The sequence below is a fragment of the Erigeron canadensis genome, chromosome 9 (genome assembly GCF_010389155.1).
Source record: "Erigeron canadensis isolate Cc75 chromosome 9, C_canadensis_v1, whole genome shotgun sequence".
Classification (NCBI taxonomy): domain Eukaryota; kingdom Viridiplantae; phylum Streptophyta; class Magnoliopsida; order Asterales; family Asteraceae; genus Erigeron; species Erigeron canadensis.
In genome coordinates this window covers 8,363,488-8,507,666 of record NC_057769.1, presented here as the reverse complement: position 1 = coordinate 8,507,666, position 144,179 = coordinate 8,363,488, and the positions used below count along the sequence as shown (strand labels likewise).

Sequence of the window (144,179 nt, the reverse complement as noted above, 5' to 3'; positions counted from 1 at the left end):
TATATATATATGAGAGATCAAATAAGAAGGTATGTTAAGGAGAGAAGGGAGAGAAGGTCCTATTGGCCAATTAGAGTGTGATACGTCGCCTCTAAAAAAAATGCGCGCTGACATTTTTGTAAATAATTTGACTTCAAACCTAAGCTGACCCAATCCACCTCAAGCTGACCCACCCCAAGCTGACTCGGCCCAAGCTGACCCACCTTAACCTGATTCAGCCCAAGTTAACCCACCCCAAGCTGACCCAACCGAACCCCAAGCTGACCCAATCGAACCCCAAGCTGACCCAAACCCGTAATCTACATTTGTGTAGATTTAATCTACATCTGTGTAGATTATGTGTAAATTGTGTCAAGCTAACCCAACCCCAACCTGACCCAACCTGACCAGCCCCAAGCTGACCCAAACCTGACCCAAAACCCAGAACCCATAATCTACATTTGTGTAGATTATGTGTAAATTGTGTCAAGCTAACCCAACCCCAAGCTGACTCAACCTGACCAGACCCTAAGCTAACCCAAACTTGACCCAAGCTGACCTAACCCAGAACCCAAGCTGACCCAAAACCCATAATCTACATTTGTGTAGATTATGTGTAAATTGTGTCAAGCTGACCCAACCTGAACAGACCCCAACCTGACCCAGACCCAAGCTGACCAAACTGATTATGCTGACCAACCAAACTGACCCAGACCCAAGCTGATCAGAACCCAGGCTGACCAAGCTGACCAACTAAGCTGACCAACCAAGCTGATCAGAACCCAAGCTGACCCAAACCTGACCCAAGCTGACCCAACCCAGAACCCAACCTGACCCAAAACCCATAATCTACATTTGTGTAGATTATGTGTAAATTGTGTCAAGCTGACCCGACATGAACAGACTCCAACCTGACCCAGACCAAGCTTACCAAACTGATTATGCTGACCAACCAAACTGTCCCAGACCCAAAGTGATCAGAACCCAGGCTGACCACGCTGACCAACCAAGCTGATCAGAACCCAAGCTGACCCAGACCCAAGCTGATCGGAACCCAGGCTAATCACTTCAGAAATGCTTGATTTATTTACCAAAATGCCACTGCACATTTTTTTCATTTTGACACATGTCGCGTTCTGATTGGTTCATAGGACCTTCTCTCCCTTCTCTCCTTAAGACACTTTCTTCCAGGATATATATATATATATATTATATATATATATAAGGCTGTTAGGTACCTAAACCTAAGTTTAGGTGTGGAATACTCACGTATTATATATATATAAGGCTGTTAGGTACTTAAACCTAACTTATTCTATATCGTAACTGTTTTTTATTTTCTTTTAACAAAGATTATGAGAACCTTTATATTATAACTTGGTGTTCATATATGTAACCTTATTCTATATATAGATTTTAAAAAAAATGCTAAATAAAGCGGTAGGGCTTTACATAGCTTGCATAAAAAGTTTATAATTTTTGTATACCGTTAAATTTTATGATAAGTATATACCTATTAATGAAAGCCTTAAAAATTTCATTTAATAAAACCCTAGATTTAATATATTTTTTTCCACTTTCCTTGGAAAAAACCTTTGTTTCCTCTTTTTACTCAAACACGAATCCAACTAATTAGGATTAGATTCAATTCTAGTCTAGACAGAGAAACCCAAAACATTACTAAATACGAATATATATATAAAGAAAACTATTTATTATACACATCATCACAATATACACACAAAAAGAAAATTGGAAAAAAAAAACACACCAAAAGAGAGAGTCAAACAGAGATCACAGTGTGTGTAAGAGAAAAAAAAAACAAGACAACAACAAAAGAAGAAAAACATTAATGGCGGAAGAAGAACAAAAACCTCAAAAACACAATAAGGAAGAAAGTGTAAAGCTTTTTGTAGGTCAAGTTCCAAAACATATAACAGAATCTGAACTTACTTCATTGTTTCAACAATTTGCTATTGTTGATGAAGTCAATATTATCAAAGACAAAGCCACTCGTGCTTCCCGAGGTAACTTCTTCTTACTCTTTTATTATTTATTTATTATCATTATTATTATGTTAACTTCCGGATCACATTCCGTGATTTGCGGGGTTATTGTGTTTTTAAATCATTATTATTATTGTTATTGTTAATTTGTTGCAAAGTAATGCAGACTGTTTTCTAGACTTTTTTTTTTTTTTTTATGGCTGTTAAAATATATTTACATTAATTTGTGTTTTTATTAATCTATATATAAATATAAATTAATTTGGTGGTTGTTATATGTATAAATTTCAGGTTGTTGTTTTGTAATATGTCCATCAAGAGAAGAAGCAGACAAAGCTGTTGATGCGTGTCATAATAAGAAAACTTTGCCTGGGGTGATTATTACTTTTTCATATCTTTTTAACTTTATTTTTTTCTAATGTTATTTTAATTGTTATTTGTTACTACATTATTACACATTGGGAATATTTAAGTATTATTATTATTATTAGTTAGACTGGATATAAGTTCGATAAGAACTATGTTGTGCTAGATTGCTTGTTTGTATCTAGAAAAAAAATAAAGTCAATTTGAACCTTAGGAATATATAGTACTACTTATTATTAGTTTGAGGTGAGCTACCTAATCACCTCATCATTATTATAAATAGGGTTTTGGTACATGATTTTAGAGATAGTGGTACAATATATATATTTATAATATTTTTAAGGGTGTTCTTATTTGATTGCCCCCTTATATTTATATATATATTACACATTGCACGACTGTGTAAAGCATGAAGTTATTCTATATCGTAACTGTTTTTGTATGTACATGTCCAATAGTTAATGTAAAACAAGTTTAGGATTTTGTCGGGCTAATCTAGGCTTTCGGCAAAGGGAAGATTCCATAATATAGCAATGTACCATACAAAGTCATCCACTTTTGGTAATTACGTCCTAACCTGGTAGTTAGATTGGTATTTTGGTAATTATAGTTTGCGAAAATTAGTTATTAGCGTAGAGCCGTAGACCATAAGGGCTATAGTTAATCTGTTCAGATATGCATAAACGTATTGTACCTTAATGTTTATCCTTAGTTTCCCGAGGCGGCAATTTTTTCTTTTATTATGTATTTCTGAATATATTAGCAATAACCCTTTAAAAACTTTGATTATTATGATAGTCTATTACAAAAAAAATATAAGTTAGCTGATCAGGGCATATAAAAACTACAATTTACAAAAGTGGACCTGTTTGCAAAGTACGTTGCTATTCTTAGACGTTTTCCCTTTGCCATGTATTTAACTGATTTTCATGTTGGGGAAAATGTATTACTTCTCATGGAGGACAGGGAGTATCATTTACTAGAGAAACACGCCCTTTAATAGTATGAAATTATGTTGATAGAAACTACTTTTAATGACTATAGGTCACATTGAAACTAAAATGGAAATTACTCTTGATTTCCGAGTGCATAATTGTGGCCATCCCTTTTGAGATTCTGCGCGTCATACGTTTTTGTTTCCCTGTGGGTTAAAGCTTAGCTTCTACATATGATCACATTATCAATATCAATTATCAAGTATCAAGTCATTAAAGTTTTGATGTGTGTATTTGTCAATGATTTTGAGTTGATATTGAATACGTTGTATATATAACAGTATATATTATGTGTTGTGCATCAGGCATCTTGTCCATTGCAAGTGAAATACGCAGATGGTGAGGTAGAAAGACTAGGTATGACATGTTCATTGCATTGCATTTTACATTATAACTGCTTTTATTTTGTCTACTCCTTTTACCATTATCCAGTATCTGAGGTAGCAGATTGGGTAACACGTCAAAAGGGGTTAGATTGGGTTGTCTTAAAACACCTGTTGTCTAAACCTTTTTAATTTGTTAGTATGATAAATTTTATTACAAAATCATATTATATTGATTAAGTAAGTTGTATAATGTTATTTAGAAGTTTGTATACTTGTATGCATTTTGGGCAACTTTCGACCGTTTTGACATCTGGCTGGTTGTCTTCAAAAGAATCTGATATTGTCTCCCATTTGTCCTGTTAAGTATATAGTATAACCCTCCATGGGTCCTAGGCCCAATTGGGGTTGCCCGTCAACTTAAACCTCATGGGTTCAAGTCTCACTCGAGAGAATTGGTGTAATCATTGGGTGGTTGTAGGTGTGAACTTTGACATAGATAAAAGGGCAAAATCTAACCCAAATAGACGTATATAAGTAGCTGGGTCAAAACTGGCGCTTCCATATCTTTACAGTATGAAGGTTCACTTTATTTTTTTGATTAATCACTTATTGTGTTCCCTGTTCTTTGTTCAAGAACACAAAATTTTCATTGGTATGCTTCCCAAGAATGTTTCCGAGGACGAAGTTTCAGCATTATTTTCTCAATATGGAACCCTAAAAGACCTTCAAATCTTGAGAGGTTCTCAACAGACAAGCAAAGGTGCAGTAAAAGTCTTCTTATCTCAAACTAATAGATACGATCTTATAAAGAGCTCATGTAATAAGTAATAACTCAAATGTATATTTCATTTATGTTTTATTCACTACTGTTGCAGGTTGTGCTTTTGTGAAGTATGAGACTAAAGAGCAAGCAGTTGCAGCTATAGAGGACCTTAACGCGAAGCATAAAATGGAGGTGTGTCAGTACAGTTGATATTTAGACTTGATTACCTTTTGCAAAATACAGTTTGTTATTAATTAGCATGCCATTTTGTCTCACTTGCTGCAAAAAGATCATACAGTGACGTAACTTTGTGATCTGTTCTTTATTAGGGTTCAAATGTCCCGTTGGTGGTCAAATGGGCAGACACGGAAAAGGAAAGGTTAGCTCGAAAGGCTCAAAAAGCACACTCATTGGCTGCTGACCCCACACAGCATCCATCTTTATTTGGAGCTCTGCCAATGGGTTACATTTCACCATATAACGGTTACGGATATCAGGTTTGCTTTATTGTATGCATTACTGTTTTATTTGTAGATATGGCCAATATTTTTAGTTGCATACATCTTTTCTATACATAGGCTGCTGGATTTTCCATTTTTAAGTTGGTGCTTGGTTTGCAGTAGTCACTATGGGTATGGGTTTGATAATAGGCTATAAGGGTATAGAATTGTAAACCCTGACAGACCTTTAGGTAAGTATGGACGATTCCCAAGTTTATGGGTATCAATTCCCAAACCCATTCCGTCAAAACAGAAATACCCGAACACTTTTTGGGCCAATGCCCCCAATAAACCTACTTTTTCTTTCTGTAAAAGTTGCTTATGCATGTAGGCTGCTGGAAGTTACGGGCTCATTCCGTATCGGCTTCCTCCAGGGCAGAATCGGCTTTCATTCCCCAATGTGATTCTGCATGCAAACCAAGGAAATCCATTGAGAGGTGGGACCCCAAGGAATTATGCAGTGCCTCCAGCTAGATTTTTGGGTTCTGCTTATCCAGCTGTCCCTGGAGCTCAATATCCTCTGACATACCCTGGCGGGATGATGAGTGGTCCTCCTAGCCCTGTACCACCACTGGTCGCAAACAATTTTGCTGCAACATCTTCAAATGCCAGTTCAAGTCCCGGTGACCAGATTGAAGGTTGAAGATCTTTATTGCTTTGAATCTGTGTATTTTTGGGTGAACTTCGCAGTGGAAAAATGGGCGGGTTGGGTGACTGGTTGAAGCAGGTTAGGCCAGTTTGCCCCAAAATCCGTATTATCCTAAATTTTTGAAAGTTGATAGCTATGTAGTGTATAATTTTTAGAGCAATCTTATTATGTCAATAATAATCTGATATCTTGAATAAATAATGAGTTAGCAGGCTTATGCATAAAATTTCCACTCTCGCCGACTCTCAACCCTTTTGACTCCTTTCTGTCAAGCTATTTTGTTAAGAAATATTTACCCATTTGACCTGTTAGCTATTAAAAAATTACCTCGAATGATCTATTCATTAGTAAACGTGAAAAAATGGTCACCTTTAGTTAACATTTTCTCTTTCCATTATTCATGCATGCATAAGGTGTTTGTTTTTTATGCAGGTCCACCTGGTGCGAATCTATTTATATACCATATTCCTCAAGAATTCGGTGATGAAGAGCTTGCCGATGCCTTTAAAGAATTTGGAAGGGTCTTAAGTGCTAAGGTCTTTATTGACAAAGCGACAGGTGTTAGCAAATGCTTTGGTAGGGATTCCACTTTAGTAATTGTAGGAAATGGCAAGATGGGTGGATTCGTAAAAGGATTTGGGTTGAAACAGGTCATGTTTAGTATCAGCCAAAACTGGTCAGATCTGGTTCAGTTGATCCGAAAAACTATTTTATTCTTTTCAAAAAAATTAGTAATAATGTCTTAATAATGGCAAGATGGGTGGATTCGTAAAAGGATTTGGGTTGAAACAGGCTCCTAATATATAGACTTTGGTTGACTCATAACCCTTTGTAGCATTTAAACGTGTCTCTTTTCACTATATATTTTCTTGATTGTTTGAGATAAATACAACCAAATTTGGTCCTCTCGTAAGCAAATGGGTCGAAGTAGTTTTTCATATACTTGTGGCTCCTTTACTTTTATGCTTCTAATTGAAGTCATGTTTGCAGGCTTTGTTAGTTATGATTCCTCAGCTGCAGCAGAATCTGCAATTAATATGATGAATGGATACCAGTTAGGTGATAAGAAATTGAAGGTTCAACTCAAAAGAGACAACAAACAAAACAAGTCGCAATAGTTTAATGGCAAGCCGTAATGGCTGCTGAACTCTACGTAATTAGCCTACATACAATCTAAACACGGGTGGCTTTGTTAAAGTAGTTGACCAGAAAGCCCATTTCATCCTGTGTGTCGCCAAACCATAAGATTGAATCCCCTAACACTTGTAATTCTTGGTTAATTACGTGTCACTGTAATCTGTAATTGTGCAACGATGGAACTCGTATAGTCATTGACTTTCAATTAATTTATTGATTCTTCTCTTTAAAGCATCATCAGTAGTGTAGTGTTTGACAAGCATTATTGAGAATAAATATTCTTTTCTTTCCTTTCGACCATGGTTTTACAATCTGTATTCGCTCACATTTTTTCTTTACAGATAAAATTGGTATGAGTATTAATGTAAAAATGTTTTATTTATATGCGCTTAATGTATATGTATGCACAAGTATGCTGTCATCTGCTTCTATAACTTACAGAATTCCTTTGTCAGAGCTCGACGAGTTTGGCAGCTGCAGCGTGCATTAAAATCACCTGCAAAACTCTCCGAGCAAGTCTTTGCTTGTTGGTTTCCACTTCAAGTTTCTAAGGTGAGTTTTAAATGTTATTATTGCGACCTGAAAAGTCAGAATCAATATATGTATATAATCAGTCAAGGATGGTTAGATGATCTTATATCATATATAGTGGTCAATTTTCTCACAACTCTTTTTTTTGCATGTTCCTCTAAATCTGATAGTTTGGTTTACACATTTCGAAAGTGATAAATGAAATCAATAAAACTAAAAAGGTCCTTTTTGGATGTGTTTTTGCTGTTTATAATTGTCAAACATTACATTGTCACGGTATTGAGGCATAAACCTGTGGAATGCGATATTGAGCAACTTTCTTTGATTAAAACCTCCTAAAAGCTGCAAAAATCGAACATTCTTTCGAATATGGCTGTATATGAGATGTTGAGCAACTTTCTTTGATCATTGAGAATAAAAGTCAACATTTGCGTTATTGGTTTTAACTTTTGGAAATTGGAATCCACTGATCACCTTTTTTAGCCGCCAAAATTTGCACTTTTTGTAATAGACATGTCTTTGTTTGGAAACTTTCATGGATGTGGCATTCCCCCAATTTGCCAATTTTTGACGACTTTTCACAAGGTTTTTGACCAATAGTATAATGTTATGTGCAAAAAGAGTTTTGACAAAAACTTGCAAAATGTATGGTATAGTGCTAAAAGTTGATTAAAATTGCTAAAACTTGCCAAACAAAAAAACAGAAAAAAAAAAAAATGATGGGTCACAAGCATGCACTTGGGAGCCAAAAAATTGCCGATGGATGCCACAAATCCACAATCGGCTCTATATTGCCGATTTCCATTTTGCCAATATATGCCAATTTGAAGGGGGCAAGGGAATTTCTTGCCAAAAGTTGCCGATATTAGTTGCTAATGGAGATTTAGTGCATCCTTGCCTGTTATATGGCTTTCCAATGTTATATTCAATGAAGGATGAAAGATTAAACAAATTTATAAAAATAACCTCCAAATCAAGTGTTATCTCTCAATAGCAAAGAATTTTGTTTTTTTTACAGCAAGTTAGTAGTTAGTAGTTAGCAGTTAATTTTTGAGACATCACATGTTTATTCCGTTAAATAAATTTTTCTTACCATAATTCTTGAGTAATACATGTAAATTTTATGTAAATCTATATTTGCCTCTTGATTGTACCTCTTGATTGTATCCAAAAGTCTTGCTAGATTTGATATTAATGAATTTACTCGCTTACTCGCTAATTTTGTTTAATTTTTTTTTAAGGTGTGGATCATTTGCTCTCAACAAGGGATCTAGCTTACATTGTCTTAACTGGGTCCGCGCTAGAGAGCCCCCTCACCCTCAATACCAAGTAGGAGGTGAAACCCCCAACTAAACCGCCCGAAGGCACGACATTTAATTGGGTTAAAACCCTGCCCCCTCTGCAGGACTCAAATCTGCTTTACTGGAGTACTTTTTGTGAAATTCCTTTTAAATGTCTTTCCCATGTCTCAAACTCAAGACCTTCAACATGCAAAGTTAATGCTCAACCACTGAACTATAATTGAAAGTACCACTCGCTAATATTTCTAATTATGTTATCTGGCTACATTTGTAACATTTTCAACTTCTTTCTTCCTTTTTTTTTTTCTTTTTCGAACAACAATATATAATAATAAAATTAAAGGCTTTTAACGAAGTGCTAAATATCCAAAGTGTACAAGATCAAAGCAAATACAATTACAAACACGCAATCTAAGTCAAAATCACGAAATAAACTAAGAACAAGAAGTGGACATGTAAGCCAATCCATCCACGAAATTCATTTCATTTAAAATCTAGTTCAAACCACTCATCCGATTGCAAAAAATTGTTCTCACGGTTTTCATTTTTTGAAAGAAGAAAAATCTCAGGTTTACAAACAATATACAAACAAAAACTTACAAACAAATTTTCCATGAAATCAAACTAAGACCTTTTTTATTGTATCTCTTCTTTCTCTATCTTTGTTGTAAATCCAGCATTTTTTTTGTTCTTTCTAATTAGCACAGGATTATATAAACAAGTCGCATTTTTCTGGAATTTTTTTTCTTGCCAAATTGGTTCTAGGCACCATCTTATAGCATCTATAAAGCTAAACCTATATACGTTTATAATCTTGATCAGGTAAACAATTTATGAACCTATCGATTATGTATAATTAAATCTTTAAAATTTATATAAACACAATTAATAAAAATTATATTAAGAGGGTCATATATATGCATGGGTCTTTCTCAAGTCATGTCATCATAAAACTTTATCACATTTTGAAAATTTAGTTCATAAAACACTTTAACAGTTTCTAAATTTTTTCATGAACGACCATTGTAGATATTCTTATACCCGTCTATGTATACATCTCTTTTGCCTTTTAGGTGGCTAAGGCTTTGACGCTCTTTAAAATGTCATACAATTTTAAGAAAGAGTATAAGTGTATATAACCAAAACTATCATCCAAAATTCCAAAAGTTTCTAGACTAGTCAACTTTTTGACATTTTGGTACACTTAATGAATAAGATATTTAGTACGTGTGCTTAATGGATCACAACAATACTTTCTTTCGATGTTGAATCAACATATTTTCCAGTAAAAAAGTGAACACCAAATTTTCAAAAAACATTTGAATGTAACGTTGGTGTATTATGTGTCATAAGAACTTAATTGTTTCAAAACTTATCATTTTTTTCATTTATTCCTAAATTTCTCATCTATTATTATCTAGCTTTTTTTATTTAACAATAAACCATTCTATTACTACTTTTAAATTACATGAATGTTTATGTAATCAAGATTTTAAAAATCCCTCAAACGCCACAATAATCTATTTTTATAAATATAAAAAATGAGACTTAAATAAAGATAAAATATCACAAGGTCAAAGACCTTACTAGTAAGAAACCAACACTACAAATAATATTGCATTTATCCACATTTTTAGTAAGTGTGAACAAATTAAAAAATTTGTCACGCTTTTATGTGTATAAAAATATATAGAAATAAAAATGTGTATAAATTTCTCCACACTAAAAAGTGTGTTAAACTAAAAGTTCACACTTTTTAGTGTGGACTTTTATAATTATTTTGTAACACCTCGTTTGTCTACGCTAACTTTTTAGTTACCGTAGACAAATGAGGTGTTACAAAATGGGATAAGTACCCCGGAATACAATCAACTATTGTTAAAAAGTTATTGTGTGCACGAACTCTAGGTCAGCTTTATTGTATTCAGGAAACTTGTTCAATAGTCCTATTGCATGCAAAAGTGACTGGGTCAAAATTAACCCACTCACCACTTTCATATTGACTGCTTACATGGCATGCACACAATAACTTTTTGGGATTAGTTTATGCACACAATAAAAAAAACAGATTTTTTTTTCAAACTCGCCGGAAACTGCAAATACTCGCCGGAAAACTTAAAAATCCGATTAAACCTTCGTTTATTTGAATTAGACCACGTAATTTGCACCAAAATACTCAAAAATCATCTGCGAACAAACCCTCGGCAAAAGTTAACCCGATTGAGACTCGCCGAAAAATTCACCAACTCGTCGGAAAAACTAAAATCACCATAACTTTGTTATTTCTTCGAGTTTCGACTTGAAACCAACACCAAACTGTTCGAAATTGACGTTCGCACAAATCCTAACTGAAAAAACAATCTCGATCAGATCCTTGCCGGAAAAACGATTCTCGCCAGAAACAGTAATCGTCAACAACCTTCAACCAATCAGGAAAAAATGAAGATATCACCACAACAAGTATTAGATACTCCACAAGGTTCCAATCTATATGCAGTAGAAAAACAAAGAAGAGATCGTGGAGTTTGTTATGGTTTTGGAAATCTTGGTGAAAAGGTTGTTACGGATAAAGAAGATGATAGATAAATTGATAATGGATGGATGATAAATTTTTAATTATAAGATAAAGGGTTTTTATTTGGATGATGATATTATCTAAAAAATACAAAAAGACGAAAAGATAAAGAAACTTAAACAAACTAGTTTCTGCTGCTGTGCGTGATCTCTCCTCTCTGTCCAGATCCCCCTAAGATATGAATCTCTAATACAGGAATAAAAACATGGGTATGAAGATGACACGTGTCAGCATACTATTGGTGCAAAAATTAATTCCTCATGCCATTAGTGGTGGGACCCGTTGAATAATTCAAGTCAGAATAAAAGTTGGAAAAAATATGCAGGGGTGGGGGGTGACCGATTACACAAAAGCAAAATTCACTTTGAGTGTTACTATAACCATAACTTCAAGTTTTCTGTATATAATAAAGTTGACCTAAAGTTTATGTATACAATAACTTTTGAGCATTAGTTGACTGCATTCAGGGGCACTTATCTCTTACAAAATAATTATAAAAGTGCACACTAAAAAGTGTGAAATTTTAGTTTAACACACTTTTTAGTGTGGTTAAATTACGCTTTTATTTCTATTTATTTTTACGCACATAAAAGCGTGACAAAATTTTTACTTTTTTCACGTTAACCAAAAGTGTGAACAAATACAACATTCTTTGTAGTGCAATCAATAGACTATTTATTATATCTAACTTGGTTGTTGTAACGACAGTTTATGAGTTTGCTGAAAATTTTACTCAAAGAAAACATAATATCTACTTTTATAAAAACTATATGCTGAAGCAAAATAGAGAGGCCAAAAGTCAAAACTATTATGCATGTGTGGGCCGTGTGGCCATAAATGGATAGAGTCCAAAGAAGGCTTCAAAAAGAAAACCCAACCCAATCACATCACATATAACTTTTTGATTCTAGAAGCATTTTGGCCTGAAAACCGGCCACCCCTAAAGTGGCAAACCTGCCTCAATGATTCATACACGCCTTTAGTTTCATCCATATCTTTTTAGTTAAACCCTATAAAACATGTAATCTTTGTTGATGGTAAAATAAACATGTCTTGTCAATAAATAAATATAAATATAAATATAACAATAGTTATCCTAGCTTTATAAAGTCATCCAATTCAACTTAAAGCTATCTTTAGATTTTGTCACATAAGATATTTTCTATGTGTCATCTTTATGAATTTTTCCCATTTAATATACACTACATTCCTTTTTTGTTACAATATCAATAAAATAAAATCACTAACATATTGTGAATAAAATAATCAGTTTTTAATTTATTTCTAAATAAATAATTGCTAGCACCTTTTTTTCATATATAAGTTTGTTACTTACTAACATATAAAGCGTCTATATCAATATGTGTTTTATACTAAATCAATATAACAAGTTTATTTCACAAAATTGTTGTTGCTAATTGTTTGTATGTATTCTAATATTTTGTTTATCCACTCATTTATGCGGTGGGTTTGACTATTAAGAAAATTTGGAATATTTGATTTTTAAATATTTTCAATTATTTTATATAATTTTTTTTATCTAAACGTTGCTTATTAGAGATTTTATTGATTCAATACTAAAAGTTTTGAAAATATAATTCAAGAGCCGCGCATCATGCGGGGTAAAAATCCTTATATATATATATATATATATATATATATATATATATATATATATATATGTTCGAGTCTCATAATTTATGGTTGCAATATACTTTAGGAATAATTATTTTTGGTACAAATATGAGGTATTAACATATGATTTTTGGGTAAAGGTATTAACATATGATATGTTACTATAAAAGACATCCTCTACTTCCAAAAAAAATGACATCCACTAAAAAAATAGATATATATAAAGAGTTAGGGTAAAATAAAACAATTATTAACCTAAAATAAGTAAGACGTCACAAAAAAGTGACATGTGGCATGAGAATACTTAAAATTGAATTATAATTTCAAGGGTATTATGGACATTATGTAAAATTAATATCTGGCTCCTATAATTGATGTAACCCATCGTGTATTAGACCCTAATTACTAAAAGCTCCAAACCCCATATCTTTCTCCGGCCGCCCCTCTCTTCGCCATCTGCTGCCACCCTTTTTCTCTGGTCACCGTCGGACGACAAACGCCATCGCCACATGCCAGTCGCTACCATATCCTACTTTCGAGACCCCTTTTTCTCTATTGCCGACGCTTTACCTCCGCGCAGAGGCGGTACCAGGAAAAATTCTAAAGGGGGCAAACTTAGAAAACTTATGAAAAATAAATCTAAAAGGGGGCAAAATATTAAAAACCTATAGAAATTTTTTAAAAATTTATGAAAAATTTAAAAATACATGACAAAATTTAAATTTGGAGGGGGGCATTGGACCCCCTTGCCCCCCTTTAGTACCGCCCCTGCCTCCGCGTATGTCACCGGTAACACTATCTGTTTGAAGAACTACGACGACCTTTCACCATCTTGTACGTTGAGGAACCATGGGGGTAATACTTTTTCCGATGAACTCGTCTGCCACACCGGTAACGCCATCGATAAGTTGCGATTGATTTTAACACCAAATCGACGAGCAGAGAGGGAGACGAGTAGTTGATGGTTGTGCATCAACGGGTAATGGTTATGTGACAAACGGCTGTGCATCAAAGGTTATTAAACCGTTGTGAATCGAGTAATAGTTTTATTAATAAAAGGTTGTGCATCAATGGTGATTAAATGGTTGTGCATCAATTGTTAGTAAAAGGCTGTGCATCAAAGATTTTGTTATTTCACGTTTGTGCATCGCCACTTAATAATAGATGTCTAGCTTTATTTATTCATGGTTGTGAATAGTTGTGCATCAAAAATGTTGTTATCTTATGGTTATGTATATCATCACTTTTGGTAGTCGTTGTTTCTTCACTTTTTGTACGAGAAATTATCAATTCATTTCTGAATAGAGAGAACTAATTTTTGCTTATGTTGTTGGGATTTGATGTGTAGAAAAAAGGGAAAAAAAGGCAAAAGAAAGGGAAAAGAAAATGGAAGTAAAAGATCATTAATATTTTAATATAAAAAAGAATTAATTAGCTAGAATATTGATCTTTTTGATCCAAGGGTTGAAATGTTATCTTATTTGTTTTACAACTAGTGGTCAGGCCCGTCCAATGGACGGGTAGTCTCAAAATATATTAATCAAAGCTAAAAAAATGGATTTTAAATATATTAAATAGATATACCGAAATCAACTTGAAAATTTGCTAGCTGAATAGTCACTCCATCAGTCAAAATACTCCAAAAATTATCCGCCCAACAAAGAAACATACGAAAATTAACTCCATATAAATATTGATTTCAGTTTACCCTTTTTTTTTCAACTTTAGTTAAATAAAAAATTTACGGTTTCTTATATTCTAAAAATGTAAACTATATATATAAAAGTATAATTAAATATAAATTAGGTTAAAGTGTAAATTGGTGATGGAAAACCAAAAAGTGTAAGTTAATTATTTTAAATTGGGTTAAAGTGTAAATTGGTGATGGGAAACTAAAAAGTGTAAATTAATTGTTTTAGATTGGGGTTAAAGTGTAAATTGGTGATGGAAAACCAAAAAGTGTAAATTAATTTATATTAATATTAGTGGATTAATAAGGAGGGAGGATTAGACTCAAAGAAGTGGATTAGGGGTGCCAAGTGTACCCCTAACCCCCTCTTTTAGTTATATTATAGATAATATTTATTCTACAATACCTAACCTCTAGATATATAACAGTCGGTACGATGATAAGTGTGTAGCTGATCCTGGGAGAAAAAAAAAATCTAATATTCTAATAATCTAGTTTGATTCATTTGATATCTATATTACTTTTTTTTTTTAAAGTAATCGTGGAAGAAAAAATATCCATTTTATATGTATCTTAATTCTTATGTACAACATTATGCATTTTATACAGGGATTAATATTTTAAGGGTTAAGTATGTAAGGGTGTAAATAACTTTTATACTTTTCCTATTGTATGAATGTAACTTTCATTTGGTTTATTGTATGTAACCAACCCGCTAAAGTTGAACGATTAATGTAAAATTTTTACGTTGAACAATCAAAAAATTCTACGTGGCAGCTCATATGGTATGCCACGAATACACTTTTACATTAATCGTTCAATTTAACGAGTTAGTTACATACAATGAACCAAATGAAGGTTACATTCATACAATACTAAAAGTGTAAAAACTACTTACACTTCCAGATACTAAATCCATAATTCAAAATATAAATAACTTTACATGAATTGTCTTATGTGTATCAAACTTTAATCGTATGCATTTTATGTAATGAACTTTCAAATCTTGTTTTAACCAATCAAAAATTTACAAGTGGCAGCTCATATGTTTGAATCATATACTCGTATGCATACAAATACAATGTACATGATTTGAAAGTTTGTTACATACAATTTAAAGTTGTATGTATACTATGACAATTCATTTAAAGTTGTTTACATTTTGAAATATTAATCCTTTATATATATATATATATATAACTTAAGAAAAACATTAAATTGAATATATTCTAGAAGCGGTTCGAAAAAAAAAAGAGAAGAGAGATTACACTCTAGAAAAATTACTTTATTCTTTTTAATTTTGATTTAATGATACAAAAGAAAAAAGTGTAAATAAATGGGTTTTTGCGGTTTAATGAGCATCCGTTCACGTAACGAGTAACGGTGACATGTAAGAGTTGCGGTGACATGACACATTGATTGGATTTATGAATCTAAAAGTGGTGTCATGGCTTTGGCTTAAAAGTTAAAGTTGTATCTTTTTCCACACAAAATACGGTTTTTTTATTCCAAATTTCTTTCTACATTGGATAAAGACTAGCATTATACCCATGATTAGAACCTTCAAAAAAAAAAATTGACGGTTAAATGTGACGATACCTTCTCGTTATGTGGATACATGAATAAATTCATAGGTGGTATATATTTATATTTCATAAGGGACATGGAGTCACAAAGGGTTGGAAAAGGGTTGGGATAACCCGCCAAAAAACACCGCCGCCGACCCTTCGGGTTCTGGGAGGGCTGGGATTCGAAGGGCTTTGAAGCCGTAGAGGGCAAGGAGGGTTGCATTTTTTTTACCGTTGGAATGACATGTGACTGTTGCAAATTAATTAATTTTGTCTTCTTCCTAATCAAAATATGTTCATTTCTGCATAGAAAAATTAATACTAGTATAATGAAAAAATGAAAATAAAAAAGGGGCTTACAGATTCCCAATGGGTACGTCTACTACGATTAAGAACATGTTGAATGAAATAAAAGGGATTTAATAATAATGTAATTGTAATTATTATTTAAGTTAATTAGGGGTATTTTTGTTGTTGCCCCGCCTGTTCATTATCTTTGCAATTTATACATCAATAAAACACAAGAAATAATACGGAGTAAAAATGAAAAAGGAGAATGTAAGACTGTGTATAGGGGAAAGGGACAAGGCAAAGGTGGAAATTTGATACTTTGATTTGGAGTTGTTTATTTATTTATTTATTTTTAAAAGAACAAATTAAAATGATGACATTTTTGTAGGGATTTATGTTTTATTTAATTGTTTTATTAAAATATTTGTTTAAAGTAAATGAAAAAGAAAATAAAAAAATTTGGGAGGGCCGAAAAAGTTATGAATGCCTAAGAAATGGGTTTGGAGGGTTGGTTGAGGGGGTTGAAGGGGTAAAATGAGTTGAAGATATGTGATTGGTAGATTTGGGAGAGTTGGAAAATTGAGCTTCATGACTCTTCCACCCCTGATGAAGCAAATTCATTTCCCCCACTAAGCAGTGAGCCAATGATAGAGAGGGTGAAGAAGCATATATTTTGTGAGTAGATTAAATTTTAATTTTTCAAAGAATCATTTCATATATATATAAATCAATTTTATTTATCATGCTTTTTAAGATAGGTATTTTTGAGTGTGTTGTAAAGATATTAATATACATAAAAGGTGGAAAAAATAGGTTTGTGTTATAATGGAATATAGATAGATAAATTTGATTAAATCTTTTCACATATTAATTTTCGAATTAATTACAAAGATTGTGTTTGTAGTTTATTAAAAGTTACATTAAAAGCCTTGATTTTTGTATTGACCTCTTGACTTCTAAACTAAGACTGTTGATGGGCGTCTAAAATAAAAATATCAAACTTGTAATTTTTAACCGACCATATAGAGAATCTTTATAATTAACTCTTAAGGCGCGTTTAGTTCACAGAATGTTTTTGAAAAAAATAAAATCTTTTGAAGAAATTGGAATATGAAGGAATGAAATTTGACGGAATGTTTTTGATTTTTTGAGAATTCAATTGACGGAAGGAATGAAATTCCTTCCTCCATCCCCAAGGAATGGAGATTCCATCAAATGATGGAATGTTTACATTCCTACGGAATGAGATTTTTTCTTCTTTGAACAACCAAACGTACTAAGAAATGGAATTCAATTCTAATTCCATCAGATTCCATCAATAACTGTGAAACAAACGCAACCTTTATTTTATTTATTGCTAGCTTGTGATATAATTGGAATTTTGATTTATAATAGGTTAGTTATTGTAAAACAAATATTAAAGTAAAACAAATAAGATAAGATCTTGACCGTTAGATCATGATAAAATTGATGCACATAGATTCTCGTATATATTGATTCCCGATGATTTTTATGATGCATGGTGATTTTTAGTGAACGAAAACTTATTGTTTTACATGTTTTACTTTAATAACTGTTTTATTTTACCTAAAACCATAGTAAAACATATGTTGTCACTTGTATTGTTTTTTGTTTTAACTACTTTTAAAATGGACTATCACTGGTTGTATTGGATCTTTTTACAAGGAGACACAGTGTTTATTAACTTGGATTTTTTCAGAATATATGTTTAAATCTAGTGGGAATCTGTTGAAACTTAATTATATTTCATTGAATTCTGACAGATCTGAAATCTGTTTGAATTTGGTCACTAAATATCGGAATCAGACATAGTATATTTTGATAAGAAGCTTTTTCCCTTCAAAAGTTTGTTGGAAATTTCCGATGTATTCTTTTCATGTCCAAAAAATATTGTCAAGAATATTACGGGTTTCAAGTAGTGATTTAGGTAAAAACAGAAATGATAAATTAGAAAATAAAAAAGGTTTTTTGAAAGAATAGTAACAAACCTATCATACATTTTTAATATGTTGTTAGATTGATTATTATGTTGACCTATTAGGTTGATTAATCATTTCTTGTTAATATTCTACCATAAGATATCATTCTTACAGCATATCGCATAAATCATTAATACATGTATGTGGTACATGACATATAAAATGTACATATGGACTTCGCAAATTAGGTGTACACTAAACTTCTTTAACAATCCCTTATCATTGTTAAGGGCTTATGGTGCGGTGTTGGATACGGTAGAATTGTTAAATATATACAATATTTGTGTCATTCTTACAGCAATCTTGATACATATATATAATCATTAGTTAATTATAACTAGAGTGGTATCTGCACGTTGCGGCGGATACAATTGACATCACGTTATTATGGTTTCCATCAACAGATTACAGAACTATGTGTTGTGTTTTTTTTGAGAAAACAATACTATGTGTTTTGTGTGTATTTTCGTTTCTAAGTGGTGGGTTTTGTGTGTTCAAGAGTAGGGAATAAGGAGAATATGAGTGTAATTTTACTATGTGTAGCTTTCAACATTTATAGAGAAAATGCTATTTTTTAATAAAAAAATACAGATAAGTCAAACATTAAGATATACGTTATAAGAGGTATACATGAACCTCTGTCCTCTTACTATGTTTACTAAAGTTATTGGTGATATAAGTTAGTATTGTTTAAAATGAGCTACATCATAAAGCTAAAAATAATTTAAGTTAACAATGATATATAAAGCTAAAAATAATTAACAATGATATATACATCAATATGAAAAATTGATTTAATTATTTTTTTGTTCAAGGTTTTTGTCTTAAGTTGAACAAAGATGTCAAATACGTAACACACATGCTTTCACAAACAGTAGGCGATCATATATAATCGACAATAGTAGACGCCTAGCAAGATTGTGCTATTATTTAATCAACTCCTATTCCTGCTAGGTCGAACGTTATTTGAGACTTATTTGTGGCAAGTTGTAGATAACTGACAATTAGTGTTTGTGGCTATGAGGCCTATTTTGCGGACTAGAACGCTTGATGATTATTATCGATTGAGCTATGGGTTATTTGCTACTTAATTAAGATTTATTAAAACCATTTTTTTAGGACTAACTACCTCTGGATATAGAGATCAAAGTTCTATTCTCATTTCTTATAAAACCGCAGGGTTTTTTTTTTTTTTTTTAATCTAAAATAAGAAGCAGCCTCTTTACATCATTATTGTAAAGGTAAGGCTATTTATATTTCAACCCCCGACTTATTGAGACCAAAACCTTATTAAAAAAAACAACATCGGATGCTTGCTTACTTAATATTTTTTTCCCAAAGATGGTTTAATTAAGGTTTAGACAAATTGAAGGAACTATTAATTGTTTAATTTCCTTACACAACATAATATTATACGAGTAAGTACGTAGTTTATGACACTGTATAGTTATATTAATTTAATCATCATACGCATCACTTTAAAGAATGATTAGGCAAAGAATCACATCGTTGTCTCTCTGAATATTAAGTTCACGACACTTCATAGATTATATCCAAAGAATTTGAAGACTATGAATATTTTTGAAGAATTTGGTAATTAATAATTTATGAAAACTTTATTTTCTAGCATTCCTAAAGAAAAGGTTCTATGAGAATAGACTCCTGAGTCCTGACTCCATATGTTGTTCATATATTTTTTGAAGTCTTTTGTTCAATCTAGAGAAGTCAGACGGATTCAGGAAATTACAATATTGTAACGGATAAAAACAGAATCCTGCGCCGCGGACCCGCGGTGTCTTTTATTCTTTGGATTCGAAACTATTAATTACACTAAGGTTAATTAGATAAGTGGTCGTTAACACAATAACACTACTTTTAGTGTTTAACTCATGTTTCTACATGTTTATTTCCTGATTGTATTAAAGACTTTCGCTTTAATAATTGCTTGTATCACTAGCTTTTAACTTAATGAAATCTTGAACGTTAAAAAAAAAAACACTATTACATATGGAGGGTGTTATTAGATTATACATATTAGATGGACAGAGACGCTATAAGTAAAAGTAATTACTAATTATTTATTATGAACATTATTTTATCAAATGATAAATCAAATCATATATAAGAGCAAATAAATTTAAAAAGATATTAACATTTAACACTTTATAAAAGTTGATTGTATTATTTACTAATAAATTTTACAATAAAACTAAAAGGATTTTTAATGATATTATACTCTTATTATGTATAAAAGCAAATATCAAAAATATGTGTATCAAATTGATAAAGTATTGAATGTAACATTGATATTTTACCAAGGTAGATTAAAATAAGAAAATATATATCTTGCTATATTATCGGTTAGTAAAATATTAGATGTAATTATATCAATATAATCTAGTTTTATATTTTATTAAAGTAAATTATATTCCACGTAAAAAGATAATTAAATACAAAGAGATAGTTACAAAGATCGACAATTATACTATCAATGTGTTTTAATTAGTTTTAATATTCACTAGATATCTACTGTAGTTTGCAAAAGATAAATAGATATTAAATTAGGTCAAGTGGTTTATGCATAATATTAATCTTGAATTTGGCTTTTTTATTTCATATTTTTTTAATAGATAAAAACAAATATCCACATAAAAACATCACATAAGCAAATGATGACGTGGCGAATGAAGTGTCGCACGAGCACTAAAAGTTATAGATTTAAATGTCAATATATTTTAAACAAAATCAATTAAAATTACTAGGAAATGTCACAAAAGCGAAAAGCCTATACGGCACGAAAAGATAAGTTTCACATAGGAAAAAACCTATTCTCTTTAGTTATATAGAGAGAAGGGTTCTATTTTCGTGTCTTGCGAGGCTGGAGGTCATTTTTTTCTATTTCAGACAATGACAAAGTATTGAGACCAAATAAAAACCCATAAAAAAGTCATTAGGTGTTTATATCTTTACTTCTATTTGAATAGAGATGTCTATTGAGAATATCAAGATGTCTAAATAGCATGTAGTCATGTATCCATGAAAAAATCTTAAATTGGGTTAGATCAGTGGTTGGAGCTCATGCTCTGGAAACAGAGGTCATAAGTTCGATCCTCATGCCCAGCAAGACTAGAGGTCATTTTCTACCTATGGTAGAAACTGGAAGCAGCCTCTCTACCTGTGGTAGGGGTAAGGTTGTCTACATATCATCCTCCCCCATACACCGTTGAAGACGATATTAGGACCCAAAATCCGTGGAAGACGGCATTAGGAGTTACTTTATTTTTTTTTTTTTCTGGAAACATTCCATTACTTCAAAATACAAATTAAAGACACACTATTAGTTCATATAATTGATTTCTATTCATCCATGTTCATTTGTTATATGTTCATTGTTATATATGAATGATTGAATGAGTGGATAATTGGATATATCCAAATTCTATGCATTAACTTAACGTGGTCGTGATTAATAGAGTTGTCTACTTCTATAAATAGACAAGGAAACACAAGAATATGATATGACACGTGCAAGTCAAACTAGTATGGGTTAATGGGTTCACTTCTAGAAGAAATTCCCACATCTTCACCAATAAGTCGGCCAAAGACAAAAAAACAAACGCCCCACTTTTGCTCCTTATTTTTTTCTTGTGTCAAACTACTCACCCCCACCTCACATCACACGTTTTAATCTCTCAATATAAATATGTGTATGTATATACACATATATTAAAGCTATTAGCTTTTCAAAAAGTACTTCATAACCCATTATTCAAGAAAATATCTATACTCTTAACATATCAAGAAAGACTAAAAGAAAAAGAAAAAAAAGAAGATGGAATGGAATTGGTGTTGGAATGGGAATGGAAATGATATGACATCATTTATGTTGTATGAGTCTAGTGGTGATTCCGAAGAAGTAGTCAAGTTAATAAAAGATCATCATCATGGTCAATATACTACTTGTCATGATCATCAAGGAACCATGATGAATAGATATGAAGATGAAGGTGTATCTTTTAGATATGATGATATAGAAGATGTTGTTATTAATGATGAAGAAGAAGAAGATGATGATGATGCTCAATCTTGTAGTTATGATCATTCATTTTATATCAATACAAGTTATGGCAATAGACATCATGATGATGATGATCAATCTTCTCAAAGGTTATATGATGTAATTAGTGATGTTGATGACCATGATGATGATGATTACAAGAATTGTGGTGAGAGCAAGTTGATGGATTCATCTAAGAAACAAAATAGGTCTCATAAGTTTTGTGGTAATCATTCTTTAAATCAAAGAGATGCTGATAAGCAATTTTGGGAAAGTTGCTTGGCTTCTTGAATTGATGTATATAACTTTCATAGGGATGTATCATATTTTATGTTTACTTGTAGATAGGAACATATAATATTTTCTAAATGTATAAAGACTGAATCATATGCATGCAATTGTATCATAGACTCAAAAGAAAGTATAGTCCATTTTTTTTTTCTGTCTTATGAAGGTTTCTAGATACCATATATTATTAGGTTCAAATATTTATAAATTGTATAATAATATATTTTGTGTTTAGAATTAAATAAAATACTCTCATAGTCTCATTGCATGTTGCATTTTTTATTTTATTTTATCAAACTATGTCAGTTAAAATTTTGCTTAATATATATATTTCTGTTTTATTTATGACAAGATGGCAATCAAGTGGTCACTTGGCATATTCAAATTTAAGTTGACAATTCATGGCAATTTAATTTGGACATATGGTCTGCATTTTAAACATCAGTAGTGTATAATAGGCAGTTAACAGAAAATTCAGCTTCAGTTAATCGATCTATATAAATGGTCGAACCTTTTTATCCAATAATTGTACTTTTGTTGTTGGTACTTGAAACTCGATTGTATTAAAAAAAAAAAAGAAAAAACTATAGATCGACCAACATTATGTTTGATTACTTTAGATTGATTAAATATTTAAGTAATGCTTTGAGATAACTAAAGTACGTTATCGAAACTTGTAATTTCAATCATAGATCTGGTCATCGAATTTAGTACGTGTCTGAAACACTTGCTATTTGTAAATTTCAAAAGAATATCTCAAGTTGACTTGATAAAGAAAAACATACAATATGAGTGTGTTTATTTAGTTCGAGTCTTGAAACACGTCTTTGTAAAGAAAACTATGATAGTATATTAGTGTAATTTATTAATTTATATAGAGGCGTTATTCAATTATGCTTACATAAAAACTACACATTACCTTTTAAAAAAAAAATTTACGATGTCATTCAACTTGGGAATTTTTTTTTTTTTCTACAAAACGGACTTTGGTTGTATTAATTTATTATTTACATAGCTAATAAGCGTTTCATCTAGTGGTTCAAGGGTAAGGTGAAAAGTTTCACCTCTTTAGCAACAACGATGAAGATCCATCAATATAGGTTGTTTTCTTATTCATCCGGTGAGCGTTGGGGTTATCATTATCAAGATCTGTATCAAAATAGCAGAAACTTTTAGATCTAAGAGAAAAAAAATTAATTAAATCTAACCAGAAAGAAAATAAAACATTAAAATTCAAATACAAATTTGTGGGAAATATAGGAGAGAACACAAATAAAATATAGAATAGTAAGAAATAGGAAAAGATGGACTAGATAAATTCAATCGGACTTATACTAGAATATTTTCTACCTTATTCAACTTTGACTAAGTAACCAAGTTTCAATGAATCTTCCAACATAATCTGCGATGGATTGGTTTCAATAGTTTTTTTGGTTGTTTGAGACTTGAGTGGTGGCTTGGCTTTTGTTGGTTTCAGATTTAGGACTTAGGAGAGACATAAGGAGAGGTGGTTCGGATTAGATAATACTGTAGTATAATTATTATTGACATGGTTGTGTAATATATTCTTTTCCCCAAAAAATCTTTTTTTTTTTTTCAGATAATGAAAAAATTAATTGGTTTTTGACTTATTTTTAACGAACGATGAAAATCAAATAAGAAAAACATTCTTAAATTTACTTTTGTAGAAGTAGAAATTGCCAATACCATACAAGAAAACGTTTTGCATAAGTGTAAATATAAAGGAACAAAATAATTGTAATACGCACTAGGAAACTTCATGGCACGAAACCATGATTAACAAGCAAGCTAAAATTGTGAAACAGTCACTGCGAGACCCTAAATGGATCAATATCTAAGGAAAAAAATTACAGGAAGAGATGGTTTGTTATTTGATCGATGGTAGCTCTTATTATCAGAAATCAATCTACAATGAGATTACCACGATCCACCTTCTCTGCTAGTTCTTGCTGAACGTAACCATTTACTTGGTCTTAACAGTATCTTCATAGGCTGATTCATGAACCCCGAGAGCAGCTCTGCCAGATGGGTCAAGGTTTTTGGACCATGATGCATCCCACTCCACGGCTTTAGCAGTACTGCATGCCACACTTGGACCTCCTGGAACTGTTAATCTTGCTGCATTCTGCATAAGATGACAAACATAAACTAGACGTTACAAAGAGTGAATTCTTACAATAGCAATTGGGTTATAAAATAACCTAAGAGCCACTCTGTTGAAATAATGACTGAACAATGACAGTGAAGTGAACTTGACTGTTCAATTCGGGTGACGAGATGGGAGGGTCAAAAAACGAGTCAAAATGGTAACTTAAAATACAGGTTGAGTTGTGTAACTCAATTGTTTTGAACTCTAAAGAACTCTATAGCTAAGTAGTGCCTTTAAATTAGATCATCCAAATTTATTTAACAAAACGATTTCAGGTTCTCTAATAAAATCATGTGCGAACACTTGCGCAAACTTTGACCCATTTGGCACATTTCTTTTTTAGCTTAACTTTCAGGCTTTGACCCGTGAAAGATAAAACACAGTGAAGTCAACTCAAATAAAACAAACCGGACAAAACTGCCACATCCACTACAATGCCAACTTAAAATGAAGGGAGAAATGTCTCATAGCATGAATTGTGTGAAATCACACAACACTTAAAAAATAAGATAAGAAAAAAACTACATTAACCGACCTTGGGGAAGAACTTCTCAAAGATTGTCCGATAATAGTATGCTTCTTTTGTAGCAGGGGTGTTTTCAGGATAGACAAAGTTTGCGTTTGCGAGCATCGAATCAGTAACCTGCAATTTCAATAGCCTTCATGTCAAAAAATGTTCACTTTTAATCAGAAATATAAAAGTAACCGGCGGTAGTTTCGAGAACAACAGACCAGTTTGTTTGCATGATCCTTCAAACCATCAATCCAACTATATCCAACACCATCACTGAATTGTTCCTTTTGCCTGTACAGTATGTGCTGGAAAAGGAGACACTCTTATAATTTATATACAATTACTAGAGCTGAAGTTATTATAGTAAATAGCAAACCTTTGGCAGATAAGGTTTCTCCTCATCATCGAATGCATTGCGCAATACCCACTTCTCAATCCTCCCGATATCTCGTTGAATCTTTGCAAAATAAGATGATGTCAACTCATTAACTATTACTGAAGAACATATGGACATATCCTAATTGCATTTCAATAAGCATCTAATACTAGAGCCTAATCATAAAAACTTTGAATCAAACACAAAGCCTGAAGGTGCCAATTTCTACTCATCTGACTATGAACATGACTATTTACTGTTCAGGTTATAAATTATCTATGAAGCGTCAAACGGATAAAAGAATTGCTCAAATTGAAATAAGTAAAATGAGGCAAACATGGTTACATGCGGCCAAAGTGTGTTTTCTACATCGATTATTCGAATCAAATTGCCGTTCAGATGTTGTAACTTTTGTGACCATATTTGACACTAACTATATTGGACAACAATAATTTTGAACCAAACAAACATGAACAAGTATGACCTGTACCACAGATCCAGATTTACTTCCTTGGTAACCATGATGCCCAACCTTTGGTCGACTAAACCACGGAGTTTGTATCCACTGCCACAGAAACTTAAAGCCTTTTAAACCTATCACTTAATGAGCAAAATCGTATGTCTTTTGGCATATCCAGGTAACTTTTTTTCATGCCAATATATCATGCATTGACATAAAGGTGGCAAACTAAATATGTAAAGAGGCCAGATTATTTTCCAAGAACCTATAATCACTTGCCATTTGGCATATAGACCATATATGTAAATATATAGATATAAATATAAGTTTCCTATTTAAAATATTTAAACTCATATCGACTTAAGCCGACATTTGAAGTGACTTTACCATCTTCCATTTTGGGTCAATGCTCATTGCAACATCAATGAACTCCTTATCAAGGAAAGGTACACGAGCCTCAAGGCCCCACGCTGAAGTAGACTTGTTTGCCCTCAAGCAATCATACAAATGAAGAGCCTTTATCTACATACAGAAAACACACAAAACAAATAATAAGTAAGAAATTGTATTGTGAATATTTATTATAATATGACTAAAATGTTGAACCTTTCGACATGTTTCCTCATGGAACTCCTCCTTGTTGGGTGCCTTGTGAAAATATAAATACCCACCAAATATTTCATCAGAACCTTCCCCAGATAGAACCATTTTTACTCCTAAAGACTTGATTTTTCGTGACATGAGAAACATTGGTGTGCTAGCTCGAATAGTGGTCACATCATAGGTTTCAATATGGTAAATAACCTCCTCAAGTGCATCAATTCCTTCCTGATTCAATTAACACTATGGTCATCTGTATGGTAATGTCTGCATTTCTGTTTTTTAATTGATTCATAAAAAATATACCTGAACAGTAAAGTAGAACTCATGGTGGCGGGTTTTAAGATAATCAGCTACCTCTCTGGCAGCACTCAAATCAGGAGAACCCTACAAAGAAAATTGAAAGGCAAACAGATAAACAAACATTTCATGATTGTAATTAGAAGATAGACCATATAAATTATGGTGTCAAAGAGAATGATAAACAGAATCTCTGCAAAAGAATAAAAAAATATATATATAACATTGACCTTCAATCCAATGCAAAAGGTATGCAACTGTGATCCCCACTGACAATAAGCTTCCGAATCAATCAGATGGCGTGAAGCAACAGCAGCAACAAGAGACGAATCAAGGCCTCCAGAAAGAAGTACACCAAAAGGGACATCTGTCATAAGCCTTTTAATGACAGCCTGAGGTCAGATTAAAAAAACATATATTTAGCACATTCATGCTCAGTATATGTGGACTCTCATATGGACGTACACATAAACAAGATTCTATGAGCTACAATCATACTCAAATCGTATCAATAAAAATTATAAGTATATCAACATTCATTCAAAATAAGTTTCACATGGACACATGGAGTATCTAGAACAAACAAACCTTCTCAAAGGCATGACGTAAAACTAGAGGATCATATGGAGTTGAAGGGATGCGTTCGGAATACCATTGGGGGTTATACCATCTTCTCAGCCCACCTGTGACGTGACAATCATTAAAGAATATGCACATTGTGTCTAAAGCATGATTTCCTAACAGAATACATGATAATTCATTGGTGTGGTTGATTTTAATAAAACTGTCACCTTTTTTACTGAAAATTCTATTTATAACTTTGCTATGTACTGAAAAAAACAAGCATCTAGGAAAAGTGAACAGGAAAAAAAGAACAAGTATTTACTCTAGGTACGTACATTAGCTGTGTAAAAGCATCTAAAGTCAGAAATTAAACCTATAAAATGTACATTAATGTCTCAAATACTAGAAGACGATCTATTGACCCAAGAATGCAAATATACTTCTCAACTATAGAATAAAATTTTGCATACCAGTTTTGCTAGAATATATATGCCCTGGAAGGAAAGACATAAATTGTTCACAGTCATCACTCAAGGCCTTCATTTCTGATGCAAACCACACAGAACCTACACATGAAATGGAAAAAGATCACTACATTTATCCTTTTATAATAACCAGTTGGAGCAATGATGTAATAATGGATATACCTAGTTACCTACCATCAAGACCCCAACCCAAGTAAAGTGGGGTGATACCGATAGCATCCCTAGCTGCTATGTAACTTTTATCACGAGTGTCCAAAAGTACAAAGGAGAACATTCCATCCAGCATATGGACAAAGTCTTCTCCATATTCTTCATACTAGCAATCAACGAGAAGCCACGTTAATACAACATATCAAGGTTAAAAAATTCAAGCGCTTGGAGCTACAGTTCTTGATACAAATTTACTATTTCATTACCAGATTTCTAGGCATACAAATTATATATAATTTAGTTATCTGGCAATGCTTCTACATAATGAACTCGGGCAAAGTGTAACGCTGGCTGCACAAGTTGTAAAAGCTACTTACAAGATGGGCAATCACTTCGCAGTCACTTCCAGTATTGAACTTGTGAGACTTCAGTAGCTCCCTCAATGCTTTATGGTTATATATCTCCCCGTTAACCTAAATGCAAAAATCAACATTTGACTTGCCTCATTATACAATATATGAGATAGTTGACAATATGACAAAGATCCTGGGTCTCTTAAACTATAATATTTCTATAAAACCAGCAGCCACTAAAATGCTGACTGAAAACAGAGCGAAGGAGAAAACTCAGCAATCCCTTTTTAACATGTGCTATCTGTTGAAGTATTATTACGTAGCTAAAAGTTTAATTTATCTGTTTAGTGTGTTAGGAGAGGATCTAAAGGTGGCAAATGGGTAGTCAGAAGGGCTGTGTCATGGGTAAACTCAGGTAGGGTGGGGTTGTGTTAATCCCTCAAACACTAGTTGTCCATAAGATTTTGAAATAATTTCAAACAAGTGTGTCAAGTATGACAGTCGAATGTCACTAACACAAGATCTTGGTTTCTTTAGTTCTAGCAATTCCAAAAAATAAACAGTTACTAGAATGAAGTTGGAAGACAACAAATGGTTTTGAGAAAAAATGTACATACAATATATGTTACCAAAATATATGATATTATTTGATGCCAGATGATTCTAAACCTACGAGTCATATGCCCGCACAAGGCGGCGGTGATGGTGGTAGCGGAGCGGGATGGTGGTGGCGGCGACGGGTGGCAGTGGTGGCGTTGGCAACAGTGGCGGTGACGGATGGTCGGTGCGGCAATAGTGATGAATGTAAAATTAATTGATGTTTAAGGAGGTAGTGTAGTTATTTTAAGGATTGAGGATATTATAGGTATATTATGTGGAGATGTTTAAATTAATGAATAAAAGAGAAGGGTATTTTAGATATCAATTCATCTTCTGAGATTTAGGGGAGGGGGTTCCCCTTTTACAAGGTATTATATATATAGATATATCAGTACAGTAACAATTGTCTACAAAATTCAAAAGAATCATTTCACGTACCGTGACAATAATGGTTTTGTCTTCATTATATAGAGGCTGGTCTCCAGAAGCAGGATCTACAATAGCTAATCTTTGATGAGCAAGATAACAGTCATCCTCGCTGTGCAATCCACTCCAGTCAGGACCTCTATGGCGCAACCTGATACAGGAAGCAAAAAGCATAAATAAAAGAAAACAAGAATAATAACATATCTATTTGAATCAAGAGACGAGTGCTAATTATATAAGTTTAAGATTTACTGTTTTAGAAAGTAATAAACGAAGTAAGCAGGTGGTTAAATGACCACATAGTGCTTAAATCAGATGCCAATAGTTTAGGCAGACGCTCAAGAAAAACGAGCATATGAAATCCAATCAAACATCCCATAACTTCTAACGACAACCATTCATTTCACCTAACTATTAATAATATAAACTCATTTCACAAAACTATTAACAATTTAAACTCGATAATAAAACAAGTCACCACCAACCCCAATTGTTGCCGACCATGAAGTCTTCAATCCTAATACATTGCACGAGTACATGCTACTCTTATAATGATCCTAAAATTTTCGTTTTAAGCGTTTAACCTTTTCCCCCCTTACATTTTACCCTTTTCATGACATGCTACTCGTAATCTTCAGACGCTTTCATTCGGTTTAATAATGTTTCTCAACTCAACCTAAACTTTAATTAGCACTTTCTTGGATATGCTAAAATCCTTTAACTTTAATGAGTTAATGTGTTTCTTTCCTTCACAAACATATGAAAAAATACATACATTATTCATATCATAACTTCCTATTTAAATTTATGTTAGGGTTAAGAAATGAAACACTTAATCAAATGACTTGTACTAGATAATGTGGGAAATCTCCAACAAAGTTAGACTTGTATATTGTATGCATGTGTGTGTGTGTATACATATATACAAACATATAGATAATGAACCAAATCTTCCATTTTGAAATAAAAACTCCTTATAACTTACAACCATATATATAACAAACAGATTGAATGGAAAATGAATAAAGAAAAGATGAGGGGGGTACCGTCTAGAAAGTTCGATGATTCTGGCTCTTTTAGCCTGAGAGCAATCCACACAGCCAAACACCGCCAGTATTCCACACATCTTTTCTAACTCAATCAATCAATCTTCTTTTTGTAATATCGACAGCAATAACGGCATGCAGTATCAGCCACCACCCCTCTGTGTTTGTGTCTCTGGCTGCGCAGACTGATTTATATATATATATATATATTTATAATAAGAAATGTCTGTGTGTATGTAAGATTGAGATACTCCTAGCTAGTTAACACATGGTTAATCTTGGCCGTTAATTTAGTTTTAGAGATTCTCTAAAATGTATCGATTGATGATGAGTATAATATAATATATTTCCTTTATTTTATTGCAAGGTTTTGGGGTTTACTCGGAAACCAAACCTCATTTCGAAGTTAGTGTGACCCGAAATATGAAAGTGGTATTAACCCAACCGGGTCTTGTTTCATCTATTTTTTAAAATGAAAAGGATATTTTGACCCAAAAAAATTATACGAGTAACAATCAACTCAAAACAAATACGGGTCTTATTATTTTATATTATTTATTTACTTTTTTGTCTTTATTGGAATTTTCAAAAAGGAAAATAAACAAATCGTCAATGGTTCGAAATAAGTTGCTGAAATTAATAGTTACGAGGGTACGTTTTTTTATTTTTAAGTCAATAAGTGTCTAGCGTGTTAGGTGATTGAATGAATAAACGACTTCTCGACTTGGGTATTCGCGGAAAAACCGGAAAAAGATTCAGTCTATTCAACCAGAAACCGGTTCGGATATAATAAAACTCAGCTTTTGTCCTGTTGAAAAAAACCAATTGGGTTCAAGTCCGGGGTGGTTTTTGGGCAAAAACAAAGTATCAAATATCTACCATATAGAGATGTGCATGGTCCGGTTTGGATGATTTTAGCCAAAAATCCCAATCAAACCAATACATACGATTTCACGATTTTTCAAACCAATCTGTCCAAATTGTTATGTCGAACCAAACCAACTAAAACCAATTAATCCAGTTTGGTTTGGACAATTAAACAGTTTTTTAATTTTTATTTTTTGAAATTAAATGTATAAAAGCATATAATAATACGTAGCATTTAAGATTCGACATCATTAGATAACAAAATATTCATAAGTCTTATTAGACAAAACAATCATAACAATTTAAGATTCGATATCATGTCTACAACTTTGATGTCACACCTCACCTTAGGCGGAATCGTAGGATATGACGAAAAGACATAACATAGCACATGGAGTTTATAATAGAGTTTTACTAAATGAAATCCAAATAAATGTAATTTCCACAGTGGGACAAGTCTTAGGCAACATGCCCAGATAAATAGCAAATGATGTAGTAGATAGCAAATAGAATTCAATGTTTAAATGCAACTAGGAGTCCATGAAGGATCTCTTTATTAGTCTTCCTAAAGTCCTTATACTCAGTCTTCTTAAGCATTGTTATTACCTGAAAATGAATGCTCGAAAATGTCAACATAATGTTGGTGAGTTCGTAGGTTTAAAGTAATACAAATGAATTTGTTGTGCATGATATATGTAGTTTGGACAATAGTGTAAATATAAACATGTAGTAGCATGTATGCATACCAAATACTGATCAATCTCATCATAGTTTTCAAACAACACAACCTCATCACTCCTGCCAACAACTCAATCACACATTGCCTACCAACAACTCAATCACACATTGTATACCAACAAACTACCAGCTGGAGTATAAAGTTGGTTAATTGTTATCACTGTTATCCATTGCCGTAAATTGTCTTCAATAGATATCGACATACATATGTAGCATCATTGTAATCAACACAAGCAAAGCTACCATACACATGTCATACTTACACGTATTTGTCCAATAAAACAAACAAGTTTTGGCACAACTAGTAAAAGAAATGAAAAATGTTTTGAGCATCATTTTCCCCCAAAGAAATAATATAAAAATGGACCACGAAACTCACCTCAACAAGCAAGTAGTTGTGCAAAGTCCATAAAGGTCACTAGAATCTACACAACATATATATGAACAAGTTACAATTATGGACATGGTCAATAACCGTCCATTGTAGCCCGTATTTGATGAAATACACATATGGCTACTTTCCAAATATTCACAACCTGATTTGTCACGTATTATTAAGTTACAAGTCACATAACTTAATATAGTTTATTTGTTTTAATGATGTATCTTTGGTTTCAACAAGTTCATATTCACTGAAATTTTTAGTAACTTTATCTATTTTTAATCTGGATCAAACAAACTAACCAAGACCTTAAATTTTTTACCACTGTAAATTTTATGTGTTAGATACTTACATGAATTGTTACATAATTTATTTTGTACGTTAACTATTTTTAAAAATTCTATAATTACAAACTAGCCAGAAAAGTCACTGTTTGCGCACAGAAAAGTTTTATAAAAGTTAAAGACCTTCTAAGCTTCAAAAAAATCCATTCTTTTTGCTATCAACTCTCAACACCTTAAACATGTTTCTGGAGAAGCAACAACTTCCAGTTCTTAAAATTGACCAAGATATGATTATTTAAAGTCGACCTAAATCTGTTCTGAAAACTCAGCTTTGAGCAGTTTTGTTATAAAATTCGTTTGACAAACTTAAACTTCATATTTTGACACAAAACCACTTCCAACAAAAAGAACACTTCCCAAACTTAATTTTAGACACCAAAAATGTGACTTAACCATCTTCCATGACCAAGATATAACTCTTCAAAATTAACTAACTGAATCTGTCTAGTTTCTGTAATAATTCCAAACATACTTTTGAAGGCTTCCAAGACACAAATAATTATATAGACTTTCATGCTTTAATAAAACTTATATAAATTAGATATATACTTATATTTATATTTACATGAATCTTCCAAATTGTTTTTTTTATGATTATATATATATATATAACCTACTATTTATATGTATAATCTCATGATTCATATTTGTGCTCCAATTATACTAGAATTTATAATGTTATCGACTATACTTGTAATTTATAAATATTTTATTTTATTTTCTGAAACTTGGCCATATGGATATTGTAACACCTCGACTACGGCAGAAAACTCGGGATGTAAGATAAAGCACACGCGCACATAGATGTTACATAGGAATACTAAATGAGCGCATAGATTAAGCATAATTAATCGATTACATAGTCAATTAAGCAAAAGAGGAGTCATCACAGATAGGTTAAATCAGCAATCAAATAAATGTATGAAAAGTTCCCACGCAGGGGTAACGGTTAGGCATATTGCCATCAAGCATAAATGAAAGCATGCAAACTCCAATCCTAAATCCTGAAGTCTGCTATGAGTCCCATGCTACCAATCCTAGCCACGATTTGCTTGATTACCTAAAAGGAATACTTAAACGTGTCAATACAAAGGTTGGTGAGTTCGTAGGTTTGAGAACATTAATAAGTTGTATAAGTTATGATTTATGCCGTCAATAGAATTCGAGAATAAAGTAGTATGATGTGGCTAGAGACCAACTTTGCACATGAGTATGAGAATGTGTATAATCGTGCACTTACAGTACTTGGCTAGAATAAATCAATCGTCTACTCACAGTCATAAACATGACATGGCTAGTATGTATCAATCGTGCACTTACAGTCATAAACATGACATGGCTAGTATGTATCAATCGTGCACTCACAGTCATAAACATGACATGGCTAATATGTCACAAAGTAGTCTAACAGCCATAGAATAACAATGAAAGCAGTTACGACATATATAAAAGCATATTTTGTATTCCTTTCACCCCAAAACATAAGTAAAGAAAAAGGGGCTACGAAGACTCACAGTGATCCGGTACAGCGTAGTTTACAAGCACATATATAAGTAGGTTATATCTATTTGAATCCAAGTACTTCTTGATGTCAACCTAATCACAAGTCATTGATCATAGATGAATACATGTATTAGTTCTTGTGATTAATTATTCACTGAAATATCCTTGATGAGCTGATGATTTGGTCCTTTGAAGATCTTTTAACGTTTTGACTCAAAAGAGTTTCAATGAACTTTAAGTACGTGAACTGGACTCGAACTGAACGTCTTAGAACTCACACATAAGTACTTATCGTGTTAATGAGTTAAACATGTCTTTAATAATGCACTTTAGCCTTGAGAACTCAATTTAACTGTTCATAGAACTCGTACTTTAGTAATTTAGATAGCACTTATGTGTACTCAATTAGGGTTTGCACTTTGTTCGTTGTTTTAGATCGACTCATGAACTAGCTCGATGTTAATAAGTAGCCTTTAATGTGTTTAATCGAATGATAATGATGTTATGAACTTGGTTTGGTGTTAAATGATTAAGTATGGTGTGTTATAGAACATGTACATGTTGTTTTATGATTGCACAAAGTCGTCCTAGGGTTTTAGGGTTTCAAGATCGTCCCTCTGGTGCAAGATCGTCCTAGCTGACCCTAGTTCAAGATCGTTTTAGGTTAGCAAGCTCAAGATCGTCTTATGGCTCAAAGCTAGGTCAGGATTGTTTTAAAGTTACATAGACCAAGATCGTTTTAAGGGTCAAAGAACACGAACATGAACAAGACCTGATGATTTAAGTTCAAGTATACCAAGTTATAAAACAAGATCTTCCTGGCAAGATCTTCCTGGCCAAGATCTTCCTAGCGCCAAGAACAATTGTTTGAGCAAAACCAATCTAGAAGATTAGTTACCCAAGAGGTGTACCAACACAACATCACAACGCAAGATCAAACGAGCAACCACGAAGAAGTGCAAGATGGTAGCCCTAGGACGGTCTTGGGGTCAAGATCGTCCTAGTGCTTCGAGAACAAGATCGTCCAACACTTCAAGGACGGGCACGAGTTCGACAAAAAGGCCTAGATCGATTTCGGGGCTTGTTAGAACATAGAACTAGTACAGATATGCACAATAACATTAACCATTAACACTTTAAACGATTTCAAAATCATCTATAACATGAACAAGGTGTGGCACATCAAGAACAAGTTTCATTTCAATTTCAAAAATGGGTTTTGTAGATTAAAGCATGTTATGACCCAAATTTGTTTATAAAAATGTTACTAAACACATTTAGACACAAACCCATTAACTATTAACACAATTTTCATTCAATAGTTGAACCAAATCATCAAGAACATAAACTTGAAAAAGTACACTTTTTATTTGATCAAAAACTCAAAATTTGTTGTTGTTACCTGAGATTTGATTCAGGAAATATGTTTTGATTATCACAAGGATGCTAAAAGTACAAACAATTTTGGTTTAACAACCCAAAATCAAAAGATGAATTTTGTGTGTGTGAATGTAGCTGCAACTATGTGTTTTTAGAGAGAGAGAGAAGAAAGATGGAGAAGGAGGTGAATAGTAGTTTTCTCTCTCAAGGGTTTTCATCAATTTCTATTTAAACCTTTCCCATATTAAATGAACTCAATAAATGTAAGGACCATTTGCGAACATTTTGAACTAGAACTTTTATGAACACAAACGTTTACGACTCGAATTCTAGTATTTTATCGTATTAAATTATAGATTCGTCCTTTAAGTCAAGATTTAAGATCAAATGGGTCTTCATGTAAACATATAACTGAGTCTAAAATATATCAAGAACTTGAATTGAATTGGACTGTCTAATCGTTCTAATAGCGAAAGTACGATTCTAGAAACTTATTTAAAACATTTCTATGACGGTTGTTACAGATATACTCTTCAAATAGATTACATATACATTTTAAATACTTATATCTCTATATATAATAAAACAAGATTGTTTTCTATAAGTAGTTTTAGAAAGTTTTTGATGTGGCAAATCCATAGTTCACTTTAAAAATTTTTTATTTAATTATGATGTCATATTTATAAAATAGAAAAAGCCTTTTACATCTTTAATAAAAGTATTAATCATTTATATAAAGGAAAAAAAAATCTCTCTTAGATAATATTAGTCTTTTTTATTTACTTAATCCAGTAGTCATTTTTATTTTAAAAATTATTATTGTGTTAGTGATTTATTAACTATAAAGTTAATGTGTTAGTTGAATTATTAGATTTATATCAAGTCAATCACTTATATAAAGAAAAAAAAAATTTTCTCTTAGATAATATTTGTCTTTTTTTAATTTACTTAATGCAGTAGTCATTTTTATTTTAAAGATTATTATTGTGTTAGTGATTTATTAACTATATAGTTATTGTGTTAGTTGAATTATTAATTTATATTAAGTTATAATGCTTTAATTACAAACATCATATATATATATTTTTTATTATATTTTATAATTTTAAAATTTTAATTAACATGCCCGGGTTGAACCCGAGTTGATTAACTTATATATATATATATATATATATATATATATATATATATAATAGAAGGAATAAGAATTTACCACCAAGGTTGATGATCACTTCTTAAAGTACCTTTACAAATTAAATATAATTAATGAGAATTTTACCATATAATTTATATGATGAAAACATTTTTAAAACATAGTGTAAATTATATAAGCTTACCAAAATTCCATGAGATCTTTAGGATTAAGCTTTCCATAATATGGATTATAAAACTTTGGTTTTGGGGTGGTGTTTTGTTTGACGGCAGGGAAGGTAACAAAAGGTAAATTGTGTTTTAGATTTTTTTTTTTTTAATGATAACTAATCATGCTTTTATCCCATAGTTGTAGAGATAAGTATTTGATTTGGTTTATATTTAGGATAAATAAATTATTATGATCAAGAATTTTAATGGGATTGAAACTCTTGTTGACCGTAACTTGACTTACATACAATTGTTAATAGAATGTGTTTATAAAATTGTTAAAAAAATGTGTTTGTTAAATACTAACTTTAATAGTTTATAATGAAGTTACTATTTCCATTATCATAGAGTGAATTAAGATGGGATGGTAATCCCTTTTTGGCCGATCTTTACTATCCAGTAGAGATATTTTTCACATTTGTGATGTATTATTATATATAATTAAAATTATAATTATTGTAATTCACGTTGATGATTATTAACTTTAACCCACCACTAAGTAATGTATAAAGTTTTTTTATAAATGTCTAGAAATGAATACGATTGATAGGTATATATATGTCTAAATATTAGCAATAATTATAACCGTCTAAATTTAAGAAGTTAAAGTGACTAAACCTTAAACTATTGAAATTTAAGTAATAGGAATCACATAGTGGCTTGATCACAACATTTCTATGCTTGTTATATTCTGTAAGCACATTGACTAGTCGAAAAATTAAGAATTTAAGTTAGAGACTATAATAAATTATCGATTTTGGTGACGGATGTCACATTTGATCAATAATAAATATATATAAGTATATATAGTTGATCAATAATAAGTATATATAATTAAAATTAAAATTATTATAATTATTGACAAATAATAAGTATATATAGTTTACATTATTAACTATTAATATAAATATAAACTTATAATTATTATAAGTAAATGGTCCGGTTTGGTTTTACTGGATTGTATAGTATCGAAAACCAAAACCAAACCATACAAATGGTTTACGGAAAAAACAAATCGACCGTTCAAAATTTTGATTTAAAACCAACTAATCCGTTCAAATACCTCAGTTTAAATGGTTTAGCCGGTTTGGACCAAACCGTGGATATCCCAGCTATCAAGTATATGGGCCGGTTGAACATATAAACTTCAAAACCGAATAACGGCCCAATTCGGCCTAAGGATTTTAATTCATTCTTTCCTTTCCTTTCCTTCCTTTCTAGATTCATCTTCCTGTTTCTTCTTCTCCAATACATAAATACAACTATATATTTTCCTTTTTACTTTATGACTGATAAAAAACTAAACATACCATCAATCAATTTCCTTAATAAATCGTGTGTTTTCGTCTGACAAACAAACAAACAAACAAACATGTTGATCAGAATCAGAAGCAGAGACGGATTAGAGCGATTACAAATCGACAATCCAAACATAACAATCGCCCAACTCAAAACCCTAATCGAATCCCAACTCAATGTCCCAACTCACAACCAATTCTTATCAACAAACCAATCCTTACTTCTCGCCAAAACCTCAACCGATATTTCAACCTTCACCGACATGTCAAACCCACAAACCCTAATCACATCACTCGGAATCGGGCACGGGTCAATCGTTTACTTATCGTACGAAGGCGAACGCGTCATTAAAGGGCCCAAAATCCATCCTGCAGGTTTCGAAGGACGAAAAATGACAATGGATGATTTAATAGCGAAACAAATGAGGATTACTAGACAAGAAAACCCACATTGTGAAATGGTGTCGTTTGATCGCGATACCGCGAACGGGTTTCAGCATTATGTGAACGAAAGTCTTGCTTTCGCGGTTAAAAGGGGTGGGTTTATGTATGGAAATGTGTCGGATGAAGGAAAAGTTGAAGTCGATTTTATTTACGAGCCGCCTCAGCAAGGGAATGAGGATAGTTTGGTTTTTATAAGGGATTTTGAAGAGGAGAAGTTAGTTGAGGCGATTGCGTTAGGTTTAGGAATGAGGAAAGTCGGGTTTATATTTACGCAGACGGTTTTGCAGACAAATAAGAAGGAATATACGTTGTCGAATAAGGAGATTTTGCAGGCTGCAGAGTTTCAAGGGGAAAGTGATTTGAAAGAATGGGTTACTGTAATGGTGAAGTTGGAAGTGAATGAAGAGGGTGGTGCTGATGTTCATTTTGAAGCATTTCAAATGAGCGATTTATGTGTTAAGTTGTTTAAAGATGGGTGGTTTGTGACTGAGATTGGTGAAGGTGATGACCCGAAGCTGTCGAAAATGAATAAGGATGTTGTTGTTGGTGGGAAGGATACTAGGGAAGTTGATAATGATTTTTTCTTGGTTGTTGTTAAGATCTTTGATCATCAGGTTCGTTTTCGTGACTTTGTTGATATATTTATGTGGATTATTGGTTTTTTTGGTATGTTAGCATTGTTGCTTTTGTTGGTTATTAGTACCTATGCATTGTTTTTGGTGTGTTTATGGTAACAATAGGAACGGAAAAGTGACCTTTTAACCATATATTTGATTTCACTAGGTTCGATTAAGTTAAATAGCTAAAGTTAGATTGTTGTGCTAGAAATGATGACATTGTAGGTATTATAGTTAACATTGATTTCGTATCTTGAGGGAATGAGGGTAGGTATAAGTACATTGGAACATGACATTATGAAAGTTTGAGACATGTCTTGGCCATATATGTGAAAAATATAGAACCAGTTTTGGGTTTTTGTATTTGCTTAAGTTGGTTGCATACTTGTATGTATATTGCTTCAATTTTCAACCAAAATAAAATAGTTTATTGCTAAAATCTTCAAGGAAAAATTAATTTAAGAGCCAATTTAAATGGTTTTGTTGGGCTGGATTGAAGTTAAATTATAGTTGTTATGTCAAAAAAAGTCGTTTTAAAGTTGGTGTTAAAAAAAGGCTCAACTATCTGGTTAAATTCATAATTTTACCGGCAAGGTCATTTGGATGTAAGGTGTGATAAGACGTTTTTGACTATAAAATATAGATCAGAGAAGTCTTGTCACCTCTCCTCTACTTTGCCTTATTTATGCCCTCTATTATTAGGTGAACACATTTCCTACTACCAGGAAACAATTTTGTTTGCACTGAATACTTAATTTTTTAGGAGAAGAGTAACTATAAAAGGTGATTGAATTCAGTTATCTAGGTAGCGAAACGGGAAACTTCAACTTTATAGACCGATTAGTTCGTTCGAGACTTATTCCTCCTAGTAATTTATCATTATGAACTCTTTCTGTCTCAGATCAAAGATATATATATATATATATATATATATATATATATAGGGGTGAGATAATTTGAGACCACCTCTTATTTTAGGACCAACTAGGACCATTGATTTTTGTACACCATCATGATCTACTACGATATACAAGACTTTTTTGTAAAAACACTAAGACTTTCCGGCGATGGATCCATAGAAAAATCATGTGTAAGTTACTTACACATGTGTAACTTACACATGTGTAAGTGTGTAAGTTAACTTACACATGATTTTTCTGTGGGCCCGTCGCTTGAAAGTCTTAGTGTTTTTACAAAAAAGTCTTGTATATCATAGTAGATCATGATGGTGGTGTGTAACTTACGAAAATCAATGGTCCTTTTTTGGACTTTTTTTAGTTGGTCTCAAATTATCTTTTATATATATATATATATATATATATATATATATATCTTCATATTAGGCTCCTTTTGAAGTTTCTATGACCAAATGGTATCATGTCAAATCATTTATAAACTTTTACTACTTTATGTCACTTGGGCCCTTACCTTTGCACTTCTTGCTTAAGGCAAGCAAAGAGGTGCTCGCCTCACTTGCGCCTTAAGATTCAACTATCTTGAGCTTGACTTTATTACTGCCCTGTAATAGAATGCTTATTTAATGTGAGATATGTTTTGGCCCTTTGTGTGAAAAATTGTAGAATCAGATTTAAGTGTTCAAGTTGCTTGTGATTCGTCTCGCGGGTATGACGGGGTAGCTAGACCTGGGGGAAAATCTACCAGCGCTGCAAAAGAATAGTGGATGTTTACCTTTGAGATTCGAGTAGATTAGGCTCTTTTTAGCTTTTAGAAGGGATGGATGAGGCTACATTACTTAAACTTTGAGCTTACTTTGGTAGTGCAATAATTGCCATTTAGACATTTAGTCATTTACATTTATACACTAGCATTTGCATTATTAGGATTCAATTAAAGAATCCATCTAACAATTATATTAGCATTTGGGTAAGCTTTGCTATTCAATTAAGTTTAGTAATTTTATACAGCAGGCTTCGGGGAAAAGATGTAAATCTTGAATAGTCGAGTTTCATTGATGTTAATTGAATGTCAATGGTGGAGGTGGTAGTCCTACTTATAAATTAGTCGATTTGGTTATGTTTGATCTCAGACAGGCCAATAAAAATAAAGTATGTTAGGGTTGAAGAAGTCAAATCATCCCCTGGTAAAAATGCATTGAACTTCCCAAAGCTTTAAGTATATACTTGAGATTATAATTTTTATAGAAGGGGAAAAAGTGTTTTTGAGCCAATCCGAGCCGAGCTAGTTTAAATAGTATAACCCTATATTCAAAGGCCCACTCTAGCACCTTTTGGTAGTTAACTACTTAACTGATGTCAGTGGTTGGTTTCCGTTATCTTTTTGTTAGTTCATCGTTATCACTTATCACATTATTTTCAATCCTATTAATACAAATTGTTCGCTTTGCAGGGTCCCTTGTCATCAACATTTCCAGTTGAGAATCGAAACACAGTGATTACCATGAGAACCTTAAAAAATCATCTGGATCGTACAAAGAATCTCCCATTTGTGAAGCGAATTTCTGACTTCCATCTACTACTTCTTCTAGCCAGGAGTCTTGATGTCAATACAGATGTCCCAGCATTAGCCGGGTGTGTCCATGCACAAGCAACCATTCCTGAAGGTTACCAGCTCATAATTGAGTCCATGGCAGCAACAGCTTGAAGATCGTTTTCCTAGTTACCACTCTGTGCAGCATCTTGATGTTCTTTCAGCTGATCAGAGTTGGTTTTTATAACATGTCGATGGTTTGGTTGAAGGGCTTGATGAACCTCATATGGGCTGGCTTAACCATAATCATTTATGCACATTCTTTCTATGTTCCATGTTTATATGGATTCCTATGTATTTATGGTCGACTTGTACTCTTGCTCGTTGAATCTGTTTTTTTCTCCCAGCAATAGATGTTTGTTTTGGTTTTCATTTAATCTGGAGTGCTTGTGTTGCTATTTGATGTTCATTTTTGACCTTGTGGCTTGTGTCATGATCATTAAGTACATAACTGTCACCCTGTGTTATAACACTCTCTTCTCGAGCTGATCTACCCTCAAAACACAAGGTGGCGGCATTCAATGGTCGGATGAGCTGGGTCACATGTTAGAATGGTAATTTTGTCAAAACGTGAGGGTTGATTTGTGCTCCTAAAAACGTATTTTTTTGAAAGTCTTTTTTTTTTTTTGTCTAATAATTAAACAACCGGTGAAGTATCGCAACAAATGTACTTTTTGCATAACTCCATCAATGCGTAAAGCGAAACTTGTAAGGTGATCGAAAGCAGCATCATTCATAACGAATCATAGTCAGGGCAACAGTTTGCTAAAAGCTTTCAAGTTGCATTTACAATTACAAGCTGTTTGAAAACACATACACATTCACAAATGTTTATATTCAAAGGTCGAAACAAAATAAATGAATCAAAAAAGACGTGTTAGCTCATAATTGATCTAATTCTCTTTCTCTGTATATAAAAGAGAATGAAAAGTGATAACTATTTTTGTATATTCACATTCACAATTAGGATAAATTGGTGAATGTAATGTTCAATTTCCATTATACAAAATAAAAGCTTATTCTTCACCTTCTGTTATATAGAATAAAAGCTTCTATGTGGAATATTATCTAAAGGTTGGTCTTAAACACTTGCAAATTAAAAATTAGTAGTGAGTTTAGATTTTTATTTTATATCTTTTAATTATCATTACAGTAAACATTATTTTGATTATATGTTTCTAGAAATGGATCAAACTTATTTAAAAAATTTGGGTTAAAAATCCCTATCAATAAAAGATCTAAAAAAATAAAATCTGCAATCAATAAAAAACTAAATCGAGTTTTTTTTCCTTCCCAAAACAAAACTATATTTAGTGGCCGAAGTAACATTTTCCAAATATTAGTGTTTAAAATACCAAAAAAAGCCAAACCTTTCATCATATAAACAAAAACCCTAAAAACCCTATATTCAACTCAACCTCCCTCCGTCCCCCACCGTTCCAAAGAAAAAAGAAAACCTCCCTGCCCCTGTAGTGTATATATATCTATTCTATATCTATAGATCATCTTCTTCTTCATCAATGGAGATCGACACCCAACAAGAACCATTAAACAAAACCTTCCCCGTCAAACCAAAGCTAAAACCCACTTCAAAAACCTCAAAATCTCAAACTCCTGAATCCAAATATTGGAAATCGTTCAAACCCAATTCAACCAAACAAACCCTAATTTCATCAATCACTAATCTTTCATTTTCACCAATTTCTCCACACGATTTTGTAGCTACACATTCAGCATCCGTCACTATTTTCAGCTCACAAACCCTCGAACCGAAATCCGTTATTACCTCTTTTAAAGACACTGCCACGTCAGCTTGTTATCGGTCCGATGGGCTGTTACTTGCTGCAGGTTGTTATAATGGTCAGGTGCAGGTTTTCGATGTGAAAAAGCGGTCGTCTTTGAGACGATTATCAGGGCATTCGAGACCGGTGCATTTTGTAAGTTACCCTTTTGCTGATAAGTTACATTTGTATTCGGGTGGGGATGATTCGGTTGTTAAGTATTGGGATGTGATGAATGAGAGTTTAGTTTGTAATTTGTTGGGTCATAAAGATTATGTTAGGTGTGGGGCGGGTAGTCCGACTAGTGATGATATGTTTGTTACGGGTAGTTATGATCATACGGTTAAGGTTTGGGACGTTAGAGTGTCAAATGTTGGGTCTATGATGAGTGTTGATCATGGGGCCCCTGTTGAGGATGTGATTTATTTGCCTTCGGGTGGGTTAATTGCGACTGCAGGTGGGAATAGTGTTAAGATTTGGGATGTGATTGGTGGGGGGAAATTGTTGTACTCGATGGAGAGTCATAATAAGACGGTGACGAAATTATGTGTTGGGAAGATTGGGGATGGGAATGGGGATTTTGGGAACCGGATTTTGAGTGTTTCGTTAGATGGGTATTTGAAGACTTTTGATTACTCGACGTTTAAGATTACTAGTTCTATTAGGTATCCGAGTTCTCTTATGTCGGTGGCTTTTTCACCTGATTGTTCTACTAGGGTTGTTGGTGCGTCGAGTGGGGTTTTGTATGCAGGGAAAAGAAAGAGTAAGGATGAAAGTTTGGGGATTGTTAAGTCGGAATGGGGGAATTATTTAGGTTTTGGAGCTGTTGATGAGCCTGAAAAGAGGGTTTTAAGGCCTTCGTATTTTCGTTACTTTCATCGTGGGCAAAGTGAGAAGCCTTCAAAAGGGGATTATTTGATAATGAGACCAAAAAAGGTCAAACTTGCTGAACATGATAAGCTATTGAGAAAGTTCCATCACAAAGAGGCTTTGGTGTCTGCTTTAAAGGCGAAAAACCCTGAAAATGTTGTTGCAGTGATGGAAGAGTTGGTGTCACGAAAGAAACTTTTGAAATGTGTTTCAAATTTGGATGTGGATGAACTCGGGTTGCTATTGACTTTCTTGCAGAGGTACTCGACTATGCCACGGTATGCTGGTATACTGATTTTGTTGGCTAAGAAAGTTGTTGAAAACCGAATAGATGATATTAGTGGTTCAGAAGGGTTAAAAGTTCATATTCGAAATCTGAAGAGGTTGGTTATGGAGGAGATGAGAATCCAACAATCTTTGCAAGAGATACAAGGTATAATTTCTCCTTTACTGAAGATTGCAGGTAGAAGATGAATAATAACAATATCATATAAACGATTGTCTTTTGCCTCTAGAATCTTTTGGGTCACTAAAAGTTCTCTAATTTTGTTTGTCAGAAGTTAACATTGTTCTTTCTTTTTTACATTTCTAATATTGTTGTATGCTTACTTTTCTTAAGGAATGATGCTATTAAATTACTTTTTGATTATGTAAGAGATTTTTGTTTACTCGAGTTAAAATGACTTGTTTGATCCAATTCTGATGTTAGTTATGTTTGGATTATCCTTATTTATGGGCCTGATAGTGAGTTGTGGGTCATATGAAGTTAAACGGTGAGTATATGCAATTTAATACTTGGTATTCATTTGGACTTGAATGGTACATCGGTTGGTTGAAAGACCTAGAATTAGCAAGTACACATATAATCGACTGAATAGAATTAGCAAGTACACATATAATCGACCGAAAAACTATGGTTTGTAGATATCAATATTATGTTGCAACATGCTAAAAGGTTCTGTTTTTGCAACATGCTAAAAGGTTCTGTTGGTGATCTTTTGACAAAGGTCCTGAAATGATAATTAGGCTATCCCATTTCAATTTCGAGAGTTTTACTCGGTGAACTTAGTTCAGATTCTACATGGCTTTTTTGTTGGCATACTCTTTTGAATTCAAGGGCTTGGATAGTATATAATTTTATGCAGATCAATCATTTCTTTCTGTTAAAGTCTCAGGCCTTAGTATTTAAATGACCATTATAAGGAATTAAAACTATGCTTTTGGATATAACATATAGCTGCTATGGTGAATGTTTTGGTCTTCTATGCTTTTACAGTTATGAGTGCAACAATTCTTCAGTTAAAATATTATCAGATTGAAGTGTTAATTTGATTGTCAGTTGCTAAGCTAGAACTTCATACAAGCCTAACAAAAACTGCGTGTTTGATTTGATTTAAGATTGGTTGAACCTGGAAATTAAAGTAGGAAACCACATTAGAAGTTCATTTTGATATATATACTCACCAGTCAGTGAGTTTGGTACCGGACATTCCCCCAAACTATCAAAAAGATTTTAAACACGAAATCTCGAATTGGTGATTGAATTTTAGTTGTGGTGTCATCTAGAATGTTTAAAACCTTTACTAAGTATCTTACACATGATGACAGAAGTAACTAATGATTAACAAAATGACATGAAGTTTGTGAATCATTAGTGAGATGCTTGTTACATGCCCTTACAACATCACTGAGACGCTTGTTACACCAAAATTCATTCTTAGTTGCTACTTATCATACACTATTCATACAGCTGAGTCGGTGAAAGTTGAAGATTTCAAGTGATTTTAACAGTAGCGATATCAATTTTGGCCAATAGGAATGGGAGAAGAATAAGTAGCGTCATCTACAAATACACTCAAATATCATTTCTCATGAGAATTATAAATACAATCTGCACCACCATTTTCCTCCTAATTTAGTCAGACTTCACACTGTTTCTTTAACCAGATAGAAGTTTCTTATATACACTAGATAGACTCCAATATATGCTAGATAGATATAATATCGCTTGTGATTGTCCGGTAAAGTAACAAAGATGATCTGTTTTGCATGTGAGACTTCTTGTTGACCTTGATGCCATCAAGAACCATAACCAACTTGTAATGAGCAGTTAAATAAAGTAACAAAGATGATCTGTTTTGCCTGTGAGACTTCTACAGTATGTACATTTGCTAGTACCTTTTTAAGTGCCATGATGAATGCATTGTCCTTCGAGAGAGAAGGTTCCATATGAGGTGATACTGGCAATAGATCAAGCCATGATCGTATGTAAGAAGAATTGACAGCAAAACTACTTATCTGCAAATATATTGATGCTCTCTCCATCCTGACCGTAGAAATGCCTTTGCATAAAACAATAAACAGCAGCTAAAGCTATTTTCACACTCTTAATGAAAATGAAATCAAAGACTTTGTATTTTACTAGCTGAAAGATATTATCATAACACGCATAAATGGCAAAAGCAATAGTTTGATGTTTTTATAGCAAACTTGGAGCAATTTGCAATATCCAAAAGTAGATTCTAATGAAGGCAGTCAAGAAGTTCCTGTTTTGTTTGTAGCATATACAAGTAATAGCAGAAGAAGGTATATGACTATATGTGAATACATTACTAATAGTTACTAATTTATAAAAGTCTTAGCAAGACGCTAAGCGACCAATTTCATACTCTTGACAACCGCAGCTTCGCTGATGAACTCTCTTAACAACAAAAGATTCAAAATAAAACTATAAAAGACATAAACCGGAAAAATGATTACCCTTATGTTTATTTTTTTTTATATGGTGGAAATAGTAGGGTTTTCCAAAATAAACCTGTTATGAGCTGTCTTCCCCTGAACCAGGACTAGTCAGGCAGATGAAACTTTCTTTGTAAATGCTTATCAAAACTTTTAAGTGACTACAAGGAAACCATTGACACAATTATTCACACGACTTGGCAATGGATACTAGATACATCAAGTTGTAGGTGAGACAGATAAATTATATTCTCCATAGCTCATTTAGACAAAATTAAAAAGAGAACTAAATTATGAGTTTATAACTTTAACCTTCTTACTTTTCACCATTGACCTGAAAACCAATCAAATATTTCACTGCATTTTAGTCCATATGCAACAATCAATCAAACGCCACAGATTAATTACTCAATTTGGGTAATCCAAACACTAAAGACAGGAAAAACCAATTGACCTGAAAACCAATCAAATGTTTCACTGCATTTTAGTCCATATGCAACAATCAATCAAACGCCACAGATTGATTACTCTATTTGGGTAATCCAAATACTAAAGACAGGAAAAAGCAAACAAAATGCTAAAGACATAACCCAATTACTATAAATATCAATGATCCTAAATTTTTGTAAGCATTAGAGCAGTTTACATTTCTAAGACATACCTTATGGTATGTTAATGATCTAACTCAAAATATCACTGCATATTAGTCCATATTCACTACACTTTCCCTCAATTCTCACCTCTTTTAAATCCATGTTTCAATATCTATTTCCCTGCAAAAAGGAAAAAACTCCAACATAAGCAGTAACACACAACAGTTAACTGGAAGGCTCAACCTTCGTCAAAAAGGTTCAGACAAACATGCAAACATGGATCAAAAAAAGAGAATAGAGGCTTACCAATTGTACTTTAGACGCCCAAACAAATGTGTCTGAAATATTTATATATAAAACATTTTAGGAAAGGTTATGAGAAATATCTTTGTGTGCAGCAATTAGATTCGCTATAAAGCTAAGAAAGAAGGTTTATGAGAGATTATATGGATGGATATATGGTGATATGGTTATCTTCTCAAGCAAGTTTAACAATTTGAAAACTTGATTATCAGTATAAGTACACAAATTATTTGGCATATCTAGACTCTAGAGAAATGGAAAATGAAATAGGAAAACAAAAAAAAGATCAAGTTTCCTATTGAAAATGAAAAGATGGCCAAAGTTCAATTTCTTCTGTTCTAATCGGCAATCTTGATTGAGTTTTCAAAGGGCTTGGATTGTAATTAAACACCACTACACCAGGAGACTTATCATTTCTCATTTCTTTTTATCAAGTCCCAAACCTCAATATGTAATTATGACCCATTGTATAAGAAATTAAAAGCTGTGGTTTTGGTCATTACACGGCTCATATGGTCAATGTTTCGTCTAACGTGCTTTTGAAGTTACAACTACAAAAGTTTTTCCGCTAAAGTACTTTGAGGTGGTTACTATGGTTGTCATTTGCTAAATTAGATACTCATACAATCTAACGAAAACTCCGTGTGTTTGATTATTGGTCAAATTTTATATGAGATTGGTTGAACTTGGCACTCAAAGTAGGCTCATTTTAAAATTATAAACTCACCATTCGATGACTTCTCCAAATAAGTACTGTCGACGTGTGTAAAAAAAATAATAATTTCAAACACAAAATCTCAAATTGGTGGTTGAATTTTGGTTATGGTTTCATCTAGAATGTTAAACACTTTCACTAGATGTCTACCACATGACGACATATGAATCACTACTCACTAGTGATCCACAAAATGACTCAAAGGTTGTGAGACAACAACCGGCCCCCAAGTATAGATCGTGTTCACAAATGAAACTGAGCTATATAATATTTAACTTTATTGGGTTTTAAACAAAACAAATGGTTTCATCTAGAATGTTAAACACTTTCACTAGATGTCTACCACATGACGACATATGAATCACTACTCACTAGTGATCCACGAAATGACTCAAAGGTTGTGAGACAACAACCGGCCCCCAAGTATAGATCGTGTTCACAAATGAAACTGAGCTATATAATATTTAACTTTATTGGGTTTTAAACAAAACAAATGGTTTCATCTAGAATGTTAAACACTTTCACTAGATGTCTACCACATGACGACATATGAATCACTACTCACTAGTTATCCACGAAATGACTCAAAGGTTGTGAGACAACAACCGGCCCCCAAGTATAGATCGTGTTCACAAATGAAACTGAGCTATATAATATTTAACTTTATTGGGTTTTAAACAAAACAAGGTTATTCATTTCATATCTACAATGTAACCTACGAAGAGATTTGTCATTTTTTTGCAAAATTTATGAATGAATGAAACACTCTAATTATAGCTAAATTGAGATCTTAGCTAAAGTTTAGAGTTAATTACAACATTGGTAGTATTTTTATAATTCTTATTGAGATACATACAGTCATACAGACAGTCATTTAAAACTCATGCTTTGTTAGGAGTTATATATCAGATTTGATTTAATTAACATTTTAATTGCAGTAATGCATTGGTATCCCTACCATACATGTCTTAGGGTGAAGTATATGCTTCATTGAGAGTTTGCAAATGTGAAAGACTTGCCCTTCCATCGTGCAATATGTTTTAGGAGTAAATTGTTGGAGTGTGATCATTTTATTATAAATCGTATGTCCGGGAATAGTTTAAGCCTACAGGGTCACACGAAATGACACAGTAACTCGAATAATATTAATTGATATATTACAGTAATATATTGATTAATTTGATCACGAAATGAGTTTAATTGATTAAAGAGAAGGATTAAAATGTAAAAATTAGAAATGGACTTTGGACCCTAAAGGCTTAGGGGGGCCGACCACATTAAGGCTTTGTAAGCCTTGATGTAGCTTATTTTCCAAGCTAAGTTAACCTAATCAAGTCCTATAAATAGAGGGCTTAATTCTAGGTTTTTCATTCTTGTTTTTCACATAAGTTTTCTCTCCTTTCTCCCTTTTTTTCTTTGAAGTGGCCGATTTCTCCTTTTCATTAAGGGTATTTCAACTTTGAAGTTAATGGTTCAAGCAAAGGTTTGTTTGGTTTGTGATCGGGTACTAGCATACATTATTTAAGGTGTTTAGTGTGCGATCGTAGAAGGGTTTTGCTTTAAACCCTAAGCAATAATAATATCATTATTATTATTATCTTATTGAAGCTTTGCATAAAATACATGACTCAATTCTAGTCTTTGTTAATTAATTTGATTACATGTTTGTTTCGATTTCTTCCGTTGCGCTTACTCGTGATTATGTATGTTTATGTGTTCATATTTTAACATAAATACCATTCAATATACATGAACTCATAACATCACGGAACTGCATGTTACACCACAATTCATTATTAGTTGCTAAGTCATATAACCAAATCGAAAAGTAGTCCGTAAAACTAGAAGATTCCAAGTGGTTAAAATAATAGTGATATCAGCTTTAGCCAACAGGATAAGCAGAAGAGTAAGTAGCTTCATATAATACGTACACTCGAATAGCTGCTTTTTCATGAGATCTATAAATGCAATCCAACTCGTCATTGGCGTTGTTAGAAGTAATACACATTACAACAAAGCCATTTCAATCGTAGTTTGGTCAAACTTCATACCATTTCCTCCAGCCTGAATGTACACACCTAACAATTGAACAACTGGTCATCTAGCACTGACCAGACAGGAAGTTTCCTATATACGCTTGATAGACTTCTACATATGCTACATAGATACATCTCTTATAATCATCCGATAGAAAGAAACAAAGATGACCTGTTGTGCCCGTGAGACTTCTTGTTGACTATGATGCCATCAAGAAGCATAACCAACTTTTACAGATACATAAATCAAATGAGCAGTCAAATATATGCAAGCGAGTTCCTGTCATGATTAGGCTGGGGTCGGCCTCTGGTAGGAGTTGGTGGTCTTTGATTATTAAGCTCCTACAACAGCGACAACATGGATGTATATCATATTCACAAGTCACAAACAATTGTAGCACATGTAATATACTCATAATTCGGTTTTCCATCTAGAAAGGGAATAATGATTATGTCAATGGGCCTTTGGCCTAGTGGTACCCAAGGTGTCCCACATACTAGAGGTTGTGGGTTTAATACCCCACCGGGGACATACATGAATAGGTTAGGTGTGCAAGAGTTGTCACCTCGGAAAAAAATAGAGTGAGTGATGCTTCTATTTAAGGCAGCCACGTTTCTATTGCTAAAATAAAAGGGTGAGTTGGTACGAATTCTATAAGTTGATTTACCCAAAAAAATGAAGAAATTGTCGAATTTGATGGTAACCATTGGTGGTTTCCATAAATGTACTATTCCCACTCAGGTGCTCTAAAGAAGAGTAAAAAATTGCATAAGTTGCAGTAGCATTTTCACTCACAACAAGAGGCTGGAGGAGTTCTCTGAGGTTCTTACAGAATGACAAGATTATAAAGTAGGTAGTGAACCATGGTTACACATGAAGGGAAATAGAGACTTACCTGCATCCAGGTTTCCTCTTGACCATGTTGTGGAGATGTTTCTGGTGAGTGAATTGGGGGCGGCAATGGATGAATCAGTTTTGGAACGATTACTAATCCTCTGCCAACCACTAGTAAAGCTCCAGCATTGTTTGCTGTCCCTGAATACAGTAAACACAACTAGAGCTTAGAGAGCCATTTGCTTCTTTTGCATTTACTCCAATCAATTGGCCAAAAAAGTTGTTTTCAATGTAATCTGTTATAGTGGAAGATTGTTTCAGCCGAAGGGACTAACATTTAAAGATAAGGCTTACCACAATAATTCGTGGCAGAGAAAAGGGTAATCAACTGCCCCTGGGCAAATCTCTCGAACCCATCCATCACACATTCATGTGCTCTTATGATCAGCTGAAGTTTATTTCTCTTGCAGAAATCTGTAACTCTGTCAGGCTGTAACAGTAGTTACAATACATTACAGTCTGATATTGGTATATAAACTTGTAGAGGTAGCAAATGATCGGGTAGGTGGGTCGGGCTCGGGTCAAAACAAACACAATTTTGGATGATGGCTTGGTTAACTGAAACACTTATAGTCCAAAACTTTGAGCTGTTTTATAAATTATTAGCGGGCTCAAAATAGTTACAAAATCTAAAATTTAAAATAATGCTCTAATTTCAACCCCACCTCCTTTTGTTAAGTTTTATTATATAATCAGCTAACGCGTTAACAATCAATTGTATCCCGAAATGACTATTTGACCCAGTAAACGAGTCAAAATTGCCACCTCTACCAAGAAGAGTAAAATTTTGAAAGTAACAATCTCTTGAGTCTTGATATATAGCTGCATGCATACCCCAAAAGTGACGAGACCAGGACCCCTAGCATTTGGTCTAAGACCTTCCACACTATCATTTTCTGTAGGATCAGACCTGCAGAAAATAAAGAAGAAAATTTTTTCAAGAAAGTATTGGAAGAAACCAAATGGTAGGCTGTGAAAAAGAACTTGCCATAACAAATCCATTAAGACAAGAGATCCAGCATCCATGTTTATTGGTCTCTCTATTTTCTCTATCTGTTCAACTAAATGTATCGACCTCCCAATGCCACCATGCATACATATTATCTTTTTCTCAATCAGTGCTGCAAGTGGAAGATGGTTAAACAGTTGATTGAACCGTGTCCATGCCCAGATCCCATCGTTCTCCCCCTATACATTATACAAGCACATGAACATTCTAAAAAACTTCATCAAGACGACTCCAAATAAGATGTGGCTAACCGGATGGGTCAATTAATGTAACGGGATAACCTCGAGTTGGTTCAACCCGCAACAGTTTTTTCAACTTCTTCACAGAATTATTTAACTATTTACTGTGGCTAACTGATAGGTTTTATGTTTTCAGAACACTCTGGATGACTTACAAGTTCTGACCCATTGTCATTGTAATTGCAGATTTATATTAACCCATTTGTACGGTTGGAAAAGTATAATTCCACCAATGTACCCTTCAATGGGTCGAAATCGTCACCCCTAGATATATTTATCAATTACCATTCTCTCAATGCACTCAAGACGGAAACCAAAGAGTGCATTTATGTCAGCAGCCTCGTGATTCCCACGTATTAAATGAACATTCTCGGGATACTGAATCTGAAAGCAATGTAAAGGAAAAACATGGTGAATAGAGGATGACGATCTTAAATGGGGCAGTAAGTTGCAAGTTACAAATTCCTGGCATACCTTTAAAGCAAGAAGTAAAGTGATTGTTTCCAAGCTATGCTGTCCTCGATCAACATAATCGCCAAGGAATAAATAGTCAATATATCTGAGGAGTAGAAAGAGATGGTCAATTGGATACATTTCAGGACATATCAAATCCATAATAGCAAGGTGCTTAAAAAATTCAAATTCTAAGCATACGTTATGTCTCCAGCGGTAGAAGGAAATCCATATTCATCAAACAATCGCATAAGATCACCAAATTGTCCATGAAGATCACCAAACACTTTAATTGGAGCTTTCAACTGAAGAACTGTAGGCTCATGCAAAAATATTTGCTCAGCAGCATAGCAAAGCTCTCCAACTTCATATGAATCAAGGAAAAACCTCCTGTTAACAGGTGGTTTCCAGTTTCGAGGCCTAAGCAAATTAGAGATGACCTGCAATATCGCCATATAAATATCTCAGTATTTCTCTACTAAAAGATATGGGGTTATAAGTTGTAATTTACCTTTTTATGCAACCCTTGAGGTGACTTTTGCCTTGTGAACTTTTTGGTGGGAGATGACATATCATTTTGTGAAGGAAGCATCCGTCTACTCTCATTTTCAAACTGATCCAAGGATAATTGTCTTACTAACCCACCAAGGTTTCCTACAGTTTCGTTAGCTACCACAACCTGCAATTATATAAACACCATGCTTCTTTATCCTAAAAAAAACGAGGAATCCACTACCCAAATTTAAGGGTGGAACGTAATGGACAAGGTAATGGAATTACATTCCATTATCAAGTTAGTTGACCGATATGAATGGAATGGTTTCAAGTATACTGTTTGGATTTCAGGATTATTCGTATCAGCTGAAACATATTTTGGAAACATGGATATAAGATGTTTTTGATGCAAGTAAATTGTTTTTTTTTACTAATTTGTGATTCTATGTGTACTAAAAGATAATGATTAAGATGACACAAAATGTTTTTTTATTTCCTTGCTATTTTTGAAAAAATCATATAACAAAACTTAACTGAAAAATCTAAGGGTTTGGGAATTACATGGAAAAAGGTTGAGTTGTGAGTTCAAGTTAATTCCATGATATGAAATGGGATAAAATCTGCACTTGCCCATTTATAGAAAACTAACAAAATAAAGGATTTACATCCCTTAAGACATAATTCATTCTATTCCTTCACACAAAACTACAGCTTTGAACAATTTGACTCCTTATTACTTTAAATTAAATACTGCATAGAGGTTGAGATGACATACAGCTCGTGGATGGAGTCTGACGTCTCGCTCGGTATCAGCACCCTCTGAATTGGCCTCTGCAGCTTGTGGGTAAGTTGAAGCGGTTGTTCCTCCAGGATTAGCAGAATGCGCTTGTGCAGCTTGCCACACAGCATTAACAGCCTTAGCTTCAGCAGCAGAAGCTTCAGCTAGCCTTTCCATTGATTCTTTTCTCATACTGAAAAAATTAAAAAAATATTAGAGAGCCAGATAGTCAACTCTAAAAAATGACTCAGATTAGAATGAGAAGCGCATCTTAAATTTCAACATACAGTAGGTCGTAGGACCGAAAGGATTCAGATTAGAATGAGAATCTAATCTTAAATTTCAACATACAGTAAGTTGTAGGACCGAAAGGAAAATGGCATCAACCTTAGGCCACCAGATGGACTCTCTGGTCTACTGCTGGGAGACATAGAATCAAATGGGCTCAAATGGTTTGACCCAGGACTTGCTACATATGAATTGCTTTCAGGTGTTAACAGAGGAGAATCAGAATCAGGCGCATTATCTGCTATGAGAAAATCATCTAACAATACATCTGCATTACATGAAACAAATAATACCATGTTAGACCGTGCAATTTATATTTATGATAAGTAGATGTACCTAAATGTAATATTCTACTCTAAGTTCTGGTGTAATCTTATTAAACTTGATAAATACAAGGTTTAACTTGATATCAGATCTCAGGAACCTCTACCGCCTCTAAGTCTAAATCGGCAATCTATATACCTCCGCCATCTCAATCTCTTTGTCCAGTCAAAACATTGCTACTATTGTTGCCTTTACTGATGCAGAGAAAAAAGCTCATAATACGCACAGGTTCGCCTTCACCCTTTCTCCTAGTAACTACAGTTTCTGGAAGGTGCATGCTTAAACCATTTCTAATCATCAACCTATGTGGATGGTACAATTAACACTTTCGCAGATGTCTTCCCAAAGCCTTTACCCTCTCAAGGATTCCAGTTCTTATGGTCCAAGTTGCAAGTCGTTCCACGCCCTCAACTTGCGGGGGAATGTTAGACTGTATAATTTATATATATAATAAATAAGTAGAGGGTACCTAAATGTAATATTCTACTCTTTATGTGAAGTTCTGAGGTAATCTTATTAACGTTAATAACATACGGGGTTTAACTCCAAAAGCATAAATTTTCAAATCAAATGATAAGAAAAGGGTTTTCCAGGAAATAGAAGATACCTCCTCTGAGACCACCAAAGACGTATATGCGAACACCAACAGATGAAGCAGCATGCCTACAACGACGCATGAGTTCCAAAGACGGATCTTTGGTTTGGCCCTTGTTAATTTGTGAAGTCACCATGCCATATCTATCTAACCAGACTCCAGCAGCCGTGTCCAACACTGTAAAATGTAACCATTGTATTTTCTTTATCAATGTTATGATAACTCGTGTGATAAGTATAAGTTACATAAATCTTAACCTGCAACAGCGGCTTCACTGTCTACCGATCGTCCTCCCCTAAGAACACCTCCTGTAACATGCAATCGAGCACCAACAAATACCTGCTTACCAACAAATGATTAAATGAGCAGGATCTTCTGAATATTAACTATTCTGCAATGTAAAAGACATGATGCAAGCAAATTGCAATAGCTTACACGGTTTATTATTATTATTTTTTTGAAAGGCAAAGACTTACACCTATAAAGCACCACCTAATATTTACACTAACTGTCTCCAATGAGACAATAAAAGGAAAAGTATTTGCACACAAGGACAGGTATTTACATGCACAATCAATTAGAGGTGGGAATTTCAACCCAGTTGAATGGGTTGACTCTTATATTAAAAAAGACCAGATTAGTATGTCTGCTGATATGATTAGGTGATTATATCATTAACTTTACAAATTTTAAGACCAGTGGACACAAAGATGTTAGCAGGCCAACCTGACCAACACGAGCATCATATGAAACCTTGGTGAGTGTGTGAACTGTTACTTTAGCTACATAATCATAGCTTACCGCGGCATGTTGGTACCTTGCTGAAGGTGAAACTCCAGGTGCAAGTGTCCATTCCCATAGACCACTTCTATGCATAAGCAAACCATAAGCATCTGCTAACGGCTGAAAATGGATATATAAACCAATAGCTTTAGGACAATATAGAGTTAAACAACAATACAATGTGTTACATAATGAAAACAATTGATAGTTTGAGCAAACTTTAGTATAATTAACTTCAACTTCTCTTTACTTTAATTATTCTTCAGTTTGCTTATGATAACGAAATCATATCTTACCCAGAAAAAAAAACTAAATCAGATCTGAGATTTACGTACATACACCATGTGTTGATAAATGAATATTTACAGGACATACCGTGCCTAAGATGTCCCTTCCACCACAGAGCAAAAACATACCATCTGAGCGGGCACTAGCAGTCGCATACCTGTAAAGTGTATTAAACATTTAAGACACAAACATTTGAAATACAGTTCGTATTAAATATTTAATCCATCAACAATATGCTTTTGAGAAATGTTACATATTTATTAATCTGTTTTCGGTGCTTAATATATAATTATATAATCATATGTAACCTGGAAAGTCATTTGACTAAATTTTATCTTAGTTGTTAAGTTCTTATATCTAATAGAATATTAACAAATTTAAAACCGGGAATTCAAGTTTTAGAGAGGTCTTATATTGAACGAGTGGCTTGACTTGTTTTCTAGAAGTAATAGCCATCAATCAAGATTTATGAAAATTAAATAAAAAAATATTAGGTTCTATTGATTAATGATCAAAACAAGAATACATATGAACAACAATACTGAACCTCAATACCATATATGTGCTGATCTATCATAAAAGCTTGTCACAAACAAGTTATTTAGTCTTTAACACCGGGGAGCATATAACCTTGCAGTATGTGAGTTTGCCACCAACCAAGAGGTTGAGGATCTAAGTTCCATAATGGAAAAATGTGTGAATTACTGTGTAGTGTTGTTAATCTTTGATTTTCTAATAAAAAAGGAAGTAATTATAAAACAAACCTAATAATTTCCTTTTTTTGGAGGTAACTGGATACCCCAATTAGCTTTAAACTATTCATTTTCTTTGAAATAGGATAATCATAAATTCTAACTAGTCGAAATGTAAACCCCAACAACTTGAAAGAAAAAAACAACAGTTAAATACACTATTGACTTTCAGTTTCTTGAAAAACCAAGTACAGATACCCATATATTTCAATTCAGTTTACACCTGCTACACAAGTATACGGATATCACATTTTCATGGATATGAATCTATCAAATACGTTGATCATATATTCAGAAGGATAATAGTAAGGAACTACTTCCAGAGTCACAACCAGACAAACAACCATAGATGTCATAGATCAACCACAGTTAACCTATGGAAGTCTCAACACTTCATTCACAATTAGATTGTATACTTACATTCTAGCAGAAGGTTTATCACCTTCGGGGTTTAGTTTCTGCCAAACATAGGGTTTTTGAGCAGTATCCAACGCCCAAGCATCTGAAAGTACTTTCTTTCCTACACAGAAAAGATGTCGCTGTTATAAGTTTATGTACTAATAAAACAACATATAACCAGTTAAATTAGAATGTTTGAAAAGGGAAAAGACTTTTGAAAAGTAAATATGCAAGAAATGACAATCAAAAGAGATAAATCTTTATAGATTAACACAGAACTAAACAACAGATAGTGTTTAACGCTACACTACCACAAAGGCTAAACTGTAAAAAATAAAGGGCTTAATATCTCATTATAATCAGTAATAAGAAATCCGTTTCTCAAGCAACTCAGCTATAGTTTCAGAAATAGGACATAGTAGGAAACCAGCTCTAAATTTAAATATCAATGGTATGAAATTAAGGCCTCAAAATTTTTAAGGTATTGAGTATCTTTAGCCAAAAAATAACGATATAAGCACGCAAAAGGCCTAAAATTCAAAATTTATTGCACGGTTGCTATTTCAATAATCATCTTATCGACTTATAAGGGACAAGGATTCAACAAAAACACTGCAACAGCAATAGATTGCTATTTCATTACACATCTTATTGACTCATTAGGGAGGAAGACTGGAAGTGACTAGTTAGTAAACCTGTCCATTTTACCATTTCCTTTCAAGGAATCAAAACTTTCAAATGATTTAGCTGTTCTAGAAAGCGATAAACGCACCATCATTGCCACTAACAAGAACAAGGTAACGTTGGGCAACCAAGTCCATCACATGACCATAACGTGGGCCAGGACCTTGCCCACGAACAACAACCCTGCAAACCACAAAAGGAACCAACCAACATATATAAAAACAAGTGATAGCTCAAAAAACATAATAAATACACAACTATAGTTTACCTGTGCCATTTGTACTTATCATTGGTCAAGTCAAGCACATAAAGATCATCCGTCGAATGCCCAGCAGGACCTATCCCCCCCTAGCCACACAGCACAAATTAATCAAAGCTCAAAACCATAAACATTGTATACATCTCATCACAAACCTACTAATCACCTGATATACAACCATTGTCCCCACAGCAGCAGCCACATGAGCAGCCCTAGGTGAAGGTGGCTCCCCAGCCGGTTGAATTCTACAAACTTTTCACAATCAACACTCCCATTTCACACAATAAAAAAAAAAATCATGAACTAAATGCAATATACATAATATGTAATGGTTCATTTTCTAATAAATAACATCATACACATGAATACATGAACCAACCTGGTCCATTTTCTTGTAATAACATCATACACATGAACTGCGTTCGTCACACCATCTAATCCTAACAAATATCAACATTTCAAATATCACCATACATATAACAAGTAACAACACATAAACTAAGGAGGAATAATAATATGTATATAAGTTATACGTATGCCAGGAACCGCGGAGGAGGGACCGCCACCAATGGCGGTAACGCCACCGAATAGAATCAACCTAGGTCCATGTAATTTGGTCTGAGCAACTGCGGTTAACGTGTGCCCGCAGCGAGGACCCGGTGCATCCTCATCTGTATCCCAAAATGTCTCTATTTGACTGTAACTTGGAGCTGGTGCTAGCCAGGGTTTTGAATTCATTTTTTACACTATTACTAACTAATAAACCTAATTATTACTAACTAAAATTCTTCTTATAATTATTAACTGTATATATAAGTTGTTATTAGTGATAATTAAATACAGAAAGCTGTATATGTTGAATTCATAATTATTGATAGATATATACAAAATAGTGTAAGTATGTATGAAATGAAAACGGTTATAGAAAACGGTTGGGGGAATGCATTATGTGGAATCGCACTCAGAGAGAGAGAGAGAGATGGATAAAGAGAAAGTGGAATGAATATGGACAGGAAGGAAAGAAGGACTTCGGAAGAGTTCTTTTATTAGACGTGTTCGCATATATTAAGTCGCGACATGGACTTTGGGTATCAGCTTGGAGCTGGGGTTGTGGTTAATGGCTTGGGCTGGAGCTTGAGGTTGGGATTAGAGGTTGGGCTTTTTTTTCAACTTTCTTCTTATGAGCTTTTATTTTAAAGATCTTTCGGGGCTTTTAGAAGCTTTTTGGGGCTGGGGCTTTAAATTCGAATGCGTTTCCAAACAGGGTTAATGAACTTATATTTAAAAGCTCCGGGCTTTTAAGCTCCTAAAAGCCCTTAAAATCCCCTTGCCAAACAGACACTTTAACTATCACCTTGACTTAGTTTTATTTTTAAATCTCATATTTAAAGTTTTAAGCTATCACCTTGACTTACTTTTCGTTTAATATATTACGAGAGCAAGTACCCGTGCGTTGCGGCGGTGAGATGGTGGGGTGATACCTAGGTCATAGAGTATGATAGGTTATAGGTCTTGATATATCATAGTGTATGATAGTCAAATGTCTTAACCGTACGGGCTCCGCCCTCGGATTTAAAAATTTGTCGAAACTATATCGAATGCATCTCTAATGAAAGAGCATGAAATTTTAAGAACACCCATACAACTTTTATAAATTATCGATGTACGGTTTTTGAGATAAAAATTTTTGAATGAATTGGAGGAATAAATGATTTATGAAGGAGAGAGAAAAAAAGATGATTGGTTGAGATTTGAGAAGAGAGAAAGGGTATTATAGTTATTTTAGATAAATATAGAATAGATAGGAGGGGCATTTTGGGGAAGTACTTAAAATCAATATTGAAAATTTCAAGTTCAATATTGAAAATTTCAAGTTCAATATTGAAAATCTAGGAAAAATCTGTTTTATAATATAGTATAGATATAGATATATAGACTATTGGGATGTACACGCAATGCGATAACAAAAACGACAGTAGTGTTATAGTGATGTGAATGATGGTGACTACTAGTGTATTGGTGGCGACGATCACAAATGTCGTAGGTAATCGATGTAAAGATGATTACTTTTACAGGTAATGAAAATATTTTTAAAAGATAAAAAATTAGTAGTGTAAAATAAATGCATTGAGGTTAAAATGGTCATTTTATATGTAAAAAATTTAATTTTTCTATATGAGGATTAGAGTTTTTATATCTTATATTTAGATGTTTAGAAAATTATACAAACAGTGCAAAGGAGAGTCCGGACTTTTGACGGACCACCTTTTTTGTGCACCGTTTTCCCAGATAAGCTTTGCTTCTCTAGATGCTAGGCGCTTCGTTCAGGTCAGCAAGGACTCACTCACCTACTCCTTATCTAATACTTTCTTAATCTGAGTTAAAAACGCTCACTCTCTAGATAAATCAAGAAACAAAGCTTTATCTGTTTTAATAGTGACATAGATTTAACAACTCTTTCTCAAATTTATCAAATTTATTAGATGAGATTAAACTTAAAAAGGTCTACAATTTTCTTCGATTCGAAAATTTGGAGTGTTACATGATAATATGTAAGTTATATATGCAATACTATTTTTTATTTTCTTTTAAATGAATGAATTTTCACTTACATAACATTTAAATTATAGAATTGATCTTAGCTTTATATTAAAAAAAAATTGTGTGCCTAAAAAATGCATCTAATTTAGGAAAAGAAATGACATTTTTCAAACAACACAAAAGGTCAAACTTGTTTACAAGTTACATTATACATAAAAATTATGAAAACGAAAAATGCAATAATGAAAAAGTTTATGTTATGATTTAGACAAAGAGTCATACGTGTTTCAAGTACTCACTTAGAAAAAGGATAAATTACACAATCAATTTTAAAATTTGCATTGAATTTGGACATAATAAATGGTTGAAGTTCAAACAATTTATGTTTAAAGTAAGTTGCGTTGGACTAGTGCAGCAAACGAATTTCTTTCGTTAGCAAAACAAAGACTCTTTCAATAATTCAATTCAATGAGCTGATGCTTCCAGACTTACTCAAAGTTACCGAGTCAATAAAGAAAAGATCAATGCACCAAAAGATCCATTGCATTACATAGGGTTTTTTTTCTTTCTAAACGGCCAAATATTTGTGAAACCGGAAACTCCGTTGGGGTTGACTCGTAACAGATACCCCTACCCCGACCCCGACCTTGTCAGAGACCGAGTCACCCACACTCAATGGTTCAATTGTATCATTTTTGAAAAAATCCCATTAGATTTCAACCAAAGTTTGGATCCCTGATCTCATAAATAAACTTGAACATTGTCACATCATCCCATGAGATCCGATACATTGCATTACATTCTATGGTATCAGATGATTTTTTTTTTTTAATAATGTTTGGGCTGTATTTCATGCAAAAAGTACCTTTAGCTATGCGTGGTGCTTAAGAGGCCGGCTTCATACGCGTTTGAGACTTTGAGCTACTGCATGAATTTAAAATATTGGAAATCAAGATGCATGCACACATATGAAAATACGAAAATAAAACTAAAAGTAGGATTATTATCAAAATACATTTGTTGGATTGAAACTACTCATTACAGATTTACAGCTTAAAATTTACAAGATAAGTACGATTAGAATAGATATTTTATCTTATTGCAACTAAATTTTATTTTCACATGCCACCTTTTCAGTGAATGTTTTTTCTGGCTTGATAAGAGATCATTATAAAGTTTATATTTTGCAATTTTTCTTGTTGGATTATAAGCATTTTTTAAATAAATTGTAAGTATATGATACTCTAACCCGGTTGAACTATTATTTGTTAGTGGATTGTATTTATAAGTATTTGGTACTCTAAACGGTCGACCTGTTAAACTAGTTGGGTCAACTGGTTGAGCTAGTTGAACCGGGCCACTAAACCGGGTTAGCACAAAAACTAGTATTTTAAAAGTTAAATCATGTCTGCACCCCCCAAAACCTAAAATATAGATTGGTCCCCTTTGAAATCTGGGGCAATGACCTCCTTCTGCTTCTTCTTTGAAAAAAAACAAACCCCCTCTCTCTCACACACACACCATTCCTCTACTTTCTCTCTCTAAAAAACTCAAAATTTCAATTCATAATTAATTAAATAAAATTAATTATCAACAAAATTTAATTCACAATGTTATTCTTCTTTTGTGTGTTTGAAGCTTTGAATCAACAAAAGAAAAAAAAATTAATTTCACACCTCAAAATTAAGATTAAAAGAATCTTGATTTTAGGGGATCCAAAAAAGGTTTGATTTATCCATCTTTTTCTTATGGGTTTTCTCTCTTATATCTTATATAGTTGCCGTGGCATTGCGTTTTCTTCATATCGGAAGAAATCTTTGACTTTTTTTCTTCTGGGTTTTCTCTCTTATTCTTAAGTGATTTTGTAGAAATCTTTTGGTATTACGTTTTCTGGGTTTTCTCCAACTATCATTTTACTAATTTTGTAGAGGAGCACGGAGTCACATTAGAAAGTCGTTTGTCCTCGTTCACTAATTTAGTCACTATCAAACAAGTCAAAAAGAACCCTTTTAAATTCCCAACCCCCACAATTATCATTGATCCAGCTTTTTTTTTTTTCCAGTGGTCTATAGTCTAAAAATATTGTTAGTGGGAAGGGCGAGGATAATAGGGTCTAACAAAAAACAATGAATTAGTAGGTGGTCCAGTATCTATATCTCATTTGTAAGTGGGGTGCAACTAATAGCCGCCTTTTAAAAACATTTGTCCCTACAATGAGCTTGTGCATTTAATTACAAGTACAAAATTGTCAAAAGCTTGTTGAGGTCAAATTACAAAAATTATCAATGTTCACTCAAGAGCAAGGATTAGGAAACCTTGAATGAATTTCATCTATGTGTGCAATGATTTCTGGAGTAAGTTTTACATCACATGCATTTACAACCTCTTCAAGTTGCCATAACTTTGTAGCTCCGAAAATGGCACTGCTCACAAGAGGGTGTCTCAATACAAAGGCTGCCAACAATTACCCGGAAACAAGTACACATATCAAAAGCATCAAGAAAGGTGCATATGAAATGTTCAAAAAAAAAAAGAAAGTTGCATATTGATATACTAAGAAGTCAGACAAACAGGCAATGAGAGAATGAGACATATGCACTGACATGTGTTTTTCTAAGTTAATTTAGTGAGAAACAAAAAATTAATTTTACTATTTTCTGACCAAAAAAAAGAAATTTTTTTTTTGGGGGGTCAATTACTATTTACTGCTAGTACCAAGTAAAAGCCAATCCATTTTTACTTTTGGAGTGTTTGTAAAAAAGAAAGTTCAAAATTTCATTAAATTAATATCATTATTACGGTTGGAAATTCTCATTTAATTGTTCCCATATGTAGTGACAGCTACATGTCTGCTCAATTTGTATCCCGGAAAATTAAAAATTATATCCAACATTGCTCATGGGGGTTTTGGGATACCATAAAAGCATGCTATACAGAAATTGTAGTGAGAAACAGAGTGTAATGAAATACCGATGGCAAGAGATACCGGATGGATACCATAACGCTCTGCAATAGAAATGTAAGCCTGCAGCATTTTGTTGGATCAGTATATATGATTGCCATCATAAACTTAGGAGTTCCTTGATAAAAGCTAATATCACTTGTAGGATGTTAATCATCTAATAAAGCAGAACTTTAGTGTTAGCAAGAAGATGCTCTTTTAAGGTACTCTTGGGAAATTGAAACACTTAAACAGCATTATTTTAATATATGAAATTCATTTCTAACAGGTTCTTGTAACATATCTATCACATGTGGTGAAATAGCATATCTACATCTTCAAATAAAATTGATTCTAAGTTATGAAAACAAATCTCATTTGTCTCGCCATGGTGATTATATAACTTTAACGATTAGTTCCATAAATTTCATTAATAAAGTTACTAGTTCAGATCTTATTTGGTTAATGAAAAATATGTTATGTGTCTGATACTTCTAGAATAAAGTATCTGGACTATTATAACTTATAATTACAAAACCCATATTCTGGTAGCGGTTTTTTTTTTCTATTTTTAACTATTTAGTTACCGTGATAATATTTAAAAATTTAGCCAATACGTATTGTTACCAAAAATGCTGTACAATAACATAAACTTCACTATTGGTTACATATGGCATTTCACATCAGAGTCTAATAAGCATTATTCTCTAATGAGTACTAAAATGAAAGACAGAAAAAAGAGCATGATGTTAGAAAGTAGTCAAGATTAAATATCACATATGAACAGATTGATGTCCCAGACTTACTTTAGTAGCATCTCTAATGGTGGGATTTGAAAGGTTGTATCTGGATTCCCCTTCTGAATACCTGCCTTTGAAAAGATTCAAACGGGCATCATCTGCTCCACCATGAGATAACAGATACTTTCCAGAAAGAACACCCATTGCCAAAGGGCTATAAGCCAATAATCTTACGCTATATTTGTTGAGAAAAGATAAAAGAAAAGCACCATTAGCAAACAAGTAGGGTTTAAATGCTAACAATATTTAAGTTTACAAGTTAATATTGCATTAAGCAATTTACATTACCCACCACATACCTCTCCAAATGACAGCACTCTGCCAATCCTGAATCAAAATTTCGGCATAGTAAATTGTACGAGTTCTGCGATATTAAATTAAAAGTTACACAAATAGTCTCACTAGAGGTGGCAAGACGAGAGAGTTAGGTCGGTTGGGTAACAAATTAAAATATCCAGGCAAGGTTAAACATCTGAAGTCTTTTTAATCAATGTTTATATTGCATAACTAGTTAAAAAAATATAACTACAAATTCATCCCATATAAAATACAAGATTTTATGCATTTAAATGTACTCGTTTTATGCATTTGAATGTACTTCAAAAGACTTTCAACCCATTTGATCTGTTAGGTTTATAAATTATAAATGTAAGTCAAAGTGACCCAATTATATGCAAATTGGACAAAAAGTACCACCTCTAACTCTCATCAGTTAGGCATTATTGTTTAGTACCAAAATTAATTGAGTAAGCACCTGAATAGACACTATCCTTGGATATGTGGGGTTTTTCTCAGCTGCTTGTAAGAACTTCATGACCCCATATGGTGTTTCATTACTGACTCCAATATATCTGATCTACACAATATTTTGACCATCGTTATGTAATGATAATTCGTTTAACAAACAATTAAAAAGGGCTACTTGCTGATATACAAACCTTTCCAGCATCAACTGCTCTTCCTAGAGCATCCAGCTGCTCATCAAAACTAACAGAATTAAATTGTCTGGCAGGATCGTAATCAATTTCTCCAAACATCGGAACATAGCTGCAAGAAAATCAAGGCAATAAGCTGTAACAAAAATTATACACCACGTGATACCACTGTACATGTATGTATACATCACTTGATAATAATGATATTTAATTAGGAAATATAATACAAACCGATCAGGCCAGTGCACTTGATAAAGATCAATATAATCAGTCTGTGATCGCAGCAAACTGCATCAGCTCTCCAATAAGCAAAAAACACTCATCAAATCGTTACATCATACGTACACATGTCATAGTATTAAAGCACAAAATAAACCACTAGAGTTTAAGGTCCAAACAAAGCATGAATGCAGGATATTCCAGTTTGCAGAGTCTAAAAAAATCTCAGACATGTATACATATTCAGCGATTGCAAATTCTTTCAATTATGCAACCGGAAATCATGAACAAGCGATGTCAGCCAAATGTTTTCCTCGGGATATGAACTATGCGAGTAGTCCAACTTATAAATGGGTTAAACCTGAAAAGTTATTTTTGGAAAGCCAAATTATAAAATCAACTCTTGTCCCTACAACCGAACTATCATAAAAAAAGGTTTAAAGAAAATAGAAGTAAAAAAGAAAAGGAAAGCAAACAAGTCATCAGGAACAACACAGAACCTCATATTTGACATTATAATAGCTATGCCACAAAACATAAATGCACCATTGATGAATGACTCTACCTTTGTTCCCCCTGCCTCCCGACACCTTAATGCAAACACTGAAGACAAGTATTCTAGTGCAGAAAACAAGTTCAGTGCTATATATAGCTGTAACGTGACCTAACCTGTTGTCTATAGCCTCTGTTATATTCCTGCTATCTAACCTCGTTGGACCACCTCGAATCCAAGTCATTTGCCCTGAAGGACCACTAACCTGCATAGAAATTATTAGAACTAACCAAACCTAGTTTCAACATTTCTGAATGGAGCCCTAAAATGCATGTCAAATTGTCAATACTATACATAACTATTTCCTTAACAAATAACACATCACATTTAATGAAAGCTTTATAAGGAGTGAAATGTGTTTTTATGTGGGTTTACGCTATACTATAGCAATGTACTTTTAGTTTTGTCTTAATGTAGACTATAGACCTCGAAAAATTGCAATCAAGTCATTTGTCACCTTTCAAATCTTGTTCCAATATAGTAATTGACTCATTGTTATAACCAGCAACCAGTAAAGCTGATATTAGGATATACTTTTATAACGAAAAGCTGGTTACAAATTGGTCATTTTACGACCTTCAGTTCCAAAATAATTGTTAGACTTTCAAATTTTGTTCCAACATAGTCAACGCAACTGTTGCCATGTCACTGCCATATAAAGGCATGGGTAAAATGTTTGGCTAAGTAGATACTAGCACAGAAACAAGTTCAATGACTACATCATATTTGGGTTTGTGGCCTACATTAAGACAAAACCAAAACTATACATCAAAAAGTGTGTGATGTCTTATAGCTTAAGCCCTTATTTTTGTATCAAACTTTACATGAAACGGTATTGTATGTAACCTATTTCAAAACACTACTGTACGTAACCTACTTGAAAACTTTACAAAGCTTATAGCAGCTTATGAGAGCTTATACATATGGTTTTAAAACTCAAGTTCTATGTATCTGGGTACCTCTTCATAGGACATCGGTAAAGTTTAATTTTGTTGACATAACAGCCATAGAAGTTGCCACATCATCAAAACCAGGGTTATCAAACATTAAGAATTGAAAGTCCATTCTAGATACATACAGTAGCAAGATTTTAAACTAGAACAGATAGAATATCGCTTCGTGTGCATCCAAAAACACTAAAATCACTTTTAAACCTCCTAACAACTATAAACATACATATATACATATTGTATATCATCAAATTATATAACAAAGAAGCACTCAGTAAGTAAAAGTTAAAAAACCTTGGTGGCAAAAACGACATGATCACGAGGTATGTTTCGCTCTCGAAGCCATCGACCGAAGTATTCTTCGCTTTGTCCTTGAGTTTCTGCACGTTGTGGCACCGGATACCTGCAAAAAAAAAAAAAAACATAAGTTCAAAAATGACTCAAATGATCAGTTTATCACACAAAAATCAATCTAAAAAAGGAGAGAAATAGATTAGTATGTTTACATTTCAGCGGAATCGAAGAAATTGATACCGGAATCGAAAGCTTTATCTAAAAGATTGAAGGATTGAGATAATGAATTTTGCTCACCAAATGTCATTGTTCCTGTTAATTTTAGCCCAATATAATTACAAAAAAATTGGATAAATAAATAAAAAAAAGGTTAAATTTAATTAATAATATTTACCAAAACAGAGCTTGGAAACAAGGAGATTGGGGGTAAGGTTTGTTAGAGGAACTCCTGCCATTTTTCCTATTCTAACTGAATTTTGAGTGAAAATTTATTTATTTATTAGTTAAGATAAGGTAAAAAAAAAAAAAAATCCAAATATACGTAAAAATTTTGACAAGTCAAAACTTCACCCAAAAGGCCAAAATTCAGTTTCAGTTTAATAATTGTAAAAAGAAAGCAAAAGGGCATAATCGACAATTTATCACTCCTCCCTTTTCTTAAACCCTGTTCAATTTCAAAAACCCTTCATTTCTCTCCGGCCAACCACCTTCCACCTCCGCCACACCTGAAGACTCTGCCGCCGTAAACTCCGTCTTTGTATCGAACCACCACTCAATGCTTTCCGTTCCAACACCAATCACAATCCCTTCGCCCTTCCCCTGCCCCAAATGCCCCCAAAATCCCGGAACACGTTTCCGCTTTATCCGGAAACCGGATTAACCTACACAACAGAATTTTGAAATTGATCCGTGAAAATGATCTCCAAGAACATTCGGTTTATTCTAACTGTAAGCCAACTATTTTTACTTGTAATGCTGTTATGAATGCTTGTTCAAGAAAGGCGAAATATGTAGGACGGGCTTTTGAATTTACATAGGGTTTATTAGTAGTACTTGCAATGCTGCTAATGTAGTTACTTATAATCTTGTGATTAGTACTTATATGGATTGTAAAAAAACCGATACTGCAATGGAACATTATAAACACAGTTGATTGAAAATGCCCCGTTTGACCCGAATGTTAGTACTTTTAGGATTGTGGTTAAAGGATTGGTTGATAATGGCAAGTTGGATAAAGGGCTTTGGAGATTAAAGATGAGATGTTGGGTAAAGGTTTTGATCCTGACCGGGTTGTGTATGGTTATTTGATGTCGGGGTATGCTAAGAACGGTGACCATGATCGGATTTTTGAGGAATTAATAGGGAAAGTCTGTGGCTTTGTGGAAAACGGGGTTGTTATGAATGGGTATTTATTTAAAGGAATGGAGAAGGAGGCGATTGAGTGTTTTGAAAAAGTGATGGGTGAGGGTTCGAAGGTTAACATGAGTGCCATTGCGTATAATTCAGTTTTGGATGCTTTGTTTAAGAATGGGAAGTTTGATGAGGCGGTTAAATTGTTTGATGCAATGTTGGAAGAGCATAGTCCGCCGAAAGTGTTGACTGTGAATTTAGTGAGTTATAATGTGGTGGTGGATAGGTATTGTGCTGAGAAGAGGTTTGTGTGAGAATGGGATGTTAGGTAAAGCGGAGGAAGTTTATTATGGCATGAGTAAGAAAGGGGTGAGTCCGGATGAGTATACTTTGTTGTGTTAATGGATAGTTGCTTTAAAGAAGATTGCCCCTGATGAAGCAGCTGCATATTTCAAGACTATGGTTGAAGCTAAACTGAGGCCAAATCTTGGAGTTTATAATCGGTTGATTGATGGCTTGGTTAAAGTTGGGAAGATTGATGAGGTAAAATCGTTTTTTTATATGGTGGTGCCGAAGCTGAGGATGGATGATGATAGTTATAAGTTTATAATGAAAGCTTTATTTGATATTAAGAAACATGATGAAGTTCTGATGAGTTGCCGGAGTTTGTAAGGGAGGACCTGAGGAAAGAAGAAAGAGAGGATGATCTAGTGAAGTGATGGCTGATATTGAGCGAGAAAAGGCATAAAGCAGCTGAAGAAGCAGAGAGAGCGAAAGCTAGTGCACGGGCTGCTGTTTCTTCTTTGTTGCCATCTAAGCTGTCTGGTAATAAGGATGATGCAAAGAACGAGAATGATGATGAGAATAGTGATGCGGATGTAGCAGATGGCGAGGTGGTGGAAGAGAATGAGGCATCTTTCAGCGAGCAGGTAAATGCATAAATATTTCGATGTTGCTTCTACTAATTAAGGAGTTAGAAGCTGATATGAACTACTTAAATGCTTCTTTAGTTAGAAGGCAATGTTTGGATATTGCGTGACTTCAATGATATTTGTCAGTAATAAACAGACTATAGGAAATAGTTTTTGGATGTTTTTTCACCTTTTGTTAAAACTGGCTTGGGCTTAAATCTCCTTGTCCAATCCACACTAACGTACAAACAACCAAATAAACATTTCCAATTGTTAGAAAGAAATTATCAAATCTGGCATGCATTTATAGCCAATTGTGAATTTAGTCTAGTGATACAGGTTTAGTACACAACATAAAAGGCTATTTGGTATATCAATTTATCCTATTTCCTAACAGGCCAATATGTACAATTCCCAAAGGCAACACCTACACACCTGCCCAATATGACTATTATTTTTGTTCATTAAAACCTGATGCACAATATCAAGTGTTATGAATATTTTGTACTCTTTCCTATACTGGCATTGCTTAAGATGCTTGATAAATATTTTATATTGCTGCTTGTAGCAGTTGTGAGTCTATTTTACTGAAGACGCTTGTCAAAAATTCACCAGAAGTTCTCATAAACTCCTCTGCCTTCTCTTCACGAGGCAGGTGACCACATTTTTTTATTACTTCAAGGTGAGATCTAGAGATGGCTTGCAATTTAAGCACCGTAGATTACATGCGAATTTAAGCATAGTCCGTTACAAGCATTATTGGCATAGGGAAGCGAAGAAAGCAGATAAAGCTTTCCTGTACAGAGAATCAACTATACTAACCATTCCTTTAAACATACGTATTAATATCCGAGCTATGAATCTGGAAAACTCTGATATGATAATCAACAGATTAAGAAAAAGATTTTTTGGATTACTTGAATTTGAACTGTCTTGTGTGCCATTTGCTTTGACTTTCTTGAATTTTGGGGGATGTCAATGGAGCTACAATTTCAGGGGTGACTAGAATCATCGCAACGACACCTTCAGGCTTCAGGTGTAAGTTTGAGCTGCTACAAGGCAGCAGAATGTCTGGATTTAATTACCTACCTCTATCATAAATATATTAATCGATCTCAGTAGAGGTGGCACTTGTGACCCACGTACACATAAATGGTTCATCTTGGGGTATATTTTATCTGTAACGGGTCAAGCGTGTAAAATGAGAAGAACAGTTTAAAAGGGTACGGGTCATATGTCACCCATAAAACGATCTAAGCAGTTTAAGCAAAAACCAGATTATTATTAGAAATAAAATTGTCATGTTAATATGAGTATATGACACATTAGTTATCCATACATTAACTTAAAATTTTGAATAGGAAGTATTTTGGATAAACCAACTTGTCCCATTCTGTTATGTACCACAAAATACCTTTTGATTCTTTACCCAACCCGCCTGACCCACCCACTTTGCTACCACCACATCTTAAAATGTTTAGCCAATTGGAACATTACTCCACCAAGACCACTTATATAGTTACCCTTACACCACTGCCACCATTTTGCTTCGCCGCCGACCAATAATTCCGGTACTTTCTCTCCAAATCTCTCTCTGCTTTGAGTCTTGATTATTGTTTAAATATTTATCATTACTTGAAATTTGCATACTGCTGCTGTGTGTATACAGGGTTCTAGAATTTTATGTAGTGTGTTTTGTTTTAAGCTATTCAAGTAAATTGAACTTTATAAGTTATAAGGATATTTATATCTCTATATGCAGGTATATAAAATATTTCTGTATATTTTGAATCTATATGGATTGTTAATAGTTTGTGCTGTTTATATATAAGTTCAGAATGTCTGTTATCTGCTAACATATTAATGAATATTATATAAAATGATAAAGAAACCCGAGCAGTCATGGGGTACCCCATTGATTCAAAGACTTGCCCTTCCTAGGTAACAGTAACTTGAACGATATAGTAATTATAAAGAAACCCTGAACGGTTATGGGATACCCCTCTGATTCAAAGACTTGCCCTTGACGTGTAACTTGAACATGGAAAACCACCTCACTTATATATAAAGGCTATAGTAATCCGATTTATTGTTTTGTCCTAAATTCTTGCAGCATGCCAACTGGGGCGAACATTAGAATATAATTGTCAATTTGTGAATTCCCGATATGTTACTTGTATCATACAATGAATCATCTGGAAGAAATTGTTGCAAAATCCAATTGTTTCAGATTTCTGTTAGCTTAACCAGTTCAAAGGTGTATTTTGTTTTTCGAAATTTAAAGCTAGCAGGTTTTGAATTATCTGATTAATTGCGTATTGTGAGCCCTGAGCATTTCAATTTAATGTCTTTTTAATATGCGAAGAATGTTAATTATCAGCCCTGCTGTAATGTGTTAGTAAGAAGAACTTGTAGTAGGCTGATGTTTGGCTATACTTACGGAATATTGCATGTTTTACCCTGCTTGCAGCTACAATGTTGCGTATAAAAACCTCCACATCGATGCGAGCTAAGAGGGCACTCGAGAAACGAGCACCAATACTCATGATTCTCCAAAGTTGTTTCTTTTATGTTGAATAAATAAGAAGATAACATGTTGATGGAATATAAACATGCTTCTTGCCAATGATGTATAATACTTCGCTGTGTATTAAGAAAGATAATGCTTTGAATTTTTGTAAGAGAAACCATAAAGTTAACCTTTTTGAAGCTGGAGGTGAAACTTCACTAGAGTTGTACTCAAAAACTGATTGCAGTCTGTTTGTGGTAAGCCAAATGCTAGATATGGAAAAAACCTTTGTGGCTGGTTGGATTGGTTGCTGGGAACATGGTTGCATTGCTGGTGTTAGTTGAAACCGTTGGGGTTGATCAAAACACCTTTTGTACAGCTCCCTTGATTGGATCAAAACCATTCTTTGCCTTTTTTAGAGAAGGATTTGAGAATGTGGAAGATTTAAAATACCTGAAGGAGGTTTTGATTGATTTGCTTAGAGGACAGGTAACGTATAATTGACCCCTGTTTTTAATCATTATCTTATATTAATATTTCCGATAGTTTTATGATGCATTGAAATTGTAATCTTATCATTGGAGGTGATAGAGAACACACATTTTTCTAGGTTAGACCGGGTGTATGTTTGTACATCTCTGACTGGGAGTCTGGGTACAAAGTGTTGTTCACGCAATGTGCTATGAAGATCTAGAAGTCTGGCACCATAATCCCAAAATTGCAGTTGGTAGAGGTAGGCCCTTCAATGGATATATGGTGGTTAGATTAGTCTATGAAAATCACTAAAGAAAGAGTCTATGAAATGGATACTCCGTATATTGGTAAAGGTAGGCCCTTCCTCATGAAATGCTCATGAAAGAGTATATGAAAACCGCTCTCGAGCTAACTAAGAAGGTTGGATGAGTTTTTTGTATTTTTACATCTCCTAGACAAAAGATAGTACTCTGACACCTCAAATTTGCGATAGTTGTGATTTCCTCAAATCGCTCTCCAGCTAACTAAGAATAAGGTTAGATAAGTTCTTATTATTTCCAAATTTCTTTATTATCGATCATATAGCCATATCTTGATCGAAGGTTCATAGTGATGAGTTGGGGTATTTATGGGTTAAAAGTAAAAGTGTTGTGCTAACCAGTTAATTTGATCACCACTGCAGGCAAGTAAAAGTGTTGTGCTAACCAGTTAATTTGATCACCACTGTTGGCATAAAAACTTCTTATAGCTAAAACTTGTTATGTAAAATGATCTAAAGCATAGTTTTCGACTCATAACTTTTGCCTCGATTTGAAATATGATTTTTTGACTCGTGACTCGGAACGTGACTCAATTCGTAAGAGTCATGACATTTTTAAATACTCCGTCTGTCCCATTTTAGTTGTCCACTGTTGACTTTCAAAGTTTTTTTGTCTCAACTTTGACCGCAAATATTTTTGTTTATATTCTATAACACTTAGACATGAAACATATAGATAAATTTGATTTTAAACGAACTTTTCAAGGATATAACTTTCATCAAGTATTATATAATACAAACAAAAATATTTACGGTCAAAGTTGAAGCAAAAAGACTTTGAAAGTCAACAATGGACAACTAAAATGAGACGGAGGGAGTATTTAATAATATAGTATAATTACTAGCACGGTACCCGCGCAATGCGGCGGTGGTCGTGGCGGCGACGATGTGGTGGTGGGAGCGACTGTTGGCGGTGAAGGCGGCGTCAAGTGGTGTAAATAATTGATGTAAATTTAATTAATTTAAAAGGTTAATGAAGACATTTTAAAAGATAAATAACTGCTAGTGTGATTTAATCATTAATGTTATTTTAGATAATTTCTCCATGTAACATTTAAAAAGAGAGTTGTTTATTTATTAGCTAGTATAAAAATATAGATCAGGTGTATAAGGGAATTAGGATTAAGAAATAGAGGTATATTGGATATAAATTGTGCTGAGTTTCCTAAAATAGGAGAATTCAATATGTTTTATAAGGGTTTATAGATATATGTGACATTTTTAAAAATAAAATATAAAGTTTTAGGTGCTTCTTTTTAGTTGCAATTTTGTATTTGGCCATCAAAACTTAGTATTAAGATTTGCATTCTTTAATTAACCATGTGTTTTTTTTGTATGATGGTAACAATTGACATATTAAAATTGGGGTTGTTTGGTTCTAGCATAAAGAAGAGAAAGAGAGAAAAGAATTGAGTATGTAATTGCATGTCATCATCTAGTTGATCTCCATCACAAATTAAAGGTACTTTTAATTATTTGATTGTTTTAATTAGGGTTCTTAGAATTAAAATTGATTTAGGATTTTTCATCAAAGTAGGTTATTTGGATATATTTAAAATTAGGGTTCTTGATGTTAATGAAATTTGGGGGGTTTTATATAAAATGAGTTATTTTGATTTAATACAAGTTAGGGTTCATGGAAGTTAATCAAATTGGGGATTTTAGTGGTATGATCATATTGTTGTCAAGTTGCTTGAGTATTTTTGAGGGTAAAGTTGTTGGTAACATAGTAAAGATATCAAAGTGATGATTTTGGTTAATAATGTGAAATGACATTGTTAATATGGTCATAAGTAATATATATAACTAGAATGAGAATTTTAAAGTGGATTAACTCAACAAGAAAATAAGATTGGGATGAGAATTAGGATGTTAATGATGTTAGTGACATATGCATGATGGCCTAGTGTTTGGGGTAATGTATGGTTAGTTGACCCTATATGCATATTGTGATTAATGCTAGGTTGAAAGAGATGATATGAGTTCATGTGGTCATCTTCGATTCGGTAGTTCGACATTGAGGTGAGTACTTTTATATATGATTATTCACATGTTGGGTCAACTACATGATGATGGTGGAATCTATATGTGGTATTTAGATGACGTGATAAAGACCATACGGGGTATGGCAATGCAATTTGGATGTTAATGAGATGATTAGTCGATTGTTTGAATGTGTAGAAATATATATATATATTTGCGTAATTGTGTAGAATTCATGATTGAGACCCATGTTAAGGTGACGAAAGTACGATAAAATGATATAAGACCATATGGGATATGGAAATGTGTTTGAATGTTGGATGGTATGTTTTTATGATGATTGACTACTTGGTTTTACATTTTTGTGTTGATATGAAGGTGGTTACGGATGAGATGATTTTTATGGTAATATAGGTTCTATTTCTCATCCTTATGTATTTGATTTCAATATGTGCATATTTGTACTAAGCGTAAAGCTTATTCTTTTAGTTGTTCATTTTTTTATAGGTTCCGGAAGTGGGAACAAGTAATTGGCTAGTAGTGCCTTGAAGTTAGTTTGTGCATTTTGAAGGTAGGTAGCCATTTTGCAGAGAAATGTTGAGTTTTGGTAAAACCTAGTTGGGCTCTCTCAAACCTAATGGCTCTTGGTACATATGAAGTGCTTTTGGTAAAGTTTTGTTATGTGCATGTATGCAAAAGTTGGGTTAGAGTCATAGTCTTTTGTATCTTGATGTATTGTAAAACCTAGTCGATGTCAACTTGGGTAAATGGTCATTTTTGTTGAATGTATACTTAATCAAATAGAAGATGTTGGGATGTTGGAATATTGGTTTATAACTTATCCATGTGTTCCCTATTTTATCCCTGTAAATATTGTGACTGCAGAGGGAAGGAAGGAGACTTGGTCTAGGCCTTTACCAATACTAAAGATGACAATTTTGAGGAATGGTATTCCCATGGTATATATGGTGTTTTTTATCTTGTTAAGGGTGGGCCAAATAATTTATCCAACACAAAAGTGTACCAAAATTTTCATCAAGGGTGGGCCAAATATATATACAGTTTTCATTTCTCTTGGGTTACCGTCACTGGTTACAATATGACTAAAACTCCACAAATCAAGCTGTAGTAGGTACTTGTAGGGAAAGAGTTGTTTCTCTCAAAAATTACAATTCTTTCACATAGATTGAACCTGGACATGATTAGGAAGTTTATAAGGAGCTTGTATCTTGATCCTTATTTGATCAGTGCCACTGCAGCTCGATCAAATGTAGCAAGCCTCTGCTTCCATTATTCCCCTTATTAATTGTTTACGTCCTAGCTAGTATTATCAATCATAGAGCCGTATATCTTGAACATGCATGATGAGTTTTTGTATTTATTAAACTAAGGGGAGTCATTTTTCCTTTGTAATTTTGTTTCATTTTTTGTTAGAGAGTTACAGTTGTCAAGAGTATGCATATTTGGTCGGCGGAGAGTCTTGCTCTAAGACTTTTATAAATTATTAACTATTGAGTTCTCTTATTAATTATCACATATAGTCATTTGCCTTAGTCTGCTATATGCTACAAACAAAATAGGAACTTTGTGGAGAAAAAAAATACCTAAATATATCTGAAACTTGTTTTATGAAGTTTTTAGATTACCTTTTTTTTTCCCACAAACTAATAGTTTTAAGTTACCGTAAAAAATAAGACTTTATTTTAGCATTTGGTGAGGCTCAGGCTTATGGGCTTAAAGTTGAGAGGGTCAAAACACTTTGTGGAGGCTGCTAAGGTTGTGGGGATTGTCTTTGGAGCAGAGATTTGAGGGGATTAGAGTTAATTCAAATACTGTATAATGGCTGATATCCATTTTCATTTTCTGGTGGTTTGTTGGTCTAATAATGGAGTTTCTGTGGTATGTATATGTGTTTTTAATTGGGTTTTCTTGGGCTTTGTGGGTTTGGTTGGTGTTATAAGGGGGACCAGGGTATTAGTGCTTGTGGACACCTATTTCTTTTACATTAGGCAAGTCATTTGGGGTTGTAGATTTCTTGTTGTATATGTGTCTAATCTCTCCTTTTTTGGGGATGTTTGTGTCCTTAGTTTAAAAAGCTTATTTTTGGTCCAAATAAGCTCAGGTTTAGTGGTGTATAAGTCTAGTTTTGTGCATGGAGTATGCTCTTCATTTATATGCTTTGGAGGTACAAGGTGAATAATTCCTAAAAACAAGTCATGCTTTAATCCCTCATGTGCATTTTTTTTTTTCATTTCCACTGTGTTAATCAGTTCTCTGGACTGGTTTCTGGTAGGGCTAGGTTTAAAGTATTCCTTTTTGCTTGGCTATCCTTATTCTGGTGCTGGGGAGAGCAGGATAGTGTGTCTTGGGTCTGGTCTGTCTGTCTGTTTTGTATGGTCATTTCTGTGGATTTTTCCTGGTAAGAAATTGTTAAGATGGACTTGTTATATGTGGCACTTGTAGAGATACTGCTTCCGCCTTTTGTCTGTTCTGGTTTTTACAAAGTTTTGTGAATTTGGTTTTGGTTGGACTTGAATATACCAATGCATAGGAGTTATGATTGAGAGAAAAATTATTGGATGTAGGTGTGCAGATCTTGGACTTGTTAGGACTGGTTTGGCTTTTGATTTACAAGGGCTACTCTTGAATATTGGTTGTTAATATGGGTAGTTTTTTTTTTCTGTCATTTCATCTTTCTTTTTGGAAATGGGCCTTCGTTTAGATAGGTAAGCTTAGGATTTTTTATTGGAGAAGCAGAGATGTTAAAGTATTATTAGTTACTGAATTGACTTTTAAGAGTCAAAGGATAATGGTTTTTTGGTTAAGTTGGGTTATTCTTATTATTAGTTGGATAGCAGAATTGGCGTTATTCTTATTATTAGTTGGATAGCAGAATTGATTTGCCAAGTCAACACTAATTTTAATATAGAAATTAGAGGGAATGTTGGTTGCAGATTTGGATTAGATGGGTGGCTTTTGTATCGAGTTTTCTTTTCTCTGGATAGTATGGGGTTTATAGAATTCATTTGCAAGAATTTCAGGAATGTTTTTATTAATCAAGTTGTATTGCTTATGTCGTATATTACTTGTGACGGTTCAGAAACGTTGTCGAGGATAATGGATTGGGCTAATGAGGTTTTATTGGCTACTGGGTTGTTTGTATAATATCAAGTCTTCTGAATATCTTGCACTCTTTCCTATACCGGCGCTGCTTAAGATGCTTATTGCTGCTTGTAGCGGTTTTGATTCTGTTTTACCAAAGAGACTTGTCAAAAAATCATCAGCATTCCTCAGAAACTCCTATGGATTCTCTTCATGAGACACGTGACCACATTTCTCCGTTACTTTAAAGCGAGATCCAGGGATGGCTTGCAGAAGCCTCACCGAGTTCCAAGATGGTACAAGGCAATTACTATCACCCGTGACAGTCAGAACTGTTTCAGTTGGTCAGTTGCAGACTTTTTAAAATAAGAGGTCTATTCATGTTTTTCATCTTATGGGGGTCAAATGGGTAAAAGTAATAAATCAGCTCAAGAAAATTGGCTCAAACCGTCGAAGTGATTCAAAGTGTAAACTTTATGCACAGAACCATCTATTTGGTTTTAGAACCTTTGTGAATCAGACACTAATTTTTTAACGCAACTCGTATCAGCCCATACCAAGATATTACCTCTTTTGACCCATTACCCGTCCCACCCGTTTTACCGCCATAACTTCTTTATACTATTTTCCTCTGTTCATCATTAATTCATTATACATTTTCTTCCTTTTATTATCTTTATTTATTTATGTCTTACCATGTAAATATGACCCTCAAAATGAAATTTATATGGCTAAATAGGAATATACGGTATATAACTCAACATCTTGATATGTATAGTGATATTTTTATTTAGCAGTAACAGCTTGAATCCTTTTAAGGGAGGTTTTAAGTTTCCCATCTACTCATATTTATTAATGAAATGGAGCACTAAAAAGACAGGGTATCAATCTGGACATGAAATTTTTTTCAATGGAGAGCTTCTGCGCCTCTCTCCAAGAGATACGATTCGGAATCTGAATCGGCTGATGGAGAGTGAGTTCTGGCAATGGCAGATTTAAGTCCGGAACCGAACCAGCAAGCATCTCTGCTGTGAATTCAACCAAAGATCTATCCCAACCCTTCGTTCGTAATGGCTGTAAATTAGGACAAAGTTAGCAGTATTTTAAAATTAGGACAAAGTTATCATTATATATTCATTTCAATAAGTTCATGTTTTGATTTTATGTGTCAACTAAGTTACTTCTCGAAATCCAAAATTTATGGAAACTACATTTAACAAAGATTTTAGTAACAGAAACACTTGGACATAAAAAAAGAGAAATTTGGGCGAGAGACTTTTTGGACCACTATGTTTAGCTTTTTGCAGGCAATTAAACACTCTTTGTCATGAAAATGCAAACAAAAAGAAGATTAAAAAATTAGCATATTTGATGAAAGAGTTTCCATGTACAATGGTTAATTGTACCTTCGCGTTCCACAATTTGTTCAAAGTTATTATTCATGCCAAGTATAGCGTGTTGATTACACTAAAAAAGCATACATAAAAGTTCAGAAGGTATGAGGTTTCAATTTCAAAAAGGGGTGGGGTGGAGAGACTGAGAGAGTAAAAATAACATGGTTGGTATAAGGATCAAGAATGCTGTTGGTAACTTGGCTTGCATCAAACCAGGCATTTTTTATGCCAATTACCCCAAATTTATCTGTAAACAGACCTCATAATCGAACATTGAACAGCAATGTTAATTAAAAGATGATCAAAGACCACTAGCGGTAGCCAGATGAGCCGGTCAAAATGAACCAGTTCAGTTTGTGCCGACCCAATATATTTTCTATTACAATTTTTATGTTCTTTCTAAATACGAGTAATTGTTGTTACAAACATGAATACCAAATTTACTACCACTTTGCTAATTTTTAAATTTTAACAATATAAGAGGTTTCTATGTATTTAAAATACTACTGTTTTCTTTTCAACTACCATACTGTACCCATCAGAGATAAAATACAACTGAAATGGATGTGCCCATTAATAAATGGGTCAAAAATGCTACCGTTGTAGATTAGATGTGAATTTAAGCATAATCCATTACCAATATTACTACAATAGGCGAGCAAAGAAAAGCAGAAAGCTTTCTTGTATAGAGAATCAACCATACTAGCCATTCCTTTAACAATTTATGGCCATTTGAGCTATGAATATAGAAAACATTGATATTATAGTCAACAGACTTAATAAAAAGATTTTTTGGATCATCTGACTTTGAACTGTCTTGTATGTCCACTTTGACTTTCTTAGGGGATGTCGATGGAGCTACAATTGCAGGAATGATAAGACTCATAGCAGCAACACGTTCAAGTGCTTGAAAATAAGTTTGAGCTGCTGTCATAAATATATTGCAGGGCGACAAGACTCATAACCTGCTGAATGCCTGCATTTGATTACTTACTATCATAAATATATCAATCCATCCTAGTAGAGGTGGCACTTCTGACCCATGTACACTATGTACATATAAATGATTCACCTTGGGGTACGGGTCATATGTCACCCATAAAACAATTTAAACAGTTTATGCAAAAATAAGATTATTATTATTAATAGAATATAGGTATAAAAGTCATGATTATATGACACATAAGTTATTCATATATAAACTAAAAAACCAAGTATTTTGGGTAAACGAACCTGTCCGGTTTTGATATACAGCAACAAATACCATTTGATTCATTACCCAACCCGCCCGACCCATCCACTTTGCTACTTTTACATCTCATAATGTTTAGCCAATTGGAAAATTTAAATACAGAAATTTCATAGATAGGCCAAGATGGAAACGTACATGAAACTAAGAAAACTGAGCTTACCGGACCAGATTAAGTGGCTTTGTATCCTCCTTATCGCCGGTTGAAATATATTGTGAAGGTTATCAACCATGTCAGCCCAAAGGCCGGTCTATCAAATGACAAAATTCTTGAGCAGCAACCTCTACCAAATGCTTAATAAAGAGTCTCCAAAGTGATGTAATAAGATCATTAGGAATTTGAGCTTTTCAAGTTGTTGAGATGAATCTCAAGCGGTTTCATCATGCAACAAGTCTTGAGGTTCAGATTCTGAACCACATATCTTGTGGTGGAGTTGCAACCTTTGAAACTTACAAAAGCAATTGTGTGGGTCGGCTAAAAGTTTTGGATCCACTCTTTGATCCTGGTCTACGCCAGCAATATTCTCTCCCGTTTCTTTTTCACGACCGTGGATAATGGTTCTGAAAAGAGTACTAATACATCCTATCAATCATCCATCTAATTGATGTTTTACAAGCAATCAAGAACTCGAACCAAGTTGACATCATCATTCCTGATGACCTACTGTAAATAGCAATTATGCAAAAAACAATCAGCACTTGAGAGTTATCTCGATGCTTTTGTTGTCAAGAAGATCAAAGATCTTATTCCGTATCCTTTTCAACAGATATATCGAATCGTTTTTGCTACTCAAATGTCATACTTTTTTTTATATGTTTTGCAATCCATATTAAAGATCAAGAATATGATTTCATATCAAATGCCAATTATGTGACGAATTCATTATAGGTTTAACATTTAAACATGATTGGAGTGTAATATACGAGTAACTCATAATAGTTTAGATTACTAGATTGGCTTATTAAGGATTTAGATGTAAGGGTGTAGGACTCTTGAAACCACCACCAAATGCAGATTAGAATCATATGGTTGCCGAAGGTCCTATTAATTACGGCACTTATTTTTGAATGTATCACATATAGTAAGATCTTAAGGTCAGTATCGAGGTTTTGGACTCAACAAGCATAGCAGAAACATTAACAACGTACATGTTAACTTAACAACTAACCATCTGCTAGAAATATTCTCATTAAAATAAATGCTTAGGCAAAGTAAATTCTAACAATATGTGACACCAATTGGCTGATAATATAATTCATCTTCTTACCAAAACCTCCTACTTGAATTCAAGCTAACTAAAGGGTAAAGGAGCAGCTTGTTACCCCGAACCTGAGCTCATTGGATCCCCATCATGACCTCCCTGTAAGGTTTTTGATGCCGGTAAATTACCTTTATTTAATACCCACATGATTTGGCATCCCTACGGATCGAACCCACGTCTCTCAATTTTACATGCGGGCCAAGCTGCATTGTTTATGGGTATTACTCCCTCTACTGATGGATATTTTACACTTGAATCAAATATGACTATAATCTAACTATAGCCCAAGATTTCGTTACAAGCTTACTTTGTACAAAACACATATAAAATATATTTTCGAATATGGGATTCTAGCTCAGACTACGATAGTCTGTTGACAACTTGGTAAATTGTACAAATTATGAAACATGATATACGTGGCAACTCATACGAGTTGTCACATGTAAGTTTTTGATTAGCCAATTACATGTAGGTTTCAACATGGATATATCATCTTCATCATCATCCGTCATGGAAGCTTGTTGGAGCACAAAAGAACATCATCATTCATCATCTCGTAATGACCATCCATCTGCTTATCATTAGCACCTGTAGGAACATGATCATCATCATCTAATTTGTTGATGATGTCACCATCATTGGGACCACGATTATCCTCAAATGAACAAAACTCTTCCCAGGTCAGGGGGGACAAGGGAACACCATCATCATCGTATTCCTTGCTTTCAAGGTCGATATATTTCCACGGATCGGGGGCGACCTGGATGCAAGGAAGCGGAAAATCATACTCTTCCCGAACAGGAATAAAATCATCTACTGAATTACCAAAGTCACCACGGTCACCAGCTTTCAGGTCTTCCACGGTAATCCCCGTTCTAAGCATATCTCTCTCGAACTGGGCTTTTGCTGAAGTATCACCCATATCCCTCCCATACAACCTTGTCGGATCCGGATCCAATTCGTCCAGATTCAACCCCAAATCCACCGCCATCCCCCACATCTCTATCTTGATTCCGAACCATCCATTCTTCTTCCTTCGATACGATCGATATTTATTTATCTATATCTATCTAGGGTTTCTTTTTCTCAGTCGGATCAATTGGTGATAGATACGAGTAGATATACGTACATAGAGATTCTGATTATACGTGATTAATTACACAAATGGTCGCCCTTTATTTCTCCAACTTCATCTCTGGTCCTCCTAAATTTATTTAAAGGTCAAGGGCTTTTGGACGTATATGTAATTATATCTATAAAATGGGACATATCTGAAAATCTCCCTATAAATAAATAGCAAAAACTTAAATATTTATTATTAAAAGGGAAAATTACCTATATGAACAAATTAAAAGGGGTATTTTATAAAATGGACATGGTTTTAAAAACTATTCAATTTGAACAAAATTTCCGAGGTATAGTACATAAAAACACACGGATAGATCAAGCCAATAAAAAAGTGGCAAGTGGGTGGTGTTCACGTGCTCCTACCATCCCTCTTCTTTTCTTTCTTCTTCAACCTTTTTTTTCTTCAAAACTTAATACCAGGGTTCTTTGTTCTTCTCACCCTTTAAACAATAACATAACCCTTAATCAATTAAATCCTACACTTACATATGGGGAAAAAAATGATTGATATGCTGATAAGGTTTATGACCCTCTCACGGATAAGGAATTCACATTTCTTAGGGTCTTATTCTTATTCATGTGCCCATCAATGTCATGCCTATAATGACACCAACATGAACAATGGAAACACCATCTAGAAAACTAAAATATTTTCACAGATGAAATTTAGAGATGGTCTTAAATTGCTAACTTGGAAAATATAATAAAGCTAGTGAATTGAATTACTGTAATCAAAAACATTCATTATGTATTTAGGCTAAGAGCATCTGAACTTTACCTATTAAATGTCTACTAATTAATTACATTTAGCCATTACTCATCATTATGAACAGAGCATACTGAAAGATAAATAGAGAGTTGGAAAGATTAGCCTTCTGATTACAAAAGAATAAAAAATATACATAGTTAGGATAATGTATAATTCTTGATAAATTCGTACATGCCAATCCAAATTAGCTTTATAATACTCGTAACAAAACTTCATCAAATGTATTAAAAGGAACATAAAGTCGTGTGCATTGACAAATGAACACGAATGAACGAATATGCCACTCAATAAGTCAACATTAATGATAGCATATTCACCTTGCATCATCTTCAGACTCTTCTTATCTGCATATCAATCTTTCTTTTCTATATCTAGGTTTAAGATTTAATTGATTGAGAGTGGTGTTATTGTTTTAAGGGGGAGAAACACAAAGAAAACTGGTAGTATTAGTTTAGAAGAAAAAGAAGAATGGAAAAGAAAGAGAAGGGGAAGATAGAGCACGTGACCACCAGCCATGTATAGTACGTTTAGAGTCGTGTCATGTATAATTTACACGATTAGTGAATTAGAGTACCGTCGAGAACCAATAGGATCGTTTGGACCTAGCTTTTTTCCGATGAACTTGTATATTGCAAAATGCAAAATATATCCCTATAGTCATAATAATAAAAATCATCCCGATGACACAAAAAACTCAACATTAAAAAACGCTTTCCACAATATTCCTCCCTCCACGGTCCCCTGAAATTCAAATGACATCCTACCCGAAAGACGTAAGTGGGATGAACATGCTCTGACCATTCATAAGTTTAAAAAAAAAAAAAAGAAAAGAAAAAAAAACGCTTTCCACAATTAAACTAATAATCACTAGCATCAATTGTAGTAGGAACATCTTTCTTAATTTCATCATTATTATCATCCATCTCCTTATCAACACCTGTAGTAGCCAAAACATCATCATCATTATCATCTAATCTCTTAATCGTAACCATCATCCTCTTCTTCTTCTTTTTCTTCTTCTGTATCAGAATCGTAATCATGGTCACGTGAATAATATGGGTCTGGAAAAGAATAGTTAGGATCAGTCCCGAAATCATCAAACGGCAACTCCTCAATCTGATCTTCCTCTTGATCATCATCAATTAGGTAATAATCATCTTCTGCATCACCAAACCAACCCCGCCCAACATCTATCAGATCTTGGCTTGTGACCCTCAAAATAAACATCATTTGCTCCAAGCTGCCTTTCTTTGTATTATCTCCCTTCTTCCGCGGTCTCGGAATACATTCCTCCACATTCAACCCCGCATGCCTTGCCTCCAACCACATATCCACCTTCAATCCGTACGGTCCATTCATCTTCTTCTTCTTTCTTATTCTCTTCTTCGATCGATTTCTATCAATTTATCTATCTTAAGGTTTTTTACTTTTTTAATTATAGGGATCTCGATCGGTAAAATTTTGGGGATTTAGATAATAGATATACCCATATTACATGGGTGGCCCCTTGTTTCTCCCATTATATCCCTACAGGTCCTTCTAATTAATTAAATTCAAATGATATAAATTAAACTAGATAGCGATATAATTTTTTTATAACTTGTTTAACTTTGATAGTTGTTTCAACATGTAAAGTGATAATGTTTGACGACCATCGAGTAGAGTTGTAATACAATTATACTTTTCCTTTTATTTAGAACGACGTGTTAGTTGGTTAATGACATTAAATCAGACAGTATGCTGGAAGTTGGAACATAAAAAACACCCTTGGAAACCAAGGGTGCGATAGCACGGTCCGCACGCATTTGAAGAAGTAAATGTCGAAAACCATGAGGAATTGAAATTTTATTCTTGATCTCCAAGCCAATATTCCCTTCTCAAAACCCTCAAAGAGGCCCCAGGTGACCACTTAGATATTGATCTAAGTGGTTTAATTATACTTTAGCTTGTCTCGATGTTTGTTAATCTAGTTATGGTTTTATTTAAAGTTAAGTAAAACTATATATACAAGATTAGGCTAGATTATTTTTCATGTAATACACGAACATATTAAAATTTTAAAATGCAAAAGTTATAAATATTAATAAATTGCATTCGAGCACTCACATGAAAAATTTTGAAAATTTTCCATCTAAACATGCTTTATTTTAAAAATATTTGTTAACTTTCAATCAATAAATGCATTCAAGCACTCATCTATACTATATTATAAAAAGAATAGCCTTTTTTATTTTTGGTAATGTTGAAAATATGTAATATTTTCGCTTGGCACCCCTTAAAATACTTTCACATACCCTACCTCCTTAACATTAATGATTAAATTACACTATCAATCCTTTATGTTTTAAAATATGTCCATTAACCATTACATCAATTATATACCCAACTCAACGTCGCTCCATCACCAACCGTCGCCCAACTATCACACCGTCGCCCCCACGACAACTACCGCATTGCGCGGGTACCGTGCTAGTGTTTTAAACCACAATATAATAACATCTTTTTTAGAAAGGAACATTTTAGAAAATACGTAAGGATAACATAAACAAATATATTCAAAGACAAAGATTGTTTAAGTAAAGGAAAAAAAAAAAAAACTAACATAGACACATTGTGGTTAAAAAAAAAAAATCTCTCTCAATTTTCTTTTTTCTATTTTTTTTTTAAAGTGAGTTTCGATTCAGACGTGTTGGGGGTAATTTTAAACAGAGATTTTCTGTTCCTCCAACCCCCTCCTCATGAAAAATACCATTGAGATGAGAACCCCAGGACTCGAACCTGAGACCTTTGATAAACTCACCTCCAGAACCTACATAGTGGATTTAAAAATACCCCTAACCAGTGAGGTTTAAGCCAGTGGTTTCTCTTTTCGATTTATGTACAAATATTTCTATTACTAAAATCTTTGTATATATGTTCAGCATGTAGTTTTCTTTAACTTTGGTTTTCAAGAAGTAACTATGTTGACGCGTTAAAGCAAAACATGGACTCCTTGAAAATGATGTATAGTGATAACTTATCTTACGTTTAAGATAATTATATTTGTTTGATTTTTCAATGATTTCATTACAAATGAAGGGTTAATTAAGATATGCATAACTAAACATTCCAGACATCATTATACAAATGATCAAGAAGTTGAGGCAACCATTTACATTTTATTTTTTTGGGTCATGTTTACGTGATAAAACATAACTAAAGATAATAATAAAAAGCACAAAATGTATAACAATTAACGATAAAGATGAACAAAGGAATATGTTATAAAGAAGTTATAGTGGTAAAATGGGTTGGACGGGTAATGCGTCAAAAGAGATGATATCACGTTGATACGAGTTGAGTTACAATAAGTTTTCCAAAATCATTTTCAAGTGCTCCCATGGATTGTGCATCTATAAATACGTAGTTCATGGTTTCATTGTCGAATATCCCCTCTTGTTTTGCGGGTTTGATTGTTTGATTTTAAGTCCTTGGCTCTCATTGATGCTGTTGTTTGGTACGATAGCTTTAAGCGTTTTAATATATAATGTATTAATTTTTATGTCATCAGAATAATTTTTATTATAATTATTTATATTTACATTTACTTATGGAGGTACAAAAGTAATATATGTAAATATATTTAAGAAAAGGAATTGAAGGAAAAGGTAAATAGTTGAAAGACCCATGGCCTATAATAAAATTAAGAGGACCAGGGATGTAATGAGAGAAAAAAAAGGGGTCATCGATGTAATTAACGAAAAGGCTATATCTAAATAAAGGCCCCCAATCCGATTGAGATCTCTAAAATTATTTTATTATCAAAGGAAAAAAAATAGAAGATATCGATCGAAGTTGTATGAAAGGTATGAACCGTACGGAATTGAGGTGACATTATGGTTGGAGATGAGGAAAGAGGGGTTAAGTTTGGACGATTTGGATCCGAGCAAGAACGACCCGATGCAGGAAAAAAGCGAGAAAAAGGGATATCCAGTGGAAGATGCGCTCATCAGGGATTACAGTCGAAGATATGAAAGAATTTGCAACTTATATTAATCCAAATCCTCTTGCTCCTCCTCCTCCTCCTCTTCCTCCTCTGGTTGCTGCTGCTCGTGATGATAATAACGAGATCAAGAAAGATGAGGATTGATTAATATTGCAATAATGATCATCATTTTTTCAATATTTAAATAAATTGTTGCTGCATATATATGCCTAATGTTACAACTATACGGTTGTTAAATAATCATGTCGTAACAAACACAAACAACGAGTGCAATGTGCATCGCCTTTGATTCAAGAAACAACCGTCTATATATTACAGTACGTACGGTTGGTACGACGTTGCATAAATTAGAATTTTTTGGATTCTTTCATAATGCGTTAATTAATCTGTTAAGCATTTTTTTCTATCACATAAAAGCTATGATCAATGTATCTCAAGATGTTGGGGTTAAATGAACAGATTTAAACCTTTACAAATTATTGTAGCAATTTTATTAGATTTGTAGCATTACAAAAAGTATTTGTACAAAATTTGTTAATATTCGGCTACTAAATTACAGCCCACTAACCAATTTCCTAAACTACCTAAACCTTGCCAATGCAATATAGTCGGGGCAGAGAAACTGGATTGGGACGATTTACATCTTTTCCAGTATTTGGATTTAGAATGTATCTTTTTTAAAAGTTAAAGAAAGCCAAAAGAACAAAACAGGTTTCTATTTTGTCAAAGTTGGTAAAACATAGAGGGAGCACCACAGCTAGCTGCACGATCAAATGGAACTTCCATTCCCATTCTCGTTTGTTTTATTATCGTATGCCTGGCGTATCTTGATCGTGGATGTTTTGATCGGCGAGAAAGTATTGATCATGCATGTCATCAAGTGGCGGACTTATGTGATGGTTGAAGGTGATCATGTCAACCTAATATTTTTAAAAATCTATATTTTTCAGTAATTATTTTTGTGTATTCATTTAGTTAAAAAGTAACTATCAACCCCAAACTAATGCAATTTCATTTTTTTTATTATACTTCTAGTACTATTTAACCATTTACGTTTCATTTTCTGGGACATTTTTACATTGCAAGACATAACAAAAAAATAATAATAAAAGCACAAAATGTTTAACGAATTAACATGTTTACATGGTAAGACATAACTAAAAATAATAATGAAAAGCACTAAATGATTAATGAATTAACGATGAACAGAGGAAAATACTATAAAGAAATTATTATGGTGGTAAAATTAATGGGTTGGATGGGTAATGGATCAAAAGAAATAATATCACGTTGCGAATTCGGTTGGATTAAAATTTCCAAAATTCATTTTCAAATGCTCCCATTGATTATGTATCTTTAAATCAGTAGTTCACGGTTTTTGTTGTTGCTCTCTTATTATTCGGGTTTAATTGTTTGATTTTAAGTTCTTGGCTATCACGGAGAATAGTAGAAGCTTTAATGGGTGTTTAGTACAATGGAATGGATAAAGATGAAAAAGAATGGAAAATACTTCTCTTGTTTGGTTACAATGGAGAACGGGAAAAGGAATGAAAAAGTGAGAATTAATTTCATTCATTCCATTCTCTATAAATCGTAGAGAATGGATGGTAATTATTATGTAGAAAGTTTGTATTATTTATATTCATTTTCTGCCTGTATTAAACGACGGGTTTATTCTCTTTCTAATACCCATTTTCTTTTCTATTATTTTCATTTTTCATTACATTTTAATTCTCTTTGATTCCATCGTACCAAATACCTCCTAAAGGTTTTAATATATGATGTTTTTTGTGTCACTAAGATGATTTTTATTTTAACTATACATAATTATTTACAGGTATACAAAAGTTAGGATAATGGTAATAATAATCCTAGCTAAGGGTTGTCATAACACGCATAAAAACTAGATCAAAGATAACAAAGTACAAATTCTAATGCATGTAAATAATTTATAATGATAGTCATAAAGGTTGTTATTAACAAAACCCTAAAAGTATAGCTAAAAGAATAAAAGGTAAATAGGTCAAAAACCTATGACCATAGTTAGTAACTCGTAACTTTTGATTCGATTCAAAAACATGATTTTTGTCTCGTGACTCGACTAATATGAGTCAAAACATTTTCATATTCTACATACATCATATTATATGTGTGTGTGACGTATTTAAAAACAAAATATAAATTGATTATTTTAATGTATTTACCAAAATATTATATATTTTATAATTTTGAGTCATAAACCTATTGTTTATCTCCAAATTCGTACTAAGAGGATTTAAAATACATATATAAAACACAAATTAATGTAACAATAAATATGATATACAATCTATAAATAACGAAATAACGAAAGTATCAAACTAAACATTAACTTTACGACTTGTATGAACTCGGTTTAAATTTACACACGACTCATTTTTGACATAAATCAATTTGATTCGTAAGAGTCCACTCATGACTCGTAAGAAGCTTACAAGTATAAATTAAGAGGAACAGGGATGTAATGAGAAAAACAAGAGGGGCCATCGGTGTAATTAGTGAATAGGACTATATCTAAATCCCCATAAATTAATCCCCAATACGAGATGGAAAAAAAGAATACCCTAGATAGATAGATATCGATCAAAGAAGATGAAGAAGAAGAAGGGCTTGTATGGAAGGTATGCACCGTACGGAATTGAGGTGTCAATATGGTTGGAGATGAAGACTGAGGGGTTAAGTTTGGACGATTTGGATCCGAGCAAGAACGACCCGGCGGAGGACGACATAAAAAAATCGAAAAAAAGGGATATCCAGTGGTCGATGCACTCATCTGGGATTACAGTCGAAGATATGAAAGAATTTGCAACTTATGTTAATCCAAATCCTGTATCTCGTCCTCCTTCTCTTCCTCCTCTCGCTGCTCGCGATGATGACGCTAAGCAGCAGATGGACGATGTCCCTGTTCCTCTGGCTCCTACAGGTGATAAGGAGCAGATGGATGACGGTGTTCCCAACAAGCCCGATGGCCTCCCTTAGGAAGGATGATAAATGTTTAATGTTGCTTATTGTTAGCTAATGCGTGTGTGTTATCTAATAATTATTGTTGGAACCATATGCTTAACGCGTTTGACCTATCTGCCCGCGGTTCTTGTCTTATGGATGGAACCTAAATAGTTTATAGGGAGATATATAGTATCTTGATTCTTTCTTTCTGCTGCTCGATCGATCAGATGGAGCTTCCACTCCCATTCTAGTTTGGTTTTTACCTGCTAGATACTACTATTTTTATGCCCGTAACATGCATGATGCTGAGTTTTTGTATTGTATTATAGGTTTAAATTAAATCGTTGTGTTGACTTCTTAAATTGATTACCACTGCATGCAGGGCAAGTAAAATTCTGTGATTATGTATATATACACACAGTTTCCATTGCCAAGTCTAATGGTTTCCTTGCAGTCGCTTACATGTGTTGATCGGCATTTACAAGAAAGTATATGTTGATCATGCCATCTGCCTGACTATTCCTTGTTTCAGGGGAAGACGCCTCATGTGTCTAATCCTCTAGATATAATGCTTACTTGAAACTAAGTTTTTTGAGGTAACTCTGAGCAAAACATCATATGGGACACCATAATTGAAGAAGCTCCAACTGTAATTCATATTCATATTCAGGTTATTGTTTTTATTCTTCAGCCAGATATTGTTAGTGACTTCAGATCTCGCTTGGGTCAAGCTCCAACTGTAATCTTTGTAAATAAGGCTGTGTAATTTGTGGAAAACTCATGGGCTGTGTGGACTTATCTCCCATTTGTTATCCAATACAGGGCATAAACCTTTTTGTAAATGTCATTTCATGTCTTCTCGAAGTCTGGATCATAAATGCTTTTATTTTTATCTTAAAGGACAGTAAGATGTGAACTATGATTTGACTAACTTGGCAGCTTGTGTTTGGTTACTTAAGGCGGTTGGCTATCACAATGCTGTCACAGTTGAGTTCATCGTCGATACTCTGTCCATGAAATTTATTTTTTGGAGATGCACATCTTTAGGTACATTCTGACCATCACTTTGTATTCACGAGTGAAGGATGTATGGTAACTAATCAGGTGTTTTCTCCATTCATTTACAGGTTGAACATCCTGTAACTGAGGTGATTGTTGGTCAAGTGCAGATTCCTCTATCAGGTCAATTGGTGCTTGTGGTATATTATTTCAAGTCCAGGTTTTCATACAACTAGGGGTGGCAGTTTGCCAGTTTGCAAAAGAATTAGTTGATTTTGGTTGTTTTTGTATCAAATAGATCAGGGGAAAAAAAAACAACAGCTATTAGGCGAAAGGATCAAACAGGTAGAAAGCCACCCACAACCTCATAAGTTCAGATTATTCTTGTACTTCATAATAATTTTGCTTTTATAATCATAATTGTGCATTGCTTATATACAGATAGTCAAAATAGTGAATGCTAGTCAATTCAACAATGTTATGCCCATTTAAGCGGTGCTAAATATGGCCCGTTTCAACCTAAAGACGTGTTTTTGACATATCACAATGCCTTTCAGTATACATAGTTTCTTTGCTTTATTTCATATTTCAGGCCATTCTTTCAAAGCCCGTATATATATCGAACATGTGCCAAGAGGATTTTTGCCAACAACAATATATCTCCAATATTACTGTGCTTAAAACACATTAAACACGTGAATGAAGTAAAGAAGGAAAAGAATGATACTTGTGGGTATTTGTGTGAAGTTCCTATATAGTTAATATGATAGTTTAATGGTTCTGCCGATTTTTAATGTAGACAAATCAATGGCCAATCTGTCCAACAAAGTTTACTTCATTAATGTTCATAAACTTGCAAACTAAGAACATGGTGTTAATATACATTTAATTTACGACATGTCAGTTCGAGTTGAAACTGAAGCTGAACAAGGGGACACTGTAAGCATGCATCATGACCCTATGATTGCTAAGCTTGTACTGTCGGGAGAAAATTCATAAATTCTTTATCCAAGTTTCAGGTATGCTGTATTACTGATATTTTACCACAATAAATCAATTCAAACAATGTTCACTTATCCTGACTCTCCAACATACGCACTTTGGTGGAAGATGAACTTGTGTTTCTGTAAGGTGTTAGTTACAGGTAGCAAAATATGCGTGTAGGGTAACTTGACAACATGGCTATGTTAGGTTCGGGTCAATATAATTTCAAATTGAACTGAATTTGGTTGTGCACCGATTTTGACCCACAAGACCTTCTGTTAGCATTTGGAATTTATGATATCTCTTAACATGTTCAAAACCTGTATTACTACATTAGTACTGTAGTTGGCAGTTTTTTTCTAGAAGACCATTATTTCCAGCTTGACCCATTTCTATTTTTTAGTTGTTGAATTAGCTTAACCCATTTGGACCTGCTAAAGATTAACATAATCTAATGTAAATGGGTCAAAATGTCACCTCTCAGTGTAACATTCGTGATTATTGACTTATTTGACGTGTAAGTTAAACGTAATTAAATGAGAATGATTTCATGGATTAATATGAATTAATGGACGTTTTGACGTGTTTTGACATAGCGTTAAGTTAATTGTGGCTACGGCTCTTGTTTTAGCGTTTAATTGGATAACATTTAGCTGTTTGTCAAAATTAGCGGAGCGGGGCCTCAAAAATGAGACCCCTTGGCCAGCCACCCTCTCACACACACACACACCACCAATCACTAATTCCCTTTTTCCCTTACCTTATCCTATCTCTTCTCCCTCTCATTCAATTCCTTTTTCTTCTACTTCACCCACCACCTAGAAATCTCCATGAATCCATCATAAATACATCAAATTTTGTGGTTTTAATATCAAACTAACTAAATTTAATAACCCTAATAATAAAAATTCATTATTCTTCCAAGGAACTTAGAGATTGAAGGTGTTTATCCAAATTGTGCCCTAAAATACGAATTTACAAGTCTTGGAGTGTTTTGGTAAGTTAAAGCTATCCCAAATTCATCATTCTATGCTTAGAATCATGTTTCTAGTTCAACTTATAGAGATTCTTGGTCAAATTCGGGTCAAGACCCATATGGGTCAAAAATTAGGGTTTTGGCTATGTAATTTAGGTCAGGAACAATTTTGGGGCTTTCTTTGATGATATGAACGGATTCTTAAGTTGGGTTATGTTTAATTATGCCCAAATTTAGTTATTTACACTTGAAAACGTGTCTTGAAGCTCATCGGGTCGGTTTTGGGTCAATTAGGGTTTCATTAGGGTTTGAAATGGGTCTTGATCGATTTTGGACAAGAAATGATGTTAGGGATCGAAATTATTTAGTGGGTTATTGTTGTTTATGATCAGTTTCGTCTAATCAAGCTTGAAAATGAGTTGGGGTCGAATTTAATGTCAAAACCCGTTTTCAGAAAATCTGGGCTAGTGAGGCCCACTCACTTCTGGTGCTACCCACTGCTTCAGTTTTTGTGATCAGTGGAATTCCAGTGCGTCCCACCAAATTCATGGTGAGGCCCACTACCTACTAATTCTGATCAAAAATCATTTTGGTGCGCCCCACCAAGTTTTTGGTGAGGCTCACTATCTGAAGTCTACCTTTTTGCTTCGTTTACCTTCCGTACTTGATTTGTTGGTAGCCTATGGGTTACGGGAACTTACTCAAACTTTCTTAGGGGTTATGGCATGACGTAAACTAGCTAGGCCTTATTGTTTAGGGTACTTGTGTTGACTTGATGCTTGTGAAATAGGTCGTGATCGTTGTGCTCCCCGCTTACCCGCTTAGTCACCTACTACAAACGCTTAAGGCAAAGGTGACGTTTACATTATTTGGGGTGGAAAGTGTACTGGTTTGTTAAATGCTTGTCAGTTGATACGATTGATTTTGATGTTGAACGAGATGATGATTACTTACTTGTTTTGCTTGTTCACGTGATTGCATGTGTTATGATTACGCATTGTTCATCATGTAAGTCGTGCCGGTTTATTACGCATTATTTATTATGTAAGTCATGCCAGGAACGTATTTTACGCATTGTTTATCATGTAAGTCGTGCCGGTTTACTACGCATTATTCATTATGTAAGTCGTGTCAGGAAACGTATTTTATGCATTGTTCATCATGTAAGTCGTGTCGGTTACCACTATAGTTAAACGTTGACTTGTGTTGATTTGTGTGGACATGATTAGGTATCCTAATCCTCATGTAACATTAACGGTTGTCATCCCGACACATTTGATCTCTTTATCTAAACCTACGAACTCACCAACTTTATGTTGACACGTTTTAGTACACTTTTCAGGTGAACAGGTTAACCAAAGACGTATTGGATGATGATTGATTTACTTGCATGCTAGGATTGGACTTGGACCTTATCGTGGATCCGTGATTCATAGTTCCCGCTCATGGGTTATGCTTAGGATCATTTACCATCTTTTGAACTATTATTTTGTAAACGTTTGATGGGTGTGCTCCTTATGCATTTTTGTATGATCCGGTATTTGAAATTGACTGATTGTATGGATTTCCAATCCTTTTAAATGCATTTAGACTTGTCTCTACTTAATTTCCATGTCGTGCTGTGCTTTAGTATGTAACCCTCATGATTTCGCCTTATTGGTGTGTTACACTCAGCTATAAAGAGATTTACCAGTAACCAGTGTTATATGTCATTTTTTAAAGTTAATTAAGTTATTTAATGTTATCACCCCTGCTTCCAGTATTTGCATAAAGATGTAAACTTATTCAGATATCGGTTTCATTTGATTTGCATCGTCAGATTCTTTGAACTGTAATTTTCTTTGAACTGTATTTAGATACCAGTAACTCATTTTGTCGATGAATTCAAAGATGACTTATTCGTGACACCAAAAGTTTCAGCAGAGGCAGCATATGGTGCTGCTAAATACACTGTAGCTTTAATAGCTGCTTGTATCTGTGAAAAGGAGCATTCACTAGTGAAAAAAAGCCCTCCTGCTAAAACTGATGTCTGCTAGACCTTGGTTTTTCAGAATGTGCATGTTGCTAGAAGAATTTGAACCCACAACCGGCCTCTTGGTTGGTCGGCAACCTTGATACCACTAAGTTAAAGGCCTGCCGGTGTTTTTATACTCTTGATTACACTTCGGGTGGCTTCCAGCCCCCGTTTGACCCATTTCCATTTGATCCATATTCTTTCAAACTAAATCCTTTAACTTGATCCAATAGTGATAAGTTATAATCACCCAAAAACCTACAGTCTTAACTCTTGCAAAGCTTCTTTTCCCTTTTGTGTTTGCACAGCGCATACTCTAATTGCTACCTTTGTTTGTAACATCGTAACTTTATGTACATCTAAGTTCTACCCAAGACTGCTATACACGTATTTACAGATGGGTGAAAACAGCTTTCCCGCTCTTGAAGTCACAGTAACACACGTGGGTAACCATGAATTCTATATTCTTTTTATAAACACAAGTTTCTATGCTGGATTTCATTCTTATCTTTTGCATCGTCTAGTAAAAATGTGTTTATTGAAAGAGCAATTATGTAGCGCTTGAGTGCTGAGCATCAATGGATGTTTGGACGAGCTTTAAGAAACTGATATCTAGTTCCTAGTCGATAGACCAGTTTTCATGTTTGGATCAAGTTTTCCTTATTTTGATTGTAGTATTTAACTTGATCAAGACTTCTCTTCCACATTTTCTTTGTTATTAACATTGTTTAAATAAAGATAACTGTTGAATTAGAGTGAATTTTTTGGTAATTATTAACATTTTACTACTTCAACGGTAGATACAAAAATTACATCTCGGGCATTTTATCTACCAGTTTCTTGAATAATCAGGATTTTTCAAACAAAAATGTGATTGTTACACTACTTCAAACAGTAGATGCACATCCAAATACTATGTTTCAAGCATGTTTTATTGCAGCTGATTTTGTTGCTTCCTGTTTGAGATATATGAACATACCCTCTTATAACGACTGATTTGCACATGTAGATCGGACGTGTCAAGTCTATAATTATCTCCGAACCATTGTCATCACTAAGTATATATATGACATCTCAATGGCATAGATCTAATGACCGTGACTTTTTATAAATTAATCGTTCTAAAACTTTTGCTCAAAAGATATATAAAAATATAATTAAAATGGGGACTAAAACAACAGTAGATCCTCCCATAAAAATATATATATATAAATGTGTGGTAAAAAGGAAAATTAATTGGGTTTTTGATGATATATTTTCAAAGAAATGGATAAATATGATAGTTTTAGTGCTATTATTTTGTTTTAGGGTGGGGTAAATATGTTATTTTGAAGTTTAAGAAGGGGGAATATGAGATTAATTATAGCTTCCGTAAAAATATATATATATATATACAAGGATTTTTACCCCGCATGATGCGCGGCTCTTGGATTATATTTTCAAAACTTTTAGTATTGAATCAATAAAATCTCTAATAAGCAACGTTTCAATAAAAAATTATATAAAATAATTGAAAATATTTAAAAATCAAATATTCAAAATTTTCTTAATAGTCAAATCCACTACATAAATGAGTGGACAAACAAAATATTAGAATACATACAAACAATTAGCAACAACAATTTTGTGAAATAAACATGTTATATTGATTTAGTATAAAACACATATTGATATAGACGTTTCTATATGTTAGTAATTAACAAACTTATATATTGAAAAAAAGGTGCTAGCAATTATTTATTTGGAAACAAATTAAAAGTTGATTATGTGGCCAAATATATTTATTTCTATGTTTCTTTTGCATCTATCTTTTACAGATCTTTAGTAGATTGCATGAAATTAACCAAACCAAATAATGATATTCAGGTTCTTAAGTATTTAGTATTACTTAGAGCCGAGGTATAATGCTGAAGGATGAGTACTCCCCTAATTGTTTGCAAATTGAATGTTACATAATTGAACAACAACCTGATTTATACTCATATAATCATGACAGCTTTTTATTCTAATTCTAATAATCTGATCTTTGGAAGCTGCTTAGATGGTTCCATTAAACTGTTCTCTTCGTTTTACACGTTTAACCTGTTACAGATAATATATACCCCGATATGAATTATTTATATGTACATGGGTCAGAAGGGCCACCTCTACCGACATGGGTTAATATATATGATGGTAGGTAATTAAATGCAGGCATTTTGTCTAAATTAACATGTAGCAGCTCAAACTTATTTTCAAGCACTTGAACGTGTCGCTGCTATGATTCTTGACGCCCCCACAGTTGTAGCTCCATTGACATCCCCCAATGAAGTCAAAGCAAATGACAAACAAGACAGTTCACGTAATCACATTCAGATAATTCTAAAAATCCTTATTTTTAATCTATTGATTACTGTATCAAAGTTTTCCAGATTCATAGCTCAAATGGTAATACATTTGTTTATAGAAATGGCTAGTATGGTTGATTCAATGTACAAGAAAGCTTTATCTGTTTTGCTCCCCTGTTGGAGTAATGCTGGTAACGGATTATGCTTAAATTCACATGTAATATATCTATGGTGGTAGCAATTTTGACCCATTTATAAGTGAACGCATCGATTTTGGTTATGTTTTATCTCTAACGGGTAAAAAAAGGTAACAACCATTTTTCGGGTCAGATTCCTGTAGAATTAGGTGGTCTGAATCGTACTAAAGAGTCTAGTGTTGTAAACAATCAGTTAGCAGGACAAGTTCCTTCTTTCCATAATGGTAGTATTTGAGCTGCAAGTTATGTCGGCAACATCCTGGGTTATGTGGTGGACCTTTGACCCCTTGTGAGTGGCAAGTCAAGAAAACTTTATGGGTGTCATTGTTGGGGCAGCTATTGGTGGGGCTGTGCTTGCTGTTTTAATTATAGGACTGTAGAAGTAGGAATAACGGTGTTCATGCGCGCGTAAGGTTGTTAGAAAAAGGAAACAAGATGATCCCGAAGAAAATTAAAGGGCCAAAAGTTTTAAAGGAACTAAAACCATCAAGGTTAGACACTTTAATCTTCTTCTCTTTCTATTTTGTCTTCAAATATACGTGTTTTTGATTAATTGTGGCTACATCGATCCATTTACCTAAAAAATTGGCTTGTGTTTTTGTTTCAAATGGTTGAATTAGGGAACACAATCCAGCTATTTGAGGAATGGGTGAAATGGGCTAAAATCTGTCCATAGTATAATTTCCAGGCGTTCCAATTTCTAAATCATTTTTATTAAAAGATTATATTGTTGCTGCACTAAACTATTTGTTAGTAATTATTGCTCTTACCGCATTAATAACTGACTTAATAATTTAAGAAATGGAATAAAATGTCTACTGGTCAATTCCACTTGACCCGTCTCAACCCACACTATCATAATCACCCATTTTAACCTCAGTACCTCACCCCTTTGTACGTGTTACTGACCTGCCTGACCGTCTTGCACCTCTACTTTTGATGTATGGTGCATAAATTTGACAAATACTGATATTCTTGCAGCTTTCCATGTTTGAAGATCCTGTATCAAGTTTCAACAATGTGATTATGCGATCTTATGAAAGCTGCCAACCGTTATAGCAAAAAGAACATCATCTGGTCAGGAAGAACCGGGTGTTTAGATAAAGCTCTGCTAGAAGATGGCAGCTCACTTATGATAGAAAGATTTCAAGAGTCCCAACATTCTGAGAAAGAGTTTGCATCTGAAATGACTACTCTCAGAGAAAGTCAAACACCGGAACTTGGTTCCACTTTCAAGGTTTTGTGTGGCCAAACAGGAACGAATTTTAGTGTACAAGTACTTGTCAAATGGTACTCTTTATGACAAATTACACCCAATCGCTGAAGACCGGAACCACCTAGATTGGCCATCACGGCTAAATTAGGATCAATGCTCCTAAAAATAACTGCAACTTAAGAATCCTTCATAGAAACATAAGCTCAAAGTGCATATTATTGGATTCAAATCTTGAGCCCAAAATATCTGATTGTGGCCGGGCTTCCAAGGCTCATGAACCCAGTTGATACCCCTTTGAGTACTTATGTAAACGGTGAGTTTGGTGATTTGGTATACGTGGCCCCGGAATATGCAAGCACCCTTGTGGCTACACCTAAAGGGGACGTTTATGGTTTTTATGTTAAAGAGGGAAGTATCACTCGCCTGTTGTGTGGCCATCACGTTTATAGTTTTTATGTCAAGTTGGACTATGAATCGCTATCCTTAATACAGGTGTGTGGCCAGGCATACGTAAGGGTGCTTCGAACATTAGTTTCGACAGGGCGTATCACTCGCCTGTTGGTTCAGACAATAAATCAAGACCGTGGTGGTTTCAAATCATAAATATCAAATGGTTTAGAGTGACACCAAAAATATGTCGTTATGGATGGATCTATAATTGCATTCATATTTTAATGCAAGAAACACATTAAGAAAACTATAGGTTATTCATGTCTTTTTCTACTGTTGTTTGGTTACATTTTCACCTAACTCAAAAGATTATCTATTTTTGTTGTTGTTTTGTAACTCTGTTATATATCTCTTATTAAGCCGTGGAAGTTGAGTTCACAAGGTCTCAAGTTGTGGCTGTTGGTCCTGGTACCTTTTTTGGTGCTTGGTTTGTTTCTCATAAGCGTTGGCCGGCCAATAATATATTGGGGCTTGCATTCTGCATTGAGGTCTTATGTCTATAAATATCTTGAAAAAGACGAGATGATTGAGAAAGAGACAAATATCTAAGCGTCGCATTGGGCAAAAAACTTAGAAATGAGATAATTGGCAAAGAATTTGGTTGCCTGAACTTTGGATGGGGGCTATGGACAGTTTGTTTACTTGGAAGTATATTCTGTATAAGAATGAGCAGCCTACGATGTAAAAATGGTAATATAGTAATTCATTTGTACTTAATGTTTCAAGTTTTAAGATACAAACGGTATAGGTATAGCAGTGTAAGCATTTGGATACACCTTAGGCTACCTTGATTCATTTGACCCATATAGCCCGTTCCATTTTTAGTTACATTTTTACATCTGACCTGTATGATCTATTAAGCATAAAAGTCAACCTAAAATGACCGATTTTTATACGTAAGGGTTTCCATGACCCATGTAATGCATAGTTTTTTTCTTCTTAGCATTGGAAAGCTTAAACAGTTTGTAACTGGTACTTTTAGTACACTACAGGTGACTTTTAGTGCTGCATAGTTTTTTTTTTATACGATTGTTAGCAGTTCCATAAGAAAACGTAAGGAAGTTGATTCACATAGAAGGGACAAGTTGATTAATGTTCTGATAGGGCATGGCAGTGATGGTGCAAGTTTTTGAATAATGTTAACAGAAAGTTGGTGTTTTGAGTGATCTGGGTGATTTTGAAGATAGGTTGACGACCTTAGGGTCAGGGTTCACTTACACTAAAGTTTGGAGATGCTAGCCGAGGTGGACATACCAACAACACCTACCATAGAAGCACTACCCAGCTAGATCATTCACACCCTGGCTGCCAATTTCCTTAATTCGCCAACACACTTATTCTCAGAAGACTTCTTCCAAACACTGTTAAAAAGGTAAAGCTTAAGTCTAAGGAGGAAATGGGCTAGTCATGGTTTTGAGAAATTCTATCAGCAATGCTTAAGTCGTGTCATATGTCGTTATGCCCCGTTTTAACTTTAAAGTGTATATGTGTTGCCATTTGATCACAAATGGTTAGAATGCGTTTTATGTCTTTCACTTAGGTCACTTTGCCCGTTTGGCCGTTTTAGTGTCAAATTTGGAAAGTGTTGGCTTGGAAGTATCCCATATATTAATTTTTGCTTCTGAAAGTTTTGGTGCAAAATCACATCCGTTTGAAGGCCATTTGGGTAGGAAACACTTTGGTAGTTTAATTTGGGTTATTTGGCCTGTTAACTGTTTTGCCAATTTTGGTAGTCTAATTTGGAATATTTAGCTTTGCGGAAGTGATTAAATTGTTATTTGAAAGTAATTTGTAGATTTAGGGTGTTTTCAAGTGATATTAGCTTATGGAAATTAGTCGATTTATAAAATTTACAGAAACGGGTCAGCTGACAAATTGGGTAAAAAACCAAAAATGGCCTCACGACAGTTTTTGAAGGGCTATAAGTCTATAACCTGAAGTTTTTGACCCATTTATAAGTGAACACATTGATTTCGGTTATGTTTTATCTCTGACGGGTAAAGTAAGGTAGTTGAAAAGGAAACGGGTCATTGTATTTTAACTACATAGAAATCTCTTATATGACTAAATTAAAAAAGTAGTGAAGTTATAATAAATTTGGTATTCATGTTTGGAACGATTATCTAGAAGTATTTTGGGTAGGCACAAACTCACCTGGCCCATTTCCACCTATTGCTCGGCCTGCCTATTTGGCCACATTTAGTGATCTTGATGACATTTTAGTTTATATATTGTTATTCAATATTGGATTTTGAAGTTTGTTTGGTAGAACCTCTAACTGCAATTTGTGTTCTTGCAAGATAAGAATGGTCATAGATAAATTTGGGAATATTGGCATAAAAAATGTTCCTGAATATTGTACCAGAGTAAGCATGTTAATTCTACTCCCTCCCTCCCCAACCCAATTTTTGAAATTCGAACCTAGTACCTTTTGAACTTTTGTGTATGCTTTTTTTAGTGGATCGAATTGACTCGCTATACTCGGCATATTAAACTGACACATATAATGTAAAAGTTATATATACGAAAAGAAAAAAAAACAAATGAAAAGACTTAGAAAAGGTTAATTAATCGAAAACTTTGGTCAATATTTTTCAAGTGGTCAAAAACCAAGGATGAAGTATGAAATCGGGGGAAAATATGAGGGGGCATCCGTGTAATTATTCCAAAAGGCAGCATAGGCGTAATGTATAAAAATCCCGAATTCGATGGAGATCACAAATCGGAATTATAATCAAAGGAAGGAAGGAAACAGAAACCCTAGAAGATCAAGATAGAGACAATGAAAGGCGATATGGGAATGGACGGTCCGTTTGGAAAGAAGATAGTGCTAAAGAACATGGCGATAGATAAGGGGTATAGTCTGGACGAATTGGATAAGATTGAATTGAAGGGATTGATGCGTCTATGGGGGATTACGGTCCAAGACCTCGAAGATTATCACCCTCCAGACGATCAAGACTGGTCCGGGCCTACTGTTGAAGACAGTGAGAATGCTCCCTATGGTCATACTATTGATCCTGAAGAGTGGTTAAGGTGTCATCCTATTAAAGACGACACACCAGCTGCGCCCAAGGAAGATTTTTGGAGCAAGTATCGACTAGACCCTTCTAACCCCAACAGCCCCATTATCTGCCCCCCCCCCCCCCCCCCCCCCCCCCCCCCCATTATTTGAGAATTGATATGAATCAACAAATCTCACTTTAAATGTATAAACTTTGTTTACGAGAATTGCAACATAATAGTGCTATATTAAACATATTCATGATTGGGTTGAACTTCAAACTTTCACTCAAGGCATAGAAGATTAAATTTTGTATGTTATTATTAACTGAAGAACAGCTTTGAAAGTGGACTCATTTGATATGTGGCTCTATTTTCTTTATTTATGTCTAAATACATGAATTCATGCTACACCAACCCATCTGTAATTTTTCATTGAGATATTTTGAACTTCGCAAAAATATATCATCATTTAACTTTGCAAATCACAAGTAGCCCTTAGTGATCAAGCTTTCAGACAGACTCCATTAAAACATCTTATATGACTAAATGAACACATCGATTTTGGTTATGTTTTATCTCTTAGGGTAAAATAAGGTATAGGTCAAATGTGCCACAGTACTAAGCCATCGGTTTGGACCCAAAGTTATAGACCCCATATGTTCTATAATGGGCTTAAGGTTTGGAAATTTAGGCTATTGATTTGTGTATGCATTTTTAGTGTAATTGACACACTATACTCTACATGAATGAATAACTTTGAGCAAAATCGTGGGAACGCAAGTTGCTTATTTTCTATCCTCTTTTTGTTTGCATATTCATGACAAAGATTGTTTAATTGCTGCAAAAAGCTAAACATAGACATATAGTGGTTCAAAAAGACGTACTATAGCTCAATTTTCTCATTCTTTTTTGTCCAAATTTTAGTGATTTATTTACGGCCATTACAAATGAAGGGTTGGGAACTTGGGATACACATAAGTCACATAACGACTAAAGATTACAAACATTCCAAACATCACTTTACAAATCAATTAGCCCTATTTTACTTTCTATAACTTTTTTTGTAAATTGACTAAATAAAGAATTTATTCCTTACTACTTTTGACAATTATATCATCACATACATGTTGAAGCATGTGAAAAAGCTACCCGTCTATGTAATTTTATGAAGTGTTAATATACCATCATAAATTCATAATCAATATACTTACAAATACATATTCAAGTGACATATATAATGTAAAGAGAATACGAATATATATTTGTCAGGTTTTATATCTTTCACATTTTAATCCATAAAAGACATGAAAGATCTAATCTACTTTTTATTATACAAAAAAGATATTTAAAAATTTATATGCAAGTGATTTTTTATGTACATGAAAACCACATATTTAGTTTTTATCTAATATAAAAGTTATGTATACTAAAAGAAATAAAAAAGAACTTAGAAAAGGTAAATTAATCAAAAAAATTTGGTTGATATTTTTAAGTAGGATGGAAGAAACAAGGGGAACCACCCGTGACATCTATAGGCATAATAATGAAATAATCTATAAAAATCCCAATTCGATGGAGATCGCAAATTAAATGGAAAAGAAACCCTAGAAGATCAAGATAGATCCAATTAAAGGCGATATGGGAATGGACGGTCCGTGAGGAATGAAGATGGTGGTAAGTTAAGGAACATGGCGATGGCTAAGGGGTATAGTCTGGACGATGTGGATCCGAGTGAATGGGAGTGAAGGAAATTGATGTTTCTAACGGGGATTAAGGCCCAAGATGTCAAAGATTTTCGATGAAGATTGGTCCGGGCAAGACGGAGAGAATGCTCCCTATGGTCATACTGTTGCTCCTGAAGAGTGGTTAAGGTCTCACCACCGTCTGACCCCAACAGCCCCATTATTCCACCCGATTACTACTTTTCTGGCTACTACAGGTGCTGCTGCTACCGCTGGTGATGATAAGCAGATGGATGATATTATCTATGCCTTCAACGAGCGCATCTGTCCCCTCCCGGAGTCGCTTTCATTTTTCAATAATTGTTTATGCAAAAAGTAACTAGTTTTATAGGTTGATCACAACTCCAAAATAATCGTTTGTGCGAAAAAAATAAAATACCAAACAGACTCCAATAAGTTGGGCCTCCAAACAATTAAACTGATACTGCAAGATTTTTCGTAACCAATATGACTTTGCGGTTTGCAATATACAAGTTCATTGGAAAAAAAAAAGGTCCAAACGGTCCTATTGATTATGGACGATAATCTATTTCACTAACCATGTAAAATTATACGTGACATAACTCTAAACTATACATGGATCATACATTTGTGTAAAATCTATGCTCTTTGTGTCTTGTGACGAATAGGAGTTGCAACAGGAGAGTACTTCTTAACCGAATCAAACTCAAAAGGAACCACAAAAGACTTCATATTTGCTTTTGCACCATGACCTATTAGTACCATCGCGACCTGTGCATTCCCTGCATCTACTGCACGATGCAGAGCCGTGTAGCCACTACCATCCACCAGATCAACCCGCGCACCATGATTTAGCAAAAGCTTGACACAATCAATATGACCCTTAAACGCAGCTCTATGCAGAGGTGTCCAACCATTTTGATCCTTTCCATTCACTTTCGCACCTTCTGCTAAACACTTTTTCATTTCTTCCACGTCCCCTTTTCTTGCAAATGTATGCAGAACATCACTCAAATATAACATATCGTATAAACCTGTATGCCCGTTCTCAACTGCTAGAGAATAGGCAGATTTTCCTTCCTTATTTACTGCATATTTTGCATACTTGCACGAATTTAGCAGGCACTCAACGGCTTCTATATGCCCTTTGGCAGAAGCACAATGGATTGCAGTCCAGCCATTTTGATCGGCTAAATCAGGGTCACATCCTAATGTAATCAAGAACTCGAGTACTTCAACATAACCATGAGTTGCAGCCACATGAAGAGGTGTTTGACCTTTAGAGTCAACTGAATTCATATCTAGATCTAAATAGCCCATGCACAAAACTTCCATTATATCCACCCGGTTCATAGAAGCTGCAGCGTGCAACAACAGGTCATTTTCATGATCAACCACATAACTTGATTCAACCAAAATCCGAACAGTATCAATATCTCCAGATTTAATAGCCAAAGAGAGTACAGATTCACTATCAGGATCAATTTTATTTACAGTAGCACCAGAATCAAGCAAAGACGAAACAACATAACTGTTTCCACTCATAGCTGCAGGCCTCAACAAACTAGACAGCTGAGATTCATCACACCATGAAATCGCATTTGACAAAATAAACGCGATTTCAAGGGTCTTGGAAAGTGAAGAAGAAGTCAAGAATTCAATTACATGAGGCCCAACAAAAGATATAGGGACGGTTACATCTTTAAAAATATGTGGCCCGGGTCTAGAAAATATACGTTTTAGATCATCCTGATTCGCTTTTCCAGTGGGCAGCATGGATGAACGAACCAGAACGTTGTCTGGTGGGGTAGATATTGGAGGATGATCAGACGGTTTAGATAATATCAACGTAAAAGACGCAGTAGCAAGAGGAGGGATTATTGAGAAAGATTGGGTAAATGAGAGGACCGTTGGGTTTGTAGTGTTTAGAGAAACCGCAACTGGCATAGTATGCATCAAATTCGTTAACACGAAAGTTGTACAACATTTCTGGCCTCTGGTAAAGACTAGGTTCACCTCTTTCACATCTGCCTTAACCAATCTGTCCATTAAGTTAGGCAAAATTATTTGAAAATTTGTGATATAAGAATAAGAAAGATGAAGATGGGGATAGGTTAGATCTAATATAATTGTTACATCAAGATTGTTATTTTATGGGCATTAGTTTAAGTTTTGAATAAAAAATAAATCATGGTTTTATTATAAACTACGTACTACTTGACATTTAGGAAAATGGTTGGAAGAAGGAAAGTGATGGCATTGAGAAATTTAAAAATTTAGGATATGACTAATAAGTGGTATGAGATGTAGAAGAAAGACTTCATGAACTTCTTTGACCTGACTAACACAAGCTAATAATACTGTTTACAAGAATATGGTTCAATTTTCGTGAATGATCAAAGAATCAGTTAGTTGAAATATTTTCAATGAAATGGGTCGGCTATGTAGTAATTGGTCTGAAAAGAGAAAATGTTGTATCAGGTGATCAAACATGACGAGAGTGAGGCGTCAAAAATCATCACCAAGGTGGCTTAGTGATCAGACGTTTTGTTTTCATACATGAGATCACAGGTTAAAAACCTCCTTAGGTAAACACCCCCGCGTATCCAAACAGGGAAAACCTCCTGCGTTAATTTACCCGGTTGTATGAAAGTGATATGCAGATGGTGTGAACCAACTAGACTGAAAGACATTGGACTATTGGAGCCAACAACACTTAAAACTACACAACAGCTAGAACATGAAAGATTGCAACAATCCGCCTCTATGGGTAGAGTTTATTTATTTATTTATTTTAGGGATAACTGCAGAAAATAGAAAGCACCTTTAGTGACCTTTAAAAGTTTTGTTATTTAGAAATGAACTTTCATTTATTACCGGAAATAGCAACATTTAACACGTGGACATGGTGATACGGACATTTTTGATTACGTGGCATTTTTTAATGACGTGACATTATATTTTATTTATTTACTATTTAATTTTTATCAGTCATATCATTTCCCCCCAAAATGGCTTCGTTTCAGTTTCGGTTCCGACAAGGTATTTTTTTTCTCGTCATTATATTCTGAAGCTAATTTCACCTTCTTTTCATTTATTTTTGTTGTGTCTCTTCCATTTTCAAACATTGAGAAGTTGTGTATGAAGTTCATAAAGGAGACATAGATCTATATCTTCTTCGTCTATCTCGAATTTTAAAATCTCTAAAACTAGATGTCAAAACGTCTTTGTTTTCGTCAGAGAGAGATCCTGCGGATATTCAGGTGAGACGAGAGTTTCATAAGCCAGATTTGGTTTGTTTAAGAAGAGTTTGTCCGCACATGAGATAGATCCAGATGGCGAAGGTCCAGAGGTTTTCAAGAACTCGAACAAACTGTCGACGGTTTCTAAGTTAGTTGAAGAAATCGAAGAAAAAACTATCTCCACATCCAACACTGACGAGGTGTTCTAGTAATCCGACTATAAACTAAAGTTCATTGCTAAAAAGTAAACTTTTAAAGGTCATTGCTATTTTCGTATTGTTTGAAAGGTCCTTTCTATTTTCTGTGTTGTAAAGAATGAAACGTCATTAAAAATGCCACATAAACAAAAAATGTCCACGTCACATTGTCCACGTGTCAAATGTTGCTATTTCCGGTAATAAATGAAAGTTCATTTCTAAAAAACAAAACTTTTAAAGGTCACTGCTATTTTTGTGAATTGGTTGAAAGGTGCTTTGTATTTTCTGCAGTTATTCCTTTATTTTAACAGTAAATGTTAGTTGTTGGTTTTCACCAAGTTACTAGTTAAACGTCAACATCTGGATTTAAACTCTAACCTCGAGACCCACCCACCTCCCTCTTGAACCACTAAATCTCATAACCTACCCATTTTATCATTTCCATTAAACGGTAGATTGATAAGAACCATTTGATCTCATTTATGGAATTGGTACCCACATAACCCCCAACAGAGATAGTGTCAAGGTAATTCAACCACTTAAATTCAATTCTGCCTTTGGCAAGATTCGAACCCATGTTGTTCCTAGAAAGTGACAACTGGTGGCCAACTCTTCTACGAAGAGTTCGTTTTTATCATTTTCATTATATATAGTCATATAGTATTATAAGGGTTCTAATCATTTGAAAACTAGAAAAATGGTGAAAACTAGAAAACAAATCTCTACCATCCATTTCTAAGGTCAAGATGACGAGAGTGTGGCGTCAAAAATCATCAACAAGTTGACTGAGAAAAATGAATAGTTGAGATTTCTTCTAATGAATAAATAACAAGGGTATTTTGGGGTTCAACTAATTAAAATTTAAAAAATTAAGGGAGTAATTGTTTTATTGGTTTTACTACCCATAAAATATTATTTGGTAATTGGGATTAAGGGTCCATTACATTAAAAAAAAAAAAAAAAAATTGGTTTCAAAAGTGACAAATGTTAACAAGGGACCACTAGAAAAGAAATTTAGCCCACTAGGCCACCATGTAGATGAAGGTGGAAAAGATTGAAGTTGAGACAAATTGTTAATTTGTTATTATATTTGGGCATCAAGAATATAATAGTGATTATTAGTATTTTACTATAACTCTAGCCAATGAACAAATTGATTTTTATCAAAACTCAATTATTCCAAGTCAATCGTCATCAAGCGTCCTGATTATAGAACGAAAAGTCTAATGTCAACGAAAGAAAACAAAGATAGTTGAAAATGCCCGTACCCAATGACGATCTAGTACAGGGTTTGAAACGTATATACACTATAAATGCATTTTAACTTGTCTGTTAACTACTAGAAAATAAAATCTGATGAAGTTAAAAATCTTGGAATATAGTGAGAAAAAGCTAGAGAAGAATGTTCGCCTAATATATATACAATGTTATTATTATACTCAATGTTTTAAATACCGGTATATACCGGCCGGTATTACCGGTATTTGAGCATCCTCCGGTATTTTAATCCCGGTGTTTTTCTGGTATTTTCACTATTTCATATCGGTCGGTATTTCCGTATTCCCGATATTTTCGGTAATACCATTCCGGTATTTTAATTTTTTTTAAAAAGAATTTTTAAATATTCTTTTATGATACTTTAGTGTTAGTTTTGTTATGAAATATCTATTTGGTATTATTTTGAGTGAATTATAATTAGTTTTTGTCTATTTTCATTAAATTGTAACAAATTTTGTAGAACAGTAACAAAATAAACTAAAATAGTCGTACCGGCCAGTATATCCGGTGATTCTGATAATACCGGAAATTATTTCCACACCGGTATGATTAAAATACCGGTTTTAAAACATTGATTATACTGACATGATACTAGTTGAAGAAGTATTTTTTTTTTATTCATTTGGACCTTGATAAAAATAAATATAAATAAATAAAAAGGAAATAAAAGGGACTTTGGTCCGATCAGTGCTAAAATTTGGCTTGTTCTGATATGTTAAATGACCAGCACATTTTGCCATGTATAAAACTATGGACTATTAGAAAGATGAAATTAAATAAAAACAAATTATAAAAAAAATATACTTGTTTGACCTATCGAACAAGAAGTTATGAATTGTTTGACCTGTCGAACAAGAAGTTATGAATTCAAGTTCTCGCAAAAATTCAATTGTATGAATTATTGTTATTATTATTAAGCCATAAGTGGTTATATTTATCTTTCTAAGAGAGTATGCTAGCCCTCTAGCTGTAAGTTGTCCCTAATAGGCCAACAATACATAGTAAAGTGGTAATTTTAAAAAAAAGAAACGATAAATCTTTTTAAATAATATATATTTTTAAAAATCTTCCTAGTTATACGGGTTGGGTATTTTTAAAAAAGTATTAAATTAAAACAAATATGACAAGATTTTGACCCTTTGATCATGGTTAAATTGATGCAGGATTGTTTTTGTGTGCAAAGTGATTTTCAGTTAATAAAAGTCTATTATTTTATTTGTTTTTACTTTAATACTTGTTATATTTTACTTAAAACCTATATAATTATGATACTTGTATAATCAAAATGTCAGATTAGAATTAAGAGTCGAGGATTATATACTTGATTTTATAAAGATACTTCATAGTTCATACTAGATTTTAAACCCGTGTCCAACATTAGACACAGAAATTACGACATATCAATATTAGATTTTCATATATTTAAGTCATAAAAGGTTATATTTTCAAAGTTGAAGTAATACATAAAAGCTAATTGTTAAATTCAAATGCTAAGAATGTTATGAAATAAAAAGTAAAATAATGTAATAAATGAATATTAATTAAAATCATATATTCTCTTTCATCTTTTGCAAGACTTTATTTATATATGACATTTGTTGTAGTGTTGTATGTTTTCCCATCTTTGTCGCAGATCAACATGTTAAGGCCCCTTTTCGACTTAACTTGAGATACTGCAACATATAATTGTTCGTGTGAGAAAAACCGGACGTTGTAAATACAAACCAACAGTCGATAATAACAATTCTTGACTTTTGTTAATTGTCATTGCAAAAGAAAGCACCAGTGGGAATTGTCATTTATGAAACCTTAACGGATTCTTTAATATGACGGTATTAGCTTCATTATAAGGAGTTAAAGTTTTGTATTCAATGTTGTTGTCAGATATCACTTCTACCTCGATCACTTATTTTCCTAGTCTTGTTATCTTCAATCTCGTTCCATTGCAAAACCCGTTTTGCTGGTCTATATTGCGACCGTTCATAAATACAGTATATTATTTAGTGGGATTTATATTATTTAATTAATGGGATTTATTTATTTATACTATTAAATTAAATGTATGGAGTGTACAAAATTTACTCTCGGAGTTATTAAGCAAATTGGTTCAAGTGTTGTTTCCTTCGTTAGGTTACCGAAATCAATATAATAGTTATCTTTAGTTGGATTTAACATAATTTATAATTAATAATGCAATAGTTATCTTTAGTTAGGGACTTAGAGTCGACATTATTGACATATATAATTATATGTTTAAATATTTATTAATTTATATAATAAAAAGTCAACAAAATTCAAAAATAAAAATTTAAAGAAATTGAAAAATATGATTGGTTAATAAGTTATTAGAGCAACCGTGTTTTAGTATAATAAAAGATTAGTAACCAATCATATACATTGTTTACCGGGACTACTAGCTGGACTAGTACGAACTTTTAGATTATAGGCCCAGTCGTAACTTATGTTAAATCCAAACTTTATAAAGCCCATTAACATGCAATACATGCATGATGCATTATGTAATTATCGAAGCTTTAACTATTTTAAGTGTTTAATAGTTGATGAAGCTATATATTATTCTTAATCCTAATTCTAAATTTATTTTTAATTTTTCAATAAAAGGGAATTGGCTTACATTTGATCAACCGATTAAGTGTTATTCTAACTTTTACAGTTGTACACATAGGCGGATGTGCAAGAAGAAACAAAAATTCTAAAAATAAATATAATAGTTAGATAGGCATTAAGGATGTCTAAATTTTATATGCACATATTTTAATTTTAGGAAACCCGACATCATATGATGCATATAAGCATATGCCTAGTTCGCACTATCAACAGCTTTCATATTCAGTATTTGGTTTTTTTATGAGGTCTCAGGTTTGAATCTTGTCACATAATGTGGTGAAGGGATTTAACAATGTTATATCCATTTAACACATGGAGATTAGAGCAAACCTTTTAGGGCATTGCCATAAGCCAAACTAGCATGAGCGCATTCGCGTGAAAGTGTTAACCATTTATCCATTATTGTTTTTAATAAAAAAAAAAAACTTTAATTTCGTCCTATTTCAGTATATGAAATCATGAATACCTAGAAAGGATCTTAATATATATGATGGAAAATTACAAGCCATCTTTCTATTAACATAATTAGAAACGTATGCACCACGATACTTTTGATAGATAAGACTCTTGTATTCAAACCTTGTCGTGTTGGGTTAGTACTGAAAGAGATTTTTATAAAAATTCTGGTATTTTAGTTTGTTTAAAAGATACATAAAGTATATCAATATCAAAAATATCAAAACCTTAAAATGGTAATGGGCAGCCCAATCTAAATGGAGAAGTACTCATTTGAAATTGATCCATTTTTAATGCCAATTTTGGAATTGACCTCAAACAATTGTTGTCTAAGTTGGTTAGACATGTTTAATATTGAATGCAATGTTGTTGAGAGGGGAACCATTTGCGTATATTGCACAGATTATATCTCACTATGTTATGTTTCATAATTGTTAAAAAGTCTGGTTGATTTATGTCATTGTGAAAAGTCTTTGGAATTGACATTTCCCTAATGGGCTTGTTTTCCATCTAAAGTATTCTTTAAGATAAGATATTAAGATGAGAGTCATATTCCATATTGTTGGGCAAGTTAGGTACGTTACTACCAAAAAGGCTAAAATCCTACGAGTTTGAGACTCTTGTTGTTGGTGACACGTACGTAAAAAACATACTGACCAAACTCAGTTTGTTGACTTCACCTTATCATACCATCCACTTAGAATGTTAAAGAAGTTCGACAACCCTGGACGGTATCATTCGAGCTAACAAGCCAAAGATAAATGCTTCTACCTATATAAAGTTATTGAATCATCTATGACCATATTCATCCCCGTTGGTTGAATGGCTCAAAACTTGAACCAACCATGAGACGCGACATCATTGCTATGTTGGAGTATTCGACAATGGTTACGTGTCGAATACTCCTACATAGCACATTATAAGCACCAACATTATAATGTCGATTGAAAACGCACGTGTCTTAAAGACGATCATCGGACCACCTTAACCTTTAAAATAAGATGGTCCAAAGCAAGGATGAGGAATTAATTGAAAACACCGACAACGATGACAAATGTATCATAATTTATTTATGTTGAATTTCATCTTTGCCTACGAAATCACGCATTTATTTAATATCACCTAAAACGAAAAATCAGAGGCAAAAATATTAAATAAGAATATAATCATATGGTGTGAAAGGCGAACAACCGACCAAATCAACTACAAAACAAAAAAATTTCCATGGCTTGAATCAACCTAAATCATTGAATATATATAATTTACCATTTCATAGTATAATAAATAGAATAGATATCCATCTTTTTTAAACTAATTATACTTTAGAATATTGATAGACATTACAGCTATAATTGATCATTAGATTTCACGAATAATTGTACGAATTGTCTAATATAGTAAATTCTAAAATTCTCTTTGTCTGTCGTGATAAAATATATTTCAATAAAGATATGAAAAGACGTTAAACAAAAGGTTGTAGATTTAAGATCTCAGTAAAGTATGTAACTCTTTGTTATTTTTAAAAAACGTATTAATAAAAAGGGAGATAAAATATACGGAGTAACTTAGAACATATTATTGGGGGAAATTCGATTTTGAGAAAGTTAAAAAGAAAAGATATAATGTATCGACATAATTAGAAAAGTACAAATAAAAAGGAAAAGGTTAACTTAAAAATAATGAAAGTTGGAGAAAAAAACAAAATTGAATGGGGAATAATGTTTCATTAATTTGACAAAGACTTTTACTATATTGTCGTTTGTGGAAATCATATTCAAAGCCCATGGAAACAAAGTATACAGCTAATTGAAAAATTCTTTTTCAATTATTTAGTGTATCCAATACAACGTGTCTTGTAAGCCATAAAGTCAATAGAAAAAAACATTCAAAATCACCCAACTTATCAAAAAGTCTACAATGGAAGACAATAATAGAATTTATTACACGTATCTCTAATTAGATATATTGTATCATTTAAGCCTAGATGTCAAATGTTTGTTACCTATCAAATTTTGAGTTAAAAGCCAAAAAAAATTATTACTATGATATGAATACAATGGTATTTTTTTATTTTCATTATTTTAAGTTTTTAACTTTCCATTCAATTAACTTTTTCAATAAACGGACAAGAATTTTGCTTTCGGCTAAGTTGGAGAAGAAGTAAAATATATACGTAGTAGCCAAAGTGAAGCTAAACAAAGAAAAACATGCACATATGCATCAGTCTACAAAAATTCTACGGAAGTTTAAATCCACGCCGTCGAACCCGAATACTTCACGTTGCTCCTACTCGAAGCGGAGTCTTTGTGTCGACGAAAAAAGTCATCCTGACCGATCTTCTCTTTTGCTGCATCTAAGGAGTGAAACTTTTGTTTCTAAATGCAATCGGAACCAAAATAGTATCAATACGTATTCTGGTGGTGTTTATTTTAATATAATTCTGTCGTAAAAACAATAAAGAAGAAAAAGAAGTATCTTATCAATTTTATTTAGAACAAGTGAATCAATTAGATGTAAAAATGGAGTAGGGGGAATGTATATTGCGCCCGGGGTTCATATTAGTTGCATCTAGTTACTCGACAAGATGTAGTTTATGCAATAATAACCAACACACTTGGAATAAATTTTATTCTTTTTACATCTATTTTGGAGTAAGATATCAAAAAGAAGGTAATGATTGAACTTTCTAATTGTTTAGCCTAAAAATCATTCAGATTGTGACATGTGAAAAATCAAAGGGTGAGATTAGGAAAGAAAATTAGTAGATTACATATGTTAACAAATGGATATATCATGAAAGTTTTTATGAGGATTGATTAAAAGGATTTTTCATTTTCCAACGACCGGCCATCTAAAATTGTTTAATTTTTCTGATCAATATGACCACAATATACGTGTAACATCAGTTTGGATGGAATTATTTAGAGAACTTATTTTTCATTGGATAATATTTTGTGTTCCCTAATTTATTTATTTATTTTTTATAACAAAAATGGATAACTTATTAATTCTGGTTTTTCTAATATTTTTCACTATACTCCCTTAAGTTTTGCAATACTACCAACAAAAACCCTTGAAAAACAGTACAATGCTAAACCAAGTAAAATCAAGATAGAGACAGAGACATCATATTCCCAACCTCAAACTTGTCCCCAATTCCCCAATCATTTCCTCTCCTTTCTTGTTGATTCTCCATGCTCCACCAACCACATTGCATCCCCCTCAAACATCACCTGCATAACCATCCTTCCAAAATTACTACAAACTCCCATATTCAATCCATCCATCCATCTATTCTCACTTTTGAAATGGACCCTTGTTTTTATCAAATAAAAGTTGTTCATTGTTACAACATTTCTAAATATACATCAATTCACAAGCCAATTCCACTTAGTTATGTGTAAGTTTGAGTTCAAACCTCATGGTTTGTATATAATGAATTTCTTATTTAAGAACCAACTATTAACATTTGCATTATTAAAAATAAAAGGAAAAAAATATTCACAAGCCAAAAGAAATGTTTATATACCAAGAGTAAATCATTATAACATGAAATAATACTCGGTAATATTACATGGGCTTGACAAAGTTAGCTTCCATTAACAATCATCAAAAAACAACCTATTAGGATTTCTTACCATGAAATCCTTCATATTTAGCAAGGGATTTCTTACCATGAAATCCCAATTTTAAACCCAACAATACAATTAAGACCATCTATCGCGTCTCGGCTCATGATCTTACAAGAAACTTGCAAAATAATACTACTACTAGTAGTAAAAATGTCAAAAGATTTTGTTATGTATATCCTCCTCCTCCCAACTCAACCCGAATTTGAGCTTTTCGCGCTTTTCCCAAGTGGAATCTATGAAGTCACAAAGTTCTTCATTTCCTCCATCAATGTATAGAAATGCTCATTGTTTGGCAAGAAATAGAATCCAATTGTAGCCTTTTGCAAGAACAAGAGTTTCACATCTTGCCCATATTTTTGCAACCCTTCAACATAAGCTAATTGCCAATCTTGAACCAAATCGAGCCCGGCTACAACTACAAGACTCTTAGGAAACTTAACCCCGGATAGATCCGACCCACGAGGCCCAAATATATTACAAGCCGGATGATCCCTATCTTCACCTTCGGGTAAAAATGCCCTCCAATACCAATCTCTATCAACCAATCTAACAAAATATTTGCCATCCAAATTCTTTTCGGATTCTGTCCTCTCTTCCCCACCAAACAACGGGTGTAGAAGTATATTCCCGAGTACTTCTACACCCGAAACTGCGGCCCTGTGGGCCACATGATGGGCAATGTTCCCGCCGGAGCTGTCTCCGGCGAGATAAACATGAACTTTTTTCTCTTTACCACTTAATAACCATGATCTAGAGTGAACCCATTTTAAAGCTTCCCACCCATCTTCATAAGCACATGGATACCGGTGCTCCGGTGACCGCCGGTAGTTGACCGAAACCACAACCCCTTTGACTAGTCCGGCGAGTCTCCGGCAAAATGTGTCATAAATTGCACTATTTGCTGATGAATGTGTGAAGCTGCCGCCGTGGAAAAATATTATAACCGGGACTATTTCTGTTGTGCTTAAGGGTTTTTCAAGTTCTATGATTCCGGTACCGGAGGTTTCATTTTCCGGCGATGTACACCTGTAAATACGGTTTAAAAGACTTGTTGACCGGTCAACGACGTCAAACGAGTAAACCCCATCAATCGGAACTGTGTTTGCGACAACTTTCCGGTCAAGAAACTCGGCGAGTTCACGGTTGAATGTGCCGTCTGGTCGCCGGAGCATATTGTATGCTAACTTGAAGTTTGATATCAAGATCCATGTATGTAGTGGAACCACTTTCTACAAAATAATAATAAATATATTTAAAATTTTTGACAACTATATGATTTATATCTTTACATAATTTTGATCATATGACAAAACTGTAAAATGGATATGTAAAATTTAAGGAAAAAAATGGTAAAAAAAAAAAGGAAACTATTTATGATAAAAAAAAAAAAAAAAAAAATCATATAAGAAAAAGGGAAATTTTGAGGGAAAATGTGTAGAAACAAGATTGGTCAAATGACAAAAATGTAAACAAGGTTAGTAATAAAATACGAGTATATATATATATAAAAGTAGAAGGTTTTGAAAGCTTTAAGAAATGAAGATTAACATGAAAACTTGAAATTATGAGTCAAGTAAAGGGTAAAAATGGGTCCAAAAAAATGAAAAAATAAAAAGGGAAACTATAATGATGAAAAGAAAGAAAGAAAGATTAGAAGAAAAAAAAAATTATATCTTGCAAAATTGAAATCATGGAGAACAAAAGATTGAATTTTTAGCACCAAATTAGTCAACAAAGGATGAAATAAAAATTACCCAAAAAGTCTATCAAAAAACATAAATAATCAAGAGAAAAAAATTAACTATTTTGGGAGGAACATGACAAACAAAAGAAAAAAAGGGGCAGAAATACACGTATGAGAAAATTTTGGTTATCATAGACAAAAAGAAAAGAAAAAGAAGAAGAAAGATTACCTTGGCTTCATTTGCATTGATTTCATTACTTCCAGCCATCAATTAAAATTACAAACACTGCAAATTTTTCTTCAAATATTTCTTCTTGATGATGATGATGATGATGATGGGAAATAGAAATTAAATCTTCAGCTATTTTTGTTGTGGTTAATTTTCTTCTTTTGATCACACTTTGACCAGTGTTTGACCACTGCAGATAATTCTTGAGAAACAACCCCAAAAGGCCAAAACTTTAGTTCCTAGTATTTTCAGAGTGTTTTCTGCAACAAGATGAGACACATGAATATGATATGTGTATTTATATAAAATGAAAAATGGAAAGTAACCAAGAAGAAATAGAGAGAGTAAAATAGAGAGAGAAAGAGAAAGAGAGACATATGGTATATGGATTGGAGGTTGTGAGAGAGACGACAAAGCAGGCGGCCGAAATCAACTTTATAAAATGGGACCCATTTTATATACTTGTATTTACTAACATAATTTTTCTTGTTAATAATTTATAGTCCTCCATATATTTTTTTTGTTAGTGGTGGGTAACGCTTCCTGTTTTATTTAAAGTTTTAAGTTCGATCTTTATGACGAGATTTGGGATTTTTCCTTCCTGATACTTTGTCTGATATGACAAAATCTGAATAATGATATGAGAGGTAGATGAACCATGAGAAAAATATCACATGACGGTAACACTATTCATGTTTAATGATATTACAATAAGAGTAAATAAAACTACCAGAGAAATTACAAAAGCCAACCATTGTATGCTATTGTAATATTCTTTTCACATAATTCAAATTCATATTCGATTATCTTATACTGAACCGATTATTATCAAAAATGATTTCGTCTCAAAATGAAAACTTATACTGAAACTGAATTCATATCGGTACCAATTTTTGGTACCAATACTGATACAGTACTAGTTCAGTTTTGGTTTTTTAGCACTTTTGCTCATTCCTATTTACAGTAAATTATCTCGTCCTATTTCTTGTTTTCTTTTTCTTTTCTTTTGATTGTTGGGAATCCTCCAATCACAATTCCACTTTTAAACAAAAATATATTACATTACCATAGAATGAAATACTCATTCTAAACTATAAGTTGTAATAAATTTTATTTTATATGATAATTTTTTTATTTTTTGAAACCAAAAGAGTACAAAATATTGTCATAACCTATTATTTTGCTTGTAATAACTTTATTTTTTTTAACAATTTGAACTCTAATACTAATATCTAAAGTGGGCAGTATGTTGGAACTTGCGCACTCCTGCACAACATGAGTGATAACATTATGCACACACGTTCAAGAGGTAAATGCCTTAAAACACAAGGAATCAAGATTCGATCATGGGCCTACAAGTCAACATCGCTCTGCTAATTCTCCAAAGAAACTACCCAGCAGGTCACTTAACCTAAGACCAAACGGATTAATAATAACTTTATCTATACTATCTTATAAAACATTTATGTAATGTCTTAAATTTAAAAAATTTAAACATTATCATTTTTAACTTATTACCTAATGTTTATATTATATGGGAAATGATTAATCCTCTTAATAGAATGACATAAAAATGTTTCTAACTATTAGATAAAGACATGTGGCAAAATCAATGGGCAAAATTAGAAAAAAGAATTAGTGGATACCACATGTCACCTTTTTATAGTTTTAGAATAGTTTTTAGGCTAATCTTTAGAACGATTTATCAATTTTCTTTATAATATATATATATATATATATATATATATATATATTATATAAAAAGGTTGGTTATTGTAAAACAAGTATTAAAGTAAAACAAATAAGACAAGATCTTGACTCTGAGATCATGGTAAATTTGATGCACGAAGATTCATGAAACACAAATGTGTATTGATGAGCGATAATTTTTATGATGCATAGTAAAGAGAAACTTAATGTTTTCTTTGTTTTATTTTAAAAGTTATTTTATTTTACCTAGAACCTATATATATATATATATATATATATATATATATATATATATATATATATATATTTGGACATATCAGATCAAGCCTTCTTCTTCTTTCTCCAGCCAACAGCATGCTTTTTCTCCGGCGAGACTGCCGCCGCCAGCCACCACTTCCTTCTCCGGTGAGACAACCACCACCAGCCACCATCATCTCCGACCACCCCAACCATGGCGCCAGCGCCGACAACAAGGACTTTGTCCGTACCGTAGCAAACCGTCACCTTTTCTTGGATCGTTGTCCATCAAATCCATACGATTCCCATATGCGTCCCTTGACAACCAGTTTAGAACGGATGAGGACCACTAGCCTGTACTGTATCCACCTGAAAACGACCCTGATTTTCGCCGGAAAGTCGTCGGAGATGTCACCGGAGGTGGCGGCGATGGTTGTTCGTCGGAGAAGAAGGAAGAAGGACGAGGTGTGGCGGTCGCCGGAAAAGAAGGTTGTACTTTTTGTAATTTTTTTCCCTTGTATTCAAAATAACTCACCCCTATATATATATATATATAAGGGAACAATCAAATAAGAACAGTCTTAAAATAAGAACGGTGAGAACACTTAAAAACATCATTTTGATGTATTAAAAGTCCATAAAATTAACATATTGCATAACTAATTATCATTATTTAAGTGTTTAACACATTGATACGTCAAAATCAAAAAAATCACGATTTTTTGTGGATGCATCGTTTTGAAGAATATGCATCCAAGATAAATGCACAAAACAAAAGACATGATTTTCTTGATTTTGACAGGGCAATGTGTTCTTAAACACCTAAATAATGATGATTAGTTATGCATTATGTTAGTTTTATGGACTTTTAATGCATCAAAATGATGTTTTTTAAGTATTCTCACCGGAGTGTTACTCTCTCTCTCTCTCTCTATATATATATATATATATATATAGGGAAAAGTGAATATAAGGTTGTCCGGCACCTAAGCTTAGATGTGGAACCCCTCACATACAAATTTTTTAATATTTTTTTCTTAATGATTAAATGCTTTGGCCTCCATGATATTTATGGATTAAAAAAATAATATGTGAGTATTCCACACCTAAGCTTAGGTACCTAACAACCTTATATTCGCATCCCCAATATATCTATCTACATTATAAAACAGTAGTTAACCGAGACTTCTGAAGCACTCCTCAAACTAAAGCTATGTTTAAACATTGCCACGTAGGATTTATCCTATGTGGCAACTCCATATTTTTTTTAACAATATTGTATAAATTTAATACAAAATATTAAATAAAAACAATATAATAACAAATCAAATCTCATACTCCTATATTTTAAAAGAAAATCCCGTACATGAAAAATACAAAATATTCATAATATCAAATCAAATCTTATACTTTTATATTAAGTATAAAAATAAAAAAGAATCACATACATGAAAAAAAAGAATATTTATATCTAAATCTACTTTTACTCCAAAGTTTTCCAAACGAAAAAAAAAAAAATCTATTTTTGGAATAATTTTGTGCTTGAAATTGCATGGACTTTCAACTATTTGAAATTATAGCTAGATTATATAAAACTTTTGTAAAAGATATATAAACTATATCAAAATTTAGAAATCATATGAAAATATTATTATTATTAGATTATATATAACAAAACAATTTTGTTGTTCATGTCTTTCCTTCTCTTGGCCGAACATATAAAATAAAGTAACCGAAGTTGGTTTGTATTCTAGCACAAACAAAGTCTATTATATAATGATAATAATTGTTACTTCTATCTACATTATAAAACAGTAGTTAATCGATACTTCTGAAGCACTCCTCAAACTAAAGCTATGTTTAAACATTGCCACGTAGGATTTATCCTATGTGGCAGCTCCATATTTTTTTTAACAATATTGTATAAATTTAATACAAAATATTAAATAAAAACAATATAATAACAAATCAAATCTCATACTCCTATATTTTAAAAGAAAATCCCGTACATGAAAAATATAAAATATTCATAATATCAAATCAAATCTTATACCTCTATATTAATTATAAAAATGAAAAAGAATCACATACATGAAAAAAAGAATATTTATATCTAAATCTACTTTTACTCCAAAGTTTTCCAAACAAACAAAAAAAAAACTATTTTTGGAATAATTTTGTGCTTGAAATTGCATGGACTTTCAACTATTTGAAATTATAGCTAGATTATATAAAACTTTTGTAAAAAATATATAAACTATATCAAAATTTAGAAATCATATGAAAATATTATTATTATTAGATTATATATAACAAAACAATTTTGTTGTTCGTGTCCTTCCTTCTCTTGACCGAACATATAAAATAAAGTAACCGAAATTGGTTTGTATTCTAGCACAAACAAAGTCTATTATATAATGATAATAATTGTTACTTGAGTTTTATAAATGAGTTTCTTGGTTGACGGAGATAAAATACTTTATAACTTGATTGTGTTTGAGATTATATTTTTTCCATCACTACATAAGGTATTTCCTTCATCTCTTCAGCATAACTAAAAACAAAAACTATAATGAATTTCTCTTATTTATCTTATTGGTTTTTTACTTATACGTATTATATTTATGTGAATGTTATATGAATAAATTGTTGTCATGTTTAGTATTTTATTTTGTACATATAATTACATTTGATGAATAGATAGGCATGCTACATATTTTTCACTTTCATTGTTGCTATGTATTATTATTGAATACAGTAATATATGTTATAATCTTTTTTTAATAACCTATGTAGTAAAGTCCAGATTCAGCGCATGTTGTTTAATCTTTTTGTTGACCGATTTTGTTGTTAACCATAATATGAAAATACAAGGGCCAACAAATGATATAATTGTATAGATTAACACAAAATACTTTTAATAATTATCAATATCCACATCTAGATTGTGGTTAAAAAAAATATCCACATCTTGATTATTTTTCTTACATTCCGTTCATTAATGATATTTTAATTAGCCGTAGATTTTTTTTCTTACATTCCGTTCATTAATAATATTTTATATATAAACGGTTGATTAAATTGACTGTCAAACACCATCACATTTTGATTTTAACCATCAACCATGACAAAATTTTCACTGATATATCCTTGTTTGTATCTTTTTGTTCATAGTACGTGCTTCTAATAAGCACATAAATATTTATTTTTTGGTTGTATATGAAATAAAAATACATGTAAAGATATTTGTAAGATTGAATGTAAAATTAAAAGACTGTAAATATTTGTAAAATTTTTGAAAGTTTAGTTAAAAGCCTTAAAAGATACGATCATACTAGTATTGAAAATATCATTAATATTGAAAATAGTCTCATGCAATATCTGTGTGAAATGTGATGGATGAGGGCGTTTGATTTCCATCCTTTGGTTTTAGCCTAAATTGTATTTTTGGACATTTGTTTGCTTTAATAAAAAACAAAGGTAATTATAACAACTCCACCTAAGTCCTCTTTCTTTTGTCTTGTACTACTTAATTCATTGCATCTTTCACAATTATTTTCTTTTCATGGTATTAAATACTTCTCCCGCGTTTGTCTTTTCTATTTTTGGGTATGATGTACTCCGTATAAAATACTTGGTGTATTTTCATTCCATATTTACTATATGAAAGAAAAAATTTCAGTAAATAACTGTTCAATTATCATTTTCTAATTTGATGGTTTCACACAAGAAATTAGAATGCATAACATCATAATTACAAAATTTGAGACTAGGGTCTTTTCATTTTTACTTATTAAACTCAATAGTTCATAACTTAATCATTCAGGCAAATTTCATGCTTTTTTTTATTTAATAAACAAAAATAACCATCAACTACTTATATTTACTTAATACATACAGACATTCTTAATGCATTTAACCACTTAATACATTCAGTACTTAATAACTAAAAAGAAACGGGCCCTAAAATTTATATATGAAACTTTTGATTTTATAATGCATAACTGATAACTCTGCCAAAACAATATTACCACGGACCAATAATTAAACTTCTAATATAGCCTAACTTTGTCCACTTCAAAGTAACTTCTCAAAATTGAAGACTTTTTTAAACGATTCTTATGCTTTAAGTATAATAAAGTCGAGATATTATAGTCAGATTTAATTAGAAATACAACATATTTTAAATGAATAAAAAGATATCTTGGCTATGTAAAAGACCGGCCTCTCAAGAATATATAGTGTTTATTCAGTGGATAAAAGCTCTTGCAAACTACTCAGATTTCAAATAATACACAGTCAAGATATCGTATCTAAATGAATCGTTATCGAGTTTTACCCGTGTGGCTCAACTCTCCATGAGTCCATGTCTTATTATTATTATTAGTTTTACCCATTATCTGATATAATGTGATACGTGAATGACATATTTAAATTTATCCCCATATAATTATTACTCTCGATCATACACGTGAGGAATGAAATGATCGGATACGCACATAGACGTACTACATATTCAATTATCATATTCATCAATTGCTCCTTTAGAACTACTCACAAAGTCACAATCACACCTCGACCCAATCCCATCCCATATATGTATAGAATCCAAAACACATGTTCCGCATGCAATTACAATTCCTCAAATACGCACATAATCATATGACGAGTTTCGACAAGCATTCCTTTGTATATACTTACTGATAATATATATATATATATATATATATATATATTATATATATATATATATATATATAATTGGGTTTTAAACTAAAATTATTAAAGATGCACGGTTAGTTGAAGGTAAAATATTCCGTATCAAAGGTTATTGTAAAAATTATCATGAAAGTTTTGAAACCGATCGAGAATGGTATTAACGACTAAAGTTGACCTAAGACATTTTGATAATGTACGTACGTACCACAAAAAAAGTTTACAGTCTCATAAGAATATTTTTGATCGAGTTCTCACAACCTAAGAAAAAAAAAACGGTAGATTGATAGGAACCGTTTGATCCCATATACCGAATTGATACCCACATAATCCCCAACAGGGATAGTGTCAAGGTAATTCAACCACTTAAATTCAATTCTGCCTCTGGCAAGATTCGAACCCAGGTTGCTCTTAGAAAGTGACAACTGGTGGCCAACTATTTTTCTAAACGCAATAGAATACCAGCTTAAAGCTAGAAGCTCACTTCGGACTCATGATTAGTAATGTACCCTCTAAAAGACTAAAACCATCACGATATACATATACATAACTGTTGGAATAAACATGATTCGATTCGAGTGATGAAACATCCCCAATCGTCCCGTGGAACCTGTAAGAGCATAAAGCATAATTGCTATTGATTTCGGGTTCCCATAACAAGGTGATTGAGTAATAATGGGATGATAAATTCGGCTGAAACATGATGCACGAATTTAGGGTTTTATTATGTGTGTGTGATTAACCTTAACTTAGGGTTAATTACCCTCTATTTATAATGAGAGTAATTACACATTTAACCCTTTAGTATTTACACATTCAACCCTTCTGGTGTTTAATGTGTGTACCATTAGTCCTCTTAGTTACAATCACTTAATGGGAAACCCTATACTACGTCTCTAAGAGTAAATACGTCCATCATATATTTACCTAGACATAGGGATTTCAGTTATTGTCAATTATCATATCAAGAATGATACATGATCAGTGACGGTCATACTAACGTGGTTCCAACATTCTCCCACTTGACCAAGTGATCATTTATCTATGAGTATTCAAATAAGTTCCGGAATAATACTCATTTTGTTTTAAACCGAAATCATAGCCAATAAGTACAGTCGTAGAGAAGAACATCAACTCAGGACCCCCACTAGTCAAACTATGACTCAAATTTAAAACTAATAAGCAATGATCAATTGACTAAGACAAATTTTGTTACATAATGTCTTTACACTATTATGAGCTCGAAGTGTAACTAATAGACAAACAAAATCTGAATAAGGAGGAAAATTTTAATTAACATAATAATAATGACCAATAAGTACAACATGCTATCATAATATGTCTTTAAGTAAGCCTCATCTTCGATACGTATCCTACGAAGATTTTAGGAGGAAGACCTTCGGTCATTGGATCCAGTAGCATATTATGTGTACTTATGTACTCAATACAAAGAACATTTTCCTCAATCCGTTTACAAACAGATACTTTGTATCAAGATACATCTCAGCGCCAGTTGAACTGTTACTGTTCAAAAATTACGGTAGCTGAGTTATCACAGTAAAACTTCAATGGTCTGGTAATAAAGTTGACGACTTTCGAGTCCACTGACCAGGTTCTTTAATAACATCTCATGACATGAAATTATGAACGTTCAGACATCATGGTAGACGTTGCAGTCAGTTTCTACTTATGACTCCGTCAAAAGATAGGTTTGCCAGCTAATCATAAATATACATTCAGAAGTAGATTTCTTATTGGAATTAAAACATCTCACTACTTCTAAGTTGTCACCTCTCCTATAAGTTAATATGTAGTCTTTGGTCCTTTGTAGATATCGTAGAACCTTTTTTTTTAGCCATTTTCCAATATGCTAATCCGGAATTATATACTTAACTCCCAAGCATACCGGCAATATGAGCAATATCTAGACGTGTACAGACCTGAGCGTACATAATGCTCTCAACTACTTATGAGTAAGGTATCATCCTGATTTGCCCTTTATTTAATCTCAATGTTCGGACTTTGGAAACAATCACATACATTTCCTTTTACTAATAGATCTATAGTGGGTGTGTAGTGTTGCAAGTTATTGCGTTCTAAGATGTGTTCAATATAAGTCTTTTGAGAAAGAACTAGAACATCATTACGCCTATCCTGATGTATTTCGATACCTGTGACATTAAAGGCATCACCGAGATCTTTTATGTCGACATTCTGCGAAAAGTAAACGCTTCGACTCATGCAACATATCCAAGTTGTTATTTGCAAGTATATCATCCACGTGCAAAACAAGGATTGTAAATTTACTCCCGCTGATCTTGAGATAGGTGCATTAATCCACTTGATTTTCTTAGGAAGTCTTGTCCTCTTATGACTTCATTAAGCTTTACGTACCATTTTAGTGATGCTTGCTTCAACTCGTATATGGACTTATTCAACTTGCAGATCATGTGCTATTTACTTTATGGAACTTTAGGTTCACATGTATCCTTCTTAGTGCAAGTTTGCATTTAGGAAAGTGGTCTTGACATCCATCTAATATAACTCTAAATCATAATGAGATACGAATGCCATGATGATCCTTAAGGAATCTTTATGAGACAGGAGATAAGGTCTCTTGATAATTGATTCCTTCCTTTTGAGTAAAGCCCTTCGCAAATGGTTATGGCCTTATAGCGTTTGACGTTTCCATTCGGGTCTAATTTGGTTTTGAAGATCCACTCACAACTTATAGATTTGGATTCTTCAAGAAATTCAACCAAGTCCCAAACATCATTATGCTATATGGAATTAAGCTCTCAAATTATGGCTTCATTCCACTAAGCGGCATGATCGCTATTAATAGCTTCTTAATAAGAGGTAGGATCAGTAAGCTTTCCAATGTCCTCAACTTCAGTTAAATAATGAAACATCAAAGTTATTGTCTTGCGTGACCTAGATGATCTCCTGAGTTGATTTTTTGGTTTAGTACAGAAGATGCTTTGCTTTAGCATTATTAATAAGATGTTTTAACATTAGTATTAGGAGGTTTAGAATTCTGATAGAGAAGGTGGATCAGTGATATTAGGAGCAGCGTTGGGTACAAGTGGAGTTATCGGAGGAGTAATAATAACCGACGAGTGGTTTCCCCCCCCCCCCCCCGCTTCTTGTACTTCCTGCAAATCTTAAGTTATGATTTGTCGTGCTCCCATTGATCTCTTAGTTCTCGAAAAAAAAATATGACATGCTACGTGTCAATAATGCTAGTAGTGTAGGAAAGACAGTAAAACTAATAACCGATAAAGAAACGGGTAAAAGATTTAGGATTCAGTTTCTTTAAGTTAGGGTTATAGAGTTATGCTTTGGCAGAACAACCTCATAAGTTCATATATTTTAGACTCAGTTTCCCTTCTGTTCAGGAATCTTAACGACAGATTCTAATGAAACTCTTATTGAGTATATGAACACCTGTGCGTAAGGCCTCAGTCCAAAGGAAAGTAGGTAAGTTAGTGTTGACAAACATACTTTTCACCATGTCTATTAAGGTTCTATTTCTCCTTTTAGCAACAGACTTTCGTTGAGGAGAACCAAACATGGTATATTGGTTACTTATGTCTTGTTCCTTTCAAAAGTTATGGAAAGGATTAAGAGCTTAACCAATATCAATATGTCAACCATAATACTCACCTCCTCTATCTGATCTCACAACTTTTATTTTATGATCAATTTGGTTTAAAACCAAAGTTATAAGATCAATAAAAGTCTCTAAGGGTTCAGATCAAATATAGGTGCATATAATGTGAATAATCGTTAATGATTCTAATAAATGATGCATGGATGCGGGATAGGGGCCACTAACATCAGAGTGAATTATTTCCAGCAAGTTGGAACTTCTAGTGGCTCCTTTCTTGATCCCTTATGCCATTGAATACATGTTTCAAAATCACAAATGTAATATTCCATCCTTTATGAGTCGTATCATGCAAACTCGTGAGATGTGGCTAAGGTATTTATGCCACTACATGGAGTAATTCTCTTAATTAGTTAGGCGATTTTGTCTTTGTTTTAGTTATGTCATCAATATTAGGAGACAACAAAGACTGTGAGAAATTATGATCTAGTTCTAACTTATACAACAATCCATTCAAGAAACTAGGACCAAGGAATTCATTATTATGAGTAATGGCAATCTCGTCGTAACCATGAATTATTACATAACTTTCAAGGTCTTAAACTAGAGAAATAGATACAAAGTTTCCGAGAAATTCTCGGTACACATAAGGTATCCACTAGTCTAATACACTTTCAAGTGTTTATATGTAAATCATAAGTCTCCATGGTTTCGACATATAAGAGATCAACCCTTCCAACTCTAAGCTTTCTTTGGTCATTTGATAGCTTCTGAATTGTTTGGAATCCTTATGTTGAGTTAATCACATGAACCATATAATTAGAATCACTCACACATGTATTAGAAGATACATTAAACTTAGAAGAATCAAATATTACATGAAATAAGTTACCTTTCTTAGCTAGCAATTCCTTGAAATTAAGACAATCTGAGCACAATGAGAATTTGCAGTTAGGATTGCTCATCAAGGACTTAAAACTAGAGGTAAAAGCACCATGATTAGCCTTTTGAACTTTAATTTGCAGTCTTATTACTGTTATATCTTTCCTCTTAATGGAATTAGCAGTGGTAGTAAGGTGAACACTTTAGGTTGGCCCAACTTAAGACGAACATTTTCTTGCACACACATTGCATTTAGTTCACTCATCGACCATTTATCCTTCATAGCGCTAAAGTTAATTTTGAAGGTGTCAAAATGAGCATGCAATGAGGTCATTAAAAAATGCACAAGAAAATTATCAAAGACTTTTAATTTTAAGACTCTTAAACTTATGAGTCATGTTAGTCATATTCATTATGTGTTCACAAATACTGCTATTTCCTTTGTATTTAAGCTACTTGCATACGCCTTATACATTCCCTCAGATACTATGATTGATGAAGTTCCTGACCATCATTAGTGGCAAGTGATTTGCCTTTCCCACTTTCTTAAAAAATTCGCTTTCTGAGCTGCGAAAAAGTTAGCAGTAATAGCAAATGGGTTCATTATGGCGAATGGCATAGTCAAGGTCTAGCATCTCCAGAGTTAGAGGTAATTAATCCTTTCATAAAGCAAAGTTTGCATCAATAGGCGACTTAATGCCTAAGTTAGGTACTAGAGTGGAAATAAGGAGGATATCAATTTATGATACAAGTAATAGAAGATTATTGAAGTAATGCCTAAAATTAAAGGGCAATAAGATTATAGTGACACAATTAGCTATCTAAGGCAGACTAAGCAATATCTATAAAACTAATGGAACTAAAGTAATGCCTAAACTTAACTAAGGGCTAATAATAATGTTCCTTATAATTAGATATCTAAGGCTTATTAAGTAATGTCTTTAAAAGTAATGGAACTAACGTAATGCCTAAATACGTAAGAGGCTAAAGTAATGTTCCTTAAAGTAATGAGACTAAGACCATTATACTAATGAAGATAGTGATAGATAACCTATTGTAAACACCAAAACAATAAGTTGACATAAGGCTCTACTTAGATTTACATCACCTTTGGGCAGAAGTAACTAATATCTAAGTACACATGAGCATTAGGGTCATGCGACACAACGCTTATCTTTTGACCTTTGGGCACAAAATTAAGAATAGTGTATCTTATGCATGAAAAAATATTCCTTTTAGCACACAAAGTGTATTAAATCACCTTTAGGCAGAATTAATATACTTAGTGTTCATTATCCAAAAGGAAAAGAGCGCACCATGAGAATCATATTTGACCTTTGGGCACAAATGATGAAACCATGTACATTAGTGCGAAGCCCCCACACATTACGGGGGTCCGGGGGCAGCGCCCCTAGGAGCGGGGTCCAAGGGGCAGAATCAATATACTTAGTGTTCATTATCCAAAAAATTTTTACCTTTAAAGTGCTATGGTAAAAATGTCTCAGAAAAAAATTATTTTTGAAAAATTAGAGACAAATTCAGCCACAAAATTATAGGGTAAAATAGTAAGCACGAACACATTCATCAGCTAAGATCGTCTTCAGTATAATACGAACTTAAGTAATAACTTATGATAAAGTAAGTACGAAGTTAAGTAATAGTTCGTGCTAATGTAAGCACGAAGACATCAGTAAGTCGTGATGACATAGGCACGAAAACATTATCTAAGTCGTGAATAGTAAGCACGAAGATGTCATAAATCCGTGATGATGTAAGCACGATGAAGTCATAAATTCGTGATGACGTAAGCACGGGTTTTCAGTAAGTCGTGTATGAAATTAAGCTGAAGTTCGTGAAATGACATAAGCGCGAAGAGGACATAAGCGCAAAGATGACGTAAGCGTGAACATAAGTAGAAGGCATGATGACGTCAGCACGAAGATGACGTTAGCGCGAGGATGACATCAGCGCGAAGTAAACATTAGTCCGTGATGACGTCAGCATGAAGATGACGTCAGCGCGAGGATGACATCAGCGTGAAGTAGGCTTTAGTCCGTGATGACGTCAGCACGAAGTTCGTGTGACGTCAGCACGAAGTTCGTCTTCTTCAATTTTTTAAGATCTTGAAATTCATCAAATTCGAACCAAATCATGACTTATAGCTCGTAACGAGGCTTTGATACCACATGTTGGAATAAACATGATTCGATTCGAGTGATGAAACATCCTCAATCGTCCCGTGGAACCTGTAAGAGCATACAGCATAATTGCTATTGATTTCGGGTTCCCATAACAAAGTGATTGAGTAATAATGGGATGATAAATTCGGCTGAAACATGATGCACGAATTTAGAGAGGAGAGACACACGAATTTAGGGTTTTATTATGTGTGTGTGATTAACCTTAACTTAGGGTTAATTACCCTCTATTTATAATGAGAGTAATTACACATTTAACCCTTTAGTATTTACACATTCAACCCTTCTGGTGTTTAATGTGTGTACCATTAGTCCTTTTAGTTACAATCACCTAATGGGAAACCCTATACTACGTCTCTAAGAGTAAATACGCCCATCATATATTTACCTAGACATAGGGATTTCAGTTATTGTCAATTATCATATCAGGAATGATACATGATCAGTGACGGTCATACTAACGTGGTTCCAACAATAACATCGCACAACACATTGTAAATTTGACTCATAGATATATAGTTGTAGTACTTGTGGAGTTAAACACACACTCGTACAAGTTGTTGGAATGTGATCATTTTATTATAAATCGCATGTCCGGGAATAGTTTAAGCCTACGGGGTCACACGAAATGACACGGTAACTCGATAATATTCATTGATATATTAAAGTAATATATTAATTAGTTTGATCACGAAATGATTAATTAAACATAATTAAAGGGTTAATTGTATTTAATTATTTAAAGATGAGGATTAAAATGTGAAAATTGAAAAATAGATTTGGGCCCTAAAGATTAAGGGGGGCCGACCATAACAAGGCTTTGTAAGCCTTTGTCTAGCTTATTTTCCAAGTAATGTTTAACCCAATTATCCCCTATAAATAGAGAGCTTAATTCTAGGTTTTTCATTCTTTTCTTTTCACATAGTTTTCTCTCCTCTTCTCTCTTTTTCTTGAAGTGGCCGAAATTCTCTTTCTCTTAAGGGTTTTCGACTTCAAGTTAAGGGTTTGTAACAAAGGGTTGTTCGGTTAGTGATCGGGGTACTAGCATACGTTATTCGGGGTGTCTAGTGTGCAATCGTAGAGGGGTTTTGCTTTAAACCCTAAGCATTAATAATAATCTTATTATTATTATCTTTATTGGATCTTTGCATAAGGTACACAACTCAATTCAATTCTTTGTTAATTAATTTGATTGCATATTTGTTTCGATTTCTTCCGTTGTGCTTACTCGTGATTATGTATGATTATATGCTTATATTCTAACAGTGGTATCACGAGCCACATATGTGATCTATTAATTACAAAGATCAAAACTTGAAGGGGGGTTTAAGAGTTGGTTGATTTTAATTAATTGTTAAATAATTAAAAGGTTGTTTTTCTTATTTTTAATTAATTAAATCGGATCTTGATTAAATAAAAATTAAGGTTTTTGTTTAATTAAAATTTCAACCTCATTCAATGGAGATTGAAACCCTCAAGCAAGTTTTGAATTGTGAATTGACATGATTTATGTGATGAATTGCATGATTATGTGTATCTTGATTATTTAAAGATGTTAAATAATAGTAAAATCACAAGAAATTCATGCAAAATTCATTGTGATTTTACTGGATATATAGAGATATATTTTTTCAAAGCATGATGATCCAATAATTAGGGTTGATTATTAGAAAATTATGTGACAATGTGAATTTTTCGTGTAAATTTTCTGGTTTGCGACAGTTTACTAAAAAATTCATATCTTTTAATCGGTAATGAGTTAGAAGCCTAAATTCGGACTGTAGATTTTCGACTCATAGGGCTACAACTTTATAGTTCTGGTCGAAAGCTGAATCGGAGCAGAAACAGGCTTAAACTGGTCGTGAAGCTACTGGAAATTTCCAGTCAGCATGTTTTATGTGTTTATGTGCTAATTGTTAGTTATTTTGTTTAAAGGCTTACGCAATCAAGGTAACTTGATGCATGTGGTCCTCTTTTTCGGAAGGGGGAGCCGGGTTTAAACATATGCATGAACTATAGTGACCATGTTTAGGTGACCTACCTTAACTTGTTACTTGATTAAGTAGTTCGGAAATTAGTAAGTTTATTAATTTTTGTATAGTTTATAAGTTGTATAAAGGTGATGCAAAAATTGTTTTTGAAATAAACTTGACTAAGAACTATCGAAATAGAGATTTCATTAATAAAATTGGAGTCTTGCAACCTTGAGATACACCGGCTCACCCATTTGAACAAACTCTAAGAGAAGTATAAGTCGGAGTGCGCTAGCCTTCTAAAAGGGCGGGTTTTTAATCGCGTCCATCGCAAACCTTTGCTCTTGCGCTTCTTTGTGCGTTAAAATGGAGCTACCGAGCTCTCTTGTGTTGTTAAGACTAAACAAATGATTTTATTAAATATTATGTTTCGAAGATTATGCATGAGTCTTCAAACATAAACTTTTGATTCACATCAAATGCAATACCCATTTAAAGTTAAGTCAATGCCACCCACTTAGCTAAGAACACTTGCCAGTGCTTTTTGCTCTACGTGAGACGTAGGTGAATTGTATCTCTTCAAGGTAGATTACCACTCGTTGTGAGATAGCGGTGGACTATTTACATGTTCTTAATTGGGCGACTTAAAACGAGTTAAGAGGTGAGACCTTAACCCGTGGCATAAGATGGGACGAAACATGTTTACAAAACACTTAATACCCCTTTACAGTGTTGTTGTAAGTCCCATAATTCTAGGAGTTGCATGAATGCAATTATCGATTCTCGATTACCTTTTGAATATCGTCATTTCTAGTAGATCAACTGATGAAATGATTGTATGTCAAGTTTAACTTGGACTCTAATTATCTTTGACATGGTCATCTTGTTTAATTTTGTCAAGAAAGACATTTACAGACTTCAAAGGGACAGTGTCTTACAATCAAATGATGAACCATTTGATAAATGCATGGATTTGACATTATCATTAGCAAGAAATGCATTGGAAATTTTCATTATGAAGAGATCTTGCAATCAAATGATGAATCATTTGATAAATTGCGTGTTTTTGGGATTGTCGTTAGCAAGAAACACATTGGAAATCTTCATAATGAAGGGATCTTTAAATCAAATGATGAATCATTTGATAAATGTGTTGTCGTTTTCAAGAAGTGCATACTTCAAATTGAAGGGATTTTAAAATCAAATGATGAATCATTTGACAAGAGATCGTTAAATCAAATGATGAATCATTTGACAAATGCATGCCTTGTGGTTTCGGCAAGATGACAAGAATAGCTTTTCTCCATAAAACCGGAGAGGGCTAAGGAATTACTTGGACTAATACATTCAGGTGTATGTAGCCCATTTAGGCATGTGTCATGGAAAGGCTAGCTACTTCACCATTTTTATGAATGATTTTAGTCATTATGGTTATGTTTAATTGCTTAAACATAAACATGAAGTCTTCGAAATATTCAATGAATTTAAAAGTGAAGTAGAGAATCAACTCAATAGTTACATCAAGATTCTTTATTCGGATCGAGATGAAGAATACTTAAGCCAAAAGTTTAAGGATTATCTAAAAGCTTGTGGATTTATCCAAGAGCTTACTCCTATATAAGGGTATATGTGAAAGGAGAAATCGAACCTTGTTGAACATGGTAAGATAAACGATGATCCTTAAGACTCTCCCATTTCATTTTGGGATTATGCTCTAAAGATTGTTGCATGTATTCTCAATATGGTTCCAACCAAGAAGGTTGACAAGACACCGCATGAATTGTGGCATGGAAAGTGTTCCTAAGTTGTCTTACTTAAAGGTTTGGGGATGTGAGGCACTCGTGAAACGAGACACGCCTGACAAACTTGAATCCAGATCTGTCAAGTGCATCTTTGTAGGTACCCAAAGGAAACGATGGGTTACTACTTCTACTTTCCTACCTGAAACATTGTCAAAGATTTTTTGATTTGCTGAGTTCCTTGAAAGGAGACTCATATCTCAAGAGGACAGTGGGACGATTGTTGAACTTGATGAAACTCAAGAAGATGAGTCAACTTCTATAAGTACTGGCAAATCTTCAACTTGGGGGGGAAATGTTCAAAGAGATGAATCTCTAGGTGAACTACAAGTCGAAGATAAAGCGATTCCAGTTCGTAGGTCCTCAAGGACAATACGTGCTTATGAAAGGTTAAATCTTATGATTGAGTCTGGAGAACACGTAGTAGGAGATTTGAATAACCTCCTAATTTCAATGTTGCATTATCAGATCCGGAATCTGACAAATGGCTTGAAGCTGCGAATGTGGAAATGAAATCCATGAAAGACAATCAAGTTTGGAGCTTGGTTGACCTTCCACCAAATGGTAGAACCGTTGGGTGCAAGTGGATCTTCAAGAAGAAGACCGACATGGATGGAAATATACACACCTATAAAGCTCATCTTGTGGCGAAAGGTTATACTCAACTCTTTGGAGTTGATTATGAGGAAACCTTTTCGCCGGTTGCGGACATTAGAGCTATTAGGATTATCTTAGCCATAGCAGTGTACTATGACTTTGAAATATGGCAAATGGATGTCAAAACCGCTTTCTTGAATGGTTTTCTATACGATGAAGTCTATATGGTACAACCAGAAGGTTTTGTTGAACCTAAATATCCCAACAAAGTATGCAAACTTCAAAGGTCCATTTATGGACTAAAGCAAGCATCAACGAGTTGGAATAAAAGGTTTGATGAAGAGATCAAAAAGTTTGATTTTGTTCAGAATTCTGATGAGCCATGTGTATATCGCAAAGCTAGTGGGAGTAATGTTACTTTCCTTGTCTTGTATGTCGATGACATATTGATAATAGGAAATCACATTCCAATGTTGAAAGACGTTAAATCTTATCTTGGAAAGTGTTTCGCTATGAAAGACTTGGGTGAAGCAGCATTCATACTTGGAATCAAAATCTATAGAGATAGAAGTAAACGGTTGATCGGATTAAGTCAAAGTGCGTATATAGATAAGATCTTAAAGAGATTCAAGATGGAAAATTCTAAGCGCCAGAATTTGCCTATGCAAGAAGGACTTAATTTATCTAGCAAGAATGGTGCTTATACACCTGAAAAGGTGGAGCGTGTGCAAAGAGTTACTTATGCTTCGGCTGTGGGATCTATCATGTATGCGGTAAGATGCACTAGACCTGAAGTTGTGTTTCGCTCAAATATTGTTAGCCGATATCAGCAAAATCCCGGAGTGGATAAGTGAATTGCTGTGAAAAGTATTCTTAAGTACATGCGGGCTACTAAAGAATTATTCTTGGTGTATGGTTGAAATCCTGATCAAAATTCAAATGGTAATAGAATTTGTGATGTTGGATTTCATGACTGATGAAGATGTTTCAAGAATATCAGTCGAGATACGTCTTCATTTTAAATAAAGACACGATGGAATGTTTTAAGCTAAAAAGCAAACCACAGTTGCTATGTATGTGACAGAGTCTGAGTATATTGTCGTCTCAGAGAAGACGACATGAAGGTTGTCTGGATTAGAAAGTTTATTTTTGGATTTATATGATAATCCTCAAATAGCACACCTATGGAACTGTACTGTGATAATTCGGGAGCAATTATCATTGCCAATGAACCTGGGGTTCAGAAAGGTGCCAGACATTACCTGAGAAGATATTACTACATTCGTGAGCAAAGCGAATTGCGTGAAATCAAATTACTCAAAGTTCACACAGATTATAACTTAGCGGATCCTTTTACAAAGGCATTGTTAAAAGGAAAGGTCAATAAGTATGCCGTGGGCATAGGTTATTGCTAAGTTATATCATGTAAATCTGTGATTGCTATTTGAATAATGGGATGTTAAACAATTATTATTTACAATAAATGAATTTTTATACGTGGTATAAGTGGTTTCATTTTTATAATAATTGTGTCGTATATTTGCATGTTTAAATCCATTAATATTAGTTGAATATTCTAAATGTCTATTGTCGATTAATTATATGGGAATATAATTAAAGTAAGACAATTGTGAGAGATTGGTAAAAATATTTAAGAGAATATTTTGAAGATAGTGGATCGTACCAAACTCACATGATATTCAAAAGGTGATAATTGGACTTACCCCACAGAACGAATTATAATTTTATGGATCGGCGTCATTAAATGAAATTCGTGAAATGGTTACTTTATTTATCCTTTGACTTGAGATACAAGTGAGTTATGCATGTGTGGATTGCATTTCATGATATAGTTCCTAACTGTCCTGAACAAGGCAGTAATAAAGGGCTATTTTCAGAAATGTTAAGAAACGACATGACCAGACACTTGTAGTCAATACAGGATTTGTACCTTCAATTTGCAACTGAAATATGATACCATTTGGCGCCCTCATTAATTATTTGAAGATGTTTGTGTGGCCACACCCAAATGAACTCAAGAAGTTGTATTGACTAATTTGGTAATCTTAATTAATTGTAGAAATGAGAAACATAATCGTTAAAATTATGAAATGACATTGATCCATATTCATATTTAACAAGGGTATCTGAACAAAGGGATATTAAAGACTAAATCATTTCAACTTGGCAAATTTAAGAATCTATTCTTAAATATTTCCGAGAGCATTGGAGTGTTGCTAGACGCCAACCAATGTTATTGCCTTTATAATAACATGCTCAAGTGGGAGCTGTTGGAGTGTGATCATTTTATTATAAATCGCATGTCCGGGAATAGTTTAAGCCTACGGGGTCACACGAAATGACACGGTAACTCGATAATATTAATTGATATATTAAAGTAATATATTAATTAGTTTGATCACGAAATGATTAATTAAACATAATTAAAGGGTTAATTGTATTTAATTATTTAAAGATGAGGATTAAAATGTGAAAATTGGAAAATGAATTTTGGGCCCTATGATTAAGGGGGGCCGGCCATAACAAGGCTTTGTAAGCCTTTGTCTAGCTTATTTTCCAAGTAATGTTTAACCTAATTATCCCCTATAAATAGAGGGCTTAAGTCTAGGTTTTTCATTCTTTTCTTTTCACATAGTTTTCTCTCATCTTCTCTCTTTTTCTTGAAGTGGCCAAAATTCTCTTTCTCTTAAGGGTTTTCGACTTCAAGTTAAGGGTTTGTAACAAAGGGTTGTTCGGTTAGTGATCGAGGTACTAGCATACGTTACTCGGGGTGTCTAGTGTGCAATCGTAGAGGGGTTTTGCTTTAAACCCTAAGCATTAATAATAATCTTATTATTATTATCTTTATTAGATCTTTGCATAAGGTACACAACTCAATTCTATTCTTTGTTAATTAATTTGATTGCATATTTGTTTCGATTTCTTCCGTTGTGCTTACTCGTGATTATGTATGATTATATGCTTATATTCTAACCCAAGTGATCAAGAAGACAATTTTAGATAGATTTAATACCACCCATCTCAAAAACCCAACACATCGTGGATATCAAATGCAGTTTTTCATAGGATATGGTCTATTACGGACATATATAATTCATACCTTTTAATTAAGAGAAAAAAAAAAGCTGTAGTCTTTCGGCATGGCTCATGGACTCATGGGTATAACAAGTTAACAACATAGTGACCATAGGTTGGACTCACTACAAATAATGTTGTATTTGTTCACACTTTTAGTTAACATGAACAAATTAAATATTGTGTCACGCTTTTATGTGTATAAAAATATATGAAACTAAAAGTGTGTAAAAATTTTTACACACTAAAAAGTGTATAGAATTAAAAGTTCACACTACTAAAAAGTGTAGAATTAAAAGTTCACACTACTAAAAAGTGTGTAAAATTAAAAGTTCACATTTTTTTAGTGAATTTTCATAATTATTTTGTAACACCTCATTTGTCCACGCTACCTTTTTTTTGTAGCGTGTTAGTGTGGACAAATAAGGTGTTACAAAATAGTTATGAAAGTTCACACTAAAAAGTGTGAACTTTAATTCTACACACTTTTTAATGTGAAGAAATTTATATACACCTTTCGTTCTACATATTTTTACACCGATATAATCGTGACAAAATTTTAATTTGTTCACACTAACTAAAAGTGTGAACAAATGCAACATTATTTGTAGTGAATAACATTCTTTTCCTTTTATTCTAGTTATATTATGTGGTCTAAATTTAAGTATGATTGTGTTAATGAAAAAAAAGTGAGTTTAGTGCGATTTTATGTAATTCTTATAGCTACTTTAACATACACATTTCTTGTTATCTGATATTGTTATAACAAATTTTAATCATCTATAACAAATTCTGTATAACATAGTTGTACATTGCGTAATACAATTTGTACCTTTGTTGTAGATGGTTAAATTTTATTGTATAAATATCACTCCCCTATCGAATAAACTACATGTGTATATAGTCTATGAGAAGTTATAGGAAGGTAGGAGCGTTCTTTCGGATAATCGGATTGTATTGAACTAGTTTCCCCTCTACACTTAATCTAGAAATATATGTGTATAAATATGAGAGTAAATTACACAGATCGTTGTGATCTATCGGCGTCTTTTCAATTTTCATAGTCTTTATAAGAACTTGATTACATTAGTCATGTCCTAATTAGTAATTACATAGTTATTATTAGAATATAAACATATAACAATTCATGAGTACGCAGCAGAAGGAAACGTATATGCAATACAATTAATTAAAAAAGAGAGAATCGAAACGTATACCTTAGCACAAAGTTTGCAATAATATTATTAAAAGATTAATAGTATTATTTAGGGTTTAAATGAAAACCACTCTACGATCGCACACTAGACACCCCTATACCGTATACTAGTACCCCGATCACGAACCAAACAACCCGTTGTTTTATCCCTTATAGCCGAAATCCATGAACTTAGAAATCCCCATGAAATTCAAAAAATCATTGTAGTCGACAACCAAACATAATCCCATAATTAATTCCAAGCCTTAATTATTTATGTTTTGTATTGATAATCTAAAGGTACCAAAACCGAAAACCCTTTAAAGGGTTTCGGCCGAACCATATGAGAAAGGGTTAATGAAGAGGTTTTACACAATTTAATGTATTGTGTATATTTCTAAAACCCTTAAGCCTAGCCCTCTATTCATAGGCTTAATAATATAGAGTTACCGTGTCATTTCGTGTGACACCGTAGGCTTAAATTATTTCCGGACATACGTTTATATTTAACATGATCACACTCAAACAGCTCCCACTTGAGCATGTTATTTATAAAAGTAATAACATTGGTTAGCGTCTAGCAACACGCCAATGCTCCCGGAAATATTTAAGAATATATTCTTAAATTGCCAATTTGAAATGATTTATTATTTAATACCCCTTTGTTCAGATACCTTTGTTAATTATGAATTTGGATCAATGTCATTTCATAAATTAACGATTATGTTTCTCATTTCTACAATTAATCAAGATTACCAAATTAGTTAAGACCTCCTCTTGAGTTCATTTGGGTATGACCATACAAACATCTTAATTAATTAATGAGGGCACTAAATGCTATCAAGCTTTAGTTGCAAATTGAATGAACAAATCATGTATTGACTACAAGTGTCTGGCCATGTGGTTTCTTAACACTTCTGAAAATAGCCTTTATTACTACCTTGAACAGGACAGTTAGAACTATATCTAGAAATGCAATACACGCATGCATAACTCACTTGTATCTTAAGTCTAAGGATAAATAAAATAACCATTTCACGAATTTCACTTAATGACGCCGATCCATAAAATGAAAATTCGTTATTGGGGTAAGTCCAATATTCCCTTTGAGTATCATGTAAGTTTGGTACGATATCCACCATTTTCAAAATGTTTTCTTAAATATTTTCACCAATCTCTCACAATTTTCTTACTTTAATCATATTCCCATATAATCAACAATGAACGTTTAGAATTTTCAACTAATATTCATGGATCTAAACATGCAAATATAGGACACAATTATTATAAAATGAAAATACTTATACCGCGTATAAAAATTCATTTTTGAAAATAATAACTGTTTAACATCCCATTATCCAAAAACCAACTATAGATTTAGATGATATAACTAGCAATATCTAAGACCAATGCCCTCGGCATGCTTAGTGAGCTTTCCTTTCGACAATGCCTTTGTAAAAGGATCCGCTAAGTTATAATCTGTGTGAACTTTGAGTAATTTGATTTCACGCGATTTGATTTGCTCACGAACGTAGTGATATCTTCTTTAGTAATCTCTTGCACCTTTCTGAACCCCGGGTTCATTGACAATGATAATTGCTCCCGAATTATCATAGTACAGATCCATAGGTGTGTTATTTGAGGATTATCATGTTATAATCCAAAAATAAACTTTCTAATCCAGACAACCTTCATGTCGTCTTCTCTGAGATGACAATATACTCATAATCTGTTACATACATAGGAACTGTGGTTTGCTTTTAGCTCAAAGAATTCCACCGTGTCTTCATTTAAAATGAAGATGTATCCCAACTGATATTTTGAATCATCTTTAACATTTACCATCGAATTTGGGATCGGGATTTCAACCATACACGAAGAATAAGTCTTTAGTAGCCCAGGATTCCACCGCATGTACTTAAGAATACTTTTCACAACACTCTAATGATCCTCTCCAGGATTTGTTGATATCGGCTAAAAATATTTTTTATTGAACACAACATCAGGTCTAGTGCATCTTACCGCATACATGATAGATCCCATAGCCGAAGCATAAGGAACTTATTTGCATATGCCTCACCTCTTCAGGTCTAGAAGCACCGTTCTTTCTAGATAAATTAAGTCCTTCTTGCATCGGTAATTCCCGTGCTTAGAATTTTCCATCTTGAATCTCCTCAAGATCTTATCTATATAAGCACTTTGACTTAATCCAATCAACCGTTTACTTCTATCTCTATAGATCTTGGTTCCAATAATAAATGCCACTTCAACCCAAGTAACATTACTCCCACTAACATTGCGATATACATATGGCACATAAGGATTTTGAGCAAAACCAAACTTCTTGATTTCCTCATCAAACCTTTTATTCCAACTCCTTGATGCTTGCTTCAATCCATAAATGGACCTTTAAAGTTTGCACACTTTGTCGGGATGTTTTTGGATCGACAAACCTTCTGGTTGTACCATATAGACTTCCTCGTCTAGAAAACCATTTACGAAAGCTGTTTTAACATCCATTTGCCATATCTCATAGTCATAGTACGCCGCTATGGCTAAGATGATCCTAATAGCTCTAATGTCCGCAACGTGAAAAAAGGTTTCCTCATAATCAACTCCATAAAGTTGAGTAAAACCTTTTGCCACAAGACGAGCTTTATAGGTGTGTACATTTCCATCCATGTTGGTATTCTTCTTGAAGATCCATTTACACCCAACGGTTCTACCATTTTCTGGAAGATCAACCTAACTCTAGACTTGATTATCTTTCATGGATTTCATTTCCACATTCGTAGCTTCAAGCCATTTGTCAGGCTCCAGATCCGATAATGCAACTTTAAAATTAGGAGGTTCATTCAAATCTCCTAATACGT

The 144,179-nt window shown here is 33.3% G+C and overlaps 8 protein-coding genes, 2 long non-coding RNA genes and 2 pseudogenes across 14 annotated transcripts; 6 read left to right on the top strand and 6 right to left on the bottom strand.

Moving 5' to 3' along the window:
• The first annotated feature begins 1,703 nt into the window (after window positions 1-1,703).
• LOC122581853 (RNA-binding protein BRN1-like) lies at window positions 1,704-6,955 on the top strand. 2 transcript variants are annotated; one of them, XM_043754160.1, is made up of 9 exons: window positions 1,704-2,006; window positions 2,277-2,359; window positions 3,652-3,703; window positions 4,307-4,432; window positions 4,548-4,627; window positions 4,765-4,932; window positions 5,267-5,573; window positions 6,017-6,142; window positions 6,575-6,955. In XM_043754160.1, exons 1-9 carry the CDS (start codon window positions 1,832-1,834, stop codon window positions 6,700-6,702), a joined length of 1,245 nt encoding a protein of 414 aa, XP_043610095.1. In that variant the 5' UTR covers window positions 1,704-1,831; the 3' UTR covers window positions 6,703-6,955. The 2 variants fall into 2 exon arrangements, with proteins under 2 accessions (XP_043610095.1, XP_043610094.1); XM_043754159.1 differs by having other exon boundaries at window positions 1,706-2,006; window positions 6,017-6,160.
• Window positions 6,956-24,361: 17,406 nt separating this feature from the next.
• On the bottom strand, window positions 24,362-30,908 carry LOC122581152 (asparagine synthetase [glutamine-hydrolyzing] 2). The gene is made up of 14 exons (XM_043753317.1): window positions 30,702-30,908; window positions 29,668-29,806; window positions 28,654-28,749; window positions 28,301-28,442; window positions 28,112-28,207; window positions 27,666-27,760; window positions 27,308-27,469; window positions 27,084-27,164; window positions 26,784-27,005; window positions 26,565-26,699; window positions 25,718-25,798; window positions 25,560-25,646; window positions 25,363-25,470; window positions 24,362-24,803 (listed from the first exon to the last, which is right to left on the bottom strand). Exons 1-14 carry the CDS (start codon window positions 30,779-30,781, stop codon window positions 24,642-24,644), a joined length of 1,686 nt encoding a protein of 561 aa, XP_043609252.1. The 5' UTR covers window positions 30,782-30,908; the 3' UTR covers window positions 24,362-24,641.
• A 7,588-nt stretch (window positions 30,909-38,496) lies between these two features.
• LOC122582356 (NPL4-like protein 1) lies at window positions 38,497-42,521 on the top strand. Its single transcript, XM_043754734.1, has 2 exons — window positions 38,497-39,633; window positions 42,004-42,521. Exons 1-2 carry the CDS (start codon window positions 38,650-38,652, stop codon window positions 42,256-42,258), a joined length of 1,239 nt encoding a protein of 412 aa, XP_043610669.1. The 5' UTR covers window positions 38,497-38,649; the 3' UTR covers window positions 42,259-42,521.
• A 1,006-nt stretch (window positions 42,522-43,527) lies between these two features.
• On the top strand, window positions 43,528-45,492 carry LOC122581999 (protein SLOW WALKER 1). Its single transcript, XM_043754336.1, has one exon. It carries the CDS (start codon window positions 43,665-43,667, stop codon window positions 45,267-45,269), a length of 1,605 nt encoding a protein of 534 aa, XP_043610271.1. The 5' UTR covers window positions 43,528-43,664; the 3' UTR covers window positions 45,270-45,492.
• Window positions 45,493-46,560: 1,068 nt separating this feature from the next.
• Window positions 46,561-48,859, bottom strand: LOC122583072. Its single transcript, XR_006321309.1, has 3 exons — window positions 48,434-48,859; window positions 48,196-48,307; window positions 46,561-47,137 (listed from the first exon to the last, which is right to left on the bottom strand). It is a non-coding gene; the product is annotated as an uncharacterized LOC122583072 (long non-coding RNA).
• A 2,181-nt stretch (window positions 48,860-51,040) lies between these two features.
• On the bottom strand, window positions 51,041-60,327 carry LOC122580839 (serine/threonine-protein phosphatase BSL1-like). Of its 3 annotated transcripts, none has more exons than XM_043752994.1 (21): window positions 59,956-60,327; window positions 59,802-59,862; window positions 59,589-59,667; window positions 59,432-59,511; window positions 59,252-59,346; window positions 58,501-58,600; window positions 57,416-57,485; window positions 57,059-57,160; window positions 56,515-56,596; window positions 56,270-56,434; window positions 55,438-55,606; window positions 55,048-55,243; window positions 54,289-54,456; window positions 53,979-54,217; window positions 53,799-53,883; window positions 53,610-53,708; window positions 53,065-53,264; window positions 52,911-52,986; window positions 52,371-52,506; window positions 52,078-52,217; window positions 51,041-51,523 (listed from the first exon to the last, which is right to left on the bottom strand). In XM_043752994.1, the coding sequence occupies exons 1-21, from the start codon at window positions 60,158-60,160 to the stop codon at window positions 51,440-51,442; spliced, it is 2,631 nt and encodes an 876-aa protein (XP_043608929.1). In that variant the 5' UTR covers window positions 60,161-60,327; the 3' UTR covers window positions 51,041-51,439. The 3 variants fall into 3 exon arrangements, with proteins under 3 accessions (XP_043608929.1, XP_043608930.1, XP_043608931.1); XM_043752995.1 differs by having other exon boundaries at window positions 59,802-59,856; XM_043752996.1 differs by lacking the exons at window positions 59,802-59,862; window positions 59,956-60,327 and having other exon boundaries at window positions 59,432-59,501; window positions 59,589-59,645.
• Window positions 60,328-64,189: 3,862 nt separating this feature from the next.
• Window positions 64,190-69,125, bottom strand: LOC122582184 (protein tas-like). The gene is made up of 11 exons (XM_043754543.1): window positions 69,050-69,125; window positions 68,868-68,967; window positions 68,656-68,764; window positions 67,528-67,616; window positions 66,871-66,927; window positions 66,643-66,751; window positions 66,459-66,560; window positions 66,004-66,068; window positions 65,711-65,879; window positions 64,934-64,988; window positions 64,190-64,417 (listed from the first exon to the last, which is right to left on the bottom strand). Exons 1-11 carry the CDS (start codon window positions 69,108-69,110, stop codon window positions 64,257-64,259), a joined length of 1,077 nt encoding a protein of 358 aa, XP_043610478.1. The 5' UTR covers window positions 69,111-69,125; the 3' UTR covers window positions 64,190-64,256.
• A 262-nt stretch (window positions 69,126-69,387) lies between these two features.
• On the top strand, window positions 69,388-80,475 carry LOC122583141 (annotated as a pseudogene).
• A 12,027-nt stretch (window positions 80,476-92,502) lies between these two features.
• Window positions 92,503-96,411, top strand: LOC122582469. Of its 2 annotated transcripts, XR_006321186.1 has the most exons (4): window positions 92,503-93,122; window positions 93,203-93,419; window positions 93,979-94,093; window positions 96,377-96,411. It is a non-coding gene; the product is annotated as an uncharacterized LOC122582469 (long non-coding RNA). The 2 variants fall into 2 exon arrangements; XR_006321185.1 differs by lacking the exons at window positions 93,979-94,093; window positions 96,377-96,411 and having other exon boundaries at window positions 93,203-93,510.
• A 3,085-nt stretch (window positions 96,412-99,496) lies between these two features.
• Window positions 99,497-101,509, top strand: LOC122583140 (annotated as a pseudogene).
• A 4,874-nt stretch (window positions 101,510-106,383) lies between these two features.
• Window positions 106,384-108,094, bottom strand: LOC122582956 (protein VAPYRIN-LIKE-like). The gene has a single exon (XM_043755391.1). It carries the CDS (start codon window positions 107,994-107,996, stop codon window positions 106,587-106,589), a length of 1,410 nt encoding a protein of 469 aa, XP_043611326.1. The 5' UTR covers window positions 107,997-108,094; the 3' UTR covers window positions 106,384-106,586.
• Window positions 108,095-117,246: 9,152 nt separating this feature from the next.
• Window positions 117,247-119,628, bottom strand: LOC122581253 (gibberellin receptor GID1B-like). The gene is made up of 2 exons (XM_043753437.1): window positions 119,294-119,628; window positions 117,247-118,609 (listed from the first exon to the last, which is right to left on the bottom strand). Exons 1-2 carry the CDS (start codon window positions 119,330-119,332, stop codon window positions 117,614-117,616), a joined length of 1,035 nt encoding a protein of 344 aa, XP_043609372.1. The 5' UTR covers window positions 119,333-119,628; the 3' UTR covers window positions 117,247-117,613.
• Window positions 119,629-144,179: the final 24,551 nt, after the last annotated feature.

Coding starts and splice junctions, on each gene's coding strand:
- LOC122581853 (XM_043754159.1), top strand. CDS start 1,832: ATGGCGGAAGAAGAACAAAAACCTCAAAAACACAATAAGGAAGAAAGT. Junction 4,933..5,266: donor ATAACGGTTACGGATATCAG/GTTTGCTTTATT, acceptor TTATGCATGTAG/GCTGCTGGAAGTTACGGGCT. Junction 5,574..6,016: donor TCCCGGTGACCAGATTGAAG/GTTGAAGATCTT, acceptor TTTTTTATGCAG/GTCCACCTGGTGCGAATCTA.
- LOC122581152 (XM_043753317.1), bottom strand. CDS start 30,781: ATGTGTGGAATACTGGCGGTGTTTGGCTGTGTGGATTGCTCTCAGGCT. Junction 28,443..28,653: donor GCGAAGTGATTGCCCATCTT/GTAAGTAGCTTT, acceptor GTTGATTGCTAG/TATGAAGAATATGGAGAAGA. Junction 27,006..27,083: donor AGTTCTACTTTACTGTTCAG/GTATATTTTTTA, acceptor TAATTGAATCAG/GAAGGAATTGATGCACTTGA.
- LOC122582356 (XM_043754734.1), top strand. CDS start 38,650: ATGTTGATCAGAATCAGAAGCAGAGACGGATTAGAGCGATTACAAATC. Junction 39,634..42,003: donor TTAAGATCTTTGATCATCAG/GTTCGTTTTCGT, acceptor TTCGCTTTGCAG/GGTCCCTTGTCATCAACATT.
- LOC122581999 (XM_043754336.1), top strand. CDS start 43,665: ATGGAGATCGACACCCAACAAGAACCATTAAACAAAACCTTCCCCGTC.
- LOC122580839 (XM_043752994.1), bottom strand. CDS start 60,160: ATGAATTCAAAACCCTGGCTAGCACCAGCTCCAAGTTACAGTCAAATA. Junction 57,486..58,500: donor GATAAACCTTCTGCTAGAAT/GTAAGTATACAA, acceptor TACACTTTACAG/GTATGCGACTGCTAGTGCCC. Junction 53,265..53,609: donor TTGAGTGCATTGAGAGAATG/GTAATTGATAAA, acceptor TATAATGTATAG/GGGGAGAACGATGGGATCTG.
- LOC122582184 (XM_043754543.1), bottom strand. CDS start 69,110: ATGGCAGGAGTTCCTCTAACAAACCTTACCCCCAATCTCCTTGTTTCC. Junction 68,968..69,049: donor TGTTTCCAAGCTCTGTTTTG/GTAAATATTATT, acceptor TAAAATTAACAG/GAACAATGACATTTGGTGAG. Junction 67,617..68,655: donor ATGTCGTTTTTGCCACCAAG/GTTTTTTAACTT, acceptor ATTTCTATGCAG/GTTAGTGGTCCTTCAGGGCA.
- LOC122582956 (XM_043755391.1), bottom strand. CDS start 107,996: ATGGACAGATTGGTTAAGGCAGATGTGAAAGAGGTGAACCTAGTCTTT.
- LOC122581253 (XM_043753437.1), bottom strand. CDS start 119,332: ATGGCTGGAAGTAATGAAATCAATGCAAATGAAGCCAAG. Junction 118,610..119,293: donor TCAATGCAAATGAAGCCAAG/GTAATCTTTCTT, acceptor ATTATTTTGTAG/AAAGTGGTTCCACTACATAC.